Below are 144,179 nucleotides of genomic sequence, written 5' to 3'. Positions count from 1 at the left end.
AGACACATCTGATGGTGAGTTTGGGGTAGCCCAATGCAAAAATCCCGAGGATCCATGTGGATCCATGCTTTGTAACCACGTTTTTGCACCACTGCGGCCCTAGGCAACAGTGGGTGCGTGATTTTTCTGGTGCAAGCTGTAGCCATGGACATGCTATGTGATCTGATGGTGAATTTGGTGTGACCCAGTGCAAAAATCCTGAGGATCCATGTGGATCCGTGCTTTGTAACCAGGCTCTCTGTCCCTCTCTTCTCTCCACTCAGCGGCTCTTCTCCCGCTTTGCTGTTTCAAAGCGAGCCACGGAGGAGGGAAGGAAGGGGAACCATGGATCCTCTGCTCACGACTGCAGCAGATCCCCCCCTCCATCCGTAGGCATTCGCACCATAACACGCACAGACATTTACCCTTACTTTCTAGGAGGAAAAAAGTGAGTGTTATGGAGCAAAAAAATACGGTATTTAATAACGTGCTCTCTGGCAGTATACAAGCATGTTACCTACACCTAGGTACACCTACACTGCCATAAATCGCCCTGATATTTTATGAAAGGGTGGTATGGAGAGGGGCAGGATGTAGACTTAAAGGAAGCAGATTTCACACCCCTCAACCATCATTCAGTAGTGGAAAGAGGCCCCTTGCTGCTAAAGGAATGCCCTCCAACATTTTCCTGATGAAAATAGAGACGTCCTATTCCATGATGATGGTGGTGGTGGTGGTGATTTTATTATTCATATCCCACCCATCTGATTGGGTTGCCCCAGGTACTCTTGGTGGTTTCCAACATATATAAAAACATAATAAAACATTAAGCTTTAAAACTTCCCTATACAAGGCTGCCTTCAGAAGGCATACCCTCCAACATTTCTCCAATGAAAACAGGGACATCCTAAGGAACAATGGGACATTATGGGATCAAATCAGAAACTGGGACGGCTTCTGTAAATCCAAGACTGTCCCTGGAAAACAAAGGGCACTTGGAGGGTCCGTAAAGGGGGAGCGGGGCTACGAGGAGGAAGTGTGTCAAATGGACCAATTTCACTTTCCTCCTTTAGTGGCACTGCATGTAGCTCTGTGATACTCAGTGGTGGCTGGTGCCTATTGGGACTGGTAGCGTGGAAGGCAGGAAGACCAACAGTAGGTGGAGCCAGAGCCAAGGACAGGCAGAGCCAACTGCTTCTAGTTTGGTCCCCACCCTGTCAAGTTCTGCATTGGCAACACTGAGACTAAGGAGAAGGGGAGCTGGAAGGTGGTGACACCTGCTGGACTGGCTGTAAGGAGCCAGGTAGGTGGGTGCTGTCTGAGGGCAGAATGAGGTTGGTGGGGCTGTTCCCAATTGAACCAGCCTCCACTGGAGATGATGATGATTAATATTATTATCATATAACAAATTTAACGAAGGGGGGGGAGAGAGAGAGAGAGAGAGAGAGAGAGAGAGAGAGAGAGAGAGAGAATCAATCCATCAGCTCACATTAAGGATACTATAACCATCAATACATGTATCTTAATTTAAACATGGGACGCGGGTGGCACTGTGGGTTAAACCACAGAGCCTAGGACTTGCCAATCAGAAGGTCGGCGGTTCGAATCCCCGCAACGGGGTGAGCTCCCGTTGCTCGGTCCCAGCTCCTGCCCACCTAGCAGTTCGAAAGCACGTCAAAGTGCAAGTAGATAAATAGGTACCACTCCGGGGGGGGGGGGAGGCAAATGGCTGCTCTGTGTGTGCTGCTCTGGTTGGCCAGAAGCGGCTTCGTCATGCCGGCCACATGACCCGGAAGCTGTACGCCAGCTCCCTCGGCCAATAAAGTGAGATGAGCGCCGCAACCCCAGAGTCGGCCACGACTGGACCTAATGGTCAGGGGTCCTTTTATCTTTACCTCTAATTTAAACATATATATCAATATATGCTATCTCAATGTCCAGATGAGTAGCCACATGAAGCTGATGCAGAGGATCTGTGTTTATTAGGGCCGCCATACGTCTGGATTTTCCCGGATATTACTGGGATTTCAAAGATGGATTTGATGTCTGGGGGTGGTGCTTTATCCTGGATTTTAGACAAGTCAATTAAAAAAATATGTGTTTTTTGGCATTTTTGTAAGAAGAAAAAACCTCAAGAATTTTGGGGGGTTCTGGTTTTTACTTTTTGAAATATGACAACCCTAATGTTTATAGAGTAGTAAGTCTGGAATTTTATTCAGAATCATGGAAGAAAATGGGATATGAAAGAAAACAGAATACGCACATACGACTTAGAGAAGGGGCAAGTATTGTTTGAACTATCTTAACAATTCATAATGTGTGATATGTGTCTGGTCATTAGTATATTAAGGTACAAACAGAGTCACAAAGAACATTAGGAAATGGAGAAGTACCAGCAGCCTGTATTTTTTTACATGACTGTTAAAACACAATCTGAAAGGATTATCCCTGCCTCGTTTAAGATACTGGTATTTTTTTCTTTTCTCTCTTCAAGTTTTGAAGACAGATACTTCCTTTTAAAGAGCTTCCATTTCATGGGAGTATTTGGATTTCTAAGTATTTTGATCTAAAACAATAAAGAAAATATAAGCCTTTAAGCCTTCCCCAAGTATGATTGACGTTTGCTTTTCAATCCAACCTGCACTTTTACAATGTTAAGTCCCATATTACATTTTATAGAGAACTGATTGCATCGTTCTGGCCTGGAGAGCTTTATTAACTGAAATTGCTGTCTGCTAGAATAGTACAGCACCCAAATTTTCTGATTATAGCTCCTCTAGCTCTCAAAGAAAGGGGGTGTGCAAGAGGGGGGGATCCTTAAGCAGAATCAATTGCCTTCTCAAAATAGGATTTCTGGAGACATAGAATGTCTTGCTAAACTGTTTATTTTCCAATGTATGGGTTGAGCAGGTGAGAAGCAAATGTCTGTGAAGGAAGTGCTGATCCCAAAACACCCTAAACTCCAGAAACCGGCTTCCTTCCGCCAACTGGAATCATCACAGCAATTTTCCCCAGAAAGCTCCAGACTTGTACGATGCAGATTCCAATGGCCTGAAGTAACTAACTGTCAGATTATTAAAAGCCATTTAAAAGACCATGAATGGCAAGCGAATGGTTGCACATGCCTTAATTTGTATGCATGTTTCTGATAGGGTGGTGATCATGTGTCCAACTCTACAAGGGCTCTCCTCTATTGGAAAACATCCTCTCTTTGTAGGGCTGCCCAGTCCATGCCTGGTGAAAAGATAAAGAAGGGAGAACATCTAAATTAGCATGTGCACCTTTCGTACCAATTTGTGCCTCCTTTTACTCCTCCCCTTTTGGGATGATGCGTTACCTCTATTTTTTTATGTGTAGTGGCCACCCTAGTTCAAAATCACAATATTAATTTTTTTTTTTTTTTGCAGTGGAGAGCATCATTAAAGTAATTAAATTAAATGCAGATGGGGCACAGGACAGCACAAGAGCTGTAAAGTGCATTGTATCAATGAATCCTTTGTCTCTTTGTAACCCGGTGGGGTTGGGGTTGAAACAGCCTGGTCTTGTTCTTATCAGACTGACCCTGAAGCTCAGGTCAGTTTTAGCCAGACAGCTACACTTAAAGCTCATTGTTTCAAATGCCTTTAAATGAATTTTAATGAAAGAAGGCCGACTCGATGAAAAGACAGCATTCTTGAGCAGTGGCTGGAGAACAGGAGAACTATGAAACTCAACAGAGAAATGGCACACATGATAGTCTTACTAAGGATGGACCTACGTGTTACAAGCAACATGGGGGATACCCACAAATAGAGGCATCCTGGGTCAAAATTCCCTCCATCTGTAATGAGCACCTGTTGTGATGTTGTGTATTTCTCAACACCTTGGGATATAGCGGAAGATTCAGGACTAAGTGCTTCTTCACAGAGTGTGTATGGAATTTGATCCCACAAGATGTATTGATGGCCACCAACATGGATGGCTTTAGGAGAGGATTAGACAAATTCATGCAGGTACAGTGGTACCTTGGTTCTCAAACGCCTTGGTACTCAAACAACTTGGAACCCAAACACTGCAAAAACGAAAGTAAGTGTTCCAGTATGCAAACTTTTTTTGGAAGCTGAACGTGCTCCGTTTTGAGTGCTACGCTTCCAATTTGAGTGCCACACTTCCGTTTTGAGTGTTACTCTGAGGTCTGTTTTTGCTATTTATTTTACGTTTTTGTCACCTTTTGTTTTGTTTTTGTGACTGTGTGGAATTCAGTTCAGCTATTGATTGATTGATTGATTGATTGATTGGTTGATGGATGGATTGATTGTGTGACTGCAGTACATTGCTTAATGCTTTCATTTTATGGATCAATGGTCTCGTTAGATAGTAAAAATCATCTTAAATTGCTGCTTTAGGGGTTGTTTTTAAAAGCCTGGAACGGATTAATCCATTCTGCATTACTTTCTATGGGAAAGCGCGCCTTGGTTTTGGAATGCTTTGGTTTTGGAATGGACTTCCGGAAGGAATTAAGTTTGAGAACCAAGGTATCACTGTATATCAGTGGCTACTAGTTATACCAGGTGAGGTCTGGAGGTGATGGAGAATCTTGTCCTCTCCTCCCAAAATCCGAAATTGTTCTCCCTCCCCCAGCAAACACACAATAGCAGCAAGCAGGTAAGATGGCTGTCTTTGCTCATCTAGGTACTACCCACAATTCCTTTTCTTCTTGACACATCTGATTGCCCATGCCTGTCTCCTTCCATTCCCAAAACTGGGTTATAAATAAAGAAGTATAAACCTGTGTTTATGCACATGTACACACACAAACACACACACCCACCCAGCTTTTCTTCAGCCAGAACTCAGTTCCGGCACCTCTCAGGTCGGTGCCATTGCCATTCCAAGAGAATGAAGGAATCGTTCAAGGTGAGTTCTGACACCTCTTTTTTCTAGAAAAATAGCACTGTTGTGTATTTCCATATCTCCAACAAATGTTGTCATCCAAATGGGGAGGGGAAGTTTGGTGTTGCTCTGCTATGCCCTCACCAGCGGAGCTGATGATAATCAGTCACTTATACCTTATTTTGCAGCTGATACCCTCTCCCTCCCCCAAATCCCCCTTCTGAAATTAATTGCAAAAGTTTCACAGATGTCTGCAGCAGTTGACCAGAACTCTTGGGTTATTGCTTGTCAGACTATTAATGGGTTTGGCTAACCATGACAGTCATTACTTTCCCCCTCCTGTGAGCTACTTTCTGTGTAATTTATGCATAGGTTTTGCCAAGATTTGACAACTTTCAGGGCATTAACATAAAATTAGACTTCCAAGCTGAACAATGGGTGGCATTACCAGCAGCAGGGGAAACCAATCAGGGAGAATTGATTTCTCTCTCTCCCTCCCTCTGTCTCCCTTTAAATCCCCCTTTTTGGTTTTTAGGATTGGGATTCTGTATGTGTATATATATGTCCGTACATATAATTTATTTAGCATCCCCAAAGAATCCCCAACAGAATAGGTTGGAAAGGGATGAATGTTGAGGCCTCCCCTGAGACCTCTCTTTAGCATTGGAAGAGCACGTGTGTGCATTTGCGCACAAATGCGTTTGTGAAATATCTGTTCCACAAAACGGTTGCCAGCATCTTAAACAAACTTAGGGAAACAATGGCCTCCTCCTGAAATCAAGCACAGAGGAGGGGAAGCATCTCAGGCCTTCTTTGAGGCCCTTTTTTTTCTTTCTGCTGAGAAAAGAGTCTCTCCTTTAACACAGATTGCTCAGTGAATGCCATTACAGAATGCGATGTGTGTGTTAATAAGCCAGGACATCTGGTAACCAGCTTTTTTCTGATTCATTAACTGACTCTGCTTCGGTGGCCAGAGGCTATGCTAGGAAAAGCTGGAAGGCTTTTTGCTCCTCAGAAATGGGGCCTTGATATATGCCTCACTTCATTGACCCAAACATAGCCTTTTCAATCTCCTCTAATGTCTACACTATTAGTATTAAAATGTGAATACTGGGAGAAACGTGTGTGTGTACACGCAAACACACACATACAGAATTAAAGCTGTATTTTAAGATTCACTTCCCTCCCCCTTTTGGAATGGCTGGCAATATCTTGCTTGGGGTTCAAGCCCTGCTCATACGTATTTGAAATCATTCCACTTCGGTAAAATGACGTTGCCCATCTGAACCATGCTCAGACATCCCAAGTGTCCCTATTTTCCAGGGACGGCCCCAGGTTTACAGGAGCCGTCCCGCTTTCTGATTAGATCCCGGAATGTCCTGCTTTTCCTTAGGACGTCCCTATTTTCATCAGAGAAATGTTGGAGAGTATGGACTTATTTGACCTCCGAGCCAAGGAGGTTGTAACAATACAACCTTTAGAAGACATCTGAAGGCAGCCCTGTATAGGGCTTTAAAAATAAAAAATAAGTTTTGTGGTTATATATGTTGGAAGCTGCCCAGATTGCTGGGGCAACTTAGTCAGATGGGTGGGGAATAAATATTATTATTATTATTATTATTATTATTATTATTATTATTATTATTAAAGACGTCCCTATTTTCCTCAGAGAAATGTTAGAGGGTATGCATGCTGATACCCTTTGGACCATAGGAGCCAACTCCTGTGGTCCAAAGCTTGAGGTCCATTCAGCCCCCTCAAAATAAAATATTTGAGGGGGCCAGCCCCCCCCCATGTTACTAAGCATTGCCATTCAAACGGTGTGTGTGCTACGCATCTTGTGATCGATTATGCAGGGTGGGGCTTACCTGTTCCCCCCACAAATATTTTATTCAAGTTGCACCCCTGCTTTGGACCAGCATTCCAAATAAGGGACTTAAAATACTTCCAGGTAAGGAAATTAGATCTTCATCTTTGGGACATAGCAGAATGCCTTAATGTGTACCCAATGGAGAAAAATTACCCCCCCCCCTCCAAATTCTCTGAGCAATATAATAACTCAGTTTGAATTTGAGAAATGAAAGCACCTCAACCCCTCTCCCCCGGTGCCCTTTTCCGCCCTTGAACGCGTGCAGACGGATTCCAAATGCTCCAGAGAGGATGATTGAGCAAAAGAAATCTGACTTGATGGTACATGTTGAGGGATGAAATGGACAATGAAGTTTCCATATGTTCTTTTTGCACAGTAATTAGAAACTGTCACACACCGTTTCATTTTTAAGTTTCCCCAGGCTTATTTGCATGGATGAGGCTTCCCTTGGAGCAAAATCGCAAGCATCAGACTGGCACCCCGTTAAAAATCTGAGGCCCCGACACGTGGGCCTCTTCCACTGCATGGGCAAGAAGCCGGCGGCAGGTACCGCAAGAGCCCTGAGCTCCGCTCAGCAGTAGCCAGATGCAGACAGGCTTTGTCCCTTTTCTAGGACGATATTCTTCTTGTCTACAATAAAATAAGATATGGCAACTATTGCACTAGGCATCTGGGTATCTTCAGAGCTAGCCCTGCTGAGCATAGACCTATTGAAATTAATGAACCTGTTAGTTACGTCCGTTCATTTCAATGGATCTACTCTGAGTAAAGGTAAAGGACCCCTGGATGGTTAAGTCCAGTCAAAGGTGACTATGGGGTTGCGGCGTTCATCTCGCTTTCAGGCCAAGGTAGCCACCGTTTGTCCACAGACAGCTTTCCAGGTCACGTGGCTAGCATGACTAAACTGCTTCTGGCACACAGAACACCGTGACAGAAGCCAGAGCACACAGAAATGCCGTTTACCTTCCCGCCACAGCGGTACCCATAGGCGCCGACTCCATGGGGCTTGAGGGGGCTCGAGCCCCCTCAAAAAATTTTTTTGGGGGGCTCAGCCCCCCAATAATCTCGGGCGGGCGCCCTTCCAGCAGAGCGCCGCCGCCGTCCCCCGCCTCCTCCTCACCTGCTCCTTCGCCAGCCAGCCAGCCGCGCGCCCTAATCGGAGGCACTGCCGGAAATCCCGCGAGAACAGGGGAATCCCGACTGGCCACACCTCCCAGCCAGCCAATCGGCTGGCTGGGGGGGCGTGGCTTGCCCTATTTAGGGCCGGAGCCACTTTATTTGCATATTCATGAGCTTATTTATTATTCATGAGCTTTCCCGGCCCCCCCCCCAATATTTTTTCTAAGTCCGCGTCCCTGGCGGTACCTATTTATCTACTTGCACTGGCATGCTTTCGAACTGCTAGGTTGGCAGGAGCTGGGACCGAGCAATGGGAGCTGACTCTGTCGCAGGGATTTGAACTGCCGACCTTCCAACCAGCAAGCCCAAGAGGCTTAGTGGTTTAGACCACAGCACCACTCATGTCCCTGTCTAAATGGGTCTAAATGGGATCTGGTCTACTTAGGTGACCATGGGTCCTACTTTATATATTTATTTTAGAACATTTATAAAGCACTTTTAAAAAACCCCAGCTCCAAATGGCATGCACCAAAATAACTGTAACCAATATAACTAAAAGAAAAATATGACATAAAAACAGTAGTACAAAACTATGTACTAGGTTGCGTTAAGGAAAGCAACGACAAAATGATATGTCTTTAGAAATAGTCCTTTATTTGAAGGACCATCCGGTTTAAAGCTAAAGAACCATAAGAAAGGAGACCAGGAACAACAGGCAATGCAGGCACACAGGTCACCTGATGACCGCCTTCCCTCAGATGGTGGGATATGTTGTATACAGTGGTACTTCAGGTTACATACTCTTCAGGTTACAGACTCCGCTAACCCAGAAATAGTGCTTCAGGTTAAGAACTTTGCTTCAGGATAAGAACAGAAATCGTGCTCCGGCGGCGCGGCGGCAGCAGCAGGAGGCCCCATTAGCTAAAGTGGTGCTTCAGGTTAAGAACAGTTTCAGGTTAAGAATGGACCTCCGGAACGAATTAAGTACTTAACCCGAGGTACCACTGTACAGGATTCCCCCCACCCAAAAAAATGTTTCTATACCCAGGTATGTGTGCTGTGCCCCACTGGTATAGTGGTGGCTCTCATTCTTTTTCTGATAAGAAATGTTCTGTGGAGAGGGCACAAAATGGGGGGGTCAAAGAGGGGTGGGGCGGGGAGTAAGAAAAGTCTCTTTTGTCATCTGAAGAATGCTAGAGGGTATGCCTTTATGCAAGTACAGTGTTGACTTGAAGAGCCTATAGGTCTTTGGTTCAAGCTGCATGGTATCCCCATTGATGCTTTGGCTTGTTACAAGAGCTTTTCCTTTTTATATAAAAATCAACATGTCACTTGCAATAAGAAGTGGCCAACCCCCAATTTGTTTAGAAATATACCACCTTTTTGGAGTAATACCATAAAATTATATATCAATGGAAAGATAATTTAATGAAGAATGTAATGCAACAAAGTTTGTTCAATTATCTGTATTCTATCAAAAGTTATGGCCAAATAACCAGAAAAAGGAAGCACAACTTGCTTAGGTTGAAATGCAGTAGCTTTCCTTCATTTGAATGTAGCCAATGAGCAAGAGTGTTTAGAGAGCCAATCAGGTGTTAAAGGTAAAGGTAAAGGGACCCCTGACTATTAGGTCCAGTCATGACCGACTCTGGGGTTGCGGCGCTCATCTCGCTTTATTAGCTGAGGGAGCCGGTGTATAGCTTCTGGGTCATGTGGTCAGCATGACTAAGCCACTTCTGGCAAACCAGAGCAATGCACAGAAACGCCGTTTACCTTCCCACCAGAGCGGTATCTATTTATCTACTTGCACTTTGACGTGCTTTCAAACTGCTAGGTTGGCAGGAGCAGGGACCGAGCAACGGGAGCTCACCCCATCGCCGGGATTCGAACCGCCGACCTTCTGATCGGTAAGTCCTAGGCTCTGTGGTTTAACCCACAGTGCCACCATCAAACCTCAGAAATACACTTTTCCCAAAAGGTTTCCACAATTTTGGCCACTAGTGTATGCAGGAATCCCGGAATGTTGTATAAAGCACAGATGAAGTTCTGGGATTCCCTCATATATTTCTGAAGCCTTGGTGGGATTTGTATCCATGTAAACCTGCTTGGGACCATGCTGTTAAAGCTATAAATGAATGAAGCACTTTATAGAGAGACTAACGTTCGGCTCCGAGTGTGTTAAGGGAGATTATTGGTCAGCACAGGGGGACGGCATTGTCATTGTTTATGGCGCAGCTGTTGGAGGTGGCTGTGTCGGTATCTGTAGCATGTTGATGTGCAGAGTGCAAAAATGAATCTTATTTCTCAGGAGAGCCCTGCATATGTCAAGTATATTGTCTCATTAAGCCAATCCATTTATCAACCCACTGAATGCCAATTAAATTGCACAGGATGGTGCAGGTATATGGTGGGCCGTTGGTGCCAAACTTGATTACAGTGGAGATTTTTTGGCTCAGCACATGGAGGCGCAGCAAAATGGCAGTCCCTCCTCACCAGCCAAACGCGACATTCCCGAAACCGACCCTTTAAAATAGGAGGACAAGGAAAGGAGCCTTGTCGAAAGAGATGGGAGTGCAACGTCGCTGTTCTCGGTGTGCATTTCATTCCGATGAAGATGTCAAGGCTCGCATGCAGCCCATGCCAAATGGCTTCACAGCGTGCAAATTAGATCAGTGTAATTTCATCAGGCCCAGCGCCGGAGTTGCCTGTAGCTCTGCGGCTAGTTTTTTGCACAGCTCCTGCTGCAGACAGCCATCACACAGCTGAGCTAATGTTGTCCTCCGCTGAAAGGGACAGACATTGGTTTTATATTGCTCTCTCCATGCCAAGGTTAAAAAAAAAAGAAAGACATTGCCAAGTCCACTGCCTTAAATGTCTGCGTTGTTAATGCCAGCTCTATAAACCAGATAGTTCCATCCGTGGAACATCAATCCAGAGTCTATAACAACAATACAATTTGTTTAAAAAAAGTTTCTGTGCCTCATTTTGTATTGGCATACTTCATTTGAAGTAGAGGGGCTCTCAGTGCCAGAAAACATTATGCAGGAAAGGGGTGTGTGCCTGTACTCTCTGTCCAAGTTCATCCAAACACGCAATTGCGACACAGCAGATGTTGCAGGACAGTCCAGCAAACCCAAGTTCAAAGGCAATAGAATTATGTCTCCACTTCCAGTAGTAGATGGCAGGGTATGTGGAAGAGGCAGGCCAGTCGCTGCTGTTTACTAGGAGAGGCAGAGGGGCCTGGCAACTGGGAGGGTGCTGTGGTGCAAACACTCCAGCAGGAGTGCCAGATCGGCTTGGGAAATGGGAAGTGACATCACCAAATTTTGCCACTCATGATCAACCCCATTGGGCTGCCGCTTGGGGCTTGTAGCAGAGAAACTCTTGGGGGTGAGGATGGCATTACCATTACTGTAATATATTTATTATACATATTATGTGGAACACCCTCCCATTAGATGTCAAGGAGATAAGAAGGGCTGGATTTAGGTTTGATGAAGCCTTAAGCTACTGAAGTTAATGGGGCCCTTTATATGTCCAGCTGTCCTTTGTCAACAACAAATTGTTGCTGGTTTTTGTGTTGAATATATGCTACGTATTATGGTAATTTATGGACCTAACAGGTATCATAGGAGCCCACACAACACAAAATACTTTTGCTGTATGCAGGTTTTATTTTGTTTTTTATCTTATATTTTGGAAATTGACATCCAAGTGTTTTTTTCCCCTTTAATTTTTTTGGGGGCCCCCAAGAGAGTGGGGCCCTAAGCTATAGCTTGTTTAGCTTATACATAAATCCGGCACTAGAGATAAGTAACTGCAACTTTTAGAAGACATCTGAAGGCAGCCCTGTATAGGGAAGTTCTTCATAATTGATGTTTTGTTGTGTTCTTATATCTGTTGGAATCTGCCCAGAGTGGCTGGGGCAATCCACTCAGATGGGTGGGGTATTATTATTATTATTAATTCCCTATGTGATACCTGGGGGGGGGGGAGAGAAAGGAGAGAGAAGCAGTTTCCTGCTTCCAGCCATTGTGCTGTATCATAGTGTCATGGCAGCATCTTCTGCTGACAAGCTCAGCCCAAGAAACCACATTTCAAGGATAGTAATCACCATTGTAAAATATCAGAATGGCAACAAAACATATTCACCTTTTTCCCCCTGACTCTCTGCACTAAAGTAGCTTGATTGCGTTGACAAGCAGACAAGCGTTTGTCAAGGACTGTTTTACACTGGCAACATTTATTTCACTGGCTTCATCCCAGGTTTATTTATTTAGTTATTTACTTAACCCTTCCCAGTTAAAGAGCCGGCGCCTCACGTAAGGGTTGCTTTCAGATGCAGCTATTGGAAAGGAGTCCGTTTTCTCCGTCTGCATCTCTCCTCCTGCACCTCGCTCCGACAATGGGGTTAGCACCTAAGGCCTTTCTTCAGGCACGCTGGACCCCAGATGCCAAGCTCTGGAAGACTCCAGCAACAACATCTGGTTACTTTCTGAGCTGCATAGGCAGTTGTGCTCATAGATCTGGAATTGCCTCAGGGCATGTCACATGAGGAGACTGTTAATCTGATATTTGGTGAGGGGGGGGCACTCTCCTTTTGGAAATGTCTTTCTTCTGCTCACCTTCTGATTAGTCAAATGGGCATTTTGCCCGGCAAGTTAGGGGCAGTCCAGAAGAAATCCTTTGTTTGCAATGGACATTCTTACACAATAGCTATTGCCTTTATCACTAAAAGAAGCAACAGTTGCAAGCCTTGCTTTTAGTGTGTAGTGTTATTTTTTATTAGGGTTTGGGTGCGGGGAAGGCAAAACATTATTCTAAATTGCTTTTTTCCAGGTAACTGTTGTTCTAGCATGTTTGATGTTTTGGCAGGGCGTAACAAAGGCAAAATTGTTATTTTCAAGTGCTTGGTATTATGATGACAAAAGCAGCTGAGAGTGGCATTCATTTTTTACTCAAAGCGAACCCACTGAAATTAATGAACATGACTAAGTTAGGTCCGTTAATTTCAGTAGATCAACTCTGAGTAAATCTTAGTTGAGTAAACTTAGATTTACAGCACAAGAGACATGTAGAAATAAATAACCTGCACTTTTTGATTTTCCTGCATCTTCTGATTTCTGTGTGCACATGCATGGCAAAATGTTCTCAGCCTCATCAGCTGAGCAACTGCTTTCATGCTCCCTGATCAGTTTACTGCTAAGTCAGGTGAGGGTAGCCACTGGGTCTCAAACCCTTAATTTTTTTAGGGACTTCCTCTGCATATGAAGACAGGCTCTGGCGAATGAGGCCAATAGTGAGTCCAAGGTCAAGAAGGCGGTTTCTGCATGTGTTGTAGAGGGAAATGAGGAGCAGATGGGGCTCATCAATCTAGAAAGGTAACCCTTCAAGGAGAAGGAAAACTCTGATCATAAGTCTCAGCTGCCTTGCAGGATATCTTCAGAAGAAGAAAAGACTAAGAAGCAAACTCTACACAAATCTGGAGTGGAGTCCCTAAGATGGTTGGATGGAGCCTTGTACACCTCCTTCTAGCAATTCCTGCAGCCAAACTGGTTCCAAACACATTGCTCTGCTTTCTTTTGGACCACATCAGTGAGCAATACATTTGGCATCAGCTTGGCCACCCCCAGGAAAAGGTCCCACTGTACAAACCTGGGATTCACCAGGCAAAAAGTTTTTAAGTCAGGGTGAAACTGGCTTTTGGGAAACTGCAGAAACCAGTAGATTGTGGGTAACGCCACGTGTACACAGATTCAAAGAACATGGGTGAAAACTTTGTTTTCATTGTCAAATTAATTAATCTATTCCCTTTGAGGACTTATGTCAACTGCCTGATTAATAATGTTTTGTATTTCTTCTGGATATTCTGTCTCAGAAGATAGCCACCTTAGAACAGTTCCACCACATATGATGACACTCCCCAATATTTTTTTTTAAACCTCTGCAACAAAGTGGAGAAATATCATGTGCAAATATGGTACGACTGGCATTACACAATGTGCCACCTCTTCAGCATAATTGGCTTCTTCCTCATTTCATGCAGTAGTTTAAGAGTAAACATCAGAGCACGTATCCAAAAAAGTATTTATTTTAAACCTCTAGAAAGGTAACCCTTCAAGGAGAAGGAAAACTCTGATCATAAGTCTCAGCTGCCTTGCAGGATATCTTCAGAAGAAGAAAAGACTAAGAAGCAAACTCTACACAAATCTGGAGTGGAGTCCCTAAGATGGTTGGATGGAGCCTTGTACACCTCCTTCTAGCAATTCCTGCAGCCAAACTGGTTCCAAACACATTGCTCTGCTTTCTTTTGGACCACATCAGTGAGCAATACATTTGGCATCAGCTTGGCCACCCCCAGGAAAATGGATTTATCTTATCCATAAGAAGTCTAATTAATTGCAGTACTTTTGAAACATAGTTCAACACATGCCATCTTTATAGCACAGATCTCTTGCAATATTTAGCACATTTTTTAGCACACTGGCACATTTATTTTCCCTGTTGGATTTCTTTCCAATCATTTGCTTGCCTGTTTTGAAGCAACGGACCCTATTCAAATATACTTCCTTAGTGGTCTTGATAAATTGTTTAAACCAATTCTCTGTATCTCCTGGATGATTTTGGCAAGGTCAATTGCCAATTCTGCAGCCTGGATGTCTCCATAAGATGTGGTGATGGCCAAGGGTCAAGAGAGAAGAATTTGACAAATTAATGGGAGACCATTCCATCAAAGGCTGCTCGCCATAACAGCTCAATTTGTCCTCCATGTTGAAAGGCAATATACCCCTCTGAGCAGTGGAGAAGACATGAGAAACACTTCATGTCCTCACCAATGTACCTTTCTTATGAATTTCCACAAGAATCTGTCTGGCCATCAGAGGTAACAGAACAGGTAGGGAACCTGTGGCAGCCTAGATGTTGTTGGATTCCAGCTCTCTTCATCCCTGACTGCTCATCTAGAACTGATGAGAATCAGAGTCCAACAACAAATAGAAAGCCACAGGTTTTCCATCCCTGGTCTTAACAAATCCTGTGCTGACCTAGCAAGACAGTTCTTAGGTTGTATGGCTATGGTGTGCTATGCTCCTAGGTGTGATAAGACCACATATAAAAATCTAGTAAAAACTGACAAGTGTGTGCAATGCTTTGAAAGAGAAGGGACATTTACTCTGTTGTGTATATTTTCATAAGTGAATGAGAACAGCCGTCTTGAATGCAGGAACAACTACCACCAGCTTATACCAACGGGGTGATTTTCATTGACCTGGGCAGGCTCTACTGAAAAGAACCTGCATACTTAATAAGGCAAACTTTTTGGCAGGCTGGGAAGTACAAGACAGCTCAGCAAACAGCAGGTGGGAAGAGTGCCTTGGTAAATGCGGCTTAAATCCAAGGAACTATTGTAGCCTTGATCAACGTAATGCCCTCTTTTTAATTAATACCATCTGTAGAGCACAGCTAACTAATTAGGCTCTGGGGCATTTGGTGGAGGAGATCTAGTATGCCCCATTTTGCGTGTGCCTTGAGTTGGCGTATCTTCCTATACTAGGGGTACCGGAAAGGAAAAACAACAGCAGCAAAACCATGCTTTAAAACAAAGAGAAAGAGGGAACAAATGTCTGGAGCAAACCTCCAGTCTTTACTGACTAACCCTTCCAATAATATAAATCAGAGCACCTAAGGACAGCCCCATCAAATGCTTTATGAAATAATCTATTTTCCCCAAGCTGAACTAGCGTCCTCTGTCTTGCCTTGTCTCGTTAAAGTATAATCTCACTGAGACTGGGAGTTTGTCCTCACTGTAATTTGTTCCAGGTTGGGTTGTTGTGGCTTCACAAAAAATGTTTGGGAAGAATCCACGTGTCCTTGTAGCATCCGAAAGGAGTCAGGGATCAGGCCATAATTCAAGGCTGCACACAAAGGCATTTTATTCTAGAATCTATCGAGATTGGGTACTTGTTTTTTTCTATGTAGCCCACACATATTCAAGATCAGTTGCGTATATATTTTTTGCCCCTAAAGGCGCTTCTTGAGAAACTAGTTTGATTGTGGGTCAAGGCTGACAGACCAGCCCCTTGTTGAAATAAATTCACATGGACCCAGAATATTTAGTTTAAGGTTACTGGCAAAAAATTAGGCCACAACTTTATTGAATTACAGAAATGTGAGCGGTATTGGCTTAGGCACTGGCATAAACTATATCGGACTCCTGCCTGCTTTGCAGGTAGTCAATAAGGGTAAACCAACCCCACAGGAAGCCACATCGGGGGAACCCGCCTGTAGCTTTCCTCAGTGTTCACAGAGGCCTGGCATGGCCCTAGCCCCTCAAGCGGACTTCAGGCAGGAACCAGGCCCTGGCTTCCTTTAATGGAATGCCCTTGGTCAATGGAGGGGCAGGTGATGGCTGACCTCCCCTCCCCCACAATTCAATGAGCCAATGCCTAACTGCCAAACCTTACAAAGTTGTGACGATTGCTAAGAGGTAGGCAAAAACCAAGTGGCCCATCCAATTTGCCAAGTGGAAAAAATTCCTACCTGGCCACTGTCCCAAGACAGGCGACCAACCAACGTCCAAAGCAAGGGCCAGAGAACACATAAAACACAGGGTGGGTGGGTGTCTGGCAGTGCGAAGCAGGTGCATAGCCACGTTGTGCTGCCACTTTTAAACTCCTCACAATCCCCCCTCTCAAAACCGATTGGCCAATAGGTCTGGGGTGATTGTGATGCCACCCTGGCATGGAAGCTTTACTCCACCCATGCCAGGGTGGGGGGAGGAACCGGGCTGGGGGCCTGCCCACAACCAGGACCATAATAAAGATTATCCCACTTCTGAAAATAAAAGCTAATTGCAAATTGATTATGTACAGTGTGCCCGTTTGGAAACAGATGAAAACAGATATAGGTCATCCTGGCAATGGGGTGTGTGTGTGCCTCCATACCTGACCAATGATGTTGCGAGTTGGCATGTACCAAGATCGCAATCACAATTTCCTTCTTTGTTCACCTGGTGCATGTGGAGGGAGGGAAAGGTGTGGATAACCTAATCAAGGGAAGGCTTTCCAAATGTGTATCAGGTAACTACAAGCACCCTTGTGGACAGCGGAACCTAGAATGTCTAAACTGAAAACAGCATCTTGAGGCTCCCTTCTATTGAAGGCCAACAGAGGTGGGGGGTTTGATTCTCTCATTATGGATGCCTTATTAGGATAAGGTTACCAGACGTCCCCGTTTCCCAGGGACAGTCCCCAGATTTACAAATCAGTCCCCTGACAAAATCCATCTATTTAGTAGGAAGTTGAAAAGTGTCCCCGGATTCATTGAAAAGAATCTAGGAACCTTATATTAAGAGAGTATTTAGTATATGGATCACTTCATTCATACTGCTGTCACAAGGAAAAAGTGTCGTCAGGAAAAAATGTCAGCAGAATTTCCCTTCCCCTAGAGAACAACATCTTCTCAGCTATGAAGACGTACTGCTATTTCCTTTCTGAAATAAATTTATTTTGCTTAGCGCTTTTGACAAAATTGTATCCACACTGGGAAATTACCCAGTTTCACAAGCATTGTGGTTTGAGGCAGTGCTGAATGAAGTTCAAGCATGCCATGCAGGACCTCGCTGGAACAATGGGAATTGCATGTTGCATCTATAGTAAAATATACGTGAATAGTTTCTTGTGCAATTCCCCTTCAATGAAAGCAGAAGTAAAAGGATGAAAAGCCACACTGTGTTTCTTTCCAAATTTGGAAAATACCAGCAGCCTCTTCACTGCTGTTTCATTTTTCAGCTTAACCCTTCTTAAACCTCACCTCTTGCAAATGTGTTGATTATACATGCTAGTTCAGAAAATTTCATACTGGGATTAGTTTCCCAAACCATAGGGGGACATCAGAGAAGACAGAAGAAACTTAATGCCCACAGCTGGAGATGCATAGACTGAATAGATGATAGATAGATAGATAGATAGATAGATAGATAGATAGATAAATAGATAGATGATAGATAGATAGATAGATAGATAGATAGATAGATAGATAGATATATAGGGCCAATATAGTTTGTTGATTATATATGGTAAATATTGCTTAAGAGGGAGGCAGGGGACAGATCTCAAACATTTGATTCATGGTAAATTGGGATAAGAGAGTATCATTTACATAGTCCCTTGCTTGGAGGTATATAGGTTACATTTGCAAATCCACTTTGCAGAGATAAGTAAAGGACTGAACAAATGATGAGAATGTAGGGATGAAAGAATGCATAATTTTCCATTCTGCTCTGTATTTGTCACATGCAGCATTGTTTCCATTCTGCTGCAGTTTGTTTGCTGTATTTATTGTTTTAGTTTTATTTACAGATTTGACATCCAATATTGTTGCAGAATGTTGAAGGCTTCCTAAAATATTCTTCCTCTGTTACTAGGATCTTTAGGTCCTGCTCCCAAACCTCACTAAAACCTGTGGAATGGACAGTAAATACTTCTTACCTGCTGCAGGAAAAAGAATGGGTTGCCTTTCTGTCTGTCACTCCCCACTGATTCATTTAAGTAGCTACAGCCTTCTCCGCTCCAGGATCATCCAGGTAATCTGCAGTAACAAAAATAATATTAATAATAATTTTATAGGCAACAGAAAGAGCTTCTTAACACAGCACATAATTAGTATATGGAATTTGCTGCCACAAAGTTGAGTGATAGTTATTGACCGCTGTGTTCAGAGACAGCATCCTGCTAAATATTAGTTGCACCAGCTGCCTGAAATTGCCACTGCTTTACCCCAGTCACAGTGCCATGCAGGAAATCTGCAGCAATACTAGTGTTGCTATAAGGATAATCTAATTCTAGCCCAACCCCCTGCGATGCTGGAATCTTTCAGGGTTGTGGGGCTCAAACCCACAACCCTGAAATTAAGATTTTCATGCTCTGGTCTAGCAGCTCCTATGCAGCTGGAAGAATATTTCATTGAACCAAGCACTGGCGATGGGGCACATAGGTGTGTGTGGAGAATACTGAGGTATTTCCCAAACTTTCACAGACTTTGAAGGCTCTGGACTTTGACGAATAGTTTTGCAGAAGATCTTCACGAGCGATTGGTCAACAGTCCTTTTTATTATGCAACGGATCTCACCCCAAACACACTGATGAATGAGGTGGCAAATCTCAATTTTATGACTAAAAAGAAGAAGAAAGAGCTAAATCCAATAACTGGCAATTTCTTGCCTTTTATCTGCATTCCTATTCACTCTGATTTATTATATTCTCAGGCCTGTTACACATTTTATCACGTCTGTAAAATACCTGTAAGTTTAAAATAAAAGAGCATGCATCTTGGAAAGGCAGGTAAAGGAGAGCATATAAATGAGGGGGTTGGAATCATACTGGGGGAAAACGTCGTTTTCATTAGGAAACCACAGAATAGAGTATTAGGGTGTGGGTGTTAAAATCCAATAACCCAGAAGGGAATTGAAAATGCATTTTTCAATCATGTGTACAGAAGTGCTTGCTGTTTTCCCCATCACGTTCTGCAATCTGCAAAGCTTCTCTCTTGACTTTCATAATCCCATCTTCTAGTATCTGATGTTGCCATTTACTTTTCATCATAGGAGCCAACTCCTAGGGGCCTAAGCTCCCCCATAAAATATTTTAGGGGGCCACCCCCTAAAAAATGGTCTGCGTGTTCTACATCTTCTGATCAATTATGCAAGGCAGTGCTTACCTGCCCTCCCCCAATATTTTATTTAAGTTGGCACCCCTGCTTCTCACGAGACAGTCAGGACCAGGTATCCTTCATCTTCATCATCATCAGTATTATGGAACAACATATATGAAAACTCCATTCTGCAGACCCCCTGATTCATGTGAACAGTGTTAATACAAAGAAGTCACACTAACAGGTTGATGCCAGTAGAAAAGAGCTAGCTCCCCACCCCCATTTAACAAACCACAGACACATTTTAAAAACTCATTGTTTGGTTAAAATACCATGGCTAAAGTTTCTGGGTGTGTTTGTATCAGAAATGTAGAAATGAAAGAGGAAGTGAAGCATCACTGAAGGTTACTGTGTAAGCACTTTCAGAAAGGATCAGTGCTCAAACATGCCTTTTTCCTTTCCTTTCTAAAAATTGCATAACTCAGATTCATCTATGAAATTAAATCCCTACAAGCTAGTTTCAAACTTTTACTACGCACACTGAGAGCAGGGAGGGGGGAAAGGCATATAACATCATACAAATATGAGCATTATCACCTAATATTCACGTTGGTGGTTTAGCATGATATATGGCAGCCTTTCCAAACCTGGGGTCCCCTGATGTTGTTAGATTATAACTCCCATCATCCCTAGCTAGCAGGACCGGTGCTCAGGGATGATGGGAGCTGTAGTCCAAAAACACCTGGGAACCCAAGGCTGAGCAAAGCTGATATATGCTATAAGCTTTTTTAGCGCAGGGATAGAGAATTTGGGCCTTCCAGATGTTGCTAGACTGCTACTCCCATTGCCCAGTGGCGTAACATGGGTTGCCAGTGCCTGGGGCCATGTGGAAGGGAAACAAATGGCGTACGCATGTGCATTCAACTGCCTAACAGCATCCGCATTACAGCTGCAGAGATAAGAAGAGTCGTTCCATTGTCTGGAGAGGTCACTTCCTGGTTTGCAGGGAGAAGCTGTTTTCAATGGAACCCAGTGCCAGAAGCACACCGTTGTATTAAGGCAGCACTGGACATTGAAATTTGGTGCCCCTTACAATTTTACACCCGGGGGAACCACCCCTGTGTCCCTCTAATGCCACGCCACTACCATTGCCCCTGACCATTGCCCATGCTTGCTGGAGGTAGATGAAAGTTTGACTCCAGCAAAATATGGAGGACGTCACATTGGCCGGCCCTAGCTTGGTGTTACACCAATAGTCTTTCCTTAAGGGATTCCTTCATACTGGCAGCCGGCCGCTTCCCATGCAGCAGCAGTGTGTCTGTGAATGACACAACCACACAAGTGATGGATCTGGGTTGCTGCTTGGTCCTCCACCCACCGTTTCTCTGTTTGCACATTTACCGCAGCCACATGAGGCAACATCACAGGGAAGCAGTTGCAATGCAGATGGGTGGATGTGTGAAGGGTGGGGAACATTTCCTCACCTGGGCTGTGCATTGACAGCTATGCATATGGCAAGAACTACAGTACTGAACTCAAGTTAGGGCCGTGGGAACCTTACAGCAATTTCCCCTTTGATGGTGGCCTGCTGGGTGAATTCAGATGATGCATTGATTGATTGATTGATTGATTGATTGATTGATTGATTACTGTATTTTAATATTTTGTTGGAAGCTGCCCAGAGTGGCTGGGGAGGCCCAGCCAGATAGGCAGGGTATTAATAATAATAGTAATAGTAATAATAATAATAATAGTAACAACAACAACAACAATAATAGATTGCATTTCTATTCTGCCTCTCCTCAAGGATCTCAAGGTGGCATGCATGGTTCTTGCCCGCTGTATCCTCACAGCAACCCTGTGAGGTACGTCAGGCTGAGAAATAGCGACTGGCTCAAGGTCACATGGTGAGATTCATAGCAGAGTGGGGATTTTAACCTGAGTCTGTCCTCATCCTAATTCAGCACCCACAGGAGCCAATTTATGGGGGTGTGTGAAAGCTTTGGCTCAGCTGAGGAGGCTGCAAACATTTTGCCATGCATCTACACAGAGAGATCAGAAGATGCAGGAGAATTTAAAAAATGCTTCTCACTTCTTGGCAGCCTACTGCCGCTTTTATCTAGTTGTTAGATTACAGGTCCTCTGTGCTAAATTACTGCTTGGTGATGGTAAGGTTGATTCTCAGGCACTATGAATCCTGAATTCTCCATTTTGTTCCTTTTCATGAAAGCGATCTCACGTTTAGTTCTGTGATGCCACCCCAACTTTCCTTATTCGCTGTATATGAAGCCCAACATCTTTGAAAATTAGGCAGGACTTGTGCAAAACACATGCAGATAAGACGAATGTAAATAAAGATGCAATGGGGTTTCTGTGTGTCTGCCTTTTTTCAAAGCATAAAAGGTAAAGGGACCCCTGACCATTAGGTCCAGTCATGGACGACTCTGGGGTTGCGGTGCTCATCTCGCTTTATTGGCCGAGGGAGCCGGCATACAGCTTCTGGGTCATGTGGCCAGCATGACTAAGCTGCTTCTGGCGAACCAGAGCAGCGCACGGAAACACCGTTTACCTTCCCGCCGGAGCGGTACCTATTTATCTACTTGCACTTTGACGTGCTTGCGAACTGCTAGGTTGCCAGGAGCAGGGACCAAGCAACCGGAGGTCACCCCGTCGTGGGGATTCAAACCGCCGGCCTTCTGATCAGCAAGTCCTAGGCCCTGTGGTTTAGACCACAGCTGTTTTTAGGATAGTTCAGTAGTAGCACACTTATACTCCAGAATATGTGATAGATTACATCTCAGCAAAATGCCCCCACCTCAAAAACAAAACAAAAGTTGGCTAACTTTTTATGCATTGTCTTGATACAGTAACTTTTTAAAAAATATGCTTCTGCTAGCATCAGAAATAGACAGCATTGGCCACAGTTTTTTATCACTAAGAACTGGGGTTGAGGCTCTTGTTACCCTGATATCACAGTGCCTCCTGTTGGGAGAGAATATCCTTTACCTTTCTACAGTACTTCTTGTAAACACAAGATTCTTTTCGCTATAGATGCAGCACTAAAAGAACCATCTACCATTGCGCCTTCATGCTTCATCATGGCAACTGGGAGCTGTTGAATGGGAGTCTCTGACACAGCTGCTGCAGCACTACTCAAAAGGTTGTGGAAAGCAGTGCTAAATTGCTGGGTCCCTTCCAGCTCAGCTGGTAAGAGCCTGAGACTCTTAACCTCAGAGTTGCGGGTTCGAGGCCCAGGTCGGTCAGAAGATCCCTGAATTGCAAGGGGTCTACAATTCTATATGAAACTTTGAGAGCGTTTGTCTTACGTGGGTTTCCCTCCGCCCCTTCCCTTATTTCCCACGCTTCTTCCCCCCAGTGTCGTCTTCTTCTGCGGGGCTATTTCCTGCAGCTCCCCCCCCCCCGCCGCCGCCCCACTCCACGTTTCAGCTAATGACTGCCCCTTCCTTCGGGTCGTCCGCCTGTCTCCCAAGCCCCGTCTGCGGCCAAGCTCCCCTCTCCCCCCCCCCCGACTCGCATCCGCATTCCGAGCATCTGCTAATTGGTCGCAGCTGGCGGGACAACACCCCAGCCACTCTCGGGTTGACTCCGCCAGCGCCCCCTACAGCATTTCGCAGGTAGCCGCGCTCCCACGCCCCCCCCCATCCCCATATCAGCTGCAATAGCTACAGGCAGGCCGCCCTGCGCGCTCCGCTTAACTTTTCCCGCCTCGCCCATATACATAGCCCAGCCAGCCGTCGAGCGGCGCCGAGGAGAGTTCCCGCCCCGTTTTGACTTTGAGGGAGTTTTTCCCAGTTTGCTAGGGGGGGGGGGAAGCAAGCCCACTCTCTTGTCCTGCCTCAGCTGCCTCCCCTCCAAATATATATTTTTTAACTGTGATGAGGGTTGCTTGGAGAGAGTCGGAAGAGGGCTTTCTTTCCTCGACGGGGGCTGCCCGGTTGCTTCTGCTGCTGGGCTGCTGCGCGATGGGCGGGCAGCCCTACAACCTGGACCCGCGGAGCGCGCTCGTCTTCCCGGGTCAGAACGGGACACTGTTCGGTTATTCGGTGCTGCTGCACAGCGTGGGAAGCAGCAGATGGTGAGTTAGGGAGGGTGGGCGTGGGAGGGTCTCTCCCTCCATCTTCTTAGGAAGACCATCCTCGAGGTGTCTCCTCGGAAGTTTAGGACTTCTGAATCCAGCAGGGTTTTACTCCCAGGTTCATAGAACTGTGGGAGTTGGAAGGGGGTGCCGAGGGTCATCTAGTCTGACCCCGCGCAATGCAGGGGTCTTTCTGCCCCTATGTGGGACTTGAACTCGCAACCCTGAGGTTAAGAGTCTCCTGCTCTATACTCTGAGCTGTCCAGGGTTAAGGACGGCACCGTTTCTTGGGGAGAAGTTTCTTCCATGGACTTCTGTTGTTGCATTTCGACGATTTAAAATAACCGCTCGTGACAAGGTCAGAAAGTTTTAGGAATGCAGCGGTGGATTACCAAATAAGCGGGGTGGGCCTTTTGGGGGGGGCCCCACAACAAACGGATTGTGTAATAAAATTGGTTTATTCAAATGGTTAGCCGGTAAAATAAAATAAGTATTAGGAGTTAATTTGAAAAGGGCCCCCTGATATTTCAACTGCCTAGGGGCCTCCGCAGGGTTTGTGATCTGGCCCTGAGCAAATGTTGCACCCCTTCTCCTCTCGCACCTTGTACTGAGGAGCCAAGAGTGTGTCTTGGTTGTGTTTTTCTCATAGGTCTCAAGCATGGACGTAGGCGGGGGGGGGGGGGGAGGCAGCTGCCCCTCCAAAAAAAAAATCAAGTAAATGAATAAAAATGCTTAACTAAAAGTAGAAATTATAGAAAGATTTTGAAAGGTTTTTGCTGAGCAGTTGGAGTCAAAAGAGAATAATTTAAAACAACTGTTGTTGAGACATTGCATTCAGAATCTGCTAGACAGAGCCAGGCAGAGAAGGATGGTGGGTGGGTCACCCACCCCCCAAAATAAATCCTGGTCTCAAGCTATCCTTTGAGGTGCAGATTTTTTTCTGGCTTGCCCCCCCCTCCAAATATAGGATCCCGGTAGACAGAGACGCTTCAGTGTTTCTCTGCGCCATGTGGACTAGAGGCGCTAATTTTAAACTCGTACCTCCGTTGGTCCCCAAGGGGATTGTCACTGAGTCTGCAGTAGGTTGGATCCACTTGACGTTGGTTTAGCTTTTCTTTTCTTTTGCTTCCTTCCCCCAGGCTTGTAGTGGGAGCCCCGAAAGCCAGCTGGCTTACAAACAGCTCCGTGGTGAATCCAGGAGCGGTTTTCCGGTGCCAAATTGGGAATAATCCTGGGAGAGATTGTGAAATACTCCAATTGGGTGAGTGGAGGTGACCCTCTCAGTGACTTGGCCATTGTTGGCAGCCAAACGGGATGACCCCAGCTTTGGTGAAGCTCTTCGGAAATCCTTCCCGTATAACGCTGTTTCTTATTTCCATCTGTCCTCGCTCAGTAACGTCTCCAAAGTCCTGAAATGATAAAGGAGTTATTGAAGACTCATTTCTTTTTCTTTCTTCTCCTCCTCCCTGCTCCCGAGAAGGTAGGATGTCCGCTTGCCAGTTGTAATAGCGAGATCGGCACAAGACGAGTTTACTTTTCCACCTTAATTTATTTCATCAGTATTCAAAGATGATGGCTTTCTTTGCTGAATATGCAGAGGATGACGTGTCTCCCTTTTATGACACATCAGCTCTCAGTTTGTTTATATTCCTCGCCATCCCTTTTTTTTTAAAAAAAAGAAATAATTGCAGCTGATTAATTTAATGTTTGCATGCCACTTCCCCCAAGAAGGTGCCCGATGCCAATTAAAAATGGAGCTCAAGTAAGAGTGAAAGAACAAGCCGTGAAATCCTAAACATGTTTAATTGCAAGGCAGTCTCACCGCAATCGATGGGACTTGCTCTCTAGTTGTGTTCTTAAAAACCTTGAAAATGAAATAAAAGCCAGCAAGTCAAAATGCAGGTAATTATTTTGGATCAAGCAGCTGGGCATAACAGCATTCACAGGAAAAACAACAACATGCTATGGCCCATGAAGAAGTGTAGAATTTGGCGTGCTTAAGCCCATTGAAATCAAAGGGGTTATGTTTACCTAGTTGCCTTTTAATGTGTCTGTTCTTAGAAGGGCTGACTCATTTAAAATTGCCAACCACCCAAATATCGTTTTTGTCTGTTTGCAGATGGAAAGTGAGTTTGCTGTTTTAAGACCGAGTTAGCTGTCCAAACTAAAAATGATACTTGAAAACCTAATGCATTGTGTGTTTCCCGCCTTTTGCTCCCAACACTCACGGAGCGCTTATTCATAATCTTGTGGAAGCCTAGCCTTTTAAGGCATTGTAGCAACAAGAGTCCAAGAACTTTGGAGCCAATGCCGTTTATAATGACAGTCACAGACGAGAGAAATGGGGAAACCCCATGTACTTCAAAGTGTGTGGGAAGAAGTGTTTAGATTGGAGAAAAATTCTCTTGCATAAATACATCCCATTCCTTGTGGATAGATTAGCTGAGGAATGCTGTCACATTGTAGTTTTGTAGAAAATGGAGTCATTCAAGAAAAAGGGTCACAGGGAGTGTTTTGGCTCCAGGCTTTTTACTGAATACAGTACACTGTTGCAAACTTGCATGCTGATGATTTGAAGACTAGCTGAAAGGTCTACTCTTCTTCTCCAGTTAAGGATTCCTTAACATCTCATGGCCACGACATCGAGTGGTAACATGCATGTGTGAAGGAACCAGTACAGAGAGAGAGCTCAGGTGCAGTACTTTTCAGTGGAGCTGGTTCACAGATTTGCACAGCTTCCAATTTATGAAGCAAATAAGTTATATAAGTGGGACGATTGGCCATAGCTCATGCAGAAGTTCTTGGGTTCAATCGCCAACATCTTCAGCTAGGATTTGGAAGCCCAGAGGGTCCGAGTAGGCAATACTGAGCCAGATGGACCAATTATCTGACTTTGTATAAGGTAGGTTGCTGTGATCCTGTGATGTGTGAAGCATTCCCAGAAAGAGACCATTTACTGAGGTAGGTTGAGGCACTGAGAGAATGCGCAAGCTTCTTAAGCATGGTGGTACTCTCTTTCCAAATGCTGCACCCTTGACATCAATTTTTGTTGTAACAGTAAAAGAGACCACCTTGAAATCCATGCGGCTGGAACAAAACCTTAACAGGTTATCCAGTGAAGGATAATCTTGTGATGTGTTGTGCCATGTATCCATGCAAGCAGATTTCTCTTCCACTTAAAATAAATCCCTGGGGACATTTTCGCTGCACTGCTGAGCAACAGCTCTCGTTTCTGTTTCTTGTTACTTGATGAATGGCAGCTGGGTGTGTGAATGGACTTCATACCATTCCTCTTGTCCAGATTCACCCTTGTATTGTTCTTCTGCACGTGCTGCCCACATGTTCAAAGTGCAGCGTTTTGATCCGTACTGACAGCCTCAGACTGCCATGCTTACTCATGACTAGATCAGTTGTCAGTGGAAGGATGTTGTCCCACGTCACGTTAAGCAAGTTCCTTCTCCATACATATAATAATAATAATAGTTTATTATTTATACCCCACCCATCTGGCTGGGTTTCCCCAGCCACTCTGGGCAGCTTCCAACAAAATAGTAAAATACAGTGGTCTGTTAAACATTAAAAGCTTCCCTAAACAGGCTGGATTTCAGGATAGATTTCCCAGCCTGACGTCTTAAGGGTCAGACTAAGGTGTTCATATGTAAGCAGCAGAGACTTGTGTAAGCTGATCTAACTTGCCACTTGAACATAAAAGGCTGGGGAGAATACTCATATCCCTACTGCTTACAGGGCACGCTCTCTTGCTCAGGCTCCTGGTGACATGCTTCTTTGCGATGCCTGTCCAGGGATGGTAGGGAAGCTGGTACTTTATTTTTGCAGGATCAAACTGAGAAACGTAGTGCTAGTCAGGGTCGCCACTGTGGATGTGGGGCTTCATTCCCTTTTGTTGTGTTCGTGTCTCTGTCAATTCAGGCCCTGGGCTTCAGCAAGCCTCTGGACACAATGCTTTTGGTATGCCACCTTACTGAGTGAGCCTCCCTCCGCATCTATGCTTTTGCAACCAACTATTCATTTTTCAATAGACGATGTTGGACTCACCATTTCCCATCAGCTCCAGCCAGTGGGACCAAGAATGATGGACATTGTGTTGGCTATACCCCCGACTTGGCATCTTTGGGGTCCAGTCCGCACAGCTGCCCAGAGTGGAAGAGGAGGCTGTTGTTCCTGCTACTTGCTCCTGTTCCTGTTTACTTGGCTTTTCAGTGGAGACAAGTGAGCAGGCAGCATTAGCAAGGAGGTCCATGGCCAGGGGTTGGTGATAAGCTCCCTGCTTATCCCACCCTGTGGGATGGGCCTTGATGCCAACCCCTGATCACCATGGCAGGGTTAACGGTCTCTCAACACATTCACTTCTTTCAAAAAGCAGCAAATACTTAGTTCTTGACCCAGCAAGGATCCAAATACTGGGGCTGTACTAGCAATGGATTTGATCTGTCATGGAGCATGTTTGAGTTGGAACTGTTCTCTGATCGACAATGTAATAACAAGTTTCAAACATCGTTCATGAAAACTGCTTTCCCCAAGAATAATTCATAAGAATAAGCTCATGGTGCTGAAGAACTTGCACTTGTAAGTGTTCTGTCATGCCTTAGCTCAAATGGATGAATACAGAGTTCTGTGTTCTGATGATTGCTGTTTACTAGGAAGTTGGTGTACCTGCAGGCTGTGGATCCCAGGCACTTTCAGATAACTGAATTGAGCCCTGAACTATTTTAACCATGCCTGTGAAATGCAGAATTTATCTTTGTGGGGACAAAAAAGGGACCATGGTATACCCAACTGTCTAGTGGTGCCGCGATAAAACTGCTAGCACGTTTGGGAAGCTAAGCAGGGTCTGGTATGGTTTCAAACTGGATGGGGAACAACGTGTTGACATTCCTGCATTGTAGGGGGGGGGGGTTACTAGATGACTCTTGGGTTCCAAATAATCATGCAAATTGAGAACTAACAACTGGAGAACCTGTAAAGGCCAGTGGTGGAGGAGAGCCCTCTAACACCCCTAAGTCCTTGGGACCTGGTTTGGTTGGTCCTCAGGGGCCACCTCATTTGCTGAGCTTCCTGAGGTCACATGGCAAGCTGCCATTCCATGGAGAGGAATTCCAGCTTACTTTGTGCCAACCAGACCAAGCAATCAGGCTAGCTGTCCCTCCACCTATGCCAGTCTACATGGCAGCTATCATTATTTCCCTAAATGATGCCAAATTATGTTGCCCATCAACTTTGGATTTTCAACCTGGCTGCTCCTCCACCTGCCACAGTTGTGGTGAAATAAAAACAGCAAATTTTGACCAGTTAGAATGTTTGCAGGTCATCCTGGTCCTAAAGCAATAGGTAAAGGGATTGCTAGCATACTCAACCCCCATCCACTTCTACCAAATCTGCCTTCCTAGGTCTGAAGATTTGATTTATTAGATTTAAAATGAATCACAAAGTGGCTTATAAACAACAAATAAAGAAAACATAATAGAACATCACAAATGCAGCACAAATTATTATTTATTTATTTATTTATTTATTTATTTATTTATACATACCCCGCCCACTCTGGGTGGCTTTCAAAAAAATATTGAAATACCGTAATACATCAAACATTAAAAGCTTCCCTAAACAGGGCTGCCTTCAGATGTCTTCTAAAAGTCTAACTCATATAGAAGAATTAACAAATCGCCAGTAAAACCGTTACAACCCGTAAAACATCATCGACTGAACAACTAAAGCAGTACAATTGCAACAAAGTTCATATTGTAGGATTCGCAAAGTACTACAGCATTCATAATAAAATAACAGCAACAACGTTAACAAAATAGCACCCAGAAATAAACAAAGCACTGCAAAATTCATACACACACTCTCTCCTCACCCCCATGACTCATAACCTTTCACTCTATTTATTCAGTTTATTATTGATGACCCCAAATTGGGGCTTAAGGTGCAGAAACAGGATAGGTGGGTAACCGTCTGATGCCAAAATGCTCCACAGCCCTGAAATGACCTGCGTGGGGTTGTTTAAATACTCAAGCCTCTCACCCTTTCAAAGTCACCAGTCCCAAAGCAACAGGATCCTTTTAACCAATTGTAGCTTCCCCATTGGCCATGTCTCACATGCTGCCCCCACCTGGCAACAAGTGCTTGGATGAAGGGCCCCTTTGAGCATAAAAATCTGCCCATTTCCCCAAACATTTCACAGTCTTTATCTTGCATGCACCTAATTGCTACCTCCCAAACCAAGCTTCCAAAGAATTAGGCAGTTAAACTGTTAGGTTATTTTTAATCACTAGGAGCAGGGAGAGAGACTGAGAGAAAAGTTGTTTCCATTTTATAGTTCTGAATTCCTTTGTGATCTTAGCTACAACTAGTATTTTAAATGTCTGGGCTGAAGGTTTGCAGTGCAACTCTCTATGTGTCTACTAGGAAGTAAGCTCAATTGAGTTTAATGGGATTTATTTCCAAGTAAATTTGTGTAGGTTAGATAATTGCGCAGCCTTATACATAGCATGGGGACGCGAGTGGCGCTGTGGGTAAAACCTCAGTGCCTAGGACTTGCCGATCGTATGGTCGGCGGTTCGAATCCCCGCGGCGGGGTGAGCTCCCATCGTTCGGTCCCAGCTCCTGCCCACCTAACAGTTCTAAAGCACTCTTGGGGTGTCAAATAAGGATAGAACTTTCTTTATGTACGCAACAACGGCAGCAAGAATACTCATCGCAAAGCATTGGAAGACACAAGATTTGCTCACTCTGGAAGAATGGCAGACACAACTGATAGACTACATAGAATTGGCTGAAATGACTGGCAGAATTCGAGACCTGGGAGAGGAGACGGTGGAAGAGGACTGGAAAAAATTTAAAGACTATTTACAGAAACATTATAAATTGTACGAATGTTAGGAGTATGCACAAATGAGAGTAACACGGCAGCGGTAAACCTAGTGTAAGACATATGAGAATAGGTGATGTTTAGGGAAATTGTGAATTCTGAAGAAATATTATGTTCAAATTTAGCAGGTTAATTTATGACCAAAATATTTAAAGTTGGAATAAATATTTGAGAATTATAAAATAAGAATGGAAGTAAGGTAACAAATTGCTGTATTTAGCTATATGACTGAGAACGCAGGGGAGGGTGATGTGAGGAAGTCCAAAGATTATGAAAGTATGATTTATGAATATCTGTAATTTCTTTTCTTATCTTTTACTCTTTTTTTATTCTTACTTTTTTCTTATAATCCTACTTTGAATTTTTCTGTTTTTTTTGTATGCTTGATGTTGTTTTTGTTGTTTAAAATTGCAATAAATATTTTATAAAAATAAAGCACTCTTAAGTGCAAGTAGATAAATAGGGACCGCTTTCTAGCGGGAAGATAAACAGTGTTTCCGTGTGTGGCGCTGGTGCCGGCTCGCCAGCTGCAGCTTCGTCACGCTGGCCACGTGACCCGGAAGTGTCTTCGGACGGCGCCGGACGGCTCACGGCCTCTAGAGCGAGATGAGCACGCAACCCTAGAGTCGGACACGACTGGCCCGTACGGGCAGGGGTACCTTTACCTTTATACATAGCATGTGAAAGAAGCACTCCAGTAAAAAGTGAAAAACATGGAAATACAGTCATGCCTATTGAAATAAATTGTTTTCTAAATGGGTGTGAAGCTGGAGGCATTTTTAATTCTATGAGAAGCATGATCTTGCCTTGTTGTCAGAGCCATATAGTTCATCTGTCTGCCTTTTGGGTGGAAGTCATCCTGCTTAAACCACAAACTTAGATATATTTGTTAGATAAGCCTCCACACATTTCCTTGGACCAGGCCGTGATGCTGCTGAGCTGAGACAGATGTGAGGCGAGCTATTTAAATTAAAGTGCAGTAAAGCATTAGCATGTGTCTGTGTGCATTTATATGCATGTATATGTGTGCATGCATGTGTGTCTGTGTGCAAGTCTCCCCCCCACCTCCCCCCAAAAGATATGTCTGTAAAATCCCAAGCACATAAGCTTAAATCTGAAATCGTGACTCTTAATTTTTTGCTTTCCATTTTTTTCCATTTTCAAGTTGAGGAAATGAATCAAAAATACATTTACAAATTGGCTCGCCTGTTGGCAGTAGGGGTCAGAAGGTCATGACTCTGCAAGAGTCTCCTCAGAATTAGTCACCAGACGCATAAGATTTTATCACTTTATTTTTTTTGCTTTTCGGTTTTATGTAGGAATGTTACTGCTATGAGCAATGAATTTTTATTTTTTTAAAAAGCCTGACAGCTTGAAACTGGAACACCAAGAGTGCAGCTGAGATCTTAATACCTTATTTTTTGGATGGTTCCATTTTGTTTGCAAACAGATAGGCACATAACTACCCAAGTTCACTAGTGGATGTAATCATACTCCTTCTTACAGTTCCTTACCTGTCAAGTGTTTTTATGTTGGAGGCAGCTGCATGCCCTTCCTGTTTTGTCTTTCTGTGCTACTTTGTTCTGTAAACTTTCTCTGAAAATGATAGGTACTTTGGAATATGTTTTCTACAAGCAGTTGATTGTGTTGGTATAAAAAATGGAGAGAGGGCAACCCCGTAAATTTGCCTTACATTTCATTAGAGAAATCATTGTGTCCCATGTAAAGGTAAAGGTAAAGGGACCCCTGACCATTAGGTCCAGTTGTGACCGACTCTGGAGTTGCAGTGCTCATCTCACTTTATTGGCCAAGGGAGCCGGCGTACAGCTTCTGGGTCATGTGGCCAGCATGACTAAACTGCTTCTGACGAACCAGAGCAGCGCAGAGAAATGCCGTTTACCTTCCCGCCGGAGCAGTACCTATTTATCTACTTGCACTTTGACGTGCTTTTGAACTGCTAGGATGGCAGGAGCAGGGACTGAGCAATGGGAGCTCACCCTGTCACGGGGATTCGAACCGCCAACCTTCTGATTGGCAAGTCCTAGGCTCTGTGGTTTAACCCGCAGTGCCACCCCCTCATCCCCTGTAGTTGCCACCAAAAACATTCGTACATTTCTCTAGAAATCCAAGAAACCCAGTTCTTGTTTTCTGTTAGTTTTGTCCAGAGGATGTTTTTTTGTTATGCAGGCTGTGAACTTGCTGGGTTTTTGCACACAGTTAATGAACTAAGGTGGTAAAGATACATCTGTAATGGCTTTGCCATGAACACAAGTGAAATGATATCCACATGGCATTTGTTCTTTGTTAGCCTCACCTCTCTGTTTACAAAAAAGGGTTTCCTTTCATCAAAGTTCTCACCGGTACTTTTCTAGACAGTAGAGCAGAGTAATATAGCCCCATGCTGCACATCTCAATATGTGAGTTTGTAAAACTCTTCCAACAAGCCTTCTGAGTTGAGATCTTTTCCAGATCTGTATTGAAATTGTTTGAATGTGTTTTATTGTTTTATCGCTTATTGTTTCCTGCCCTGGGGTGCTTTGAGAGGAAGGGTGGGGTATAAATTCAATAAATAAAAATATATAAAATAAAACTGTTCTAGACTGGCTGATCAAACCAGTTGGTAGGTGAGTTTCTACCTGTAGCTAAAGCTCTAGATGGGTGGGTGTGTCTCTGGTCTCCGGTGGTAGGAGAGCCCCATGATGATGGAATAAGTTCCTTCATAGACTACTATGGGACTTGTTGCCATGTTTTTATCCTGGGATCTCTTTCAGTAGTGAACTAAGAGTTTCCCTCCTTTTTGTACTATTGCACTCTTATCACGTGTTTTCCTTCGAGTATAGAGGTTTTCTAAAAACGTGAATCATCACAGCAATGTAGAATGCTTTTGTTCAGCCAGGCAGCCATGTCTTTTCCCAGAATATTACCCTGGTTTTCCATTTCCCTCTACACTCCCTCTGCAACAGTTCAGGCATCATTCTGTGGTGAGCAGATTGTGCTTGGCCTTCGTTGGGTTATTTTTCTCTCCCCTCAGAAGCATTTATTTTGTACTTATGCAGGTTTTGGGTGTTTCCATGGGCCTGCTGATACCTCCTCCTTGTGAGTGGATGGTACAATGATTTTCCTATTGTAATACAGGAAAATAAATCCTTTCCTCTACCACCCCTGTTGCCTCCAATAGGAGTGTGTTTGCTTATGCCATTCGTTTTGTAAGTGTGACTTAGGAAGCTGGAACAAACTAAGCAAGAAGCAGCTCACTTCATTGCTCATCTCTCACCGTGGCCTGAGACCACCCCTGCTTACGTTGGCACCGCTGTGATGGTCAAGCGCTTGCAATCACCTTAAAAGTTATCTAGTGCAATGTGAATGTTGCACTGTCATAACATCGCTATGCTGGCTGAACTTTGAATTATGCCCATTAAGGGTAGGAAGGCAGTGGACATGTGGTTCATAAGTTCTGAAAGATGGCTATGCGTGTGCTAATTTTTCTCTCTTTCTGGTTTAAGGTGACCCAAAAGGAGAAAAGTGTGGGAAAACCTGTATAGAAGAAAGAGATGATCAGTGGTTCGGGGTGAGCTTGTCAAGACAGCCAGGAGAAAATGGATCGATTGTTGTAAGTACTGCCTTACATTCCCCAATATTTGGGGGAAGGATAATATCTCAGTGCTTTTCATGCAGATGTTTCCTGGTTCGATTCCTGACATCTCCAGGGAGGTCTGGGTAAGAAGCTTAGTCTGAGATTTTGGTGAGCTGCTTGCCAGGTTGTCTAGATGACATGGAGCCAGATGAGTTAATGGTCCCATTCAGTGAAAGGCAGTTTCTTGTGTCTTAAGTGCTTTCTCTTCAGGCGACCTTCGTGATCATCACACTTTCTTTTTGTCTTTAATTAGGCCTGTGGACACCGATGGAAAAATGTATATTATATCTCAGCGCACAAATTTCCCTACGGCATTTGTTATGAGATACCTTCCAATTTTCGGACGCTGCTGAGTCGAAGAATATGTCCTTGCTATATGGGTAAGTGTCGGTGCGGCTGGACAGATAGAAGTAAATGATGCTTTATGAGAAACACTCATTTGCAGCAAGCAAATGCTCAACATTCTATAACTGGGAAAGCCAAATGCTGGCCTCCAACTTTTAAAAGCTTTTTTGAGGCTGCCGTGATTGCTATGAAAAACAAAAAAAAATCTTTAACAAAAATGAGGCAAGGTCTTTTAAATGCACTGTTATAATGGGTGTTGATTATACAATGATTATGATTACAAACATGGCTTTATCGTTGTTATTTTTTTAAAAATCCTCTTACCCAATGATTCAGGCATCATCTATATAGGAGGCCATGTTGGAACCTTTAGGGAGATTGAGGGACAGAGAAGCAACCCAGCTATTCTCCCCCTGGAGTGGTTTCCTGCATGATATCACCAAGGCAGGAGAGGCAACAGCCTCAGAGACTTGGTCAACAGAGTCTGATTCTCCCTGAAAAAAAATACTTGCCCTGAACTTTAGTCCAGAGTGGAGTTGAGCTGTTGACAATACTAGACCACCATTGCTTTAGATACAGCACATGCCCTGGAGAAATCATGTCCTACCAGTTCATTGTGCAGGATGGAAGGAAATTGATTCCTTCTATTCTGCTTCCCACATTTGACTCTAGACCAGCCTCCCCTAACTTGGTGCCCTCCATATATTTTGAACTATATCTTTCATCATCCCTAACCGACATGGCTACTGGCCAAGAATGACAGGAGCAACATTTGGAAGGCACCAGGTTCAGGAAGGGTGTGACTAGGAATGAGCAAAGTGTTTCTCACTGGGACATGTGGTGGCTTGCCAAGGCACTCCTTGACTTTCTTTAGATCAGTGTTGGGTCTCCAGCTGTTTTGGACTACAACTCCCATCAGCCCTAGCTAGTAAAACCAGTGGTCAGGGATGATGGGAATTGTAGTCCCAAAGCAGCTGGAGACCCAAGGTTGGGAAACACTGCTTTAGATCCATACTTTGACATTGTGCCATCACTTCGCATAAAGTTCTCTAGTTCTTCCTACCAGCGATTTCCTGAAATTATAGATGGGAGGGGCAGAAACAGCAGTGCTACCAACACATCTTATCTGCGAAGCCTGTTAAAAACAGTGACATTGGCATTCTAGCTGATTAGAACGAACTGTGTCAAAAATGAGTTTGCCGGTTTTATTGGAATCCTTTAAACCAGAGCTTTGAAAGCAAGGTTGAGCAATGACAATACATTTCGAATAGGACCCTTTTCAAATCCCTTATTCTTCTGATATCATTAAGTGGGATATTGCCTTGCAATGTTGGATGCCAGGAGTTCTAGTTAATCCCAAACTCCTTTATCAAACAGCTGTGGAGAATTTGTGATATTATTCATGGAGGATTATTGTTTTCAGTTGCTTGTTGTTTATACATACTCTCTGTCCCCACCCCCACCCTATATTTTGTTGTGAATATTCAGATTACTGGAGCAAATACGGAGACAAATACGGATCATGCCAGGCTGGGATAATGTCATTTTACACAGAGGTGTGTGTTTTAAAAATATTGCTTTTCTGTTAAAGCTTTGGATATGTGTGTGTTTTATCCTTTCATTGTATATTAGTCTCATTGTAGACTGAGGGCCACATTGCCTTCTGAGGAGGCATCCAGGGTCCAGAGGCAAAAGGAAGTGGAACAACACACTCTTCTCTGTCCAGGCAAGCAAGAGGCTTTGTCTGAGTTCAAAGGCAAATTTCAGCCTGGCAAAAACACCCAATGAAGGAGTGAAGCAGGGCCAATGAGGGGTATGCCCGGGGAGATTTCTGTATGTGGGGAGCACTACATACCGAGGCCAGGAGGGCTGCTTTTGGGCTCTAAACTGAGATTCCACACAACTGCATGTCAGGAGTGAGCTGGCAGTAAACAACACCGTTCAAGTTGTTGGCAAAAACACAATCTGCACATACTTGGTGGAGTGTCTGTGCAAAGCACAGTTGCCGAGACTGAAAGTCCCCTCCTCCCCATAGCCATTTGCTCCTTTCCTTTCCCCAAGCAATTGGAGACTGCGCCTGCGTGAAACCAACCTCTCCTCCACCCTTTTCATGCCTCTTCTGGTTCTGGGAGATGAGGAAGGGGGCTCATCGCAACAGGTGACACCCACGACTCTACACCAGCCTGACTCAACTTTGCCTCTTGGCTGCCCTCATCCTACTCTCCTGCTTCAGCTTCTGCCTCTGATTCTGGACTTCTCTCTGCCACAGACTCTCCCAGCTCACTAAGCCCTGTTACCCCTTCAGCTTCTGACACCACCTCCTCCCAAGACCCATCCAACCAATAATCCCCCAGCTCTGAGCCTTCTTCCCTTGGGGGTTCCCCAGCTGGAAACTCCCACCATTCCTCTGTATCCAACCAGTCTGTGGCACTGCACTATTGTCATGTTGCTATGCCAAAGCTCTCCCCCACTCACACACACACACCTTGTGTTCAACACACAGGTCATTGTGTCACATGGCTGGGGCCCTTATTATACAGCAGCTACAGCTGCTATTTTATTATTTTTTTGGTCCCATAGCTTCACCTTGTAATTGCAAGGGAGTCAGGGTTGACCTATGAGCTGGCTCTGCTCCATTCCTGAAGAATGCAGTCATGCTTCAGGTGCAGTCGTATAAATGACTACTTGCGTCATTGCCAGTGTAAGCCAAACTACAGACCACTGTTCCAAAGGCAGTGTATTTTGGAGCAGAATGAGTACTCCACAGCACAATTTTTAACACACACCATGAGCTGTATTTTTTTTTTTAATATAGACTTACCTTCTTTATTTCAAAAAAGATATAAATAATATAACGGAACATAAGATTTTATTGCCTGATTCAGATTTAACCTATCCATAGCAGTAATAAGTTCTGAAAGCATTCCCTTTGGGGTTGTAAAGATCACTGTACTTCACTGCGCATCTTTATGTTCTGTATAAGAACTATGAGTTCTTAAATAATCTGCAGAGGAGGGCGGTTTTTCATTAGCTTGTAGCCCATTTGGAGTTGCTTGCAGACTTAATCTTTAGCAGAGGAAGAGCTGGTATATTTTCAAATATAGAAAAAGAAAGATAATGGGCTTTGACTTGATTGTACCTACTGAATGACGTTACCAGTTGAACAAATGTGTCTAGGGCTAGGTAATGCTGCAGGCTTTAAAGCAGAGCAGGAATAAATATGAATCACTCTGATTATCTTTAAGAACTTAAGACTTAAGCTTTTTGTTTTCTTCCAGGATTTAATTATTATGGGAGCTCCAGGATCATATTATTGGACTGGATCCATCTTTGTATACAATAAAACAGCAAATACCTACCTTTCATATGTAGACGACAATAATCAAGTAAAGTCTGGGAGTTATCTAGGTAACTGAAATATGTTTTGTCAATATGCTTTAACTTTGGTTTAATACAGTTTCTGAAAGCATGCTATCTATGATTGTTTTTGCTATTCATGATAGAAATGCTAGGGGGAAAACCTGTTAGCACTTGTTTGTGAGAACAGAAACAAGGGCTCATCCAGACTTCTATTTATTCTGGGTTTCTAGACAGAGGAAACCCAGAGGAAATATAAAATATAAATATATTGTGATTGTTCTGACATGAAGGGTTTGAGTAAGTTTCATTTTTGTAGTCAGAGATGGTTGTGCATCATGAGGTGTTGACCACAACTAGCAGGCCCAAGAGGGCAAACTGAGAGGATCTTAGCATCCATACTGCAGGAAGGGCAGGAAAGTTCATCCCAGTCTGCTCTGTGGAGGGAAAATGGGGATTGCATTTGGAAACCTTGCATCCCAATGCATGTCTGACCTGATCCAGGAGAAAGCGAGAGAGAGAAATGCCCACATGCATCTTCCCTACTGGATTACAGCATGTATCTTCGAGATGAGCAAACTTGCCTTGACCCTTCTGAATATGCTTAGTGTATCTTAATAAATCTCAGTGATATTCTTCTCTCCCTTTCATTCTGTATAAGCACATGCCCAATTCATTTCACTGCATTTAGGCTTGTTGTTGTTTAGTCGTTTAGTCGTGTCCGACTCTTCATGACCCCATGGACCAGAGCACGCCAGGCACTCCTGTCTTCCACTGCCTCCCGCAGTTTGGTCAAACTCATGCTGGTAGCTTCGAGAACACTGTCCAACCATCTCGGCCTCTGTCGTTCCCTTCTCCTTGTGCCCTCAATCTTTCCCAACATCAGGGTCTTTTCCAGGGAGTCTTCTCTTCTCATGAGGTGGCCAAAGTATTTGCACCTCAGCTTCAGGATCTGTCCTTCCAGTGAGCACTCAGGGCTGAATTCCTTCAGAATGGATAGGTTTGATCTTCTTGTAGTCCATGGGACTCTCAAGAGTCTCCTCCAGCACCATAATTCAAAAGCATCAATTCTTTGGCGATCAGCCTTCTTTATGGTCCAGCTCTCACTTTCATACATCACTACTGGGAAAACCATAGCTTTAACTATACGGACCTTTGTTGGCAAAGTGATGACTCTGCTTTTTAAGATGCTGTCTAGGTTTGTCATTGCTTTTCTCCCAAGAAGTAGGCGTCTCTTAATTTCGTGGTTGCTGTCACCATTTGCAGTGATCATGGAGCCCAAGAAAGTAAAATCTCTCACTGCCTCCATTTCTTCCCCTTCTATTTGCCAGGGGGTGGTGGAATAACCTCCTTATAGCAGTCCTAATAGGAAAGTAGTTCCCATTTTACAGCTGGAGAAATAAAACTGAGGCATGAACTTGCAGCTTTTTTGACAAGTGTTTTTAAAGGATAGGTGCCTGTTAGCTTGCAATAGGTAAGGGCCAGTATGTGCCTTTACCCCCAGCCACCGTGTCGAGCTTTCAGCAGAGCAGCTTGCAAAATGGCATTAATGGTGACATGCCAAAAGCTGAATTTTCCACAAAGTGTTGGGTGTGCACAACCAGATATCTAGTGATACACAGCTGAGCCTGCTTTGGCTTTTTCAAGCCATTGTCTTGATCCAAGAAAGCTGTGTGAATCAACACTGAAGTATTTATTAAATGAAATAATTTCCTTAACTTCATTCATTTATTGGGGATTGGGTGGAATGTTGCATAGAACCCGGGACCTTTACCGCGATCTCTCACTGCTCTCTTAATGGACAGGCTACTCTGTTGGAGCTGGTCATTTCCTGTCGTGGAATAGTTCTGAAGTAATTGGCGGTGCACCCCAGCAGGAGCAGACTGGTAAAGTAAGAATTAATATATACATGTATACACATCTCTCACAATGATGAGAAAGGAATTTGCACTTTGCAGCGGCAAAAGAGAGTTGGCTGTCAGACCTTCCATGACAGCCAAGTAACAAGAATCAGATTGATATGTATGACTTGTTTGTCCCTATGACCACAGCTCTCAATGTTGCATTTGAGCTGGGAAGTGGATGATGGCATTCAAAACTGTGTACACTTAACAACAGAAGTTGCAGGAGCTGACACCTCTGAGCTGTCAGCCATGTGCTGCTTTGCTGCAGTAAAGGAAGGCAGTGGATGGAGGCACACCTGCAGGGCTATACATTTAGCCCTGCCTCTACTGTCATGCTGAGAATAACTTCTGTGCTGCAAGTCTCCCTCCACTTTCCCAGGCAAGGAAGAACCTTGGGCAGCATTACTTGCTGCCCTGTTGGCCCCACAGCTGCTTCCTCCACACTTGTCCCTCACCTGTGCATAACACATGAAGAGAGCTGTAGTTAACCCAAGGTGGAGGGAGGCTTTTGCTGAGCTGCAAAGCAGATCTGATAAGGGACAGCAGGGAATGGTGCAGTCTGTGAACAGTCGTACCTTGGAAGTCGAACGGAATCCGTTCCGGACGTCCATTCAACTTCCAAAATGTTCGGAAACCAATGCTCGGCTTCTGATTGGCTGCAGGAAGCTTCTGCAGCCAATCAGAAGCCACAGAAACCTCATTGGACATTCGGGTTCCACAGAACATTCACAAACCGGAACACTCATTTCCGGGTTTGCGGCATTCAGGAGCCAAAATGTCCACCAAGTCGTTCGGGATCCAAGGTACGACTACTGTATTCCGTGGTGGGGGTGGATAACTTTTTTTTTTAAAAAAAACCAAATTCAGCTTAAAAGTCCAAGCTCTGGACATAGCTGACCTTGCAACAAAGCCCAGCATCAAGAGCAAAAAGACGCAGTATGAAAACACTGGTCTTGTGTGCAGAGTTGCCTTGTGGGCAGCTTTCTGGGGAATGTGTACCAATGATAAGTGGAGCCTATCAGAGGGAAAAATGGGCAGAGCAATTAATGCAAATTTGTACAGCAGGCTAGTTTCTACGCGTGCTCACACATCCCTCCACCCAGGCAAGCAAGGGGGCATCGCCGGATTTCAAGGACACATTCCAGCCCGGTAAACAAACATACTCAAGGATGGTGCAAAGTAGGGCTGGTGAGGGGTGTGACCTAGAGACAGTGGGTGTGGGTGAGGAGGAGAATCAAGAGGCCGTGTGGGGAGGCCAGGAGGGCCACATTTGGTGCCCTGGCCTGAGGTTCCCCGTTCCTGCTATTGGAGGTGATCAGATGTTGCCATTGCCAAAGGGAGGGTATTGAGTTGATAGCTCCTTGAGCTTGAATGCAGAGTTGAAGTGCTGTTCTTGGCCAGCTGGTTTTGGTTTGCCTCTTTCTACTGCATGTTGAATGCTTCCCCCTCACCCCACATACCCAGTTAACTTATTTATCTTTATTTTAGGCATACATTTTTAAAATCGAACGGAAAAAGCTTTCGATTTTGTCTGAATTAAAGGGCAAAAAGGTAATGCATTGTTTAAAAGTTGAGACTGTTGCCTGCAGCGTTTTCACCTTGAGGACTAGCTAATTATTTCTCTCTCTCTCTCTCTCTCTTGTGTATGGCCAGCTTGGTTCTTATTTTGGAGCTACTGTCTGCGCTGTGGATCTCAATGGGGATGGGCTCTCAGACTTACTGGTTGGCGCCCCAATGCACAGTAAAGTCCGGGAAGAAGGAAGAGTGTATGTTTACATCAACTCAGGCTCCGTAAGTATTGCTTTGTTGGTAGTTTGATTCCAAGGGGTGGCTGGTGTTCTGTTCATAGGACCAGCTTTTCTCCACAGGGCTCTTGAGCCTTTGACAACTTCCTATAGGGGGAAATGTAATGAGCAAAGGTTTTTCTGGCATCGGGATGTGGTGATGGGGAAAGCGTCCCCTGATGAATTTCACTCATTTTATCACAGAAAACCTACCAGAAAAAAATAGCAACACTTGTGCAGTCATTGTCCCATCATATGTTATGAGTAAACACTTTATCTCATTGATACCTGCATGTATTGAAAAGACTAGGACCAATTTAAGCAAGGGCAAGGAACTGAAGCCTGTCTGGAATATGCAGTCACACGCGAGTAAAATGCGTGTGAGCGGGGGGATTGCCTGTATGACAGGGGGAAGTGTGCATAAAAATACTTTATGTTAAGGAAAATTGCTGGAAAACCATTTTAAGCAAAATTGCATACGAAAATTGCATGAGGCGAAATTTGTCCTGAAATGCTGACAAGCTTTTATGATACCTTTCTAGAAAATAATAAGTTGAAAACGGATTCAGAAATGTGGAGAACTCAAAAAAGACCATAGAAATGAGAAACTGAAATTCATAGATTTGTTCATCCCTACCTGCAGCCCCTCCCACCCCAAAAACAAATATATTAGGTGTTGAATGTCTGTAGTGGTGAACTTCTCTGTTAAAGTTGACTCTCCCCATGATTATTGTTATACCCCGCCCATCTGGCTGGGTTTCCCCAGCCACTCTGGGCAGCTTACAGCATATCTAAAAACATAATGAAAACATCAAGCATTAAATACCTCCCGATACTGTAGAAGATGAGCATTGTAAGTTGCACAGGAAGCTTGCTTTTATAGAACAAGTTCCCTGATGCAGACATTCTTCCCCCACCATACAAAGAGGGACTAATGACAGAGACATTCAGGAAGTAACAGGGCTAAAGACTTGCCCCTGCTCTCCCCGTCACACAGTACAGGTATGGAAGGGAGACGGATTGAGTGAATAAGGCTGCTGTGTACCATATAGTGCAAAAAAACCAAAAAAAAACAAAAAAACAGTTAACCTGGCTTTGGTAGAACAATATATGAAGAGTAGCAGGTTTTCATATGAATCTGTCAAAATGAGTCAAATAAAGGCTTTATGCTGATGGCAATACAGTGGTACCTCGGGTTACATACGCTTCAGGTTACACACTCCACTAAGCCAGGAATAGTGCTTCAAGTTCAGAACTTTGCTTCAGGATAAGAACAGAAATCAGGCTCCGGCGGCACAGCAGCAGCAGGAGGCCCCATTAGCTAAAGTGGTGCTTCAGGTTAAGAACAGTTTCAGGTTAAGAACGGGCCTCCGGAACGAATTAAGTACTTAACCCGAGGTACCACTGTACAGAAACAATAATATATTGCTCTATTAATTTGAAGTATGCAATTAATTCTCTTGCTCCAAGTTTCACTGGTTTCCAAGTAGTTAACTTCGGCTCACGTTCCACACGGAAACACTCTTGTGGAAGGTAATGTGTTGTTCTTGTGTGTGTAGCATGTTGGTCTCCCATATGCTGAAGATTTCAACATGGACTGTTTCTCTTCTGAAGTGTTTTCCTTAATTGTATCCCCATACAATAGGAGCCCTGCTACAAAGTAGAAGTATTATTTCTTTTCCTCTAGGGAGGAAATATGCTGGAGCTGGAGACGGCACTGGCTGGGAGTGATTTGTACGCAGCGAGGTTTGGAGATGCCATTGCCAATTTAGGAGACATGGATAACGATGGCTTTGAAGGTATAATGTCCTAATGATTTAAAACTAGGTATTATGGAACTTAAAATGAATTGTGTGTGTGTTTATGTCATACAGAGTTCAGTATAGATTACCAAAGTTTGTATATGATTGCAGCCTCCTTTAACTTAACCTCCCTTTGCCTGGCTTGTGTCGTGGGCTGTGGGATGTTCACTTGTTTAATTGCTAAATATTTTCAGTTTCTGCATTTTGTGTGCATAATGCACCATTCTGGAGACTGAAAATTTCTTTCGTAAATAAAAGTCCTGTTTCTGCTTTGTTTTAAAAAGCGCGATGCATTTTGAAGCAACACATTCCAGTTCTCTTTCTGCTTGGATCATTTACTTTAGCTATTCGAACAACAATCTTGGAGATTTAGGTAATCGTGAAGACTATTATTCTTATGTCTCTGAATTTTCTGTAGGAATAAAACTACTCAGGCGCATAAATAAGTTTCAATTTACTTAAAACTAGTTACCTTCATTTACCTTTTAAGTGCCCTACTCATAACAAAAGTTCTAATTGGTTGCTTAGAGATTTTTAAAGGAGAAAAGAAGTGTCAGGTGTAAAATGAATGCTAACTTGGTATCCTGTCTTATACCAATGAGAGCGGAATCCACCAGAATTGTCACAGAGATTCCACTGACCATTTTTCAATCATTTCTGTGGACTTCAGGTATCCATATATAAGGACAAATTCTGAAAGTTCATTCAGAAATGGAGTTTTGGAAGACCTGAAACCATACTTGTGATTATAACACTGCTTATTTTGGAATCATAGGTTATAGATCTGCAGTGGACAGTCCTCCCAAAACTTGTGGGGTACTACTATACTTGAAGCAAGCTTCCTGTGGCTTCACCTGTTAACCTCATCCAGAGTGCCTCTGGGCATGTATGGAAGGTTTAAATTCAGAGAGCCGTGGCAAACTTGGGTTCAACTGGTGCCACCAAGCAGCTGGCCTACAGGGGCTACATACAGCTCTTAACATTCTCCAGTTTTAAGTAGGCTGCAGAGCTGATGGCCATTAAAACATTAAAACACCCAATCCTACTTGTGGAAGCTAAGCAGTCCCTGGATGGGAGAAATGGCTAGGAATCCTTGGAATGCTGAAGAGGTGGAGATGCCTTAGAACAGAAAGCAAGGGGGACTTCAGTATGCCAGCATGCATTTCTGAAGGGGGCAGCAGGCAAGGCACTTGGGGAATCTAGCTTTGTGGGCAGGAATGGGTGGCAGCGATTAACCTAAGCAGCATGCAGGGTTGCCAAAGGAATCCTGTTTTTATTTTAAGAAGGAAAACTTGATGGTTCTCCCGATTTGGGTGTGTGTGTGTGTGGCAACCACCAAGGCATAAAGATTGAGACCTACTTTTCCTTACTTTTTAATATCAGCTGAAGAGCTTAGATCATGCGTAGGCAAACTAAGGCCTGGGGGCAGGATCCGGCCCAATTGCCTTCTAAATTTGGTCCGCAGACGGTCCAGGAATCAGTGTGTTTTTACATGAGTAGAATGTGTCCTTTTATTTAAAATGCATCTCTGGGTTATTTGTGGGGCATAGGAATTCGTTATTGTTGTTTTCCCCAAAAAAATATAGTCTGGCCCCCCACAAGGTCTGAGGGACAGTGGACCTGCCCCCTGCTGAAAAAGTTTGCTGACCCCTGGCTTAGATGAATAAAGGCTAGGGGTGGAAGAGAACTTTATTCAGTCTGCACTGATCTCTTCACATCTTCTTTATGTTAGACTCTTCTTCCAGCTGCCCCCAGAACATTCAAGACACCTTTTTAATTAACCCCCCCCCAAAAGCAGGGAAGATAAGTAAAATTTGTTAAATCAAGTTCAAGCGAATCTTTTGCTCTAGAGAGAGGCTGCTGTCTTCCCTGGGCTTGCCTTAGGATATACCTGCATTGATTGTACTGCCACAGTCAAAGTCCTTCATCTATCACTCTCTTCAGAGCCCCATTGTTGTTAATAGTTCTTGATAGGCCCATCATCCATGCATCTGCCTAATTCTGTAAAAGCATATCTAAGCTAGTGGGAAGCACAGCACTTACATTACTATCAAATTCAATAAATCATGGACATTTCCAACAAGTCTGTTTTTTCAGTAACTGTGCTTCATTCAGCTGGTGGTGATGCTTCAGCCTCTGCTAAATAAATGTGTTTTTGTTTGACATTGTTTTTAATTTGCTTTAATCTGTACTACTTGCCATTTTGATTTAATCATATCCCTTAGGCATCACTTGCATAATGACTTTCATTCTCAGCCATTAATGTTTCTTATCGTCTTCAGGTTTCTTGCACATTAATGTACTGAATATCTAAATTTATTTGCTAGGCAACTCAAACAACATTTACATTTCACACTCTCCTCTGGATCTGCTTAATTAACATTTGTTTTGTAGGTAAAACTGTGTGATATTGAACTAGAGCTACTTCCTGGAAATTATTGCCCTCTTCTCTTTTTTCTACCAAACCTTAGTCAAGTTAGAAATGTCTATACACACCTCCTTTCATCACCTCTTGCAGGCTTTTTAAAGTGAAATGATAAACTATGCACATGTGTTACTTTTAATATTTTAGGTTCCCCACTTTCAGATTTTATTGAAATAATGGAAGCAGAAAAAAATGAACTATGTGTTAAGGAACATGCCAAAAACCCAGTGAATTTTTTACAATATACAGTAATCCTTAATATTTAAAGATACCCGTGGGAAACATGAGTAAACTTAGAAACTTTGGGATGTTAACTGCAATATGTACTGGAAAGAAATCCACAAACCATCATCCATAGGCATGAGAAGGTGTCTGTATGGTTTGTATGTATGGTGGAAGGGAACCATGAAGGAAGTAGCAAATTATTTGGGGGATGGGGCTTTAGAGAGAATAAGGAGAAACTGTAGCTCAGTGATAGATCATCTGCTTTGCATGCAGAAGTCCCAGATTCAGTGCCCAGCATATTCAGGTAGGGCACAGAGAGTCTGCTGTTGGAAATTCTGGAGAGTTGTCACCAGCAACGTAAGCCAGGCAGACCAACAGTCTGTCAAGCTAAGACTAGGAAGGGAAGGACTTGTACATGTGATATACGTATATGCACTGCAAAGTTGGGCTTATGAGAAGTGACCTATAGTGGACATCACTTGGTCTGCACAGGCTGTTGGAGGTGTGCGCCTGCCCTGTGCAAACTGACCCCTTTCACCAGGGACCACTTAGTGGTGGAGGGCAGGGGTTTCAATTTGCAGCATGCATTTGTCTCTCGTCCATTTGGTCCATGTGGCGACTTGATAAGTAGATGCACAATTCTGAAGGCCTGTACGATTGGCCCTCCCATGCTATACCATGTGATTTCAAGAGCCAACCATGTAAAGGATTTTTCAGAAGCTGCAGTAGCCTTTAGGCAATATTTGAATTGGGCTCTAACTAGATAAGTGGGAAGCTTTTAATGTGAAACATTGTACTTGAAGATGGCAGGGAGCATTTGTTGTTGTTTAGTCATTTAGTCGTGTCCGACTCTTCGTGACCCCATGGACCAGAGCACGCCAGGCACTCCTGTCTTCCCAGCCGCTTCATCAGTTCTGAATCTACTTGTACTTGTCCTCCTCTCTTCCTGAGTAGCATGTTGGACGCCTTCTGACCTGAGGGGCTCATCTTCCAGCGTCATAACTTTTATATGCCTGTTGTCTTTGTCCATGGAGTTATCTTGGCAGGGATACTTGAGCGGCTTGCCAGTTCCTGCTCCAGGTGGATCACATTTGGTCAAAACTCTCCACTATGACCTGTCCATCTTGGGTGCCCTGCTCGGCATAGTTCATAGCTTCTCTGAGTTATTCAAGCCCCTTCGCCACGGCAAGGCAGTGATCGACAAAAGGGGGCAGGGAGCATAGGCAGAGATTTTTATCAAGGAAGGGGGAATGAGAAAGTTGAAGGCAAAAGTAAGTTTTTGCCTGACTGATGATAACAATGTCTAAGTTGCTAGTTATCCTGTTTTAACCTGGAAACTTGGGACAGGTTGCAGCATTAAACTAGAGAAACACAATTTTGGGGGCTTGTGGGTAAAGAAATAGAATTACATTCTACAGAAAACCACAGTGGCTTTGACCACAAATGACTTGCAGAAGTCTAAGCAAGAAATGGCTGTGGTGTTCTGTTTTTGAAGATTGCATGGCTAAAGATGCTGACCTCGTCCAGGGGTCATGAGGAGTGTAGCTGAGCTGATGATTCTATTGGGGGGGGGGGTGTTGGCATGGCTCCTGCGAAGCCTTTATACAAAGATAGCTCTAGCAAGTTCAGTTGTGAGACCATAAAGAGCTATTGCAAAGTGTGTGTGTGTGTGTGTGTGTGTGTGTGTGTGTGTGTGTGTTGTAATCCCCAGCTGCATTTACAACTGATATAAGACTAGGAATGTTTCCTGAATAGAAATGTAGTGTTTGCAAGAGAGGCAGCTACTCTCTTCATCACTTTCCCTTCATTACAGGCCAATAAGATCAAATTGTGAAAGCAAAGCTGTGCTTCTTAGAGAGAAACAGAGCAAATGAGAAGTGTGTCCTGAAATCCTGTCCTTACACGAAACTACAGGGAGAAGATGGCAATACAAAGCAAGACAAACAGAAACTGAAGCATGCTATGTGCTTCCTCCACCACCCTGGAGCTTCTTTGTCCAATGTTGCTTTCCCTCACTCCCACCCTGTCAAGCAACTATCCTTGCACTAATTTATGCCACTGTTCTGTGAACAGCTAATAGTGATGAGATATTGCCATCTTTCCACTTGGTGTGAGCAAATCTTTACTTTCCTGTCAAGAAATCCAAACAAACCATGCATTGGAGTAAACGTTATTAAAATGTGTGTGTAGCTAATATGCTAATGCGTCTTCATAACGTTGCATTGAAGTATGTCACATCTATTTTAACAGATGTAGCCATCGGGGCTCCACAGGAAAACGATTTGGAGGGCGCAATTTACATATATAATGGCAGGAAAGATGGGATATCACCAACCTTCTCACAGGTAGGTCTGTTTTAGCCACTACTACGACTGTTTTAAGGGACGCGGGTGGCACTGTGGGTTAAACCACACAGCCTAGGACTTGCCGATCAGAAGGTCGGCAGTTCGAATCCCTGCAACAGGGTGAGCTCCCATTGCTCAGTCCCTGCTCCTGCCAACCTAGCAGTTCGAAAGCACGTCAAAGTGCAAAGTAGATAAATAGGTACTGCTCCAGCGGGAAGGTAAACGGCGTTTCCGTGCACTGCTCTGGTTCGCCAGAAGTGGCTTGGCCATGCTGGCCACATGACCCAGAAGCTGTACGCCGGCTCCCTCGGCCATAGAGCGAGATGAGCGCTGCAACGCCAAACTTGGTCACGACTGGACCTAATGGTCAGGGGTCCCTTTACCTTTACCTTTACCTTTATGACTGTTTTAGCAGAGCTGCTGTCATCATAGCAAGTAGGAACATATAAGTGACACTGTCTCTGCCTAGAAGGCTTGCAATTTTTGAGGCAATGCTTTTGCCAGCAACCCAAGAGGTCACCGGCATACGAAATGACAAACAGATGGGGTGGGAATGGGAAGTCACTAGAGGAGGGAAGAGATAGGGAGAAAGGAAATAACTCACTATAGCTGCTGCCATTCATTTGTTAGAAAGTATTTGTTGGAAAGTTAGAAGCTGCTGTTGCGTCAATCTTCCTCCACAACTCGGTAGATTGTGTAGCAAAAAGACAGAAAGCAAATTGTATGAGTCGGGACTGGAAGTATCTGGGACATTAATAGAACTCTGGGTGAGTGGTTCCCATGTCTGAGAAATTGGTTAATTGCCTAAACTGAATGTGCTCACACTCCTTCTGAAGGACCAGGTGTGCAGTCTAGGGATGCTTTTGGATCCATTTTTGTCACCGGAGGCCTCAGGTTGCCTCAGCGTCTTGGAACATTTCTTAATTGGTTTTATAACATACATTTTTAAACAGTCAATTTCATTTATATATATATATATACAGTCGTACCTTGGAAGTCAAACAGAATCTGTTCCAGAAGCCCGTTCGACTTCCAAAACGTTCAGAAGCCAAAGTGCATCTTCTGATTGGCTGCGGGAAACTCCTGCAGCCAATCGGAAGCCATGGAAGCCCTGTCAGACGTTTGGGTTCCAAAGAACTTTCTCAAACTGGAACACTCACTCCCGGGTTTGCGGCGTTCGGATGCCAAGTACCAAGGCATTTGGGATCCAAGGTACGAGTGTGTATGTATGTATATATATATATGGTCAACTGGTCAACATGTTTTTAAATTCTGGCTATTATCAATTCATTTTAATGTATCTTTTATGTAAGCTGCTTAGAGCTTTTTATGATTAAGCAGCAGGCAGATTCAACCCAAGATGTTGTCTGGTCCAGTGGTCCTTTTAATGGGGCCCCAGTGAAAGCAGCACATCATGCCAGGCCTTGCTGCAATGTTGTAAGGTTAACACTAGCACTAAGCCACAGGAGAAGCACCATTCCCAGTGAGGCACATGCAAGCCCTCCAGCTCCCATCAGCCACAGCCAGTAAGGAATGTTGCCAGGAATGGTAGAATGTTGAGACTTGAACAGCATCTAGAGGGCTCCTGGTTCTCCAGCCCTTATTTGTTGGCAAAATTGATTTAACTTACAGTGGTACCTCAGGTTACGACCAGTCCTGCTTTCGAATGCTTGGAGTTATGAACTCCACAAACCTGGAAGTAGGTGTTCCGGGTTGCAAACTTTGCCCCGGGATATGAACGCAATCCGCTTCCGGGGCCGCGGGAGGCCTATGTAGGGAATGTGCACCTTGGGTTAAGAATGGACTTCCAGAACAAATTAAGTTTGTATACCGAAGTACCACTGTACTTTCCGTTGTTGGTTAACTGTAGTCACTAATGGTACTTAACGGGGGGGGGGGTATTCCTCCAAAACTTTTTTTAGATATACAGTGGTACCTCAGGTTACATACACTTCAGGTTACAGACTCCGCTAACCCAGAAATGGTGCTTCAGGTTAAGAACTTTGCTTCAGGATGAGAACAGAAATCGTGCTCCGGCGGTGCAGCAGCAGTGGGAGGCCCCATTAGCTAAAGTGGTGCTTCAGGTTAAGAACAGTTTCAGGTTAAGAATGGACCTCCGGAACGAATTAAGTACTTAACCCGAGGTACCACTGTACTAAAAATATCAGTCTTTTTCTTTTAAAATTTTTTTTTAGAGGATACAAGGACATCAGATCAGCAACAGTTTACGAATGTTTGGTCAGTCTATATCTGGGAGAATTGATGTAGACAACAATGGATATTCAGGTGAGTTGAGCATTTTGCTTTGCTTTTTGTTTCTTTAAAGCAGTAGGAACGAGCTTTGCTGTATTTCGTACCCATCCTTCTTTAAAACATCCTTGAAAGCAGGATGCAAACTAATAAAGCAAAACAGGAAAACAACATCACTAAAACACTCAACAACCCACAAAACATTAAAGTCCATAAAAGATTAGTAAAACGAAACAACAACAGAACCAGTGAAGGTTACAAAATAATCAGAATGCCTGAAAGTGAATTAGTTTCAGTTACCAACTATCCCACTATCCCTAAAATTGTGGGAATATTCTGTGATGTTTCATGCTGCATTGGTAGTGATGGTGCCTATGAATGATTTCCTCTCCCATTGCCCACTGTTGACAGCACTGAATTTGTTTAAAGATAGTAGCAACTTGTCAGATGAGAAGGCCATTAAATGTGCAGTCCTATACATTTCCACTCAGAAGTGAACTCTATTTAATGGGATTTAGTCCCAGGGAAATAAGTACTGGGTTGCAACCCAGTACTGTTATCCTGCGTTCTTCTTGCTCAGGAACATGCCCTATTGAACTTAGCAGAACTTACTTCTGAGTAGCTATGCACAGGCTAGGCTGCTTATCATAACAGAATTTTTTTTAAAAAAATGTTTTCAGAAAGGGAAAACACAGAAGAACAAGGAGGTTAGCCTTTCAGTTTTTAAATGTAATTCATTCTTTTCTTTATTAAAATTCTTTCCCACCCTGTCTCCAAAAATGCTTGAGGTATAAAGAATGGAGATTGAGCAGCCGCTTAACTATATGGTGTGATGCAATGACTGTGGAATTATTTTAATGCCAAGAATAAGAGCAACGCAGCTCCATCTCTATGACTCTGTTTAGGAAGTTCCGATAATATATGTTGGCTTAATGTATCCTCGTATCCCCTCTCATTAATAATGTGCAAAGAGTGATTTAATGCAGTCCAGAGGTGAATAAATAATAAGGGGATTGTGCATGAGAGAAAGTTTTCTGGTGACTAATGATCATCTTCAATCTGTGGGGCGCTTTTTTTTTCATCTACAGATGTGGCAGTTGGTGCTTTCCTGTCAGACTCTGCCGTGCTGCTGAGGTGAGTCCAACACACACACACACCGCATACCATAATTGGAGACAACTGGACATAATGGTGAATTATGAGATGCAATTAAATAAATTTGCCATGTGCTGCTGACCTCATAAAGCTCTCAATTAAGCTCTGAACTTGGTCATTAAGCTCTGGAATGTGACTCCAGAATGCGAGTTCTGTAGAACACTGGAATCGCACAATGTGTCAACATCTCTAAGAAATGATCTGAGCGGCGAACATCTCTGAATCTTGTGCCAAACAATATTTTGCCATCGCAGGCTTGGCTCCTAAGTCAATTAAAGTTAGGTTTTGTTTTCTCAAAACTTGGGATGTGGAAATGATAAAGCAGCACGCACGAAATTATAAACATTACGAAATTACAAAATTGTGACTATGAATTCTTCTTGCTTTTCAGGACAAGGGCAGTCGTCATTGTTGAAGCATCCTTAAAACATCCTCCCTCAGTAAATCAAACTAAACTGGACTGTGTGTTAAATGCACAGCCAGCTGTGTGTGTGCACCTGACACTTTGTTTTAGCTATAATGGCCGAACAGTTCCAGGTTACATAGGTAAACTATTAGCTAAATTCTGTATCATTATTTCTCAGCATACTTTATTGATGGTGTATGTGCCTCAATTGCTCTGCTCTTTTTTCTTCTTCTTTTAAATGGCTTACTGCTGATGGTTAAATGGAATTTAATTACCTACTAATCTATCAAACTGAAGCCAGTTGGTTTCCATTATTATTTTTGGCACTGAATGATGTGTTCCAGATAGGAGAAAGCATCGCACAATAGCTGTACTGCGTAGCTCAATAGTAGACAGGATCAAGAATGGCTGATAAAAAATATTGGAATATGCAGAGGTGGCAAAAATTGACAGCACTGATAAAAGATACAAATTTAGAATCTTTTAAAGAAGACTAGAAACCATTTCTAGTCTGTATTAAAAGTTGTTTTTCATATGCAAAGACCACAGTGGGGTTTGAAGTGTAAGAAAACAACAGCATATATTAAGAAACATGTCAGAGAGGATGAAATTAGATAATTTTACCCAGCCTGTGGAATGCCATCCCATCAGATGTCAGTAAAATAAACAACTATTTGATTTTTAGAAGACATCTGAAGGCAGCCCTGTTTAGGGAAGTTTTTAATGTTTGATGTTTAATCGTGTTTTTAATATTCTGTTGGGAGCCGCCCAGAGTGGATGGGGAAACGCAGTCAGATAGGTGGCACAGAAATATTAATAATAATAATTGTTTGTAATGTATGGATATGATTTAGGTTATAAACATTGATGAGTGGGAAGTCACTAGTTTTGCTGAATTGGAATATAATTGTTGAGTAACAAATGTAATTTTCTACATTGAAAATAGAATAAAAATTTATATATATATATATATATATATGCTTTCGTAGATTTTCACGGGTACAGGAATGCAGGTTTTGGTGTCTTCGGGTATCTTCCCGTGTAAGAGTTGGGGTGTCTAGGCGACGTTTCGACGAGGTCTCACTCGTCATCTTCAGGCTGGTGCTTTCGGCTTCTTGTTACTGGAACAGAGCAGGATCTCAGTGTTTGAGTTCCTATAAATACTGTTGAGGGGGTGTGGTGTATAGCCTCCAACGTTCTGGGCAGAGAGGAAGTTCCCAGGTTAGTGTGTCTTTTCTTCTTTTGTTCATTAATTACTTGAGGGATATCTTGAGTGATTTCTTGAGTGATATTCTGAGTACCACTTAGGAGGGTCATTAGGTGTGGATTAGTTGCTAAAGCTTTCGTGTCTTGACCTCTTGACCTTGTGAAGAGTTTTTTCTGAGAAGATGGCTGTACTGCACTTAGTTGTGCTCTGGCTTGGCTTCGTGTATAGGGGCGAGCTGTGGTTTTGTGCCCTGTGCCAGCCAGATCTGTGTAGGGATTGCAGGGGGGTGCAGCATCCGGAGGTGCCACTATGGTTTGGCTACTGGATGGTGTCTGTAATTTATCTGTGGAGAGGGTCTGGGTTTGGGTCTGGTGTGGTTGATTGGAGATGGCGTTCTGTGTGCCTCTGGTTCTGGTGTCGGTTTTTGTGGGGAGGGCTATTTTCCAGATGTCTGGCAGGCGGGACGTATCGTCACGCTTGTTCATGTTGTGAGGGTGTTTCTCTATCTCGATGGCTTCCATGATTATTCTCTTGTGGTGGTGTTCCATGTTAAAGAGCAATTTGGAATCTGAAAAATTAATTTCGTGTCCTGTTTCTTTCATGTGTTGGTAAAGAGAGGAAGTTTTTTCTTCTTTTTTGACGGCATTCTTGTGTTCTGCGATACGTGCATTTATTCGTCTGTTTGTTTGTCCAATGTACGTGGCTGGGCAGACTTTGCAGTCCGCACATAAGACAGACACACACACCAACAAACTCCACAAACTAGAGAAACGCCAGAAGCCCAGCCACCCTCCACAACAACCCATGAAACAAACAGTACATAACATATCAGACAGGATCCTCACCTCAACTGAAACCAAAGTACTCTCCAAAGGTTTCAACTTTGCAGTCGCCCCGAGACGCATCCCCACGGAAAACATCATATGCGGAGTCGAAGCTAGCCTAACCAAAATCAACCCAGATGAAGCCAATAAAATCAGACTTGAAGTCACCAACATCCTCTGCTCCAGCAAACCACCCAGAAGCAATTTACACAAAGAAGAACAGAAAGCACTCAACAACCTGAGGAAAGACAACAACATAATCATTCTCCCAGCAGACAAAGGTAATGCCACTGTTGTGATGAACACATCGGACTACCAAGCAAAACTATCAAATCTACTCCAAGACCCTACCTACCAACCTATAAAAACAGATCCCACCACCTATCTGGAAAAAACCACCAAATCCAAAATAAAAGCCTCTCCTATCAGTGAAGAAATCCAGCTAAGAATCATCCCCAGAGAAAAATCATCCAGATGCCCCAAACTCTACGGTCTCCCCAAGATACACAAAGAAGGAACACCACTCAGACCAATAGTCAGCTCCATAGGCTCACCTCTACAAAATCTCGCTAAATTTCTCGCTAAGCAACTTCAGCCCTATGCAGAATCTATCGCTTCACACGTTACAAACTCCTTCCAGTTCATAGAAACAATAAAGAAGCAAAACCTACATCCCGACGACCTACTTGTGAGCTTCGATGTTGTATCTCTCTTCACACAAGTGCCCATTAATGAAGCCTTGACAGCCATTCAAAACAAATACAATCCCCCCGAATACATCCTGGACCTGACCAACCACTGCCTAACCAACACGTACTTCATCCACAATGGACAAAGATACAAACAGATAGAAGGAGCACCTATGGGATCACCCCTCTCACCGGTCATCGCAAATCTGTACATGGAACACTTTGAAACCAATGCTTTAGACAAGTCAGAACACAAACCCAAACTTTGGCTCAGGTATGTTGACGACACCTTTGTAATTTGGCCACACGGGAAGAAAAAACTAGATAGCTTCCTCACACATCTCAACAGCCTACACCCCAAAATACAATTCACTATGGAAATAGAAGCCAACAACCAACTTCCCTTCCTTGACGTCCTAATCTACAAAAAACCTGATGGCTCCCTAGGACACACTATCTACCGGAAAAAAACACACACCAACCGCTACTTACATGCACAATCACACCACCACCCTGCACAAATAAACTCCGTAGCCAAGACTCTCATCTCCAGAACCAAACGCCTGGCTGACAAAGACCACTTGACAACTGAGTTACAGAATCTTTCAAATGTGTTAATCGCCAACGGATACCAGCAAAACAGGGTTACGAAGCTAATCCAAAAAGAAACACCCCCCAAAAAGCAAGACACAGAAGAAAACAATGGCATGGCCCTCCTTCCTTATATCAAGGGCACTACAGATAAAATTAGCAAAATCCTCCATAAACACAATATCAAAACAGCCTTTTGCACCAACCAAAAAATAGCCAATATCCTCAGAAACCCCAAAGATAAAATCCAGTTAGAAAACCAAGGGGTCTATGAAATACCCTGCAAAGTCTGCCCAGCCACGTACATTGGACAAACAAACAGACGAATAAATGCACGTATCGCAGAACACAAGAATGCCGTCAAAAAAGAAGAAAAAACTTCCTCTCTTTACCAACACATGAAAGAAACAGGACACGAAATTAATTTTTCAGATTCCAAATTGCTCTTTAACATGGAACACCACCACAAGAGAATAATCATGGAAGCCATCGAGATAGAGAAACACCCTCACAACATGAACAAGCGTGACGATACGTCCCGCCTGCCAGACATCTGGAAAATAGCCCTCCCCACAAAAACCGACACCAGAACCAGAGGCACACAGAACGCCATCTCCAATCAACCACACCAGACCCAAACCCAGACCCTCTCCACAGATAAATTACAGACACCATCCAGTAGCCAAACCATAGTGGCACCTCCGGATGCTGCACCCCCCTGCAATCCCTACACAGATCTGGCTGGCACAGGGCACAAAACCACAGCTCGCCCCTATACACGAAGCCAAGCCAGAGCACAACTAAGTGCAGTACAGCCATCTTCTCAGAAAAAACTCTTCACAAGGTCAAGAGGTCAAGACACGAAAGCTTTAGCAACTAATCCACACCTAATGACCCTCCTAAGTGGTACTCAGAATATCACTCAAGAAATCACTCAAGATATCCCTCAAGTAATTAATGAACAAAAGAAGAAAAGACACACTAACCTGGGAACTTCCTCTCTGCCCAGAACGTTGGAGGCTATACACCACACCCCCTCAACAGTATTTATAGGAACTCAAACACTGAGATCCTGCTCTGTTCCAGTAACAAGAAGCCGAAAGCACCAGCCTGAAGATGACGAGTGAGACCTCGTCGAAACGTCGCCTAGACACCCCAACTCTTACACGGGAAGACACCCGAAGACACCAAAACCTGCATTCCTGTGCCCGTGAAAATCTACCAAACGCCTGGCTGACAAGGACCACTTGACAACTGAGTTACAGAATCTCTCAAATGTGTTAATCGCCAACGGATACCAACAAAACAGGGTTACGAAGCTAATCCAAAAAGAAACACCCCCCAAAAACCAAGACACAGAAGAAAACAATGGCATGGCCCTCCTTCCTTATATCAAGGGCACTACAGATAAAATTAGCAAAATCCTCCATAAACACAATATCAAAACAGCCTTTTGCACCAACCAAAAAATAGCCAATATCCTCAGAAACCCAAAAGATAAAATCCAGTTAGAAAACCAAGGGGTCTATGAAATACCCTGCAAAGTCTGCCCAGCCACGTACATTGGACAAACAAACAGACGAATAAATGCACGTATCGCAGAACACAAGAATGCCGTCAAAAAAGAAGAAAAAACTTCCTCTCTTTACCAACACATGAAAGAAACAGGACACGAAATTAATTTTGCAGATTCCAAATTGCTCTTTAACATGGAACATCACCACAAGAGAATAATCATGGAAGCCATCGAGATAGAGAAACGCCCTCACAACATGAACAAGCGTGACGACACGTCCCGCCTGCCAGACATCTGGAAATTAGCCCTCCCCACAAAAACCGACACCAGAACCAGAGACACACAGAACGCCATCTCCAATCAACCACACCAGACCCAAACCCAGACCCTCTCCACAGATAAAGTACAGACACCATCCAGTAGCCAAACCATAGTGGCACCTCCGGATGCTGCACCCCCCTGCAATCCCTACACAGATCTGGCTGGCACAGGGCACAAAACCACAGCTCGCCCCTATACACGAAGCCAAGCCAGAGCACAACTAAGTGCAGTACAACCATCTTCTCAGAAAAACTTTTCACAAGCTCAAGAGGTCAAGACACGAAAGCTTTAGCAACTAATCCACACCTAATGACCCTCCTAAGTGGTACTCAGAATATCACTCAAGAAATCACTCAAGATATCCCTCAAGTAATTAAGGAACAAAAGAAGAAAAGGCACACTAACCTGGGAACTCCCTCTCTGCCCAGAACGTTGGAGGCTATACACCACACCCCCTCAACAGTATTTATAGGAACTCAAACACTGAGATCCTGCTCTGTTCTAGTAACAAGAAGCCGAAAGCACCAGCCTGAAGATGACGAGTGAGACCTCGTCGAAACGTCGCCTAGACACCCCAACTCTTACACGGGAAGACACCCGAAGACACCAAAACCTGCATTCCTGTACCCGTGAAAATCTACGAAAGCAAATATCTCACCTCTACGGGGAGGAAACCTTCCAGCTGACAAGAACCTACGAGAAACTAGAAATCCGAAGAGCCACCATCTTATGTGATCTCTTGTTCCTACGCAACTGCCGAGACAACAACTTAATTCCCACATGCTTCCAACTTAAATTCCACTCTAAAACCCCAGCTACCGAAAGGATCCTGAAACGAACTGAACTATCCCTAATCAGAAACGAACTTCATAAGAAAAGATACCTACTAAACCAAACCAACAAAGATCTGCTCACTCTTCACCTCAAACTCTGTAACAAAATCCACCCTGCACTCTGGGACAAATGCAAACAACTAGCCGTTTGGAGAGCTGAAACAGAGTCCTCACATAAGACAGACACACACACCAACAAACTCCACAAACTAGAGAAACGCCAGAAGCCCAGCCACCCTCCACAACAACCCATGAAACAAACAGTACATAACATATCAGACAGGATCCTCACCTCAACTGAAACCAAAGTACTCTCCAAAGGTTTCAACTTTGCAGTCGCCCCGAGACGCATCCCCACGGAAAACATCATATGCGGAGTCGAAGCTAGCCTAACCAAAATCAACCCAGATGAAGCCAATAAAATCAGACTTGAAGTCACCAACATCCTCTGCTCCAGCAAACCACCCAGAAGCAATTTACACAAAGAAGAACAGAAAGCACTCAACAACCTGAGGAAAGACAACAACATAATCATTCTCCCAGCAGACAAAGGTAATGCCACTGTTGTGATGAACACATCGGACTACCAAGCAAAACTATCAAATCTACTCCAAGACCCTACCTACCAACCTATAAAAACAGATCCCACCACCTATCTGGAAAAAACCACCAAATCCAAAATAAAAGCCTCTCCTATCAGTGAAGAAATCCAGCTAAGAATCATCCCCAGAGAAAAATCATCCAGATGCCCCAAACTCTACGGTCTCCCCAAGATACACAAAGAAGGAACACCACTCAGACCAATAGTCAGCTCCATAGGCTCACCTCTACAAAATCTCGCTAAATTTCTCGCTAAGCAACTTCAGCCCTATGCAGAATCTATCGCTTCACACGTTACAAACTCCTTCCAGTTCATAGAAACAATAAAGAAGCAAAACCTACATCCCGACGACCTACTTGTGAGCTTCGATGTTGTATCTCTCTTCACACAAGTGCCCATTAATGAAGCCTTGACAGCCATTCAAAACAAATACAATCCCCCCGAATACATCCTGGACCTGACCAACCACTGCCTAACCAACACGTACTTCATCCACAATGGACAAAGATATAAACAGATAGAAGGAGCACCTATGGGATCACCCCTCTCACCGGTCATCGCAAATCTGTACATGGAACACTTTGAAACCAATGCTTTAGACAAGTCAGAACACAAACCCAAACTTTGGCTCAGATATGTTGACGACACCTTTGTAATTTGGCCACACGGGAAGGAAAAACTAGATAGCTTCCTCACACATCTCAACAGCCTACACCCCAAAATACAATTCACTATGGAAATAGAAGCCAACAACCAACTTCCCTTCCTTGACGTCCTAATCTACAAAAAACCTGATGGCTCCCTAGGACACACTATCTACCGGAAAAAAACACACACCAACCGCTACTTACATGCACAATCACACCACCACCCTGCACAAATAAACTCCGTAGCCAAGACTCTCATCTCCAGAACCAAACGCCTGGCTGACAAGGACCACTTGACAACTGAGTTACAGAATCTCTCAAATGTGTTAATCGCCAACGGATACCAACAAAACAGGGTTACGAAGCTAATCCAAAAAGAAACACCCCCCAAAAACCAAGACACAGAAGAAAACAATGGCATGGCCCTCCTTCCTTATATCAAGGGCACTACAGATAAAATTAGCAAAATCCTCCATAAACACAATATCAAAACAGCCTTTTGCACCAACCAAAAAATAGCCAATATCCTCAGAAACCCAAAAGATAAAATCCAGTTAGAAAACCAAGGGGTCTATGAAATACCCTGCAAAGTCTGCCCAGCCACGTACATTGGACAAACAAACAGACGAATAAATGCACGTATCGCAGAACACAAGAATGCCGTCAAAAAAGAAGAAAAAACTTCCTCTCTTTACCAACACATGAAAGAAACAGGACACGAAATTAATTTTGCAGATTCCAAATTGCTCTTTAACATGGAACATCACCACAAGAGAATAATCATGGAAGCCATCGAGATAGAGAAACGCCCTCACAACATGAACAAGCGTGACGACACGTCCCGCCTGCCAGACATCTGGAAATTAGCCCTCCCCACAAAAACCGACACCAGAACCAGAGACACACAGAACGCCATCTCCAATCAACCACACCAGACCCAAACCCAGACCCTCTCCACAGATAAAGTACAGACACCATCCAGTAGCCAAACCATAGTGGCACCTCCGGATGCTGCACCCCCCTGCAATCCCTACACAGATCTGGCTGGCACAGGGCACAAAACCACAGCTCGCCCCTATACACGAAGCCAAGCCAGAGCACAACTAAGTGCAGTACAACCATCTTCTCAGAAAAACTTTTCACAAGCTCAAGAGGTCAAGACACGAAAGCTTTAGCAACTAATCCACACCTAATGACCCTCCTAAGTGGTACTCAGAATATCACTCAAGAAATCACTCAAGATATCCCTCAAGTAATTAAGGAACAAAAGAAGAAAAGGCACACTAACCTGGGAACTCCCTCTCTGCCCAGAACGTTGGAGGCTATACACCACACCCCCTCAACAGTATTTATAGGAACTCAAACACTGAGATCCTGCTCTGTTCTAGTAACAAGAAGCCGAAAGCACCAGCCTGAAGATGACGAGTGAGACCTCGTCGAAACGTCGCCTAGACACCCCAACTCTTACACGGGAAGACACCCGAAGACACCAAAACCTGCATTCCTGTACCCGTGAAAATCTACGAAAGCATATATATATATAGTATAAACAGGATCAAATTTACGTAATTAGTCTCTTATCCTGAGTAGCTGTTTAATTTTCAAAGTAAATGCTCATATTATTTGGTACATTAGCAATTAGTATACCATGGAACAAAACAGATGCTTCTCAGAAGTTTTACTACATGGTATTAAGAGACACTGGATTTCTGGATTAACCCTTTAGACTATGGGTAGCCAAACTGGTCCGTTTCAGGTGTTGCTGGACTCCAACTTTCATCCCCCTCCCCTGACAATTGGCCATGTTGTCTGCAGGTGATGTGAAGTGGAGTTCCACAAATATCTAGAGGTCACCACATTGACCTGCACCTCCTGTAGACTCTATCAGAATAAAACAGAATGGCTTTATTCTGATAATCAACCAGCCCCTGCTGTTGCTGAGAGCACAGGGTATAATGCTAAGGTTGCCAAGGCTCAGATTGGGTTCAAGCCCAATGAGAGAGGACCCAGCATTATGATTCTTACTGAGAGCCAGTGTGGTGTAGTAGTTAAGAGCGGTAGTCTTGTAATCTGGGGAACCGGGTTCGTGTCTCCGCTCCTCCACATGCAGCTGCTGGGTGACCTTGGGCTAGTCACCCTTCTCTAAAGTCTTTCAGCCCCACTCACCTCACAGAGTGTTTGTTGTGGGGGAGGAAGGGAAAGGAGAATGTTAGCCGCTTTGAGACTCCTTAAAAGGAGTGAAAGGCGGGATATCAAATTCAAACTCTTCTTCTTCTACTGTAGAGGCAGAAGATGGCATCTAGTAGGTTGAGAGAAGACCATAGCTATTCCTGATTATCACAGAGGGTGGAGTGAATAGCAGAAGCTCTCCAGGCAACAGCAGTGGCTAGACCAACAATATGGAGAAAAATTCACTAGAATAAGATGGTGGGAGCAGTATATGTGATACAAAAGAAAGAATTGGGGGTTTCCCCATCAATTCATTCATGAGAACGCACAATTGTTGTTGTTTTTAAGTGTGCAAATGATACTGCTGACCTCCTGAAGGTATGAAAGAAAATTCTGCAATACTTTTTAGAACGATTTGAAAATGATTCTTTTGAAAGCCTGCCTGGCATTCTAAAATATTCACCATCAATTTAATAAATATGAAAAGCCTCTGTGAAGTTACTTTCCAAACCCTTCCTCTTAATGTTGTCCTTTCACCCATCTCTTCCACTTTTTTACAGTATTGCTTTATAATCTAAGCCTGGATGTTAGCAGGAGGCCAGATACCGCAGCAAGGTTTTATTTTTCCTATAATGGTACATCTGAAACGACTTCTGGAAGCCTCAGCATTTACAACAGCAACAACGTTACTTGCACAACTCACCAAGCATTCATGAGGGTAACATGTGTGTTTCTTTCTCTCTCCTCAATAGAATTGTTGAAGTAAAATAATTGCACCAGTATTTGAACAATGATGGGAGAAGGATTGCCAAAAACTGGCTTGTTCTGTTTCTTTGACGAGCAAGACATGAGCAGAATAGTTCCTCTCTGAAATGGATAGCCTTATCCTTCATGAATTTGCCCAGTTCCTTTTTAAAGCCATCCAAGCTGGTGGCTATCAAAAGATGTAAGGTTGGCCATCAACTTGGAAATCTTCAAGAAGGGATTCTAAACTTTTGAACCACCTGTCTTGCACAAATGCTTGTGTCATCCCTACTTCTGACGCAATGTCCTTCTCTGTTTTGAAACATTAATACTGAAAGTGTCTCCCCCTTCTGTGACCTTTGAACTTAAGTCAAGTCATTCAAGTTCAATAAATCCTCGGCATCTGTCAAGCATAATCCTTGCATATTCAGTATCTGAGAAAATAATAATTAATAGCTAATTGGCATAATGGAAAGTAATGAAGAGCAGATGTAGGGAAACCCTTGTGGAAAATTATATGAATTGGATAACATACGAATTGGTGGAAGCTTTCTTGTAGATAAGAATTAAGAGCAGGAGACATGTGGAAGGCAATCAGTGCCTGCCTATCTCACCCATCCAGGGAATAATTTAATCATCTTTGCTATTGTAATGTTCAGTGTTTCAAACAAAGTAGCTTGCTTGGGAACTGAACTTTGATCGAGAGCCTTACTACACAGTGTGGTCTGGCATTAAAATTTGTATATCTTACAAAGACATACAAGAGAAACAGAGTAGACTCAATCCCAATTTACTTATTCCAGTGCAGTGCTGGGATTTTAAGCAGAGGTCTTTTTCCTGGAAGACCCTGGCTATGATACCTTAAGCTTGCAGCACCATTCTCAGAAGAAAGTTCCATGGAACTTGCACCCTAATAAGTGAATTTGTTTGCAGCCTTAAGCAGAAAAGAGAAAAGGTTACATCAGCTATGTGTGAGTGTAGCCCTACTCATCCTTTTCATGACTGCCAATATGTGGCCCCACTTTGAAGAATTAGCCAAAGTGGAATGTGGTCGCCAGGCCTTTAAAGGTTCCACACCTCTGGTCCAGCTTTGTAGCTGTTTCCTGACCACTTCTATGAATGAATGAATGAATGAATGAATGAATGGTATGTTCATTGTAGTCACAGACCAATGAAACTTCTCTAAATGCATCATTAGAATGTTATGAAGAAATGCAACATTGGAAGCACCTTTGAGTTTGCTTTGGCCACATCTGGTTTACTATAATTTAAGCCAGGCATAGGCAAACTCGGCCCTCCAAATGTTTTGGGACTACAACTCCCATCATCCCTAGCTAACAGGACCAGTGATCAGGAATGATGGGAATTGTAGTCTCAAAACATCTGGAGGGCTGAGTTTGCCTATGTCTGATTTAAGAAATATACAGTGGTACCTCGGGTTACAGACGCTTCAGGTTATGTGTTTTCAGGTTGCGCACCGCGCCGAACCCGGGAGTACTGGAATGGGTTACTTCCGGGTTTCGGTGCTCACGCATGCGCTGCGGGTTGCGAACGTGCCTCCCGCACGGATCATGTTTGCAACCCGAGGTTCCACTGTAACAAGCTTTAGATGGTAGCTCAAAATAAAATACAAGGTAACTTTTCTTTTTCAAGAAATGAATGAAAAACAAATGAAATTCCAACATGTAAGATTTTGGAGAGAGACAGAGGAAGCAGCTTTTATTTGGCAGGTGGCGTTCATCCAGCAGTGGGCAGCATGGTGGTGATGCAAAGCCACCCTCTTGACACTGGTGTCACTCCAGATTCCCTGGACGGCACTGGGGCAGAGCAGGGGTGACAATGCAGTCAGGTCTGCATGGACCCACTAGCATAGGTGGTCCATGCAGCCTTGCTATTCACTCCCTGCAGCCTCGACCTCCCTGCTGCCCTGCTCCGTCCAGGTACGCTGAGCAATGGCAATGCTGGTAGGGTGACTCCACCCCACCGTACTGGCTGCTACTGGATCATTGCATGTTGCACCGTGTGGCCTTTCACATACTTAGAAATTCTGCTATTTCCGTTCATGTAGCGATCTAAGGTAGGCGGGGTTTTCTTTACATGCACACGTGTGTGTCTTTATGTTGTTAACTCATTAGGTTTCCAATTTCCGTAGAAAAATGTGAGGGATATCTTGACTCCTATACATGTTGAAGCCACCTACCACCTCGGAGAGAATGTTCTAAAGAATCAAAGTTCAGATGAACTCCCACCACTCCAGCCAGTTCTTCAACAACGAACTGAAGATGATGTCATACGCAGCAAGGTATGTTTGTGTTTGCGAAAGTGGCATGTTTGCACCTGAAACAGGGTTTGTTTGGTTTTTTGCATACTTATTGCTATTTGTTTTTCCTCCAACATTTATATGCCTCTCTGTAACGTAAAGTTTTCTGGACAACTTAAAATAAGTAAAAACAGTTGAATTGCAAAATAAGTTTCCAATTGCGTTTGTGTGTATGTTGTTTTTTCCCCTATGTTTATGTTTTGTATTTGTGTATCTTTGGGGCCACTGTAGCAGCTCTTGAGAATTGGAGATGTAGAGCATGAATTTATTAAATAAATGAATGATCCAGATTTAAGCAGCTTGCACTGTGTGTTCATCTAATAAATGCTACTTTTAGGACTGCCATCTTCGTTTGTTTTTTTTAAAAAAATGTTTTTATCGAAATATTTTGCAAAGGTACATTCAGTATCTGTTTTTAAATCGTAGCATCCTTCATACAAATCAATTACAGTCAGTTTGAGACACATTTTTAGCCTAGAGAGAATGGCTTCAAAAATATTACTTGTGAAGACAGTCCTATGGATACAGAGCCATGAGAGTAAACCAGGGGTCAGCAAACTATGGCCCCCAGGGGGCCAGTTCACTGTTGTAGGCTGGACGGGAAGGACAAGCTGGGGCCTTACCTGCAGCTGCGACTCCGTGTGGGTGTTTCTGCCCCTTCGTCCTCCTGCTCCCTGGAGTTGAAGGCAGTGGCGTAGCGTGGGGGTGCAGGGGGGGCCGGCTGCACCGGGCGCAACATCTGGGGGTTAGGGGGCGCAAATCCACGGGTTAGGGGGCGCAAATCCACGGGTTAGGGGGCGCAAGTTACTTGCCTTGCCCCGGGTGCTGACAACCCACGCTACGCCACTGGTTGAAGGCCTCCGCCTGGGCCACTTCACCACCAGCCTCATCGTCCTCCACCGTCACGTTGGCTGCCAATGGGAGCTTGGCAGCTGTGGCCCCGCTGAGCCCTAGCCCAGGCCGGCTGTCCTCCTCCAGGATCGCCACTGCTGCCCCACTCATGGGGATGCAGAGCGGCAGCAGCCACAGCAGCACCAGGGCGGCGGGGGGAGGAAGAAGCCAAGCGGCAGCAGCTCTGCCAATAAAACGCCGTGCCTGGTTTACCTCAGCATGGTGTGGGGACGTCTCTGCCAATCAAACGCCACACCTGGTTTACCTCAGCGCAGCACAGTATTTGATTGGCAGAGACATCCCCACCCCACCCTAAGGTAAACCAGGCATGGCGTTTGATTGGCAGAGATGTCCCCGCGCTGAGGTAAACCAGGCATGGTGTTTGATAGGCAAAGCTGCCACTGCTCAGTCTCTTCCTTCCGTCGCCTTTGCTGGGAGTCTCGGCTTCGTGGCGGGTTCTTAAATGGCCAGGCTGGATTTAGAAGTCTGCTGGGCCTGATCCGGCCCAGGGACCGTAGTTTGCTGACCCCTGGAATAAACTATTTCGCTTGCTCTGTACGAAACTTTGAATAGCAGTTAATTTATAAGTGTGTGTGTGTGTGTGTGTGTGTGTGTGTGCACAGCCTTCTGCTGCTGGCATAGTTTTCCAGATCCAGGCAAATATATTCATTCCCTGATCTAATTTTAAGTGCTCCTATGCATTGCTTAAGAGCCTAATAAACCCCTTCAAATTAATAAATGTTTCCCTCGGCAAATACTGTTGTGATGAAAGGTCAAATGGATTTGTTTCCACACCTCATGAAGCATCTTAGTTAGCATCAAGCCAGTCTGAAAAAAAATCAAATAACAAATTGCCTGCACTACATCAGTCCACTGACAGTATATTGTGCAGTGGGATCACAAGTGGGAAGATTGCTATTGCATTTGTGTCCTGCTTATAGTGACCATGGTGAAAACAGAAGATGGGGTTAGATGGGCCTTTTGTAGTCTCTTTTTATGGTCAGTAATACCATGTGTATGTTTTGTAGGCTGATGTTGTGTTAGGAGCCTCCCAGAGGTATCTGTTGAGGGGTTGCCTAGAAAGAGCTGTTTCCTTTTGGGTCCCTTGCTTTGTTGTTGTTGACAGTGGAAGGTACTAGACCTGTGTGTAAAGAATGAGAGGAGTGAGGATCTGCCAGTAAAATACTGTTTTAAATTAACGGTCTGAGTTTCAGGGTGAAAAGGGATTTACTTCTGAATATGTATGGATATGGGATGCGGGTGGCACTGTGGGTTAAACCACAGAGCCTAGAACTTGCTGATCAGAAGGTCAGCGGTTCGAATCCCCGTGATGGGGTGAGCTCCTGTTGCTCAGTCCCTGCTCCTGCCAACCTAGCAGTTCGAAAGCACGTCAAAGTGCAAGTAGATAAATAGGTACAGCTCCATGGGAAGGTAAACGGCTTATCCGTGCGCTGCTCTGGTTCACCAGAAGTGGCTTAGTCATGCTGGCCACATGACCCGGAAGCTGTACGCCGGCTCCCTTGGCCAATAAAGCGAGATGAGCGCCGCAACCCCAGAGTCGGCCACGACTGGACCTAATGGTCAGGGGTCCCTTTACCTTTACCTTTATGTATGGATATGGTGTTGTATTTGACCCTAAATAATTGTTGTTTTCCTCTTTTATAGTTCATGTTTGCAAGATTTTGCTCTCAAGAAAATTGCTCTGCTAACTTGCAAGTTTCTGGAAAACTTGCATTCCCGAGGTAAGTAACTAGTGATTTCTATGTGGTAAAAAAAAGAATGGCTATGCTTTATTTATTTATTACACTTATGTCACACCTTACTTCCAAGGAGCTCAAAGTGGTATATATACTTCTCTTTGCATTGTACAATATGCCACATCATGAAGAACCCTTTTCAGCAATTTGTGTTGCAGTGTTCTGTATATTTGTACAGATGAGAACTTTTATGGACATTGATATATCTCCATAAAAATGGGCTCCTGCACTGCTTAGTGTGATATATACACACACACACACACTATGATTGCTAGTGAAAAATCTAGTTTAGCTTTCTCACATTCCCAGATGTTCACCTGGTGATTTTATTATATGTGCAAATATCATACTCCACACTGGCCATCTTTTTTTGTCCGGGCTCCCCTTTCCAGCTTTGGTGGCACACTGGCAATGAAGCAAAACGCAGCATCACACACAATAGGGAAGGGAAGAGCACCTCATTATTTAACTTGGAAGCATACTGTAACCCCAAGATCCAGCCACTGGAATGTTAACAGTTGTGTGTTTCTCCTTAATTTGAAACTTAGCTTCTTACGCAGAGCTTCTACCTTTTGCTGCCTGCCGAAGTGCCAGCTTGTCTCCCCAAGGTGTTCATTGACTAATGTGTTGGTCTCAAGCCAATATATTTGATAAATGTCTATTTCAAGGCAGCTCTTCTGCAAGTCTTAATTAAACTTTAATGTCAAATTGAAGTTTACTTTTTAAATCCTCTTAGGAATCTTTTTTTTTTTTTTTTTTTTGCTTGTTAACGTGATTAGAGAACACCAGGAGGAATGCAAGCTAGACGTGCTCACTCACGTGCAGGAGTCCTGTCTATATATTAACCTTGACTTGGAGTTTATAAGATGAGAGCTTGTATGCAGCATAAGGTGGCCATAAAAACAACATTAAGCACAGACACACCTAGCCATGTGCTTTTCTTTTCTTTTTTAAAGTGGAAATGCAAAGAGAAAGCATATAAGGCAGTCATTGCTAACAATATGAGACAGAGCAATTACAATCAGCACAAAAGCTACAAGAGAGATGTTGTGTGTGTGTGTGTGTGTGTGTGTAAAAGCACTTGCTAGGTTATCTAGGCTTGCCAAGTGGTAAGGACAATCATGCCCCACACCCCTTGATCAGACAGGAAATAGTAAAATGCCCACCACCAGGTCATAGGACAACAGAGTCCATAAAGATGTGTATTTTGCTACACATTTGTATGTGATAGAATGGTGCTTCCCCTTTGGTAGGAAGATGCAGATGCCCAAGGTCCCTCAAGAAGACATTACCTTAGGAGAGATGGCCATTTTTATCCTGCCATCCTTCCTTCCAAGGAGCTAAAAATGGCATGTGTGGTTGTCTACCCACCCATCCACTGAAGGAAACTTTATGCCCCAACAGCCCTGTGAGATAGGTCAGGGTGAGAGATAGTGCCAGGTCCAGTTGACTTCATCAGATCTCTTTGGTCCTTCTTTGTGTAAAATTCTGGGGTAAATTTTTTGTCACCACTTGGCAAAATGACATAAGTCCTGCCCAGGTGTTAGCTGTTCACGTGTAGGGGCTCCAAGGGATCAGGACATCTGCCTGGCCAGGTGTCCTGATTGTGTGAAAGCCCCTATATGTGGTAAGGAGCTGATCAGTTTGGGCTTTCTTGATAGACAACACTGCGGTGACACGCAGCTTTTGAAAAGAGGACATGACATTGGAGAACAGGGCTAAATGTGTGGGCAACAAACAGCTAAGCTGTCCTGGAGGGAGAACCATATGATGGCAGGGAGAACCAGCAAAAGTGATCAAATCACATTTTTGTACAGAGCAGGTACTTTCTGAACCCACAGGCCTAAACATCCTGAAGTAGTCTCGTGTAGCAGATTTATTTTGGAAGAGTTGGTTTACTCTCCTAGGAGAAAATAGCAGTTCCTCCAGTGGACTTATTTCCCAGCTGTGAGCTTATAATAGCAGAAAGGGACCTTGTGATCCTCCAGATGATGCTAGACTCCAACTCCCAGCATCCCCAGCCAGCATGGCCAAAGGTCAAGGGTTGATGGCAGTTGGGATACCAGCGACATCTGGGGAGGGACACAGGCTTCCCGTGTATGGCTTGGCACTTTAGAGAGAAGCCTGAGCATTTCTCTTGCACTTGAGTAACATTTGAAATTAAGTCAAAAGCAATCTTTCCATTTCCAACAGGCCTCATGAAAAGAAGCCCTACCTTGTGGTGGGAAGTACGAGGGTACTGATGTTGAATGTTACCTTGTACAATGCTGGCGATGATGCCTATACAACTGCCCTCCATATCCAGCTCCCCAAAGGGCTTTATTTCACCAAAATTCTACAGCAGGTAAGAAAGGAGGGGGTCATTTTTCATCAGAAAAATAACAATAAACACACCCAGCACCAGTCTCTATCCAGACTTGAGCGACCAATGGCTTCTTTCTGCAACAATGTAATGATATCCCATTGCAGCTCTCCATCACCTTGTTACGTTGGTCTCTCAGAACATTTTTTTTTTTAATATGTACTTTTGCAAAACATCCATATTCCTGCTTCTTGTACATTGTTACCACAGGAGGAAGCCCAAATACATTGTGAAGTGTCGGAAACAGAAAGTCATGCGGTGAGACTTGACTGCAGTGTGGGGCATTTATATGTAGATCACCTGTCAAAGGTAAAATTAAATATCAACTTTTAAATATATATATATATTGTACTTTCTTTGGCATCATTTACATTGGGGTGGGGAACTTATGACCCTCCAGATGAAGTTGGACTAAAACTCCCATTATATCCCTGACTAGCCATGCTGACTGGAGCTGATAGGAGTCCAAAAACATCTGGAGAGCCACAGGTTCCCCACTCCTAACTTACACCAAAGAACACACCTTGTGTCCTATGTCAATGGAATAGACACATGCATGTGTTTTTCTTAACTGCCCTTTTGATGATTAACTAATAGCCTTGCAGTTACGATCTGTGTCAGCACACATTTGAAAATAGAATCATAGACATGGAAGGGACCACTGGGATCATTCAACCCCCTGCGATGCAGGAATATTTTGCCCAACGTGAGGCTTGAACCCACAACCCTGAGATTAAGGGTCTCCTGCTCTACCATCTGAGCTATCCCAGAGCTCACACCTCTCTGGAAACAGAGTTCTTTGGAGAACTAAAAACTGTAGACAAGCTGGCAATGTCAAAATGAAGCATTCATGGGTGACAAGCATGGCAGTCAATAGGATTCTGCCAGCATATGTAGTACTTTGGGGATTGTTTGCCAGGGAGATTCTTAAACTATTTTGGCCTAAGGGCTTCACTCACCCTTGCCCAAACCTCTCCCACAGCCAAGTGCCAGTGGTGGCTGCGATTAGAAGTGGGTGTGGCCACCCCACAACACACTCTTGAAGACACACATGTTACACACTCAGCTCACACACATTACATGGGCATGCACACACAGAGGTGTGTGGACAGGCACAAAGCCTCCCCTAGCATCTCGACTGTATTGCGCACATCAGCAGAACAGAAGTGGAGTTTTCCTCCTCATCACGTTCCTAGGCTGGGTAAAGGTAAAGGTAAAGGGACCCCTGACCATTAGGTCCAGTCGTGGCCGATTCTGGGGTTGCAGCACTCATCTCGCTTTATTGGCCGAGGGAGCCGGCGTACAGCTTCCGGGTCATGTGGCCACAGGACTAAGCCGCTTCTGGCAAACCAGAGCAGCACACGGAAAAGCCGTTTACCTTCCTGCCGGAGCGGTACCTATTTATCTACTTGCACTTTGACGTGCTTTCGAACTGCTAGGTTGGCAGGAGCTGGGACCGAACAATGGGAACTCACCCCATCGTGGGGATGCGAACCGCCAACCTTCCGATCAGTAAGCCCTAGGCTCAGTGGTTTAGACCACAGTGCCACCTGCGTAGAGAAGTTTAAAACAGTAGCCACAATGTTTTCCCTCACCCAGCCCAATTTGCCATCAGCAGCAGTGCTGAACAAAGCACCTCCTGCTTCTCAGTGCTGTCACTCAGAGTCGATTGGAGTGTTCTGATGTTTCCAGAGAGCTTGGCCATCACCAGCACTTGGGAAACAGCTGAACAAATCATTTCTCTAAGTGCCCCCATCTTTTTTCAGTAGCAGCAGGAAGAGGAGAGGCATTCAGCACTGCTGCCAGTGGTGAAATGGGTGCTGGTAGTGGGGCAATTAAAACAAAAGCAAGAAAACCCTCTGCAAGCCAGTTCTGGTCCAAAATGTGGTGGCTTACCACTCCTGGTTTACCATGTGCTGTGGACTTGATCAAATGGATGAGCCACAAAAATGCAGCTTGCCTGGACAGCAAGTCAGACTGAAGATAACAATTATTCTAAGCACACTTACTAGGAAACGAATTCAGTAGTACCCATTTCCCAGCGGGTGCATTGAAGACTGGGCTGATGATTAAATGAGTTACAAAGGCAGCATGCAGTTCAAACGCCAATAATATAATTTCTACTGATATTACTAATATAGTATGCTTGCTGATAGAATACAGATGCATTCGTTTAAACCCTAAAGCATTTCATTTACTCCACAGATGGATTTCAGTTTTGGGTTGGATGCAAGCTCACTTAGCAGGGCAGGAGATGACCTCAGCATCAGCATTAACGCAACCTGGTAAGTGCTGTTTGCTACAGATTGCCGTTTTAGACTAATATTGTCTCTGCGTTTGAATGGCAGAACCGGGAATTACACAAGGAGTTGCTGAAGCATGGAAAGCATATATTACATAATGTGCAAAAGTCCTAACAAAAACCAAATAAAACCTGTTTTTAGTAGTTTGGTTGCAAAAATAAGACTTTAGGTAAATTGCAGTGGAAATGTGCTTAACTCTTTCACTCAGACCAATAGGACTTCTTGGGTTGGCTCATGCTCTCTCTTAGTGATACTAAGTGTGCAGTTCAGAAAACTTTATCTAACCAAACCTGATCTTGTGTGTTGTGCATGTGTTGTGATACACTGTAATCTTTGTTTCCTCCCATAGTGAAAACGAACTGGGCACTGACATATTGTTGGATAACAGCCTAATTTTAACATTGCCTCAGAAGCACGAGGTTGAGCTGAGTGTTCATGGGTAAGCTAATGAATGTTCAAGTGTGTATCTAGAGCTGATAAGGATTTTGAGGAAGACAGCATGAACCCTTTCTAGAGTCCAGCAGGTTTTTGGATAAGGTGGTTTAAACCACCTTCATATTTCTGGGAGCAAAATATGAATCCCTGTGGCCCATGTGTGAGGGCTGAATAACAAAATGATTGGCTGGGTGCCTGGATTCAAAATGTGGGGCTCAACCATCTCTTCAGCAAGAGAGAGTCCCAATGGGCAGAATTTAAACTCACAAAGTCAAGCAGCACAGTGAAGCCTAAGGAGTGTAGGCTGTTAAACCTTTTGCATAACCCATTTAGTCTACTTGCAAAGCACTCCTCTATTTCTACCCCTCTTGCAATGAGCAGACCACACAGTGTTAAGTAAGTTTTAAAATGCTTTACTTATAGATTCAAAGGTCTCATTCGTGAATTTATCTAAGCAGAAGCAAAGAGAACATGGGCAGAATACTCTTGGGTAGAAAATGCAGAAATGTGGTTTCAGACATGTATTCTAAGCTTGGAGCAAAGCTTTGCCATATCTGCCTTGGTCAGTTACATGGCACAGAGAGAGAAGGGACAAGAAGAGGCTTCGCTTCCTCTCTCATCAGAGAACAGGGAGCATGACTTAACTGAGTCTATGAACCCCTTCATGTACTGAGTCTTAACCCCTTCATGTGCTAACTAGTTCTTATGAATAGTTCTGTTTGACTTCCATCTCCCACATCATTTCCATGCCTTTAGGATTTCACTGTCAGTGTTTTTGCAATCTTGTTACCTTTTCATGGCTTAGAAACTCTCAGAAGAGCTTAGAATATTGAGCTATTTGGGAGATGGGGTACTCTTAACAAACAAGGGCAGATATGGGTGACGGAATGCAGTTGAAACAGGAAGCCTCTCTAGGTAAAGAGGGACCAGAGGGTTTATGAAAGGGAAGAGAGACTGGATGGTAGAGCATCCAGAATGGCCCCAGTTCAGTCACTGGCATCTCCAGGTATGGCAGGAAAAGAATTCTCTTAGAAATCCTAGAGAGGCACCACCATCCAGTGTAGAGAATGGCTGATTACCCCCTTTCCTGGGTGGGGCGGAGGTTGCGGCTCCTTACATTCTGTGGCCATCCATGCTAGCCAGGGCACATGTGTCCAGCTGGCAATTTGGGGGATTTCCCCGGCTGCAGAGTGGGCTTGCCTGCCAAAAAACTAAGTTTAAACAGGCCAGTTGGAGCCCCCCTCAATTGGTCAGTGCCTCACTGGCTGAGCGGGCTTGCCTGCTTGCCTGCCCAGTCAGTGAGCAGTGCATAAACACCAGCTGTGCCCGACTCCCTCAGCACAGTTGGCAGAAGAGCCTGCCATCCTAGAGTTGGAGACCCTGTTATACTTGCCTCTTGCAGGCAGCTAAAGGTAAAGGTAAAGGGACCCCTGACTGTTAGGTCCAGTCGTGACCGACTCTGGAGTTGCGGCGCTCATCTTGCTTTACTGGCCAAGGGAGCTGGCGTACAGCTGCTGGGTCATGTGGCCAGCATGACTAAGCCGCTTCCAGCAAACCAGAGCAGCGCACGGAAACGCTGTTTACCTTCCCGCCTGAGCGATACCTATCTACTTGCACTACTTATTTATCTACTTGCACTTCAATGTGATTTCGAACTGCTAGGGTGGCAGGAGCAGGGACTGAGCAATGGGAGCTCTCCCCGTCATGGGGATTTGAACCGCCGACCTTCTGATCGGCAAGTCCTAGGCTCTGTGGTTTAACCGACAGCGCCACCCACGTCCCAGCTACTATAACTAGAATTAGGCTGCCTGTGAGCTGACTTCCATTCTTATGACCTGGGATTCCAGATGTGTAGCAAATGGTACTTAAGGAAGCTAATTGACAATGGATGCACTGGTAATGATTTCATCAAGATTTATTTTCTATCATTTCTTTTGGGAAACACTTTTTGTAGATCTGTATCTCCATCATCATTTGTTTATGGACCCAGTGAGGAAAATTCACCAGTTACCTGCATAAAGGAGACGATAAACTTCACTTTCCATGTAAGAGATATTTCTTACAGACACATTTTCTGTTCTCGGCGCTTTCAAAAAGTGAATTAAATGAAATTTATCACTTCGTGGGGAGGGGGGCTTTTCCTTGTAGGTTAAGCTGATTTCAATAAAGCTAGACACTCTCTGAGCCAGTAAGGCTATACCTGAGGTGCCTCTTTCAATTATATCTTCTTGGATTATTCTTGGAACACAATTCCTTCACTAGTTCCCCAGATGAAAAATTAACTGTTCTGTCAAAGTTGCTTTCTAAGGTTAAGTAATAAAAACATGCAGTTTTGCCATTATTGCAGTTACAAATATGATGGGTGAAAAGGCCACATTTGCACTGGGCAAAACACAGAAGAATTCTGCAGGGGGGAGCTTAAAATGGGTGTGTGGACTCCTATATAGCCCCAGAATAATTTAATTCTGAGACAGCGAGAAAAATAGAATGTATATTGTGACGAGACGGGTTATAGCCCCTGCACCATGGGAGGGAAAGGAGCCAAGCAAACCAGCCAAACCTCTTCCTGCTCACTACTGCCACTAAGTGGATCTCTGCTCACCCCCTCCCACCTCGCCCTCTGGATTCCTTCCCTAAACAGCTCTTTAACCCTTTGGATTTTTAACTGGCCCAACCTTAACTTCCTACACTGAGTAGAGTGGTATGACGCATTAAGCGTGAGGTGCATTAATAATGATTGAATTTTGTGCCACCCTTCTTCCCAAAGGTCGCTTCCTGAAAAGGTGGCTTCCTGATTTACAGGTAGTGGTTAAGAGCGGTAGTCTTGTAATCTGGGAAACCGGGTTCGTGTCTCCGCTTCTCCACATGCAGCTGCTGGGTGACCTTGGGCCAGTCACACTTCTGTGAAGTCTCTCAGCCCCACTCACCTCACAGAGTGTTTGTTGTGGGGGAGGAAGGGAAAGGAGAATGTTAGCCGCTTTGAGACTCCTGAAGGGGAGTGAAAGGCGGGATATCAAATCCAAACTCTTCTTCTTCTTAAATGTCCCTTGGGACAGGGGAAAAAACATTGTCCACAAGGCCTCAATGGAGACATTAAAGAATTTAATGTAGCTGTGTTGTGACAGTAGTGTGTCCATTCCACCTCCTAATTTTTCTCCTTCCAAAAAGAAGTCCAGAGCAGTAGGTACAGAATGCTGATGGGCTGTTGTAGGAGGGAGGAAAACTGGGAGTGGCGGGGAGGAGAGACATACAGAGTAGCTGGAATCCTGAACAGCACTTTCAAACAGCAACATTTTGTCGCAGGCCGCTACTCCTACTTGTATAATCTCTGATCATCATTTCTCCTTCAAATTTACCTCATTTCTGGAAGTCTTATGATGGATCACCTCCTTTAAAAATGATTTAAAACATAAGATATATAAGCCTTTTAATATAAAACTTGGATACGTGAACATATCTTTCAAACATTTGTGTTTCAGAGAGCAAAAATAGCAGGTATTATGTAAGTTAAGAGTCTGGTTTGATTTCCAGTTTCAGATGAGATTCTACCATAATTGTGTTCTTTACTCCTTAGGTCAGCAATCCAGGACTAAGTATGGCTCCTGGTGTAAGCCTGGTGATACAGATACCCAATTCTTTTGCTCCTAGAGAAATCAAGTTGTTTAATATTCTGGATGTCCAGGTATGCCTGGTTTACTCTATGTATGGCAAGTAGGAAGGTTGTATCAAAGCAGTGAAATACTGAGAAGTTTGCAGCTGTGTAACCAGTAGGGACTGGGCTGCTGTGTCACACAAGGCACCTTACATGTCAGATGTACAGGTACAAAGATCTGCATGTGTCAGACATACTGAGTCATCCAGTTGTGTCCATCCACTTTGTGTCCTTTCCATAGCCATAAAACACAGCTTGTTAATAGTTGTTTAAAATCCCACCAGTAAGGACTGAAAATTCTCCTCCAGCTGCCTCATCCCTATTAGCTGCGGTGGCACAGAGCCCACATATCAGCTAGTTTGGCCCTACCTTTATTTACAAACCCACCCCCCACCCTTCAGCATAGTTTGAGGAAAAGATGGGGCAAATTTAGCCATGGATAAAGGTTATACGCTGGGCCCATTCTCTCTCTCTCTCTCTCTCTCTCTCTCTCTCTCTCTCTCTCTCTCTCTTCCCAAAGCTATCTGTATTAAAACTTATGCTTTAGTTGAGATTCCTGCATTGCAGAGGGTTGGACTGAATGTCCCTCTGGGTCCCTTCCAACCCTACAATTCCATGATTCTATTATTTAAAGGACTATTAAAAACAATGTGGTTTACTCCAATGAGTTCCGTAGGGTTTATGAGCAGACAGGGTTAGGATTGCAGCTTAAATGTGTTTATAGAGTAAAGGTGTGCACAAGGGGCAGTAAGTCAACTCAGAGAAGGCCTATTGGAATAAATGAATATTTTAGCCATGTCCATTAAGGTCAGTGAGTCTACTCTTGAGTAGGACTAGTGTGGACCACCACCCAAGGTTTAGAAACTACAATCTAATTTTGCTTTTGTTCCTTTTTTAGACGACTGATGGAAACTGTACATACACGAAGTATATAAGAGACTGCAATGTGCCAGAGACAAATGGAAATATATTGCAAGATCTCATTACATTCTTTACGAAGCTTGATAAGAGGGGGCTGGTAATTTCTTGACTTTATTCAATCAATTTTGTTAGAGAGATGGGTTTGAATCCAGAATGTCCATGAGCAGAATCCATTCATGGGATGCTACCAATGGAAGAGGAAGACATTGTCTCTTGCATCCCTGTAGCCCCTTTAAAGCTGTTGTAAAAGATTTGAGGAAAGGGCTGCAGAGGGGAGGGGGAATTGGTAAAAATAATTTCCCACCCTGTTCTTCCTTTCCTGGATCTCAGTCCCTTCTATTTGCAGGAGGGGACACTCTGGATCCATTATGACTTCCTATTCCACACTATTATATTGCATGTTCATATTAATTAGATGAGCACATTTTGGTACCAGAAAACTGGGTTTGATCATGTATGGAAGAAAGAGGTGTTTGTGGCAAGACTGGGGTACATAATAGATAAAATAGTAAACTTTGGACATAAAAAAGCAAAGCATAAGAAAAGATGGTGCTTATGCTTCAGTAGCTTCTGATGGGGAATGTGAGCTGTGAAAAGAATTAACAAAATGAGAACCAGAGCTTCATTTTGAAGCATTTTAAAATCAATTAAGGATTGAAATCAAGATTCCTCAAAACATCGCAAGTTGGTCATACATTTAATTAATCCCTTCAAAGTGGTGAGAGCCAGATAATGAGTTTACTCAGACCCTGTAAATGGTATGCTGGAACTGTAGAATGTTGAACTTCCTAACCTTTTGTGATGTGGGTAGCGCTGTGGTCTAAACCTCAGAGCCTAGGGCTTGCTGATCAGAAGGTCGGCAGTTTGAATCCCCGCGACAGGGTGAGCTCCCGTTGTTCGGTCCCAGCTCCTGCCCACCTAGCATTCAAAAGCATGTCAAAGTGCAAGTAGATAAATAGGTACCGCTCCAGTGGGAAGGTAAATGGTGTTTCCGTGCGCTGTTCTGGTTCACCAGAAGTGGCTTAGTCATACTGGCCACATGACCCGGAAGCTGTCTGCAGACAAATGCTGGCTCCCTTGGCCTATAGAGCGAGATGAGCGCCGCAACCCCAGAGTCGTCTGCAACTGGACAGGGGTACCTTTACCTTTAACCTTTTGTGACACCTTTTTTCTTTTTTTAAAAGGAAGGTGTAATCAACACACAAACAAGTTTTTAAAATCCTTGGTTGCTGATTTCTGCATGTTTTGCTTTTTGCATTTAAGTGGTTTTTAAAGCTGCAGGCCTGCCAGCCACTTTGGCTATATAAATATACTGAAAAACCCAGCCATATTTAGGGCTTTAGTAACTGCCATGTAGGGACGTGCCATAATATCTAAAATCATGTTGCTGTCCATATGTTCCCTGTTTATCCTCTAAAAGTAACATCCCTCCAGCTATCTGCAGTAGCTGGCAATGGCAGGAAGGCAGGTCTATGTCTCTCTTGACAATAGTCCTTAATATGCTGTAGCAAGGGACTCTGGGTAGTCCTGGCTCATCTGCTGCCTGTCTGGAAAGCCTGTCTGTGGCTATTCTGTTTCCAATCCCTGCATCCACATCTTAACAGTACCCATGCTTTTAGCTTCCTCAGTGAATGTGATGGGTCTGGTTCCCAGCTCTGGTGCAAAGCGAAGGAAGCACTCAAACTCCATGTAGCCAAGTTTCCCTACGTGGCCAAACAGTAAATGCAATGTATCTACCATAAATGGCTTGGCATTTGCAATATTCATTAAACTGGTCTTTCAAAATTAAGCTAACACTGGGGCATCCATGTCTGAGGCACTTTTGGCATAACCCCTGGTGCTTCAGAAATGTTTTGTGAGAAAGATCAGAAAGTTGGTGTCTAAATCAGCCCAACTATGGTTAAGAAATCACACTGCCTCTTCTTCCATGCGTACGTTCCCCACTTCTCCCCTTTAAGGAGGTGTAATCAGAATATCAGAATATGTAAACCAACTTTTATAACTTTGGTTGCAAACTTTGCTTCAAAGCTAACCATGGTTAGCTGCAGGGGAGGGGAATAATAATAATAATAATAAATTTTATTTATATCCCGCCCTCCCCAGCCGAAGCCGGGCTCAGGGCGGCTAACAACACTAAAATAGTGCAACATTATAAAAACATCATAGGAATTAATTAAAATCAAAATTGATGGCAACCATAAACTAAAGTATTGTAAAGATTGCCAAAGGAGGGAGTCAGGCTGCGCCCTGACCAAAGGCCTGGTGGAACAGCTCTGTCTTGCAGGCCCTGCGGAAAGATGTCAAGTCCTGCAGGGCCCTTGTCTCTTGTGACAGAGCGTTCCACCAGGTTGGAGCCGCAGCCGAAAAAGCCCTGGCTCTAGTTGAGGCCAGCCTAACCTCTCTGTGGCCTGGGACCTTCAAGATGTTTTTATTTGAGGACCGTAAGTTCCTCTGTGGGGCATACCAGGAGAGGCGGTCCCGTAGATACGAGGGTCCTAGGCCGTATAGGGCTTTGAAGGTTAAAACCAGCACCTGGGGAAGAGGAATGTGTGTTGTATTCAGTCTCCAAAACACGATTTTAGAAGAACCTTATGTGTGGATGAGGCCTTCATCAGAAGTTTACCAAAACACTGAAATCCCTGGGAAGGAGGGAAGCTTAGTGGTAGATCATCTGCTGTGCAATCAGAAGGTCTCATGTTCAACCCAATCACCATCAGATAGGACCAGGAGAAAATCCAGCTTTGTGGGGACAGATAAAAATGACAAAACCACATTTGTGGATGCATCTAAAAAAGCTATATTCTAGCAAGCTAGCAAGAGAAATACAGTGGTGCCCCGCAAGACGAATGCCTCACAAGACGGAAAACTCGCTAGACGAAAGAGTTTTCAGTTTTGGAGGTGCTTCGCAAAACGAATCTCCTATGGGCTTGCTTCGCAAGACGAAAATGTCTTGCGAGTTCCTGCGGGTTTTTTTCCTCCCCCCCTTTTTCTAAGCCGCTAAGCCGCTTATCAGCTGATCCGATAAGCCGATAAGCCGCTAATAGCGCTAATCCGCTAATCTGTCAATGGGCTTGCTTCGCAAGACAAAAAAACCGCTAGACGAAGAGAATCACAGAACGGATTCTTTTCGTCTTGCGAGGCACCACTGTAGTGCAGAAAGATTTAGAACAATGAACAGCATTACTGGTAGCCTTTTATGAGAAACAGCATAACCAGGCAGGTCCTTGCTGAAACTTTTCCAAGCAAACTCCAAAGTAACAGAAGCAGAAAGAATTATAGCCTATCTCCAAATGTCTCTGAAACTGTGACAATCGCTCAGAGAAACTTGTTAACCCCTGCATAAGGCTGGTCAGTCTAATTTTTTTTTTTTTAAATTAATAGCTGTGTATAAGTTGCATCTCATACAATTTTTCTTTCTTCTGAAGTACTGTATGAAAGATGACTCACTCTGTTTGCAAATATTTTGCAATTTTGGAAACATGGAAAACGGGAAAGAAGCAACTGTTCATGTTCAGCTGGAAGCAACTCCTTCAGTGTTGAATATGGTAAATATTTTCATCTTTGAATAATCGTAATTAAATGCATGTACCCAAGGGTCAGAAGCCTCACAAAGAGCAAAATCCATTAATGGTTTTGTGCTTATAAGACTCACTAATTTCAGTGGCAGGGACTAAAGCATGTGCTTAATTTCTTCCTCCCTCCCGCTCAAATCCATGGGACTTGAAAAGGGCTTAACATTGCCTTCATGGCCTAAGTGGGTTCCTGAGCCTATATTTATAAATTCAATTTAACATTTCATAGTGTCTTTCGTGTGTTCCCTCCAAGTGGTATAAACCTATCTTTTAAAAAAACAGGATGCAGCTTCTGCACTTACATTTGAAGTAAAAGCGAGTGTTTCAGCAGATCAGAATCCTAAAGTCATTGAACTGCACAAGGACAAGCAAACTACATATGTAAGTATTTTTAAACAGCATTTGATTGGGGAAGCAATATTTAGGCCAGTCGCATGCGAGCTTCATTCAGGTGGTCTATGATGTGTCTGTAAAAATACAATCAACACACAGCCGTTGCTACAACAGGGACAAAAATGGTTAAGCGACCTGGCAAACCCTTAGCTGTTTTCAGCTGGGGAAAAGTTTATCTGCTTGTGCTGATGGAAGTGCACCATGGTGTTTCTTCTTTCTGTGCTCCTCCTAGCTGCCGTTCCTCCTCTGGTCACTGCTGTGGATACAAAACCTGACTGTCTAATTTATACACCCTGAAGGATACAAGCCATATAAGTTCGTGTGTATGAGAAACCTGGTACAGTCTCTATAGAATCCTAGATGGTTAACTGCTGAATGTTCTTTATTTGTGCAGGTCATTCTGGAGGGACTTCATAACCAAATACCAAAACCTAGTGTAACAATGTTGCTCATTGGAATGGGTTCCCTAGTTGGAATTGCTTTGCTTTTGATTCTTGCATATATTTTATGGAAGGTAAGTACTGCAGATTTAATTCATATATCTATTTGCTTTTTGGACTGTTTTCCCCCCTAGATCTCATCACAATGGAAGAGTTACAATTGCTTCCCCACTGCCACAAATTTATTCTAAAGTGCAGCTTTTATATTCATTTTTTAAAAGTTCTTTTTTTCATTGGAGGGAGGCTTTGGTCATTACATGGGTTAAGGAATGAGAAGTTTTTCTTCCCTGGAAAAGCTCCCACTTTTATTTCTAAAAAGAGTCATTGATAAGTTATCACACTTGCAGAGCCGGACTTTTGGAGTAAAGTTAGGCAACAAAGCCTTTAACTCATTTCTATCTTACCAATTAATGGCCTTTGATGCATGATAGACATTCTGCAGTTTACAGTGCCATTTGTGTTGGCACTGTTGTGATTATTTATTGGCAACTGCTGAAGAGAATGCTTTCTGGAAACTGATAGTTTCCTGAACAGCCACCCCAAAATTTTCCTTTTTGTTTAAATCATGTGGCCCCTCCAGCTGTTGTTGGACTCTATATCCCATTAGCCACAGTCAGTGGGAGTTGCAGTCCAGGAACATCTGGGTAGGGCATGCATTAGTTACAGTGTTAGAAACTGAGATATGAAAGCTAGGAGCTTAAAGGCATCTTAAACCTAGGTTATGGGTGCAACAACGAAATGTCTAGGCACACTTTTTTATAAGAATACAAAGCTGAAAATGAATGAACTGCAGCTAAAATACGTTCATTTTTCACATGGTCTGCTCTAGTCCTTCCCCTGCCCACCCCCCTAATATTCTTAAGAGGGTCTCTTCTCCAGTCTTCACAGAGTAGCTGGAAGTGGAGAGGCAGAAAAAAGTCCTCCTTTCCTTTCACTCTGCAGTTTTAATCTGAAATCTTAGGTGTAGTACTGCACCCAGAGCTCAGAAACTGCTTGCATTAATGAAATTCCCTGTTGCAAAATGCACCTAGAGCAATGGGAGTTTTGAACACTGATTAGTTAGCTCAGCTTTGGAAGAGGACTCTGCTTACACAGACAATTGCAGTGGAAGAGGGCTCTGTCCACACAGATAAGCAGAGATACTACTGTATAGTAGAATTGTAAATTTTATTTTTTAGTTGCCAACATCTTCTTCATAGGTTCTGAAATTGTGTCTTCTAGGTTGGTTTCTTTACAAGAAAATATAAACTTCTTCCTCAAGAACAGAATGGAAGGGAAAGCTGGAGCTTTATAAACAGCAAACAAGAGGACACCAGTGACAATGATTAAAAGTTTTTCTACATAGTACATGGATAATATTTTTTTTAATTGAAGGCACCATTTGCAAGAATTGACATGTCATAAATCCTTGCCATAGATATATCCAAGTGAAAAGAAAGATTTCACTTTTCTCAGCTTCCTACAATACAAATCGTAGAATGTTTGAAGAAAAATGGCAAATATAAGCGAGACCACCAAAGATGAAGAAAAACCAGCGAAAACACTATGAAAGAGCTACTACTTGCTAAAACGAATTTTGGCCAGTTGAATCATACTTGAATTAAGAGTGCATAGCTCCACTGCCCAGGGATTCAGCTGAATATAGAAAAAGGAACAACATTATGAACAGGCTTGGGATGCAGCAACCAACAGTACCTTTTTATATGATTAAAAACGCACACCCTTCCCCCCCCCCCGTCTTCATCAGAGCTTAAGTTATCTAATGTACATCTGCATGAAAGGGGACCCTACTAAATTAGATGAATTTGGTCATCTGTACAATCACTGTATGGCCTTTGTCTTTCCCGTATTATCGTGGACTTTTAGGGCTACAAACAAATAGGGCATTTTTCCAGGGCAAACCTGGACCCAAGACGCAACATGAGCACACCTGTTTCACCCTCCTCTATACCCCAGCATATGCATGTGAAATTGATATTTGTGCCACAACACGGCATCTACTTTCTGAAGGTGACAGTGGTTTAGGAGTACAGTGGTACCTCGGGTTACTTTATTCATTCCGGAGGTCCATTCTTAACCTGAAACTGTTCTTAACCTGAAGCACCACTTTAGCTAATGGGGCCTCCTCCTGCTGCTGCACCGCCGCTGCGCAATTTCTGTTCTCATCCTGAAGCAAAGTTCTTAATCCAAGGTACTATTTCTGGGTTAGCGGAGTCTGTAACCTGAAGCGCATGTAACCTGAAGCATATGTAACCCGAGGTACCACTGTAAATCCAAGCTCTGGGCCCTTTCCCTGGTGATGGTGGATGAAATTCAGCACAGGATTTTGAGATGGCCCTGTCCCCAAACTCCCTCATTTCAGGGTTTCTGCTGGCTACCCCTAAAAGGAGAGGTTTCCATCTCTCCAGCATTTCAGAAGCTTGGATAGGTCTGCCCCTTATGAAACTCAAGACTGCAGGATCCTTTGCGAATAGGAGTTTCCATTCACAAGGCAGCTGCCCCAACACCTATGCGGAGCTCACCTTCTGTGAACTGAAGCTGCGTGTGTTCATGGAACAAAACCATCAGAACCAGGAATCTATGATATATATATATTTGAATGTGCAGTCTTTAGATTCCAGTTTGCCAGATTATTTTTTTTTGTAGCTATATCCAATTAGAGCATCCAAATTAAAATTATATTGAAGTAATTCTTCTCCCACTGACTTCTTTGATTGATCAGCAGTCGTATTCCTTCCATTCTATTTATTTTGTTTAAGAGCAGGTTTATATAAGGAAGTCTGAAATTATATTTAGATCAGATTTTGTTGTTCAATATATTTTAATTATCATCTTTTAAAATAGGGTTCGAGACATAGGTGAAACACTGCACTTTAACCCCCAAATCATTGTGCTGTCACAAAGTATACCTCAAAGTTTAAAACAGCATTATACACTCTGAAACATAGCACAAAAGTGATCTGGATCTACATTTTTTACCAATTCAATGACGCACAAATATTTAGAAAGTTGTCATAATTTAACTTACAAACAAGGATAAAAGTGTCGTTATGAAAATAACAATAAAAGTTTGCATACAAATAGGATCTGATACCATGTCAGTTCAAAATGCTCTGCCAGTTAAAAATAACTAAATCCACATATCATTTGTAACTGCTCAGAGTCCAACTTCAATAAATTCACTTTTTTTGTATTTGAAGTATTTGTCAAATTATTCCAGAATACTTAGGAGAAGTAGGAATTACACTAAAATACTTACTTGGCAAGATTAGTTTTGTTGACTCGCCCCCACCTTGAAGATTACTGGTGCAATCATATTCAATAAGAAGAAAATCCTACTGTATTCAAGTGGACTTACTCTCAGGTAAGCATGCACAGGAATGCAGCCAAAAGGTGCAAGTACAGTTATGCTATAACATGTTTACTCAACTGTAATTGGCTCTCATAGGGCCACAATCCAAAAATAAGTATTTTTCTTAATTATTTGCTTTAGGGAGGGACTGAAGATGGCATAAAGTTTAAGAGTCTTCTTAAATGTTTAATGGAACACACTTTTTTCAGCAGTACTGAAATGTGCAGAATGGTTTGCAGAACTGAAACAATGGAAGTCATAAAAAGTAATGGGAAAAGCTAGACTCACTGAGCAAAGCATGGGAGCTTGGATGAAGAATACTACCCAAATCAAATCAAATATCTTTAATACGGTCAATGACCAGGAAACAATTTATAAAATATGACATTAAGAGTAATATTGTGCTAGAAGTAGCGGTAAAAATATGGCCAATTCTCAGAGTTGGTGCTTATATTTATGACCAGGTTTCGAGTTTTAAGTTTTTAAAATTCAATTCAGGAGTCGCTACTGTTTAATATCGTTCCTTCGATGTTTACAGTTTGGACTCCTTTGTAGACATCATTGCTCGTCTTATTCTTGTTGCAATGTAACAGTACTTTGCCACGGACCTGTTGATTTCGGGCTCTTTGTCAGCTAAGAGGTGAAGAATGCTACCCTGCCTAAAGTGTGCTTAGGTGGAGAGGCTTAAATGTTCTGCCTACTGTCACTTTGAAAGAAGCAGAAAAACAGCCACAGAACCCAATTTCCAGGGCCTCTCTCTTCTGGTGAAGGGCACACACAAACCCACATCCTCCCCACGCCTTCCTTATCTGAGTAGCATATTCCTGCAGCCCCTCTCCTCAGTCTCTGAAAAATGTCAATCAAGTATATAAAAATCATTCAGTTTTCCTGCAGAAATAAGTATGTGTTGGGGATTTGCTTCATCCAAGCTTGGGTTTCAATATGCATCAGGCATATCCTATACAACTGAGTTGTTCGATTTAGCAGCAAAATCCATAATTTCTCTTCCTAGATTGTTTCTAAAGACAGCTGCATGATCCTTTTGGATTATCCACTGCATCAACACTCTTGCCATATAGATTAATTAATTGGGGATGTACCCTGGTAATAGGAAGAAAACAGGAAATCCATTACTTCTCTGCGGTATTGCTATGGCATTTTATCTGAGCACTGATTTACACACAGGATAAACTACAGAAAATTTAAAAATCCCCTTCCTATTACAATCTAAACATTTCTCATAAAGTTACTTTCCTAGATTATATGGGTCTTCCTTAGTGCCTGGGAGATTTGTGTATGGAATTAATAAGAATGGGTCATTCATTCAGCAAGCAAGCTTGGTAAAACTGAATTGACTCTGAACTATGTAGCATCACTACTAAATACAGCACAAGTGAAATTTCAAGGACAGAGATTTTGAAGTCTGTCCTTCATGAGAAGTACCGTATTTTTCGCCCCATAAGACGCACCGGCCCATAAGACGCACCTAGATTTTAGGGGGGGAAATAAAGGGGAAAAAAATTATTTCCCCCCCAGGTGCGCTGCGCTACACCAGGAGCTTGGGGCGTGCGGAGCTCAGCGCACCCCAAGCTTCTGCGTGCCGGCAAGGTCTCCGCTAGCGTGGGAGAGCCGGGCGCCTCTCCCAGGGCTAGCGGACCCCTGCGCTAATCCAGAAGCTTGGGGCAAGCTGAGGTCAGCGCGCCCCAAGCTTCTGCGTGCCGGCAAGCAGTCCGCTGCTGCCCCCAGCCTCCCGCACCCGGCAGGAGGTCCCGCTGGGTGCGCGAGGCTTGGGGCGGCAGCGGACTGCTTGCGGGCCCCTAGAAGCTTGGGGCGTGCTGAGCTCAGCGCGCGCCAAGCTTCTGCATCCCGGCAAGCAGTCCGCTGCCGCCCCAAGCCTCCCGCACCCGGCAGGAGGTCCCGCTGGGTGCGCAAGGCTTGGGGCGGCAGCGGACTGCTTGCGCGCCCCTAGAAGCTTGGGGCGTGCTGAGCTCAGCGCGCGCCAAGCTTCTGCATCCCGGCAAGCAGTCCGCTGCCGCCCCAAGCCTCCCGCACCCAGCAGGAGGTCCCGCCGGGTGCGCAAGGCTTGGGGCGGCAGCGGACTGCTTGCGCGCCCCTAGAAGCTTGGGGCGTGCTGAGCTCAGCGCGCGCCAAGCTTCTGCATCCCGGCAAGCAGTCCGCTGCCGCCCCAAGCCTCCCGCACCCGGCAGGAGGTCCCGCTGGGTGCGCAAGGCTTGGGGCGGCAGCGGACTGCTTGCGCGCCCCTAGAAGCTTGGGGCGTGCTGAGCTCAGCGCGCGCCAAGCTTCTGCATCCCGGCAAGCAGTCCGCTGCCGCCCCAAGCCTCCCGCACCCGGCAGGAGGTCCCGCTGGGTGCGCAAGGCTTGGGGCGGCAGCAGACTGCTTGCGCGCCCCTAGAAGCTTGGGGCGTGCTGAGCTCAGCGCGCGCCAAGCTTCTGCATCCCGGCAAGCAGTCCGCTGCCGCCCCAAGCCTCCCGCACCCGGCAGGAGGTCCCGCTGGGTGCGCGAGGCTTGGGGCGGCAGCGGACTGCTTGCGCGCACCTAGAAGCTTGGGGCGTGCTGAGCTCAGCGCGCGCCAAGCTTCTGCATCCCGGCAAGCAGTCCGCTGCCGCCCCAAGCCTCCCGCACCCGGCAGGAGGTCCCGCTGGGTGCGCAAGGCTTGGGGCGGCAGCGGACTGCTTGCGCGCCCCTAGAAGCTTGGGGCGTGCTGAGCTCAGCGCGCGCCAAGCTTCTGCATCCCGGCAAGCAGTCCGCTGCCGCCCCAAGCCTCCCGCACCCGGCAGGAGGTCCCGCTGGGTGCGCGAGGCTTGGGGCGGCAGCGGACTGCTTGCGCGCACCTAGAAGCTTGGGGCGTGCTGAGCTCAGCGCGCCCCAAGCTTCTAGGTGCGGGCAAGCAGTCCGCTGCCGCCCCAAGCCTCGCGCACCCGGTGGGACCTCCTGCCGGGTGCGCGAGGCTTGCAGACACTCGCCGGAAGCAGGGGGAGCCCTCCAGAGGGCTCCCCGTGCTTCGGGCGACAGGCTGCCGCCCCAAGCCTCGCGCACCCGATGGGACCTCCTGCCGGGCGCGCGAGGCTTGCAGGCATTCGCCCCATAAGACGCACCCCGATTTCCCCTTCATTTTTGGAGGGGAAAAGGTGCGTCTTATGGGGCGAAAAATACGGTAAACCAATGTTATCAGCTAGAACTGGACTACAGCATGAATCTCATACTGGTTTCAATGGCCTGCTGAAGGTTTTGCTATGCAATCACAACAGGCACAAGAACAGAATGCAGCAAGGAAGTAAAACCCAACTGCAATTTTGTGACATTTTCTGGCCTACAGGGCTATGCGATTTGCTTAGATATGGCCTAAAGCATTTATTAAAGAGAACAATGTATCATAAAATGATGTTGAAATGTGTCACTCAGCATTAAACTCTAGGCACATATTTCCAATGTGCATAATAAGGGATTAGTTTAATGTTAAGTCTGCACTGCCCAATTCTGGTGCACTGGATACAGGCCTAACATCCACAGAACACAGTCTGTACCCTACAAAAATTCACATGTGGTCAACAATGGCAACATACAGGTGCGAGCTGGTGTGATTCGACTTCTAGTTATTGTGAAAGCTCTCCCCATCCCATGTACAGTTCTAGATAAAGAAGGCAGAGGAAAGGGCACTGAGCAGGGTTCAGCCAGCAGCATCAGGCTGGAGTCAGAAGCAAAGACCCCAGCCAAGGATCCCAATATTACCAATGTCCCAGGAAAAAGGAAAAAGAACTTTGCTTAATGGAATACAGCGGTACCTCGGTTTAAAAGCAGTCCTGTTTACGAATGATTTGGTTTAAGAACTCCCTAAAATTGAAAATAGTGTCCCGGTTTGTGAACTTTACCTCAGTCTAAGAATGGAATCTGAATGGTGGAAGGGCACCGGCAGCAGGAGGCCTCATTAGGGAAAGAGCACCTCGGTTTAAGAATAGTTTTGGTTTAAGAACGGACTTCCGGAAAGGATTAAGCTCGCAAACTGAGGTACCACTGTAGTGGCTAAAGAAAGACTCATGCAGAAGCACAGTGTGGAATTCCAGTATTGCATTCTGTGTGTGCACCTGCAGAGCTACAACAGCATCAGGACTGTACAGAAAATGGAGCAAAAATGCAGGGATTAAGCAAAAAAACAACATGGTTTTTGATAAACTTGGCAATTCTCTAGTTCAGAGTCTTGAACTATAGCATACTAAACTTTAAAAAGCAGAGGAACAGCAGGTATTGATTAATGGACCACTTAGGGCTTACAACAATCAATCATAATCAATCAATCAATCAATTATCGCATATCACTACACTTCACCCTACCGGACACAAACTTCTGATGGCCATTCCATTAACTCTCCATCTATATTCCATGGATAGTTCTTTTCTTCAGGATCTATGGAATTCAAGTTGTCTCTAGTGATGCATTCCTTTCTAGTTCTTGATTGGACTTTTACCTCTTCAACAATGAAAGCTTCAACAAACGGAAAATTGAACTAACACACAAAAACAGAAGATACAATTTTGTAAATATAACAGGACATTCCCCCTCTCCTTATAGGATTGGTGTTACCTTATGCTTTCATTTCATTAAAGAAAAAAGATGGAGTAATAATCTCAAATGACTCCATAGAGTTTATCTGCATCTCCTTAAACATGTAGTTTTAAAAGCAAAAGAACCAAGAAAGGCTGCGTTCCCCCTGCTCTCATGTTTCCTGCCACCGATAACTCCTAAAGAGGACTTGTCTTATCCACTTCAATAAGCTGAAGGAAAGCTCATTCTTTTCCTTTGGATTTAAAGCAGCAATGCATTGCACCAAGCCCCACATTACAGTTCACTTTATCAGCCAGAACTTGTGCCCAAAGACAATGAGCCTTAGCCTGGAGACTCAACACACTGGTCATTAATTTAGAATAGTACTTCATCCCCTGTAACTCTTGAATCCCATTTTCCAAATCTTGGGGTTGGGCAGGGAGAAACCAGCGGTCTTCCGGATGGTGTTGGGCTACAACTCTCATCATCCCAAACCATTTTCCATGCTGGCTGAGGCTGCTGAGAGCCCAAAAAAACATATGGATTCCCAACCCAATTTTTAATGTGATGTTCTTCATTGCTGAGCACTACAGAATGAATCTGGATAAGCACCAAGACTCCAGATCTACTGAACTGGAGGAGTGCTGTGTGTCTGTGTGTTTGTGTATGTAGATATGCACACATGTATGCGCTCTCAAACATGTACATTGAAGCTTTGTGGATAAATTGTGGTGTTTGATACTGGGTTGCCTGCTGCTTGTGTATGTTTGTCCACCTGTGCTCTGCATATAGGTGAAACTAAAAAAAATAAATCCCACCCACAGAACGTAGGGTCTCCACTTGCCCTTAATCTCAGCGAAGTCTCTGTTTAAATACAATAGTGTTTCTGGTTTACCACCCCCACCCCCCTTTTAAAATCAGTTTAGCAGCTTTACACTCTAGTAACTCCTGTATATAAGAACCATATATAACTAAACCACAACAGATGGGTGGAAATAGGCTAATCGGTATTAGTCTGATTGGTGATTTTCAAAAATCAGATAAAAATGGGCTAATCTACTCTGACAGGAGGTTAAGTCTCCTTACCAAGGCACTACTATCTCCTGGAGCATTTACTTCCCATCTTAAAGTTTTGTCTGCTTCATCATGTTATGTTTTAGATACTCTTTCGGGAGGGAGGGGTGATGTATTGTGCACATTTCCATCTTCTGTGCCCTCTGTTGGGCACAGCGATTAAAGAAATCTAATCTAAACAAGTTTGGGTTGCAGAAGTAAACCTTTACCTGGTTTTTCACACTAGCATATCTTTTCAGGTGCTTAACAAACTCCGGACGAGAAGTGTTCCACACAACAATAAGCGCCATGCTTCCATCATTCAATCTAAAAATGGCATAGTTCAGTAAAGTATTGAATTAACACAATTATCTTTGATCTCATTGTTGACTTATACAGAATCATCTATTTTTATTATCAGCGAGGTTACGGGTTATACTTATTTTTCAGAATTAAATAATAACACAATTTTTTAAATAATGGAACTACTTCATTGGCTCCATTACTTCTACCATGTCAATATTTTAAAATTAAAATGCTCAGTCCAAGCTCCTCTACAGTGCTGAATTTCTTTCCTTCTCTCTCATTTGGGGCAGCCTTTAGTAATTGACCTGTTGTGATTTGCTTTGATAACAAAACACCCTTCTGGTAAAATCAGAGGTGGGAACAGGAAAACACTGGGACACTCTTCAGTTCTGTAAACATAATGTTAACCAATAGTTTCTGTTCTAAACTTGGGAGTCTCCTGTATCCGTACAATTTTGTATGTTAAAATACCATTCTAACTTTATTTCTACGTGACCCTTTTTACTTTGTTACTAAATCCAATGCCTGCCGCAAATTCAGCCTAGGCAAAACAGACACTCTACCCAAAATGAAAGGTAGGAGGCACTACAAGAAAGGAAAAGGAAACACATGCTGGATCAATTCCTCAACTGTATGTACAGTGGGAGTGCAATCATATGCAAGTCAGTCCCACTGGTGGCATAAGATGCTGGTGTTGTAACATGTAGTGGCAGCTACTAGCAAGTCAAACCCTTAAGGGCTTCAACTTACTTGACCTGAAGGAAATGCAGTAATTTTGTGGATTGTGGCAAGGATCCTACATTGGCCACATTGAGGAACACTAAAGAGACTGATGAGGACCCAAAGAGTTAATTCTCACAACCAGAGTTTGATATCTACCCTGAGATTGTGAGCTCCAATAGAAAATCTTAAAATTGCTTGTCTTCTGCACCATAAAAATCTTTAAAGTTTTGCAAATACTGCAGTCAAACTATGTCAAAGAATCTCCGATAATAAGATCTGACTGATTTACTGTCATGATGACATTACTGTAGTAACGAATACTGAAAACTGCAAATAAAGAAAAGTACTGAAACAATCAATCAGTCAGATCTAAAGAACTAGATTTCCTATCAACAAGCCCCAGGGAGATTATTACTTGATGACTACCACTTAAGTCAGACTTGTAAACTAATTTAATCACTGTAATTATCCAATGATTATTTCTAGGTGGGTGACCTCAGCTGCCTGCTCCAAAAACTGATTACAATTCCTGAGATTAGGGAGTCAATGGTAGTCCAACTCAACTATCTTCATCCCTCCCCCATGAACCTCAGAGGGTCTAGACTGTTCTTGACACAAGCACACATTCTTGGGAAAGCCAAGGCATTAGAATAAGTTGTCAGAATTTAGAGACATTACTCTAATTCTGTAAATCCTTACTGACCTGGTATTAGGTGCCAAGCCTCTTGGTGCCATTGAGCAGAGGCAAGGGATTGCCATAATGCTCACGTTCAGGAAGTGACCCTGGATTCTGCGCCAGTGATCCCTGCTGTCTAAATATAACACCACACCGTATTACTTCGAGTAAAACCTAATTCTCCTGCTAAGTGATTAAACTTGGAAACTTACCAGATCTAAGTCTCTTTTGCTGCTTTCTAAAAATAAATGCATCAGATAAAATAATTAACGGGCACGGAACGATGTGAAACAAAAAATAAAAACAAGCACAACATGTTTGTGATTTAATTGAAGATTGAACACTCAGCTAGGAAATGCAAATTATTGTTTGAAAGAAAAGTGGGATTTCATTTTGATCTTAAGCACATTATTTCTAAAACAACAGGAATTCTGATTAAAGCTTTCGGGGCGGAGTGTGCTGGTGACAGCTCTGAACTGCTTATAATAAAACCGGAAACAATAATATCTAAGTGAATGGTTAATCATTTTCTTTAAGAAAACATGATTCGCAATAGAATGGTCCCAATCCAACTAATGCTTGTCACATTTAAATTGCATTGAAATCAAACAGTGCTTACATTCATTACAACTTAGCTGAAGTTGGGTTGCAACTGTTATGGGATAAAGTTTGGAATATACAGACTTGTGGCTGTTTGTCTGAGTCTTACTTACTTAACCTCCCCCTGAGCATCTTGTTCCAAAGGTAGAAATGATAATTCACAATATTCTGGTCTAAGGACAGAACAAGATTAGTTATTATATATTATCTTATGTTTATTAGGTGTGCACACAACAAGGTTTAAACAATTACAATTTTTTCTTCACGTTACTATGCTGTAAGGTTTACAATGCAGTCCTATACATATCTATGTCACAGTAAATCCCACTGGTTTTGGAGAACTGAATTTGGAGAGGTTTACTGACACGAAGCTGGGTATGATTGCAGCCCAACAGTAGTTATTAGTCTAGATCAGGAGAACCCAATTTGTGTCCCTCCAGATATTGTGGGACGACAATTTCAGCCACCCGTGACCATCAGCCATGCTGGCTGGGGCTGATGGAAAATGACCCAACCACAGCTGGAAGGCCACTGGTCAGCCACCACTGGTCATTATTATCTACTGATGCTACCCAACTACAATCATTAAACTTTTGCAAACTGGTAATAATATGAAATCATGTGTTTTGGTCCAAATGGTACAACTCTTTTTTTAAAAAACAACAACAAACAAAACTAAACTAAAAACTAACACAAACATAACTTTTTAAAAAAACAAATTCATCGTACTTCAGACTTGCCAGTGTCTTGAGCACAGCAAAATCTTTTCGCTGACTTGATGGCATCCAGCGATGCTTTTCAGCCAAAGCCAGAGCCCTTGATCCAAACCCAAACATTGATGAAAACCCAAAGCGAAGTAGCTTGGTTGGACTACTGAAAGTGCACACGTCCACTGACTGTACATGCCCTGAAATGGTACCATACACATATTATTTCATTTTTCCTCAACTTTCATCACAGGGCTCAAGGTGGCCCACAACCAAATGAGAGTCCTCGGTATTTATCAATTTTAAAAGGCAATTAAAATATCTGCAAAGTCAGGACCCCTATATGCTTTCCTGTCAATATTAAATTCCTAGATGAATGAAAATGTTCTGTTTTCTAACTCCAGAAACTCACTCCAATTAACCCAATAAAGGTGGAAAATCTGTAACCTTCAGCTATAAAGTAGACAGTTTACTTAGAATTCAGGTAAAACAGCACAAACACAAAGCAAACATGTGAACATAACATAATAAACAAAGAGAACATTGATTTAAATGTGCCTTTATTAGACTGAGTTGTCTTTCCCCTTGCAAATAAACATAGCTTAGTTTGAGCAAAAATTGTACTGATTGCGGGCATTTCTACCCTATCTTTCAAACATATTTCTAGGGCAGAAATTACTCCCATACCCACTGTTTCCCAATAAAGTGACAGTCTTATGTATAAGTCAGTAAGAAATTTCTTTTCATAGTTAAATGTTTACCCACCAATTATTCCTGGAACAGACTTTGGCACAAGGCATACAGAGTCTGAAATCACAGACTCAATACAGATTGAGTCTGTGATTTCAGACTCAAAATTCAGAGAGAGAGAATCAGAGAATTGCAGAGTTGGAGGGGACCATGCAAGTCATCTAGTCCAAACCCTACAATGCAGGATTTTTTAGCCCAAAGTGCAGCTCAAACCCACAACCCTGGGATTACGAGTGAGACTGCCTCCAATGCCCTTCTAGCAAGATTAGCAACTGCTACACCCTTTCACAAGAGGATGTGAAACAACAGAACAGTAGTAAGAAATGGGGGCAGGCAGAACACACAAAATAAGAGCATTCCTTAGAGTCCTTTGAGCCATTGTCGCAGTAGGACAATGAGTCAGTGCCACTTAAGTGGGAGACCAAGCTGTGAAAGAAAGAGTATGCAGTTCTCAATAGGCCAAAGGAAGAATGTGAGTGCAAAGTGGACCATTTGTCACAAACTCTCCTTCTAAACAATGGCAAGAAATGTTCAAAGTAATCTTCTCTTCGAAAGGCAGGTGCCGTGCTTAGCAGTAATTATAATGCCTAGAAGTGGTCCTCTCTTTAACTGTAATGCATACTGAAAACAAAGCTATTGTTCGGTTTTATTCCAGAAATTAACAAGTAATGGCATTGTGCATTCATGTTGAGAAAACAATGTCAAGCATCTTACTAAGAAGTGCCACATCGTTACTTGAAACTAATATTACTAAATGTAAAAAGGTTCTGAAATAACTTGAATGCAAATGTTAGTCTTCCTCAACCCACATTCACAAATACAAGAGGACGAAAGAGGTAGAGCTAGTCACATGCTACCAGAGGATATTGTAAACTGCCCTGTGATCTTTGGACAAAGGGTGGTATAGAATTTAATAAAATAAAAATAAAATCATCCTGCCCAGCAGATTGGAAATTAATTCCTTCCACCCTCCTCATGCAAATGCAGTCTTTTCACCTTTGTATATTAGAAGAGTGAGTGCTCCTCCTAATGGAAATTAGCATTTTTTAAAAAAAATCAATTCTTTTCCTAAAGTATTTCAGATATAGGATACTTACCCATTATTATGTGCAGTGTTGCAGTTACTGTGTGTTGTATGCCATTCATAGTATATGCCAAAATATTTGTAGAACCTGTAAATATTCAACAATGTGTCCAAGAATGAAAGCAAAGTGAATAAGATAATTCTACAAATGAGAATATTGCAAAATGAATCCTCTAAGCCAGTGGGGAGCTGAATTCCTTTAGTAAAAGCATTTGCCCAAGTCGATTGATTTCTATAATGTAGGGTTATGGCAGTGTCTCACAACCTGATGTTAAAGAAGCATATAGTTTGAAGCATACAGTGCTACCTCCAGTTACGAACTTAATTTGTTCCAGATGTCCGTTCTTAAGCCGAAACCGTTCTTAACATGAGGAGCACTTTCACTAATGGGGCCTCCCGCTACTGCCATGCCGCTGGCACATGACATGATCCTGGGGCAAAGTTTGCAACTAGGGGCATCTACTTCTGGGTTAGCGGAGCTCGTTACCCGAAGCATTCGTAAGGAGGACGGTACGTATCCCGAGGTTCCACTGTACCTCCTTGTGGAAGACAATTCTTGCCCATTTACTACTCTGGCTTTAATCTAGGACAAGAGTGAGTTCCAACAGCTAACCTGTCTGTTACACAGATCCTAAACATGCACCTGGAAGAGCTCCAGTTGTGTTTTTTTGACATAAGAAGTTATGCTATGTCAAGGTCAAACTACATAAAACCTTTGGATCTTAGCAATCCTTGTGTGAAAGATTCAAAGTCTAATTAAATATTTTGCACTATGCAGCCTCCCTCCATGAAACAAAGGCTCCAGGTAATGTATTCTTTTGATTATTTCTGCAGTCCCGTGATATTATTATTGCACTGATGCTCAACATGTATTTGGTCCTAGCAATAATACTAGCATACAAACAAATAACTGTAACTAAAGGCTACTTATTCCATGGAAATAAAAGATTGGATCTAGGCTAAATTATAATACAATCCTAACATACATGTATACTCATAAGTCACAGTGAGCTCAGCAGGACTTACTCCCAAGGTGACTATGTATAGGGCTGCAGTCCTAGTTGCACTAAGGTCCATTAAAATCAATCTAAAAATTTAATCACAGCTATGTTAAGTTCCACAGATTTCAATGGGAACTAAGCACAACTAACGTATCCTGGATCCAAGCCAATGGATTTCTCATTTCCCAAGTGACAGCACTGTGCAGAGGTAATTAAAAGACTGCTTATTAATGGCAATGTTGCGGCTTCTTAAGTTGTGGTGTTTCCCAACATATTACAAAAGACATATTTTTTAAATGGACAACACTACCAATAAAATGAAACTTCTATTCCAATGCTTCTGTTCCTGCTAACCAAACCTTCTCCTAAAGGGTGCTAAAGTGTGGGAGAAAGGGAAAAAGTACCAGTTCATGTAAAGCCTGACTGATGAAGGTACCAGACAGAAATTGTGGGGGGAAATGTCTTTGGAAGTGCAAGCACTCCTGCAGAACAATTAACTTAATTAACCAGACAACATGAATATTCATAAGTCTGTTAATGTCTCCACCACATCCAAACAGATAAATGTGATGTAATGACTTCCTAGTCAAGCATATCTAAGAATCTCACGAAAGCTGAATCAACACTGTGGTTCTTTGCCCAAAGTATCATGGAAATTGAAAATCTCGTTAACAATATATTATTCTCCACAAATTAATTGGAAGCAGGAAATAACGTAAATCCCAGGGCTATGAGATTTACGGTCAATATATATAAAATTCCTCTGTTTCATAACAATTTCATAACAATTAATCTGCTTTCCCCCAGTCCTTCCAGTTTTCTCCAAATCCCTCTGTACGGTTCCTGAGCTGTAGTTCCCATAGCAACAAACACTATTCCTAAATAGCCAGCAGTACCACCACAGGCTTCCTCCATCCGACTGGTTTTATTTTGACCACAGTATAGTAGCTTGTTATGTTGGTCTAACGAAACCTTTCTTCCGCTTTTTTCTCAAGGAAAACTACAATTTAGCACAATGCTGAAGGACTGTTAACATTCTAGAACTGGGTGTTAGTTTTCTACTCAGAATTGATTTTAATAACCAGCTAAGTTAAAACTCGGGTTTTGTAATTCTGCATAAAACTAACATTCTTATAGCATGAAGCATGTCACTCAAGACTGACTGTAGCATATCCATAATAAAATAAGTAACACTTGAGTTAGATACCAATTTAAATTAGTCACATCAGCTTGCAGTATCTCTCTCAGTTGTAATACCCAAGTTATATTTAATATAGAGAATAGGGCAGGCAATATATCAATATATCATCCAAAACCGGTTTGAAATCCATGTTGCGATATTGGTTTCATAATTTTTGGTTTGTTTGTGTTTGTGTGATGCAAAAATCACAGTGTGGGGAAAACAGTGAAGCCAGCCATTGCCTCTACATCAGGCATCCCCAAACTCGGCCCTCCAGATGTTTTGGGACTACAACTCCCATAATCCCTAGCTAACAGGACCAGTGGTCAGGGATGATGGGAATTGTAGCCCCAAAACATCTGGAGGGCTGAGTTTGGGGATGCCTGCTCTACATTGTTCCATCCTTATTTCAGACACGGTGATATATCAGTATATCACGATGTTTAGCTTGTGATATATCACGATGTTGAAAAACGGGTATCGCCCAGGCAACATCTCTCACTGATTTCCCCTGGGAATCTCTTGTGCTTCCTGAAAGTCTGCTCTGGAATGACATGGCATGAAACATCTTGTACCTACTGGTTGACCAGAGAGGACTTTTCCACTCAGGGCTTCCACCCCCTTTACAATGCATATTCCTCCATGGTAACCCAGCATGGTACATGAAGTCTGCCATGATCCGACCACTACTCAGAAACATAAATGGAGATCAGCAACTTGTCCATGCTCCTATAAACAGTTCTCCACTTAAGAATCAAAGTTGGGTTTACATAGGCCATACTTATGTCTGCGAGGAAAAGATGGGCATCTTCAGAGTGCCATATAAAGAATATGGACTGTGCCAGTAGCAAAAATAAATAATTGGGGTTTTAGAAATAAATCAAACAATAAGTAGAGAACAATATAACAGAACCGAAGACAGTATAAAATCTGAAAGTGATTCTGTCACAATACCATAAAAACTATGTGTACCATTTTTTGTATTCATTGCTTTATATACTCTCACCTGCTGGTATTATTCCAAGAGGAACTTGTGCTCTTACTGGTGCAATTATGTCATCACCATCCCTCCTGGCATCCATCTGGGCTCTAAGCAGAAGACCATGAGCAACTTCATGGGCAGTCCCATCTCCACCAACGCAAACCACCCTGCAGCAAAACAGTGGCAAGTCTGTCTTCATTACAATTTAGTTCAAAAACCATTTAGTTTTAGGCTAAATATAGTGCGAGGCATTACATATGATCAAGCTGAAACAGATTATAATCTTTCTAGGATAGCTTATTGAACTAATATGCTCCAGAACAATTTTCTACATAGCTTTGACTTCTTTTGAGCTTTACAAATATGATAAGTGTGCTGTTCTCATTCCCCACCCCCCTTGTTAATATGTTGTTGGCGTCCGTCTGTCTCGGGAGATAATGGAAGAGTGCACCTTTGGGGGTAAAGTCAAACCGTTTGAGAGTTACAGTGCCTGCTGTCAATATGGGAGAGACTTGTTTCGTTGCAGGTGGGGCTGATGAAGGCATCCGGATTTGCTGCTACAGGTGCACCATGGCGTTTCTGCTCTTTGCACTTCTCCCAGCTGCCATGCAGTCAACGGACAATATCCCACATCAGTCAAACTACACAATGCTATTTATGCAAATGAAGACTATTGATTTCAATAGTTCTATGTGTGACTAAGTTGGATATCATCCAATTTGTACTAGTGTGTGTCCGTAGCATTTATTTAACCATTAAAACGACTTTCATCACATTCCCTTAAACTATTTATTTAACTAATTTCTATGGCAGTGTTCAAAATATAGTACAGTGGTACCTCGGGTTACATACGCTTCAGGTTACAGACTCTGCTAACCCACATATAGTACCTCGGGTTAAGAACTTTGCTTCAGGATGAGAACAGAAATCGTGCAGCAGCAGTGCAGCAGCAGCAGGAGGCCCCATTAGCTAAAGTGGTGCTTCAGGTTAAGAACAGTTTCAGGTTAAGAATGGACCTCCGGAATGAATTAAGTACGTAATCAGAGGTGCCACTGTAACTTCCCCACGGGAGCTTACAGAATAGGAAAAACCATACAAAATAGGAAACACTAATATACCAATAATAGCAGCAGTAAAAATGTCTCTGCTGATCTAGTTGCATCATCCAGCCTTCCCAATAAAAATTGTTTGCATCTTACACATGCAAACAAAATGCAACACAAAGCAAGAGTTATTAACGAAGACACTTCGCTATCTTACCCAAATTTCTGGCATCTGTATCTATTCAAGGCAATACTTTAGAGATTGTAAGCTCACTAGGGGACATTATGGGCAGTCTCACAGCCTATCTTACCTTCGCTGTGTTCATGGCAGAAACAAGATTCAAACCAGGGACAGCCAGATTAGTAGCTTGGTCTCATAGTGGCTGTACCACATGAACTGTCAAATCCCATACCTTTTGCTTGCGGATTTTATTCCACTTCTGCCATTAGCCATATTTGTGTTGCCTTTAACAGCTATGTTAGAGAGTAGCCAGCTTGCTTATAGTGGCCACAGTATGGAACTAAGGCTTCAGAGGCAAGGGCCAAATCCCGACTTACCCATGAAGCTCATTAGGTGCCTCTGAACCAGTCACTGTCATCTCTTAGCCTAACATACTTCACAGAGTTGAGGGAATGAAATGGGGAGTGGGAAAGCCATTTACAATGCCCTGAACTCCTAAAAGGAAGGGGAAGATATAGCTAGACAGCTAGAATTAGAACTATATGCACAGCTATCTTTAATGTTGGCTTGCTGATTCCAAAATTTTGAGCAAGCTTATATGCTTTCTACTCCCAATTCTTTTGCATAGCATCCAGAAGTATAAAAATTAGTGCAAGCTGGTACAGCCTATCTTTAAAAGGCTTCAAGTAGTAATTTATTGAACACCGCTAACTGTTTCAATTAACTGGCTATTTGAAAGAGAAATTTATTTTGTTGTCTTGTTCAAGTTTGAGGGTTTAAGAACATTTATTAAGATTCTAAATTAATTAAAATATTCTAAGAAATAAATAAGAACAATAATGTGCTTAAACTAATAAAACAAACCATAACTCAGAATTGCTTGAATTACATATGATACCCTACACCTGTTTCATCTGGGAAATCTGAAATTAGCCAGCTCAATAGAAAAGCCTGTGGATGCTATGATACAGAGAGCTTCTGTGAACCCAGACTGATTGATTTGGTAGGGAGTCAAATGGTGGCGGGGTGATTCTGGGTGTGCACAGGAATGCCTGCATTGAATAACGGGTTTGTAGCAAAACTCTGAGACATGATGCATGGGATAGAACCCCAAGAATAAAATAAGCTGTGTGCCTACGCCACTGATTACCCTTTCCTTGAATAAGCAGCATCCTTGCAGTAGAAGTAAGCAGTTAAAAGTTAAACTTACCCATGAAATGACGTCAGGTCACATTCCTTAAGTAATTTAAGAGCATGTCCTTCATATTCTGTAACTATGAAATATAATGCACAAACAGACAATTTCAGCAACATTCAGCTTCTCAGTGTAAATTGACAAATCTGTCTTGGAAGTCATAATTCACAATTCAGAGATCTATTCAGTGTGCCCAGGAGACCTTTGGGGGTTTTCACTTAGATTAGGAGATCCTTATGCCATCTACTAAGTTCTCCTGGATATCAAAAGCACATTTGCCACTCAGTATGCCAGAAACACAAATATATTCTAGAGCCCCAGTGGGTAGACAGAACTAATCATTTTTTTTTGTTTCTGGATTGTGATCATGGGCACTATTTCTCCCTTATATTTTGAACAAGAAAAAGTCAGTTACTTGTTTGCAAATTCGTAAACTAGGATTACGTGGATACTCAGTTATATACATTATCTGCTCTTTCCATAGCGATACAATGGTTATGTTGCGATTTATAGTTGTAGATGTTTGAAGTGCAAGCGTCTGCACAAGAATAAACTGGCATCTTCTACTAGATGCAATCATATCACACCACACAGAATTGAATTATCTGAAAACGAAATGGTATTTGCATCAGTAAATGCACATCTCTAACTTGGACAAGTTAATCATGGAAACAACAAAGACCGGAGACCAGTAACGAAAGAATATAACACAGGAGGGTGGCGGTACAAGTATACACCAGAGTCTGTAGCCTCTGGAGAAAAGGAATCTGTCACTCTACATCGCTGTCTCTGTTTGTTGATATCCTACGCAGTACAGCAAATCCGGCAAAGAAAGACTAAACTGGCATAATGCAGATGGCATCAAGCATCATAACCACATTTAGCATTTTCTAGGGCATCTTTGCCAGAAGAGACAGCCCAGCTGCATCCGCTCATCAAAGATTTCTGCTGACTGACATGACACCTCCAGATGGATTTTTTGTGTAAGAATGTGCATTATTATATGCAAGATTACATTAATCTTTCATGCTTGTCTGTCTTTGGTGAGAGTACATTCTCACTCTCCAGTGCTTTTAAATATTGTTGCGCTCACTCGGTGGTTATTTAAAAACAACTCATAAACACATCATTATTTGTATTTTGCCTTAGAGTTAGCCTCCTGCCTGCTTCATTAGGATGGGTAGCAAAGTCCTAAAGCAAAAAACAACAACAAAAACGGTGCAGTACACCATAGCACAGTTTCTCACCTGGGGCTGCAAATGGGAATTTCAGCCACAAAACAGCATAACATGTTGTCTCTACATATGCTAAACCCTTGACCTTTAGTCTTAAAAGGTCAAGAGTGCAAAGTGAAGAGCCCAGAAGCAGCTTTGTAGCACTGTCACTAATGTGTAAATAAGTTTCTCACCCCTTTAAGCTGTAGAGATGGGTAGAAAGAAGGCCCCCCTGCTTATATATATGCCTGCAAAGCTAGAATCATGCCAGAAGCTACAAAGATTTTTTTACGATCCTTGGGAGTCAAGTCTGAAATGCTCTTATAGCTCTACGCATCCCATCTTTAGCATGACTTAACAAGGCTCAGGAATCATGTACTCAAAACATGCTTAGGTATACATTTCCCTGCTTCTTTGGCACCCTCACTGGCCAACATGAAGGGCAAATATGAACCAATAAGCTCGAATGCAAATAGTCAGAAGCCAAGACGAGAGTGAGAGTGAGATTATGTCTGAATCCAGTTTTGCTCTCGCCTTGTTTAGGGCTATGTGTAGACAGAAGTAAGATATCAGAAGCACTGACTTTCTTTTTTCTGCAGTTTTCCCATTAGGGCTGAATCAAAATGGTGGGTGGATTTAACTATGGTTTATCCAAACAAGCCAAGCCCATGCACAATGGCCAGCTTGGATAGGCAATAGCTAAAAACTAAGCAAAGCCTGACCCAGTTTAAACATAATGACAAACCACCATTTACTGAAAACAGGGGCAGGTGCTTTGATTTTCCCCTGTGCCACACCCAAGGAGGAGAGGAGTGGAGGAAACAAGTTGAGGTCTCTTCTCATAGCATTAAACCATAGTTTAGTGTTTCATTCAACTTTAATTTTTTTGAAAGTTGGTTTGAGTAGCAGCAAGAAAAAGCATCTAATAAATGTAATAATAATGGTGCTGATGCACGGCAAAATTTAGCAGCATTGTGTGTAACAGAAGTATGAATTTTCCTAAAATCATTCTTATTTATTGAAGTTATATTCTGCCCTTGCTCCCGAAGGAGCCTGGGACAGCAAACAGATCCACAATTTTAAAACAAAAATGCCTCAGCAAAATCAAAATAAGCAAATATAGCCAAATGCTTAAATTATGCAGGTTGCAGAATTTAGCTTATAGTATGGAGTTTTCATTTTAACGAAGGACCCTCACAAGCCTTACTTTCATCTTAGATTTGTGAAGAAAGGTTTTGCTCACATAAAGACTGAAGGGGTTTTACCACAAAAAAGATTCTGGCAGTCTACTAATTAAAGTCTTCCTGCTCTACTGAAATATATCTCAGCTTTACAGACTGTTCCTCTGATTGGCTGAGCAACATAAACTCTATGAAGGATGAATTAATTTAAAGGTAACAAACTTATTTTTTTAATTAAAAAACCAGTAAGCATGTTTTTTCTTGATGCATGGTTCTGCATAAATTCCTAGTGCACATTTTTATGATTTTACTATTAAAAATAAAATTTCATATATCCATGTGCAATCTGTGTCAGTTGATACACAGCAGAAGAACTTCTTGGTTTGATAAAATTCTATCTGACAAAACCGAAGTACATGTCATTTGCCAAATTAACCTGTAGGAGGAGTGTTAACCACTAACCATAACAATATGCTATGAATAGACTTTACGATAAGATAGTTTGGGATTTAATAATAAAAGGACACAATTCTTCAGCAAGAATAGTGTGAATGCATAAAAACTCTTCCAGATTTCTTCTGCATGTCCTTGTCATGGTATACATTTATCTCCAGAGTACATGTTTCGTACACATACACCAGGCATGTACCAGCAAGCAGTTTTTCAGCTCTGAAAGCACTGTTCACCTGTCTGGAAATGTAGGAGGACCGAGCCAAAAACACTACTGGGCCTGTCAGAACTGAATAATCTATTCAGCATCTAAGCAAGTGGAAGAGCTAGTCCCAGAGATCTCTGGATGGAGCAGTCATGGGGTACCTCTGACCTGTAGGCCTAGTTAGGTCCACCAGGTCTCTGAATTTCACCAGCAAGGCAGCTTCAGGCAAACTGCATCCACCTGCCAATTACTTGATATCATAGGTCAACAGCAGCACAGTGCTAAGATGAGAGATAAGCCCTCTGCCTGCTCTTGGACAGTAAATGGCAGCCTAGGGATCCTCTCTAAAAGGTAGGCAGAGTGAACTTTCTAGCCATTCCTATCTCAGTGCTGGAGCAGAGAGGAAAGGATATGTTCTGTGTGTGTTCGCATACCTACTAGGAGCCAGCATGATGGGTCAGAGTTGCTTACCTGACCTCCTGGCAGGGGAAAGGGCAATGAAGTGGTGAGGTTGGCATGGTGCAAACACACCAATGAAGCCGATTCAGTGGTCCTGCAAGTATATTTGCACCATCTTCCTTGCTTTACCTCTCCCAGGTCTGGTGGAACTGCCTCTGCCACAACACACAGTCTACTACTGTTTGTGCCTGCAAACCCATCTGGGGTGTGTATGAGTGTGACTGCATATGTTGATTTTTATGAGAGAGGAACAGAAAGAAAGTGCTGTGCACCTGATAGAAAGGTGCTTGTGACAATGCGTAGGTGGGGAAATATAAGTGTATAATATAATATTTGATACTACATTGGGGGGCACTCATATTTGGAATGCAACTCTGTATAAGGTTGGACAAGTTCCAACTCCCCACCCGGGATTGAGTAATTGATTGGACTGCTTCCATTCTATCACTGTGCAATCCTATGCATGGCTACCCAGAAGTTTCAATGAGTTCAGTGGGGCTAACTCCCAGTTTGATTGTGTACAGGTTTGTTGTCTTACTCCCTAGAAAGTCTGCCTTTTGCAGGGTTAGAGAATAACATACAGTGGTACCTCGGGTTACATATGCTTGAGGTTACATACGCTTGAGGTTACAGACTCTGCTAACCCAGAAATAGTACCTCGGGTTAAGAACTATGCTTCAGGATGAGAATAGAAATTGTGCTCCGGCGGCGTGGCAGCAGCAGGAAGCCCCATTAGCTAAAGTTAAGCCCCATTAGCTCAGGTTAAGAGCAGTTTCAGGTTAAGAACGGACCTCCGGAATGAATTAAGTACTTAACCAGAGGTACCACTGTATTGTACTAATTTTTTCATTAATTTCCTATAACTTCAGTAACTAATAAACAGGATGGAGAAAGGTATTTAACAAAGCAAGAGCATATGAAAATATTTAACTAAAAGATAAACAAATGACTGCACATAAACACAAAAAAATTCTCGCTAACAAGGAATTTATTTCTTTAAAATCATGTGTGCTAAGTGATGTCATTAAAATAGAAACATTAAATGCAGACTGACCCATTTGCGGAGATGCTACCTCCAAAAATGGATCGAATCATGTTCCCCAAAGCATCTTACCTGTAACGTCAGCCCTGATGTCAGCAAGCTTAAAGAGAGGTGCAACTTGTTCGTGATAAATGCGAGCAGCTTCTTTTCTATGACTATTTGGATTGACAAACACCTTTAATGACTTTGGCCTATTCGGAAAACCTTTTAAAATAAAAAAACACAAGGAAAAAACCACATCAGGGTTTTTAAGGCTAATTCAAACCACTTTGAACACACAGCATTGCGAAAGAATAAAAGCATGGATTGCAAACATTAACACCTGCAGATGAATATGCATCCTGAAAAGGTACAGCAAATTCTGGTTTGTGTCTGTGGACATCTTTTTTTCTTTATTTTTTGCACGAAGCTGCTCATTACTTATATATGCCACCTACGTAATCCTGAAACAACTGGAGCAAGTGACCTGTTTGTGCATCTCTACAGCTAAGAATAACTAGTACAAATGAGTCAGTCACCCTCATCAAGAGCATTATGTGACAGCTATCACGAAAGAGGTTTTAGGTCATGGTTCAAACCTGAAAGAAGGAGGGAGATCAAGTGAGAAGAGAATATTCTCCTGAGCATTTAAAAAAAGGAAGTGCCTGTCAGCAAGGATTTGATAATAGTACCCCTTCACATTTGCTGCGGAGATTCGATACTACAATTTTAAGGATTTACAGATTATGTTTCATGCCACACAGAAGGTGCACAGGTGCAAAAGAAATCTGCCCTTGATTAAAAGGATCAATAAAATAGAGGTATGAGAGTAAGGGAGGGGGATGAAAGCCAAAATACACATTTTGAAACAACATGTCTTGTTGATAATCTTTTATCACTACAGCATTTAAAAATAAATTATCTTGTTAACTTTCACCTACCATACAACATTATTTATCATCGATTCTAATCATGTACACATCAGGTGATAATTCAAAGGATCATTTGTTTAGCAGTTATTTGCCCCTCTCTGATATCCCCATAATTTTCAGTGAAAAAAACACACACCAAAAATAAAACAACAGCTACAATTTTTTTTACAACATTGGCATTATCAGCACCATGCTCTAACCAACTGAGCTATCCAGGACTCTTAACTAAGGACTATGGTTTATCACACAAAAATTAAACGTTGTTTTGGTGCACTGTATTGTTTTATTGGGACTTGAGGCTTGCAGGGGAAATGGACACACTCGGGTATGATCTTCCTGGACAGGCAAAATAATGTCAAGTCTCCAAGCAGAGATCAGGGGTGTCAGGACCAAGGACAGATCGCTCTAGGGCTAGCTAGTTGGAGCTCTCCCTCCTACTGCAACTATAGAGGGATGCTGCCACCCGAAGCCTTATGTAGGCTAACAAGGCCTGTGATACGATGACTATCTACCTGAAGGGGGACTCTGCTTTTCTAAAGGCCTTTCCCTAATTTTGTATCCATTAGCTACTTTGGGGTTAGGGGTGTGCTGCTGGGGTTTTGTCTTCAGGTCCACGTTCTCCGGCAAAGAAAGCTAGAGAGAAGCTACTGAAGATTATTCCCTGGAGCATGTACCTCATCTTCCTCTGAATCTTCTCAAAGTACTGGAGGCCCCTGGGGTTAGGGGCCCTGACATGCTCTCCCCCCGTCCCATCACACTGTGGACCCAGATTTGATGAACATATTGGAGTTTGCTAAACCAGAGTTAACCATAACATCTAAGTGGAGAAACCATGGCTTAACAAACCACATCTTTTCTAAAACTGGTCATGCATAGTGTACACAAGAGGGTGGCAAAAGGACATGCATGGGTACAAGGCTTGTTCTCAGTCTAAGAACCAATGGTTTATGAGTTGGAAGTTGTTATATATGAAACCAGCAAAATGATTTGCAGAAACATCAATAAAACCTTAAAATGATTTCCCAAAGGGTTTGGAAAATTTGCTTCGATATCTCGATTCACCAGGGAATTTGTTTTCTCCTTCCCAAAATATATTATTCAGCAGTCTTATAGAAAACAACTTTATAATCTAATAATGTTAAATAGTTTCAGGTCTCATTACCGGCATATAAGTGCTGTAGCCTTTGGCATCATTAGAGCCTATGTTCTATTGAATTGCTCATTGTAGCTTCCTTTGCTAAAGTGAACTAGGACTTTAAAACAAAATAGCCAACTGTTCCTCTGGTAGTAACAAATGTGCTAATATGCACTAGTTTAAACTTGATCTATCAGTGAATCAATGAACCATGAAAGGTAGGGGTTAATCAGGGAGTTCTGAAAACAAAAGCTCATAGGGCAGCAGAGACGCTATCCTCAGACACACATCTGTGCTGTTTTCACTGTTTAGTTTTATGGCAGCAGGCTTATGTTTACAAAAGTTAAGGGCTTGAAATGATGTCACTGTCACATACGTTATTAATATTTTATACAACAAGCAATAAGAAAACTGCTACATAAAGACAGAAGTAATGATGTGAATAAACATTTTTCATGCTAACTAGAGATATACCACTGTTGATGCTACACTGTTAATGTATAACATTAATGGGATAATTAAACCTTCACACATGAAGCTTTCGATGCTCACATTAAAAACTTGGTGTGAGATGCATGTTGTAAAAGGAGCTTCTGTAACAAATTTCTTCTATAAAATAGGCACTCTTAATTTTTATACTGAAAGCATAGCTCTATATTGCTCACTGCTAAAGTCAAGCAAAAATTTAGACTAAAAATCTTTCCTAAGAGATTGTTTAAATTATGTAGTTTTAATTTAAACCAAAAATTATCACAGGGTTTTTAAAAAGGAAAATATGGCTGTGTTGAAACAAACCTTATCTGGTTTTCGACGCTTTATCTTACTATTTCATAAAACCATAGAATTGTAGAGTTGGAAGGGTAGAGAACCATAGAATTGTCAAGTTGGCAATGCAGGAGTCTTTTGCTCAATGTGGGGCTCAAACCCGCAACCCTAAGATTAAGAGTCTCATGCTCTTCCAATTGAGCTATCCCAGCAGTCATGCAGGGATGTTTCGCCCAATATGGGGCTTGAACTCACGACTCTGGGATTAAGAGTCTCATGCTCTATGGACTGAGTTATCCTTGATTTACCGTATTTTTTGCCCCATAAGACGCACCGGCCCATAAGACGCACCTAGATTTTAGGGGGGGAAATAAAGGAAAAAAAATTTATTTCCCCCCCAGGTGCGCTGCGCTAATCCAGAAGCTTGGGGCAAGCTGAGGTCAGCGCGCCCCAAGCTTCTGCGTGCCGGCAAGCAGTCCGCTGCCGCCCCAAGCCTCCCGCACCCGGCAGGAGGTCCCGCTGGGTGCGCAAGGCTTGGGGCGGCAGTGGACTGCTTGCGCACACCTAGAAGCTTGGGGCGTGCTGAGCTCAGCACGCCCCAAGCTTCTGCATGCCGGCAAGCAGTCCGCTGCCGCCCCAAGCCTCCCGCACCCGGCAGGAGGTCCCGCCGGGTGCGTAAGGCTTGGGGCGGCAGCGGACTGCTTGCGCGCACCTAGAAGCTTGGGGCGTGCTGAGCTCAGTACGCCCCAAGCTTCTGCATGCCGGCAAGCAGTCCGCTGCCGCCCCAAGCCTCCCGCACCCGGCAGGAGGTCCCGCTGGGTGCGCAAGGCTTGGGGCGGCAGCGGACTGCTTGCGCGCACCTAGAAGCTTGGGGCGTGCTGAGCTCAGCACGCCCCAAGCTTCTGCATGCTGGCAAGCAGTCCGCTGCCGCCCCAAGCCTCCCGCACCCGGCAGGAGGTCCCGCCGGGTGCGCGAGGCTTGGGGCGGCAGCGGACTGCTTGCGCGCACCTAGAAGCTTGGGGCCAGCTGAGCTCAGCCCGCCCCAAGCTTCTAGGTGCGCGCAAGCAGTCCGCTGCCGCCCCAAGCCTCGCGCACCCAGCGGGACCTCCTGCCGGGTGCGGGAGGCTTGGGGCGGCAGCGGACTGCTTGCACGCACCGAGAAGCTTGGGGCGGGCTGAGCTCAGCTGGCCCCAAGCTTCTAGGTGCGCGCAAGCAGTCCGCTGCCGCCCCAAGCCTCGCGCACCCAGCGGGACCTCCTGCCGGGTGCGGGAGGCTTGGGGCGGCAGCGGACTGCTTGCGCGCACCGAGAAGCTTGGGGCGGGCTGAGCTCAGCTGGCCCCAAGCTTCTAGGTGCGCGCAAGCAGTCCGCTGCCGCCCCAAGCCTCGCGCACCCAGCGGGACCTCCTGCCGGGTGCGCGAGGCTTGGGGCGGCAGCGGACTGCTTGCGCGCACCGAGAAGCTTGGGGCGGGCTGAGCTCAGCCCGCCCCAAGCTTCTAGGTGCGCGCAAGCAGTCCGCTGCCGCCCCAAGCCTCGCGCACCCGGTGGGACCTCCTGCCGGGTGCGCGAGGCTTGCAGACACTCCCCCGAAGCAGGGGGAGCCCTCCAGAGGGCTCCCCGTGCTTCGGGCGACAGGCTGCCGCCCCAAGCCTCGCGCACCCGGTCGGACCTCCTGCCGGGCGCGCGAGGCTTGCAGGCATTCGCCCCATAAGACGCACCCCGATTTCCCCTTCATTTTTGGAGGGGAAAAAGTGCGTCTTATGGGGCGAAAAATACGGTATATTACACAGTATTCTTTCCAATACTACAAGAAACTAAAGTAACCACACCAATCTTCCCCACTTCACATAGATTCCTGGTTTGTTTGGGAGGAACCTGGCTACCATATATTGTTGTGTATAAGCCAACTTTTTCAGCACTTTTTTATGCTGAAAAAGCCCCCCTCAGCTTATACTTGAGTGAGGGTCCCACCCGAGCGCATTTCCAGCAGCCCCTCGTCGGAGCAAGCTGTTTGCTGCCGCCCCTCGTGCTGCCACTGCTCTGCCAAGCGTGGCTCCTGTGCCTGCCCTTGTGAGCGGCAGAGGCTGTTGTCGGCGGAGGAGGAGGAATGAGCAGCCCGAAAGCAGCCCTTTCAGGTTGCTTGTTCTTCCTCAGCCGCTGCTGCCACCAGCCTCTGCCTCTTGGCAGCACCCTAGGTAGGCAGGGGTCAGGAGGGGCTGGGGGGGGGAGAGAAGCCCCCTCTGCCGTGTGCGCATGAGCACACGCACACAAGCACTCTGACCCACCAGGAGTTTTGTGGTGTGGTGAACTGGGTTATACTCAAGTCAGTAAGTTTTCCCAGTTTTTTGTGGTAAAATTAGGTGCCTCAGCTTATATTCTGTTCGGCTTATACTCAAGTATATACGGTAAGCATGGAAAAACAAACTGGAACCAGAGGAGAGAAGGAGAAAGCATTCTCATGACTCCCAGTCTCCTATTGTGTCATATGCTTTTAACACTGCTGTCTTTGTCTTTAACTGCTGCTGGTTTTCCTTGTTTGCTTTGTTTTCTGGTTGCATTTTGTTTGGGTTTTAGGCTGTACTTTTATATTATTTTGTACTATCTCCATTTTGTATACATTTTCCTGGTGTACTTTTGTAGAAAAAAGTGAGGTATAAATCCACGAATAGCAATAATAAATCATATTTGCATTTCTAAACAAGAGATCTACTGCAAACCAGAGTTAGCACAAACTCATCATTTCAGATCCTACGTTGTCAGCTCCCAAACAAATCACAGTTTGAGGGCAGCTGCAAGCTTAGAAAATAGCCTGGTTTGGATCTGTTTATTAATTCAAGTTATGAACAAGCCTTTTCCTTGAAATCCACAGTCAAATCACTAAGCATCTAATTAACAATAGTTTCTCATTTCATCCAAACCAGGAAACTATGGTAACCAACTTTAGCGCAAGCTAGTATGCTAAACAAACTTCAAATCATGGTGTATGAGACTGGGTTGTTCTGAAATAACACACAGAGCTTTACTACAGTCCATAGACCCAAAATATGTTACAATGATAGTATATAAAATGTTATTAAGGTGTAAGATCGGCCTTGCTAGCCAACAGAGTAGCTTTAGCTTGTACATACTGATTTCTGACTTTTACTGCCTCCAAGAGGAATTTTGCTATGGCTAGTGTAATAGTATCAATCTTATCCTCAAAGAGGACATTGCTTCTGATGAAATGGAAAACTCTAGTTAATTGGAGATTTGCTGGTTTAATTGCTGCATGCCACAAAGGGAGGAGTGAAGTAGCTGCATATGCAGACGAAAGAGTTCATGCATATATTGGCCTGGTAAGCCAAATTATGTTTATCCAAGCCCAGGCATTGGCAGTGTTTTGATGTGACATTAAACCAGTTTAGCAGTACAAAAACAACCAGTACAACCCCTCCCTCCAGCACAGTTGCAATGAGATCAGAAGTTTTTGCATTTTACTTCTTTTGTCCAAACCAATAAATGTGCTTAATGTTAATTACAATTTAGAGAAACGGGTCAGGTTTGTAAACCATGGTTCAAAATTTGCTTGCTTCTGTAAACCACAGTTAAGAATAACCACAGTTTGAGTTCCTGCAAAACAAGTAATTATAATTAGTTGAAAACTGAAGTGAAAGCTTCCCATCTCATCCTCACAAATGTGCCAAAGGAGGAATGGTAAATTGAGTGTGCAAGCCCTGAAGCTTGTTCATGTAGTGATAAATCAGACTTTTATTGGCGAGCCAGGCCAGTAAAATGTTTGGTTTCTTGTTACATATTAACAGAGGCTTAGACTAATTTAAAGTCAGCTAAGTGGGATATGTCACTAACAGAATAAGATGGCAATTCTAAGTATACTGATTTGGGGGGGAAGTCCTACAGAAATCAATAGGACTTATTTCTCAGTAAACATGTTCAGCCTCATACTGTAATTTTTTAAGGTTAAGAATGTTTAGAAAATATAGAAATAAAGTCTTTCTGAAAAGTGCTTACCATTCAAAATTTCTTTCAAATGCTTAAACCACAGGTAACAATGGTCCTCACTTAAATTACTTAAGTTGATGACAGAATCCTTAAGTTTGTTTCCTTCTTTTTTCAGGCAGACAAAAACTGTGATACCTAATAATAGGCCACCTTTTTGCTGCCCAGCAAAACGACGGCGTTTCAGTTTTACGGAAAATACATCTTTCATTTCGACAGATTCCTCTTCATTTGTCAAGCCCACACTGGAACCACCTGCCCAAAGGAGAAAGAGAGAGTGTTTATTTTCATACTACATCACTGTTTAATCCCTTATGGTTCCATCCTAACTAAAAGTGCACATACAAAATATCTATTATTATCACTTTTTTCCTGAATGCATCCCTGAAAAAATAGTTTTAGAGATACTTAAGGGCTGTTCATGAACTGTGAAGAGAGGACCAGACCCTACATTGCTAGCAACCATGTGGGACTTACAGCAGCTGCTTCCATACCACACTCAGTAATATTTAAAGTTGTTTCTTCTTCACAGAAAGGACTGTGCTACTCTCCTCCACATTATGTTATACTTCTCCAATGGTTCACAAGGCCAAGAGATGAATATCTCCCTTTACATCTGTAAAAAAAAATTGAGGGCAAGTCCCATCCTCCCCCACCACTAACTAATTTTGATAGCAGCTGCCCTTTTACATACAGTTCCAAAAGTGCTTCTTTAAATCCCTCACACAAAATATTATTTTTTTTAAGCAGTTTCGGGATATATCATGGAAGCTCCACCACAGGTTCACTACCTTTCTCCCATTCTTGGTTTTCCCTCACAAAATGGGTTATATGCAAGTCAATATGTCACTGAGTAACTTTGTCAGAATGGCTAGAATTCCTTGCACCACAGAGACACAGTGCTTATTTGCATGTCACAGTAAACCATAGCTAATTTTACGTATGTCTGAACCAAGGATAATTGTCTTGTTTCACTCCCAACATGATCTGTAAACAAGGTTTGTTCATAGCTTACAGGAAAACAAACCATGAGCCTTGGTTTGGACACAACACTAAGGAATTGTAGCGTGTTTCCTTGGTATGCCATTGTGGAGGGGCAAAGTGGCCAAATCATCATTTTGGTAACAATGGGTTTACCATGACATGCAACCTATTGGCTCCTTTCTTTGCCCAGAAGCAAAAAAATCAAACAAGATTTGGCTGCTTCTGGGACTCCAAATTGGATAGCTGACTTTAAGAGAGTCATATTTCTTCTAGAAGGACTCTGATAGGACTTTATGATTTATTCTTGTCCTTAGCCACAGCAATCCCCCCCACCACCATCAATGTCACCAGTAAACAATGGCCTTTAGTATGAACAGTCTCATCATTAGGAAGCCATTCTTTTAATTGTCTTCCCTTAGGATGAAATTAGCAAAAACAAGCAAATAGACTCCGGGACCAAAAGGCTGAACCTCCTTTATCACCTTCTGTTGCACTGTGGACACAGCCTTCAAAATGTGGAATAAAACATGATCACAGCAGTTGCAGTAGACTATCAAGGTGGCCACATACCTCTTCTTGAAGCTTTCAAGGGAAGTAACCTATTCTATAAGCTTCTCTTAACATGCATGCCTCAGAGGTTCTAGTCTACCTTGCAGTAGATGATAAAGTATCCATGCAGCAGGGAAGCCACCTGCTCCTGAGTAAAATGGTTTTCATGTTTCATGTGTCCTTTCAGCCATTAAGGCTGGTATTGCAGATGGTGAAATACCACGGCCAAAGGCCCATGGCCAACAAATCAAGGGAGCAAAGAGAGCATCTTGAACAAATCCCTCTGGTTACATGCCACTTATAAGACAGACAAAGACTGGTCAACCAAAAGTATTTCTGCTTCCTTTTCTTTGCTTTTACGTTGTCTTACTATAAAAAGCTATCTTACAGCTATTCTGGTTGCTGGTGCTGGAATGCAAAAATAAATAAATGGCTGGTTGCATTCCTTGAAACTCTAGATTGACATCTTATGGAGAAGCCTTACTAAAATGGATATGTAGCCTTTCCTCCTAAGCACCATGGAAATCACAGTGCATTGTTTCTTACAATTCTAAAATTACTTTTTCAATGCAACGGGTGCTCATGGCGATGTACAACGATTAGATGTCAATAACATTAGAATTACATTTTCAACTTTCAAACTTTTGACTTCATCTGCATCTATGGAATTTTGAACACCTGCTTCTCACTACGTTAAAAAAAGAAACTATTTTATTTCCCATATTCAAAATCTTCTAAATAAGCTAAACTTGCCTTTTTTAAAAAAAACCCCACACGGTAATTCTTTCCATTCAAGAACTATCCATTCATTAGTATCATACTGATTATTCCTAGCTGTTTCAAAACATTAACTATCCTCTCATATTACCTAGAAGGATACAGGGTACCATCTGTTCTTATAAGGGGTTTAAGTATACATTAGATATCATGCTATTTATTTAATTCAGCACCCACTTCCCATTGTATTCCCCCCCCCAAGTCAATTTAATTACAAGGAATAAAGATAATATTTCCTGCCAGGTTGTTCCATCACCATAAGAGCAGAACAGGGACCTTCATAAAGTAGGCTGCACTTGTTAGGTCCCCTTCCATTTTTAACTACACTTAACGTTAAGAAAGGTCTTAACAAAAACAATACTACACAGCTCTTAAAAATATTATTATAAGCCAAGAGCTTGTCTACATCAATTTTGGCACATCTGCTTGATAGAGAGCATAAACAGGATTAGCTGGATTTATCCGCTTGACGCTAATTGTACTCACAGTTTCTGCACATGTCCATTTCCCCCAAATACACCATGAAAAATAAGTATGGCTAAGATAGTTATTTCTACCAGCATGTGTTACGCACTTGGATAAGGCATGCTATATTCTTAAGTAAACGAGTGCTCCTAAAATGGGTTCAGACGTGCACTTTCCTCTAATTACTATCTATAATTACCTTTGGAAAATTCTTCACCCCTTTGCTAAACCTTAATTCTCTTCAGCCTGAGAGTGAAATGAGGGGGAAGAGGATTTCTCATTCTTTTCTCCTTGCTTCCCCCTTCAGCTTTGGGATGCAAACCGAGGGGTAGGGGAAGAGAGAAAACTGGCCCCACAGAATATGTACCTTAGATACATATCATCCGAGTCAAAATCCCAGCCTTCACAAGAGTCTTTTAAGTTGAAGGGCAATTTTTTCCTTCATAGCTGAGGTGAAGTGTGAGGAGAGATTGTATTAGCTAAGCTTGACATTGGCCAAAATGACCACCTGCATTGTCTTCTTGTTTGGAGGCTATGAGAATATCCCAAGCTTTGAAGCCCTTTCTTATTTCTGGATTCCCAAAGCTGCCAGAAAACAGAAGTTATCCAGGAATTGCTAGGGCTGTAATCCCACAGAGATTAAATAACCATGGGGTGGTCTGGCCTCACAGGATTGGCCTCAGAGAAGATACACCCTTGGGCCCACATTCTCTAACCATCCAGAGGACTTTGTTGAATACATAATGCTAAAAGTAATAAATGAGACCAGCTCATTACTGTCACAGAATTGAATTCAAGAGAATGCTAATTACTTGTTTGGGAGATGTGCTATTCCAGCCCCTCCCTCAGCACCCAAGGATCACCTTTGTTATGAGTTGAAAAGTGCTATCTGTTGAATAAAGCTGAACATCTCATATAATGATTAACTCTGGAGATTTTCAGTCTCTGGATTTAAACACTTCTCTTTTCTTGTGTCACAAAGGGCACAAGTAACAATGCGGCCAAACTGTGTGGGCAAAAAATACCCAGCTGAATTCTGATTAACTTTAATGTATATCATGGCCACATACATGGCTATTAAAAAATAGAGGTATGTCTAACACTGCATTCTATACACTTAGTTCAAAGCAACTGGAGGTAAACCTCATTGTACAAAGCAAATATGCTCAATGTTCCTGTCAAACATTTTCCAGACAAATTTGACAGCAATATGATCTGATCCATTTGAACTAAACCTACTTTTCACTCACAGCAAGAAATCACAGTATTAAATAATACTGTGCAGTCTCTTAGAAAAGCCCATTTCTTACGGATGAATGAAAGTTTCCTTTCAGAGGTATCTTCTGTATAAACAGTAAAGCATCACTGAATATGACCCAGCACTCTGTTGAACTGCAGCAAGTATAGCTGCAGGATTAAATGATAAAGCTCAGAAACTTCAAAAGATACATAGCACTAAGGGCTTATTCACACATGCACACCAATTTACTGATACAGTATTTCATACCATTTTGATTCCCAGTTTCGCATATGAACGACCACCATTTAGTGTGGGGAATACTAATATGTGAATATATAAGTTCTTTCTCATGCTCAACACATGCCACTCCTTGTTTTATGCTGCAGCCATTAGGCAGTGAGCATACATGTGTGAATTGACCTGGAGATATTCAAAGATGTGGTGAAATGAGTTACTGAAAGTTCCTATTGCAGGATGCAGACTGTAGTTACTATTAGGATTTTTAAAAATAGGGTGGGAGTCAACTAATGAGTCCTGTCTGTAGAAGTCCTGTGCAATATGGTTTTCCCCACCTCCCCTCCCCTGTGTCCCATGCCTCCCAAACTGGCTCAAGGTGGAGTTGGGAGAACCCCAAAACAGCATTTAGGGGAAGGATAGGGAAATTGTTCCATCTGGAAAGTCAAAATGCTTGTAGTGACAAAACTCACATTTTAGTGCAACGTTTAATTCCTCTCATAGTGTCCATGGGGTGGGGGTGGGGTGGTTCAACTAAATTCTACTCAGAGTAGACCCATTGAGCTCAATTGACTTAACTTAGTCATGATCATTAATTTTAATCTGAGTAAAACATTGTTGACTACCATCCTTACAATAATATTAAGCCCTAGTATTCTCATACCCAATATTGCTTGGAAATTCTAGGTATCTAGTGGTTAAACTCAGTGCAAAATGGTGCCCAATTACTGTATATCCACACATAGATGAAAGCCTGCTCCTTGATCACAGGAAGAAAATTAGGCTGTGCTATCTGAAAAGGTGACCAAATCCGATAACAAATAAGCAAGTCTCCAAAACATATAGTAAACATGTAAGAATCTGTATGTGCTGTAATATTTTACCAAAGTTTGTGTATGAGTGTGCATACACACCCTAAGTGAAAAAAGTTTTATAACTGTTTATATACTATTGTATGTAACATCAAGGCAATCTGTGCTTCCTATGAAGCAGATACCACACACAATGGGCAAGCACACAACATTCAGACCACAAAACTACTTTCAGTTCAAACTGTGTATTCTTTCCCCCATGTTGTTTTGTGCCATGTGTTGCACTGTGTGGTGCTTGCAATCATTATATCCACCTGTGAATCAGATCAGTCAATCAGGTCAAGAACAGTAAGCTGACTGGTCAGAAACGTAATATAAAAACCTCACATTCCTGATAATACAAGATGTTGCACACAAGTGAAAGTGCATCAACGCAACACAATCAGTCAACGCAGAACACAAAACCGTACAGTGCTGACTTAGGATGAGTCTGGAAAAGCATTGCCTGTGTTCTTCTTTGTAATATACTTGTCAGCTGCATAAGGAGAAAAGCTAATCCTGTATGTAGATTTCATTATTACTCTGCAGCCTTTATCCATGGTAACCATAATTCTTAATCCTACCATTCTCTGCAACTGTAGTCTTATTTCTATCTCATCTTATTCCTACCAACTATATCCAAACAAACAAACAAACAAACAAACAAACAAAGACCACATATGCATCAAGAACTGTACTAAGCAGTGGGCACAAAAGAGACAGTGTCGTACATAAATTTTGGTTAGGAATCCGATTCCTATAAATACACAACAACTCATGATAATAACGTCCCCCTTCCCTCCCACCCTTGTCCTGGCATTGTAGAGCTAAAATCCCTTCCCCACCCCCAGGCATTAGACAACCATGGGCACCTGTACATCCTGCCCCTGCTTGAAGTGTGATGAGGAAATCTTATGGGACCACAGACTAAGGGTGCCAACTATCAAGCTGCGGTCCAGCCAGGTGGGGAGTACAAGCACCCTTCTGTTGTTGACCAAGAGGGACAGAAGAGACTTCAGTTAATTACTATATTGCAGCAGGGGACTGTGAGGTAGGGGGCTCCACCAAGTCCTCATTCACTAGAATCATCCCAATTATGACATTAGGTTGGCTTGTGGAGGGGGGGAGAACACACAAAAGACCAGCTTACCCACCCCCACTATTATATCACAGCTACCCAACCCAAATTGTTGTTGATTGATAAGAGGGGCCTGGTACTGGCCACTTAGCAGTTGTTCATCTATGTACAGAGATCAGGATAACCAATAGGGCTATTTCAAAATCGGGGGGGGGGGGCAAGCTCATGACATGACTTTGTTATTACACTTCAGTTATATTTCACTATCACTTTAATATTTCTTATATAATCTTCTCTCTCTCTCTCTCTCTCTCACACACACACACACAATCTCTATAAATACATCACATCATAGCCAATGACAATAATTTATTCCTGGTATCAGAAAGTATGTCATTGGCTCAGGTTTTTTTGTTTCTCTAACACTCTCTCTGTTTCCAAGATACACACTACTATGTAGAGCGTAACATCTGTTGCTTCAGAGATTGAAAGGTTTGCAGAACCTGCCTAAGCATACTTTCCTATACCCTGCTATTAGGTCAATTTACAGGGAAGATATGCGGTCTTAACTCAAATCAATTAGAACATGGCGAGTTAGCTGTACACCGTATACAGCTCTAAGCTGCACTGATCAGTTTCTGCTCTAATCGTCTTGTCAAAAAGCAAGTAAATATTGCATCTATTTTTAAATCAGTTTCTTTTCTTTGTAAATATATTGCCCACTAAGTTATGTTGTGTTGAAATATATTAATTTATTAATGCAATAAAAAATTTAATGTTGAATGCATACAAAATCAGATCATTAGAAGTTTACTTATCAAGGGAATGCTTCCTAGTCTAACCAGAGAACTAAAAGCCCCCAAAGAAAACTAAATTCTCAACTGATACCTGCAATCTTGCAGACTTCCAAACATGAATGCAAACATGCTATTTTCAACATTTCAAGAAGCATTAGTTTATACAATTAAATATTATTTACTTAATATATTTCTTATCCACTCTTCACAATCTCAGAGCCTGGTGTGTTACATTTTAAAAAGAAATGCGACAGAAAAAGCCACCATTGTTCACTAAGGGTTGTATTCCTACTCAGAGTAGACCCAATGAAATAGATATTAGGGATGTTAATTTTAATGTGTCTACTTTGAATAAGTTGAATATGGCCCTATGTTAACAACCAGTAAGCTAGTAAATCACAAGAGGCTCCGGCCTTCATGCCTAGCAAATGCCTGAGCAAAAAATTCAAGCTTTACATCAACAATAGTAAATTTTTAGAAGTGTTTGCAACTTATTCAGTGTTCTATGCAAACAACTGTTGCCTTTATCTGAAAGTTACCCAGCACACTGACAGGTAATAAAAGGGTTTCAAAACAAGGTAACTGTCCAAAAAAACCACCCCATTTTGCTCTTTTCAAGTGCTTTGGATCATTAGCGGGTAAAAACTTACGCTCATGGGACTGTGCCGTGCAACAGTAACTTTCCACCAGAAGTCGGCAGACCTATGATGGCAGTTCTAGCCATGCAACTTGGAGGCATGGATTAACCAACAACAACATGTGCTGGTATTAGCTCTGCCTGTTATTATACTTTATGGTGCCATTGCCAAACAACACTGCATATTTCTTCCAGAAGTCCGTTTCTCCCAAGGTAAAGGTAAAGGGACCCCTGACCATTAGGTCCAGTCGTGACCGACTCTGGGGTTGCGGCGCTCATCTCGCTTTATTGGCCGAGGGAGCTGGCGTACAGCTTCTGGGTCATGTGGCCATCATGACTAAGCCACTTCTGGCAAACCAGAGCAGCACACAGAAATGCTGTTTACCTTCCCACCAGAGTGGTACCTATTTATCTACTTGCACTTTGACGTGCTTTTGAACTGCTAGGTTGGCAGGAGTAGGGACCAAGCAATGGGAGCTCACCCCGTTGCAGGGATTTGCACTGCCGACCTTCTGATCGGCAAGTCCTTGGCTCTGTGGTTTAACCCACAGCGCCACCCACGTCCCTCCCAAGACTTCACCCCAAATGCATCAAATACTAGTATGATGTGCAATGAAAGCTGCCATAGTATCCCTGCTTCATCCTTGCTTTCACCGAAGCATTACACTCATACAGAATAATTTATTTTGAATGAATATGTGGCACTGGAATAGAGTCTAACCCAACTGCAACTTGTGAAGGTTGTTACTTTAGATGGCTGCTCCTTTGAAACACCCATAGGACAAGCTGGGGAAATGAAAAACAAAACAAACAAACAATAAGGCTTCCACAGTTCAAATAACTTTAAAAATATTAAGGGAATAAGGGAGCGATCTTAATCCTGCACTACCGGGGGAGGTTTGGAATTGGCAGTGAGCAAGTTCTGACACTGGGAAGTCCCCATCGTGCCCACGGAAAGAGTAGGCTGTTGTGAAGCTACATTGGATGGTGTTCCTGCTGGCAATAGCCAGAGTAAGGCTTCAAAATGCAGAGGCAGAGCAATGTTAGACAAGGATCCCCGGATCCCATGTCAGTCTGTTTGCAGGAGACGTAGCTTTGCTGACCAGCTGGGAGTTAGCGTAACCAAAACTGCACGTGCACAAAACACACAATGCCACCCCCCCCAGCCCCTTGCACTCAGACCAGCTGGAGCTAATGGATCTTCAAATGTGGCAGAAGCTCTGAGCAACGGTGGTCTCCTATTACAATTGCTCTGCCCAATAACAACAAAATAACCATGCCCATTTAACAATTGGTTCTAATATGTAGATACGACAAAGGGAGACAGAACTCAACTATCTTCCTACAGTTAGCTGATTAGTACTAAAAAAATTTTTTTTGTTTAAGTCACACAATACTGAAAAACTAGAGAATTGTAGCTGCAATTAACCAAAAGGTCAAATTCTAAAAGGAAACAGCAGATACCACCACAAGAGTAACAGATGTTCTTTGAGTTCATCTGGACAAAAACATAAGCATATGTGAAAGAAATCCAATACTATCATAAAATCAGTTGGTGTCTAAAATAATAGCAGGCCCTTATGGCAGAATGGTAATGTATGTATCAAATGTACAACACATTATGTTTCAACAGAATGTTCTGATAAGAATTCATAACCAGCAGAAATTAATGCCAGATTCCCCTCCCCCCCCCAACAAGGAGAAGCTACATAAAGATTATAGCAGGCTATTAAGGCATGCAAGCACAAACTGCTCAGAATTCACAGCTATTCAGATTTGATCTGTAAATGCAATATAAAGGTAATGATTAAGTTCCACTATCAACAAAAATAGAACTTCACAAAATAATGCAAACACGAAGGACTTTGCTAAGGTGAACAAAGCAGCAAGCCAAGATAACGAACAGTCATTTTGCTACTGCTTTAGAGTTTTTCAACATACAGTAAAATTCTTTCACACCTCAGTATGTTTTTCTTAATAGGACACCACTATGCAAGAAACATAGACCAGCCACCACAAGTTAAGGGTATAATTAAGTGGAAGATTCTAAAATGCACTAAAATTTTGATATCCCTTCCATTCTGTCTCATGTGTTCAAGCTGTGGGGGGAGAAAATAACCATGAAAATAATGCTTGCTACAATTTAATCAACCTGGGAGAGTTGCACCTATTTATTCTTAAAACTTGAAATCTGCATTTCTGCAAACTGTATTCAAGGTAACTTCACAAATAGTAAAATGTAATAAAAATGCAGTGAGTTACAGAGCAATCCTAACTCCCCCCCCCCCAATGCTGTCCTGAGCTCAGGACAGTACAGTGTAAGAAACTCAGCTACGGTATATAAACTATTCACCAAATGGCACCTTACAAATCAGTGACAGTCATCACAACGGAGTGTCTAGGTGCCATAAAATAAAATAAAAACCAACAAGATTACAAAGCTGAAAATAAATTGTGTACATTGTCAGCACAATAAAATTCAAAAAGTATATGGTGTTTTCCCTTTCTTTTTTTTTGCCGCTGTTTTAATTCCCTTCGATTATTTCAGGTGTCATTTGTGGCCTTTTGAAAAATGGAAGCAATTAACCAATCCAAAAAGAATGCATCAAGAATAAAAAGAACACCCCAAACCATATCTTTGTATTTTGAGCAAATTAATCCAGAGTAACTACTATTTCCAGCCAGCCAGATGGAGATGTCAGTCACAAAACCTGGTGACAAGACATCTCAAACTGGTCACAAGTAAACCACCCAAAGTCACAAAATGTGCCTGGAACCCAGGGAATTTTGAACATTGGGACAGTGTTACATTAAAATGACAGTATCTAACCACCTCATAAGGACGCAGGTGGCGCTGTGGTCTAAACCACTGAGACTTGGGCTTGCCGATCAAAAGGTCAGCGGTTCGAGTCCCCACGATGGGGTGAGCTCCCATTGCTCGGACCCAGCTCCTGCCAACCTAGCAGTTCGAAGGCACACCAAAAAGGCAAGTAGATTAATAGGTACCGCTCCAGCAGGAAGGTAAATGGTGTTTCCATGCGCTGCTCTGGTGTCGGTGTTCTGTTGTGCCAGAAGTGCCTTAGTCATGCTGGCTACATGACCTGGAAAAACTGTCTGTGGAGCAGACAAACGCTGGCTCCCTCGGCCTGTAAAGCGAGATGAGCGCCACAACCCCAGAGTCGTTCGCGACTGGACTTAACTGTTGGGGGTCCCTTTACCTTTAACCACCTCATAAAAAAACATACATTGGTTTTCTAAAAATAAAATCTATGTAAATTACAAAAATGCTTCATGCTGTTTGTACTAAAATAGATTCATCCTCCAAAGATTTGCGTAAACAGATGTGTTTTTAATTGACACTTGAATATCAAAAGTGAAGGGGACAAACACACTTCCAAGGGAAGTGAGTTCCACAGTTTGGGTGCCACAACAGGGAAGACTCTGTCCCATTTCCTCACACAATGAAATATGAGGTTTTCCCCGCCCAAAGATCTTAAATACTGGGTCAGCTGTGGGGCTGTTCTACCAAATACCTGGGTCCCAAACCATTGAGGGCTTTTAATTAATACCAAAACCTTGAATTGGACCAGGTAGCTCACTGGAACCAATAACAGTGATTAGCCAAAAGGTGGCCATGTGGGTGACATCTAGCACTGTATTGGTAACAGCAGACTTCAAATCTATTAACCTATCCCAGTCATTTCATGGATATATTAGAATCCCACTAAAAGCCCCAGAAGGTCTTTAAGAAAGATTCCATGGTTGTGAAAGCCAATAAAAAGTCCAATAAAATCAATGAAGGTTAACTGCACATGTCTGTCTTCCAGCAACAGGCCATCAACCAGAATAAGCAAAGCAGTTTCAGTCCCAAAACTAAGTCAGAATCCTGAAAGAAATGGGTTTATAACCCTTAATCTCCATCACACAAAGATGTTTGGACGTGGGTAGCTATTACCCACTTGAGCACCTTGCCCCAAAAGGATAAACTTGCAACCAACCTGTAACCTTGCAGATATTGTATTCCATCTCCCAACACCTCTGACTATTGGTCATGCCGAGTCTGGCTGGGGGGGAGTCAGGAATCCAAAAACTTTTGGAGGGCCATAGATTCCCCACCCTTTAAAGCTTAACAGAGTTAATGTGTCCAGAGAAGGCTGCTTTGTTGTAGTATCATAACAAGCTCTTACAACTGTACACTGTAGGAATCCACCCTTATAATGCATTCTTTCTTTTTCCTAATCAAATATTTCACTTTTTAAAACTTTTGGGTTTGGGGTATTTATAAGCGTGTGTGTGCGCGCACGCACACACACACACAATGTAAAATGAGCATGACATCCTTTTTTCGTTTGTTTACTAAATATGAGAAACATGAACATCATAAATCAGATCCAAATGGATTTTGCAAAATTAGAAAAACCTTCCCATATCACTGGGCAAACTAATGCCTAGGTTGGGAGGAGGTGAGAAGAGGAAACCCAATGATGGCTATAGATGTTGTGCAATTAGAAAGACAGGGGACACAGCACTGTCTCCCGCACAACAACCAGGTCACCAACTCATCTACAAATGCTTTGAACTGAATGTAAAACAATAAAAAGCACTGGGCATGTATCTAAGCCCAGCAGCCAAAACATGCATGGACCATTGAGCCCTTGTCACATACAACAAATATTAGGATTCCCTTTCAGACTGTTGTGTTGTGAGCAACCAGTATGTTAGACTTTCATATTTTATGCCATTATGTCTTCATCTTTACTTGCTTTCCTATATAGGACTTTGCTGAGTTTTACATACCAGTTCCTTTATTGGCTGACTAATCAACTCACGGCTATCACTTCCTTGTAGTGCTTGCTCTGCACACAGCATCAGCAACCACACTCATGCCTCTTCCTTACTCTCCTAAGTATGCGACCAGAGTTGCAAATTTCATGAACATTTAACTCATTTCCCAATAATCATGCACAGGAAGGATGCCATCTCGTCACCCTGTGCATTCAGTTGGCCAAGCAGAAAGGGGCTTGTTTATATTTTTGCACCTTTATTCATTCTGAGGACTGCAAGACTGTGTGTGGGATTCCAAAGAGTATCAGTAGCCATTTGGAACCATTAGTGTTAAAATATTACTTCCAATCGTACCATACATTCCAATCTTGTGCCACATTTCACAGTCACAGCTTCCGCCAAAGAATCCTGGGAACTGTAGTTTGTTGAGAGTTGTTGGGAGACCCCTTGCAAAGCCACAAAACCCAGCAGTCTTAACAAAACAAAGTTACAGGGATTCTTTGTGTGGGAGAGCGATGACTGTTAAAGTGTGCATGCATCAAAAATGTGAGAGACTGGGTGCACAAGCACAACCCATTCCATGTTTCCATGGCTATTGGGCAGCCCCCAACTTTTTGTTTGGCCTCTATGTGACGCTAACATATGAGAGTGCTGGAGGTGAAATAGTTAAACAAGTTACCCAATCAGAACCCAGGGGAGTGGAGTCAGAGGGACTATAAAACCAGCTCTGGCAGGGGCAGAAAGGAGGAGTTTGTTGGGAGTTGGGTGGTTGGTTGGAGTGGGAGTGAATTGGGATAGAGTCTGTGGGTAGGTTGAGTTAGTGCAGCGAAATAAGCTGAGTCAGGAACAGTTAGGAACTAGGAAGACACGGTGGTTTAGTGAGTGAGAGCAGGTAGCGGAAGTTATAGGTCTGGATAGGCCCCCCATGATTGTAATTGACTGAGACCGTTTATGAAACCACACACTTGTTAAACTGCAATAAATAAACAGAAGTTTATGTTCCAATTTAACCCTGACTGGACTCAGTATTGTACCAGGTAGGGCCTGGGTAGTGGCAGCGAGAAATAAAGTGGTGGCACAGGGATCAATAGACAGTGAAACATCCGGGGACCCTTGTAGACAGTGCCTAAAAACATTACCCTCTCTTTTATGCATTCCAATGCTCATTAGGAAAGAACCAAACTCTTTCCTGTAGCTATTCCCTGCCAAAATGATCCACCCTGATGTCAGCTTGAGAGACAGCAAATTCTTCCTCATTTCAGATGCCCATGATCCAGCACTCAAGAAAGAGTATCATTTGCTTCTCAGGTAAACAGAGATGTCAACTTGACTAAAATATTGGTGGGGGAGGCAGCCCTGCCTTGCAAAACTGATCCCATGATCTGGTTCACACACAGTATTTGAATGGCAGTGCCCATCAACTGGGGGGGTGGCTGGCCCCCCAGAAATATTTAACGGGGGAGGCACACGAAGGAATACCAGCCCCTTCTATCAAGGATGCCAACTTGAATAAAATATTGAGAGGGGGCAGGTAAGCCCTGTCCCACATAATCGATCACATGATGCGGTGTACACACCCAATTTGAATGGCAATGCCCATCAACTTTCTGGGGTGGGGCTCAAATATGTTATTTGGGGGTGGGCAAAGGGACATCAGCCCCTAGGAGGTGGCTCCTATGCAAGTAACCCAGGCATCGGTTGCACGCCAGTCCCAAAGTTAACAAAACTTTTCTTTCGCTAAGAGAGGCAGGCTACCCTCTGAAGTCACGCCCTGCCCACCTTGGCGGCACGTCTTTGAGTGACACAGCGGAGAGGGGGCGGGATGGAGGCGGAGGAATGTGCGGGCAGGAAAGGAACTGAGGCTGCGCTGCACCCGCTGTCGAAGCGGGTTCGAAACCCGTTGTCAACTCAGCAGCCCTTCCTGCCATGCTCGGGCTGTAGCTCCGCTTACACGGCGGTAAACCCCGCCGAATGCAGCAGAGGAAGCTGTGCACGGAGCAGAAGAAAAATCCAAGCAGCGTTTGCTGTTGTTCCTCACACTGGCTCGCTCTCACCTACGGGCCTCTCGGGCTGGATGGGGCTCCAGCTGAGCCTCCGCGCGCTCAGCACCACGTCGCAGCTCCTCTTGCCGACGCCGAAAATCCCCCTCAGGAGGGGCTGCTCGTCTTCGTCCCCCGCCTCCGCCTCCCGCACCGGGGGCGCCCCCTTTGCTCCCTCCTCCTCCGTCGAGGAAGAGGAGCGGGAGGAGGGGGCGCCGTCGCTTCCCTTCCACCCAGCGCCCGCTGCTGCTGCTGCTGCCGCCGCCACCCCGAAAGGGTCCTCCGAGCTCTCGGCGGCCCAGGCTATCCTCCTCCCGGGGCGGTGCATGGCAGGCAGGCAGGCAGGCAGGCTCCTCCAGCTAGGAAGGAGAAAGGGGGCAGGAAAGGCGCCTCAGCGCGTCGCCGCCGCTACCAAGGTAGCGAGCCGCTCTCCTCCCCCTTGTCCCGAGTCCAGCTGGAGGAGGGAGGGGGAGGGGGAGCGCGCGCGCATTCGGCTTTGAGCTTAGGCGCGCGACCTCTGCCATCTCCCCGCCTCCCTCGCCACCAACTTTTAAGCCCCTTTCCCGCCTCGCCCTGGTCCCGGGGTCGGGCTCATAAAGGAGGATGAGGAGAGAAACTTTCTGAAAGGCGGGCAAAGAGCCGCGAGACTGAGAGAGATGGTTCTTTTGAATTCCTCCGCACGGAAAAGCGCGGCTCAGTTGCCTCAGAGGCAGTGGCGTAGCGTGGGGGGTGCAGGGGGGGGGCGGCCGCACCGGGCGCAACATCTGGGGGGGCGCTCGCACTCGCAGCTCTCTGCCCCCTGCTAAAATCCACGGGTTAGGGGGCGCAAATTACTTGCCTTGCCCCGGTGCTGACAACCCACGCTACGCCACTGCTCAGAGGGAAAGGGGTGGGGAGGACACAGGTGTTATCCAATCACCAAACTGTCTTTTGGTTTACTTCACGCAGGGGTTCTCAACCTGTGGGTCCCCAGATGTTGTTGGACTACAACTCCCATCATCCCTGAGCTCTGGCCTTGCTAGCTAGGGGTGATGGGAGTTGTAGTTCAACAACATCTGGGGACCCACAGGTTGAGAAGGGCTGCTTCAGAGCTTCCCTAACTTCGGTCTCCAGTTGTTTTTGGACTACAGTTCCCATCATCCTTTCACTGCTGGTCCTGCTAGCTAGAGGATGATAGGAGTTGTAGTCCCAAAAAGTTTGGGAACCATTGGTATGATGGATTAATTTATAAACCGCTTGCTCAAAAGAATAAAAGCAACGCCCTTCTCCAACCATTTCTGCCGATGCATCCTCTTCGTTTCCCTGCGGAAGTTATTGGAGAGAGTCTTCTATTCATTAACTTCTATTGGGAGTAAAATGACACCCACACCCAGAAATGTTTGCAGAGAATCTCTACAACCACAATTACAAAAGTCTTATGTTCCCAGGGAAAGTGAAGTCTTTGGCTTTTGAATTGAGGACAGCTGCGCGGAAGCAACAGCCAAGTATTGGCCCCTGGGATATAGGGCACCCATGAAGGCATGTAAGGCAATATAGGCCAAGTTGAGCACTGAAGTGGCAGTGCCCATCAACAGTTACTAAACTGGGGCACATGATTGTTTAGAAATGCTTTCTTGAAACCTAAAATCTTGGCACTGTTACCTGGTCTGAGTCATCATGGTTAGAGTACGCAAGTTTGTCATCGCTGAAGCCAATTGTTACGTTTCCTTAAAGAGGTTAGTATGTATCTCGTTTTCGAAAGTTATTGCTACTCTCTCACAAACGCAATAAACCTAAAAGATGGACCTATTCCTGCTTCTTTCCCCCTCAGAAGGATTAAATATGACATTTACGTACACACCCTGTTTCTGAAAAGAAAAGAAAAATAGTGGGAGGTTCGCTACTCACATTAATGAACTCCTGGTTTCGCCGCAATATTCACACCAAAAAGCCACTTCTCAGTGCATGTTTTCTATCCATACAGTGAATGCAATATTAGCACAGTATGAAAATTGCTAACCTGGATTTTGTAAATATGTTCAGTGCTTTTTTCTGGGGGGATGCAGGGGGATGCATACCTCTAAACATCTTGTGAATCTAGGTTTGGCCTCATTGAGGGGCAGTATTTCAATATGAGTAGGAAAATAAGAGTACACCTAAACATTAAAAAAAAAAGCACTGGATATATTCATCTCCAACTTGATTGCTTGAGCATAGGGCAATAAATTCTCCTCCTTCTATATTGTTGTTGTTGTTGTTGTTGTTGTTGTTGTTGTTGTTGTTGTTGTTGTTGCTGCTGCTGCTGCTGCTGCTGCTGCTGCTGCTGCTACTGCTGCTGCTGCTGCTGCTGCTGCTGCTGCTGCTGCTGCATTATGATCCTAAGCCCAAGCAGACTGGGGTAGCAACCTTGGTGATGTGAATTTTCCTATTTGTTTATTGATGCAAACAGCCGGGCAGTTTATAGAGAGCCGGGCTAGTTGAGTGCAGGGTTGATGCAGCCTTTACTAACCCAACACCTTTGGGCTACAAAACATCTGTTGTGATCCAAAGCATTGAGGGGGTCAGGGTGGTGAAGGCTGGTATTATAGATAAGGCCTGTGCAGAACCTCAGGCCTGGGAACCAAATATGACTCTCCCAGCCTCACAGTCAGGTCCTCAAAAAAGTTCCCAAGCCACAAACTTCACTGGCCCTGCTTCACAGTCTTGGTTGTATCAGGTGTTAGGGGAGGAGTAGTACTCTGATGGGGTACCTGTCATGCTCCTTCTGGGGTGGCTTGTCCACCTTTGCTCCCCATTCTGCACTCAACTCTCACCTGTGACCAGGTGAATTAAGAATTGGGGGACAGGTAAGCCCAATTCCTGCCCCCAAGATGCAGCCCCTACATACCATTTGAATGGCAATGCCCATTAACTGAGGGGGGGGGATTCTGCCTTGTAGGATGGTGTTCCCAGAATGATGTTACAGGCTACATACCACAGGTATTCATTTATGCTTTCCATCTTAAATATCACTCAGTCTGTGACGCAAAGTGCCCAGAATCTGAAAATTAAATGCAGCAATTCGATGCCTTGCCAACAATTTAATAGTATAAGTGAATGCATTAAGAGTGATGTCAGGCTTAATTTGGATTACCTTACTTGTGACAGCTTGTTAAGTACATATTTCAATGTATGTATGTATTTTTAATTAGGGAAAAACACATATGCATTTAAACAACAGCTCGGTTGCAAACCAAATTTCCAACCCACCACTCTAATATGTATTAATATATTTTATGTTGTGGGAGAACCAGTCATAGTAGCAGTCTTCCAACTAAGTGACCTATTTAGGCTATTCTTTTGGGCATGGTAAATTCCAGTCACTTGGGGCACAATCTAGTTTGGTAGAATATAAATAGCTGTGCCTTTCTTTCTTTCTTTCTTTCTTTCTTTCTTTCTTTCTTTCTTTCTTTTTTCAAGTGCTTTTGTAGAACTAGACAACAAAAGTACCGTATTTTTCGCTCTATAAGACGCACCAGACCACAAGACGCACCTAGTTTTTGGAGGAGGAAAACAAGAAAAAAAATATTCTGAATCTCAGAAGCCAGAACAGCAAGAGGGATCACTGCACAGTGAAAGCAGCAATTCCTCTTGCTGTTCTAGCTTCTGGGAGAGCTGCACAGCCTGCATTCACTCCATAAGATGCACACAAATTTCCCCTTACTTTTTAGGAGGGAAAAAGTGAGTCTTATAGAGCAAAAAATACGGTATGTCCTTCTTTTACAATAAGGTGCCTGCTACTGATACAGTGCTAGGATTATGTTCAGGGTCAGAGAACGCATAGCCCTCCAAACACTGTTGAACTTCAACTCCCATATCAGCCCCATGCAGCATGGACAATTGTTAGGGATTGTGGGAATCAGAAGAATAGAATTGTATAGAGCTAGAAGGGACCCGAAGAGTCATCTAGACTTCCAGCAACTGGCAGGACACGGTTAACAATCCACCCACTACCCCACTCTTGATTGTTGATGATTATTAAGTAATAACTTTTGTTAAACAAGTTTCTAAGGACTGAAACAGATTTTATTCTGTTTGTTTGTTTGTTTGTTTAAGCCACCTCTCAAGAGCTGATATCCCCCCCCCCCCACACACACCTGAGGTTAACTTGAGTGGACAGGAGTTTGAGATGAAAGGTGCTTTAGCATGGACTACCTTGCATCACTTCCCAGAACCACTTAAGGAAAATGGAAGAGGCTTGTGGCAGCCATGGCGAGGAAATGCCTTCTACACAAACTTGAGACAAAACAACAGTAGCGACTCTATAAGGCTGGATTTGTAAATTAAGAGATTTACTCCCAGCCACCACTTTCCACCAATTGACAAATCAATTTACTGGCATTCTTCTTCCTTGTATTGCTGGTATCAGAGCTGTGCACCACTGCCAACTTCTATCAGTGTCATTAATAGTAATACCTGGAAACACAATTCTTATCAGCTTGCCTTTGCTAGCTAATAAAAAATATATATTCTAGTACAAAATTCTTCATGAGAAAAATTACCGGCTTGGATTTTCAAAAAAATGCCCAGGTAATGTGTAAAGTTAATCATCTGCCCACCCAAATATTTCACCATCATCCAATTGAGCTTGTTTGTTCTTTTAATTATTATCTATTTTGAAGTACTACAGCATCAAACATTTGTCATAGCACAGTCAATTGCATTGGCTGGAGGAGGTGAAAATGATTATTAGCTGTGAAGAGGGGGAAATAATTGAAAAATTTTCTTGTGGCTAGCAAATGCCTTCCAAATATTCATTAAACATTTAAGCGACTAAATTTGCAGAATATGTTCCTGACATTGGCACTGGTTCTGCAGTTTTCTCTCATCAGATGGAAGTACTGTGTGTTATGTGGAGTGCATTCATGCATAAACAATATCATTTTCATAAATTAAAACCTCCCCTGCAGAAGGAACATCTGTGCCTGCCTTTGAATAAAAGATGGTGGCATCTGAGTTGCCCCTTGACTGACTGGAAGAATCCTTCTATTTGGAATGGAAGCACTTAACCAAAAGGAACAAAACACGGAGCAGATTTCTCTCTCTCTTTTTTAGACCTTGTGACACCACTTTTCCACCTTCAGAACTAACTCTCCAGAACAAGTCAACGAAGAGAACAAATCTTTATATATGCTGCAATTTTAAAAAATAAAATACTGGAAGCCAATCATCTTGCAACTGTCTTGGTCTAACTGACTGGCATTTATGTGGGGCTTTTTTGTATTTTTTTGTCTTTTAAACATAAGGGTCATGTTTGCCTACAGTAGCCAAATCTCACTCATTTGATTTGGAATAATTTTCATGGTGCTTTTTTGTGATGGTACTCACCAACACAGACTACCACCACCTCTTCTTTTATCAAGATACGATACCGTCACCTCCTTTTTTACCATAAAAACTCTCTAAAACACACAGAATTTTCATACAATCATGATGAAGTCCTGAAGTTCTTATATACAATGTTTGTAACTACTTTCTTCTTGTTGGCCTTATTAGATCACTTATTGTTCAGCCTGTGTGCAAGAACCCTGAAAGATAAGAAAAATGAAAATGTACAACCACATGTGTCACTTTTAAAAAAATAATAACATAAATGGGCATAGTAAACTGAGATCATGGCCTTGTCTCAAGAAGGAAAGCTATGCAGTAAACACAGCTTAGTATGGGGAATATGGCAGCTGAATATTTGGATGGTGCCAAAACATTATTCTCCAGGCACCTTGTTCTAATCCATTACTTCTCCATAAAGGATGGATGCCCTGCATCCTGGAATAAGCAAATTGCTTTCTTACCGCCTCAGAGCCAAGATGAGCCTCTGGCATGCAACAGCAGAGAAAACACTCCAAGCTCAGATGCTGTGAGAGGAACCATTAAGTTGCCATTCTAGTATTTTACTCCATCAAAGAGAAGCCAGGTTGTCAAATACAGTGATACCTCGGGTTACATACACTTCAGGTTTCAGACTCCGCTAACCCAGAAATAGTACCTCGGGTTAAGAACTTTGCTTCAGGATGAGAACAGAAATTGTGCTCCGGTGGCGTGGTAGCAGCGGGAGGCCCTATTAGCTAAAGTGGTGCTTCAGATTAAGAACAGTTTCAGGTTAAGAATGGACCTCCGGAACGAATTAAGTACTTAACCCGAGGTACCACTGTACATGCTTGTGCGTGTCAATCAGTAGATTACCAGTGACCAATTATACTCAGGGTTTGTTTTCGTTTTAAAAAGAAGAAGCAAATTTCAGCATCATCTATTTGGAATACTGTATTGAAAAGAATGGACTTTTTAAAAATGACAGTTGTGGCTGAGGGTGTTCAGAGATACACAGTCTCATTACCTCAATGCTGAGGCTTAAAGTTCTGGAAGGTTTTGTTGATATGTGAACATTCTAACAGTTCCAGAGCATGTTCTGCAGGTACATGGTACAACCACTTTGCTAGGCTAAACAGGTCTGCATTTGATCAGTCCCAAAATGGGAGACTATCTGGGATTTTTATGCATGCTTTCTTGAGCTCCATGGATGAAAGTTAGGGTATAAATGTAAATAATATTTGCCATCATACACCCACAGTCTTGCCTCATGGCAATTGCCTCCTGCCCATCGGCTCTTCCAGACAACAAACCAGAGCTGGGCAGAAAGTAGACTGGGATCTACGGATAGATCTGTAAGTGGTCAGCAAGGATTCTGACTCCCAATTGTTTAACAACAGGAGCACCAAATGTTCCCCTTTCTAAATTAAGGCTGCTGAGGTTAAGAAATCTGGAAGCAGTAGGAAGCTATCACTGTGTTAATTCAACTGCCAGGCAACCCAGGGAGGAAACAAGAGACAGTATGAAGACTGCATACACCCTTTCCTGAATGGAGATCTCCTTTCATAGTAACTAGGCACAAAGGAGAGGCAGCTAAGAACTAGGTACTTCTCTGTTTCCAGAACTACTAGAAAGGGTTTCAGCTCAGTAAGTTGCTACCTACAGGGCAGGCAGGAAACAAAGGTAGTCCTGCTACCAGTAAATTGTTCTGCCCTTCCTCCACATCAAACAATAAAAAGAAGCAGCATATGCATTTGAAAAGGCAAATGTAATATACCCTGCCCACTATCCTCATGGCTGTGCTTTTAAAAAAAAACTTTACAAAAGATAACTGAGCACCAAGAAAAACAGAAATCTGAGAAGGATAAGATGAATTTTACGTTGTATTTTTGCATCCTTCCATTCTGTTTGCTTGCCCACTGAGTGATGTTGTGTTCTTCATGTCCATTTTGCAGGCTTCCCACGGGCATCTGGTTGACTAGTGAACAGGATGCTAGGCTAGAGGGGTCATTGGCTGTGGTCCAGCCGGGATCTTCTTGTGCTCTTATGATCACTGTAAAGCAGCAGCTCCTCCTCTGGCTTTGTGGTTTTCACCAGGCATTTCTCACCAACTTTCATTAGGTGTGGGGAGGACTGGCCTTGACCTTCACTAGCAATTACAGAAGGAACAAGCTCTAGGGAACTTTCTGGGTCCCCCCCCCAAAAAAAACCCCCGCAATACCACAAAAAACCCTGACACTTCCTCTGTCCCTGCTCATCATCTGGAGAACAAAGGACTACTGGGTTGAATGCTTTTACCTAGCACACCACCTACAATTAATTCCCACCTTTCTCCCTCTTTTTTCCTGCTTTCCACCTACCAAGCAAGCTGTGTGTTTCTCCTAAGGACAGACATGTAACAGCTGCTTTTTTGTATTTTTAGAGGTGGGAAACTAGCTATTGTAAGTTTCTCCTTCTCAGGATGCATTGGTGCAACCTGAAACCTGCAGAGCATCTTACAGAACCTCATTTGCATGTCTGCTCCTTCCACCTGCATTCCATCTTCAGCCTCTTTCCCAAAACAGACTCTTGACTTCACCACCAAACATTTTCCCCCTCCCTTCTCATTGCTTTGCTTGCCACCTGACCTGATTAAGAGTTCTGTAGAAAATGAAATCAAAATGTTGTTGCACGCTCATTTGGGACAGCTTGGTCATTTTGGTTGGTCCACTAAAGTATTGCCCTCATGTGGATGTTGAGATTCATCTTATGGGCTCACATGGTGACCTTTATTTTATTTTTGTGGGGGTTGAACACATGCAACTGTGTGTTTTTTATTTTGCATTGTTGCAAACACAGAACTATTACTGCCCCCCCAAACCAACCCAAATAAACCATCCTTGCAATTAAGTGGTAGAATTTTTCCCCCCCTTTAAAAATGAAAAAGAATGCTGAGATTCTCAGGGAAGCATAATAGCCCATTCTGCACTTTCTCTGTGCATGGCATAATGAAATGCAAACAGTCCTGAGGAACATTGTGTCTCAGGGAAGAATTCAACAACAATCTAAGGTGATGTTACATGAGGATAAGCATTTCAGCTTGCATGAGTCCTTGCCTCCTCTCCCAGCTCACTGTTCTTTAGGTTCTCCCAACCTTCTCAAGACAATTTGGGGGGCATGTGGGTTGGTGAGAGTGGGGAAGCCCCATTGCAGAAGTAGAAGCTCTTGTACAGAACTTTTGCTGATAGGGCTCAATAGTTTAATCCTTCCCTCAGTATTTTAGTGCTACGGTGTAGCCATAATGAACCTCATAATACATATTCACACCAAACCCTACTGGTTACCAGTTCATTGCAATGGAACAGGCTCATGGATGCTGATTTAAGCATGCATCCCTGTATATGCAAACTAGTTCCTACTTTTGTCACACACATCCATAACAGTGTTACTCCAGCTCATGATGTCTGCTCTTGATTGTACATGGTGCATTAGGGAGGCAACATGAAATAGGTGTGGGGAAGCCTGCGGCACACCAGATGTTGCTGGACTCCAACTCCTGAGAGTCCCAGTCAGTATGTTCAATGGTCAGGGATCATTAGAACTGTAGTCCAACAACTTTGGGAGGGCCACAAATTCTCCATCCCTCATGTAAGATATTTGTGCAAGCCTGCCAGCAATCTGGAGACCTAATGATCATGACCAGGGCAGCTGGGTTTCAGTAGGACTTATGTATACCAAACTTTTCCTGCACTGGAGCCATTAAGTGGGCTTGTTAGCAACATAAACTTGAAAAGGGGTCCTGATTCACCAGCAACTTGGCGGCAGCAATTAATGGTAAGAGCAAAATGGCAGACTGGGTACTGAAAAACTGGGTTGGCCTAAACACATAAATACCAGCTTAAGGCAGAAACATGATTTGTTCTGGGGAGACCAACCATGACTGAATTCAGATGCTGTTATATATCTAAGGCAGTCACCAAAGGCTGAAAAATAAATCCCTGGAATGCTGGGGTCTCTATGCTACCTCCTGCTTGGGGAAATAGAAGCCATTTCCTCTTTCCATGAGCAGTTGGTGGGTTCCCATCATCACCATCCTTGCATCCTGCAGGACCCCAAATCTTAGTTATGGTGCTGTCAGTGCCAGTAGATACTCTAGGTCAGGGGTAGCAGCAAGATTCAAATTTCAGATGGTACTGGAGATGTGAGGCAAGATGTCCTAGAAAGGTCTGAGGTCTGACCTTGGAAGCATTCAAAATATAATTGCAAATAGCAAAGTATGTTTGCATTGCTTACTTCTTTAGATGTCATGATGACTGGAAACAGATGTGTTCCTGGTAGAAGAGCTACATGTGCGAAACCCAAGCGTATGGAAGTGTCCTCCCCACTCTAAAGGAACACATATCCATATTGATCAGATTTGAGTGAGGGCAGGAAGGAGCGGAGGAAACAAGAGCTACCTATGACTCCTGGTAAGATTTGTGTGTAGGATATGGCACTCCTGAATTTTGACCACAGATGGTCTGGACACAAAGTGACTGCCACCCTCCATCCAACCCAAACAATCGCTTAGGATACATGACTTGCTTCAGAGAAATCAAACCACCACTTATTTCAGTTTGCTTTCAGATGCAGTAACACACCCAAGGCTTAAGAGACCCAGAACCTGTCTGAGTGCCATACATTCAGTGCTCTGCAGAGCTTTCCCCCTCTCCACCGAATAACTATTGACAGCTCCCCTTCTCCATCTTTGGGGGGCTACAAAGCGCTTACAGGTCAGAGGTCGTGGCTTCCTGTTTGGTCCAGAGCAGCAGCAGAATCTCTACAAATTGATCACTGGACGCTGTGGAGTTGGCTTTGCTGGCCGAATCTTGCCGTCTCTCCCTGTGGGATTTCAGCACCGCAGAGCTGAACAGCTACGTAGGGCCTTGGCCCGGTGAGCGGTTGCTACTGTGAACGCTTGAATGCGAGGTCGCCTTGATTTCCAGATCAGATTTCCGAGGGAACCTTGCTCGCTAGCTCTGCGTTCCTGCCACCTCCCACCCGCTGTCAGGTTGCTATTGGACTGCACCCTGGTTTGTCTGTTTTTTTCTTAAACTTCCGTTTATTGTACAAAGTAGTAAAGGTTGCACCTTTTTTTTTAAGGAACTATTACAATAATCCCATAGGAATTGCTCACACTAAGAAGGGGGAAGGGAGAGGGGAATCATATTTAAGGAGAAATGCAACATTTGACGGACGTCTCCTTACTATCTCGTTCCAAAGGTGTGCTTACTAAATTCCCAAATGTGCATTACATAGTCATATACAGGATTACGAACAAAATTACAGTACAGATTGAATTCGGTTGAACCAGCGTTACATTTCAGACAGCACTTATTGCGGATTGCATTGTACATGCACAATAACTATATTGTTCTAATTACGAAGTCAAATGGTTCGAATGGGTTTGAAACTACTGACTACAATCCACCAGCATATTATATAACAACCCCAACCATAGTGAACCTGATTGGCTTTTCGACTCCTGGACGGAAATATGACAAACCACCGATTCATGTGACTATGTATATATTTAAAAATATATATATCATGCATTTATCATTGCCTGGAAACATTAAGTGTTTTCAAGTTATTTCTGTTCTCTTCAAAATCACGTGAGGAGAAAGGACGGGGACGCCAAAGATTAAAAAGAAACAGTGCAAATTGAATGTGATAGTCAAGCAGCTTTTGATTCGGGGAAAAAAGGGAAGAACTTGGAATTTCCTTATGAAAACATGAATGTCTGGCGGGTGGGTGTCTCTATCCGCACATAAGGTTTTGCAAACCTTCCGTTGGATTGATATGTTCCAATAGGAAATAAATATTTTCCTACTTCCATTTTTAAAAAATAAATAATTCCAAAAACCCTGTAGGAATCTGGTTCTTACTGCAAGGAAACGAAATTTTAATGGGAAAGACTTTGCTGGCGCTGTGCATTTGTGTGTGTGAAGAACGCGAAAGGAAAATGAACGGGGCGGGGAGGTGCTAAGGCAACAGAACATCCCCCCCTCCCCACACACCTCTTCTAAGCACTTTTCTGCTGGTTCAAATTACTTAAATTATTTCGTATAAATTAGATATAATTCTACTTTGTTTCCAATACGTATAAAAATCGATGAAGCTGCATGGTTTAAAATAGTTTATCAAAAGTTATTAAAAATTCTGTACAAAACCACAACAAAATAATTCGGCATGGGAAAAGGTAGCAAGTAGGAAAAAATGCTGGTTGAAAAATAGACATTTTATATATACTTTTTTCGATTTTTTTTTTAAACTGGCCCACGTCTAGTTTCAAAAACAAAAAAAAAATTTATTAAGAATTGCATAGATCCTAATTATTGCTTGTGATTATTTTTTTGTCCCGATCAGATCAGTGGGGAGACTGGCTGACTTTCTTCTACACTAAATTGATAGTGCAGATTTACATTCGGGACCGTGCGGGGTGGGGAAGCTTAGCGGAGGGAGGTGGGATTTACAGAAGGGGGACCAGGAAAAATGTAGCCTCCCCATATATTTATATAGATGACTCTGGCGTTTGGAAGTTCCCCCCTTTGCCCCTTCCCGTATTTTTGCACTTGGAGCCCTAGGGTGGGTGGGTGGGTGTCTGTGTTGTGGGGGTCCCCCTTCCTAAGCAAGGCAGCCCCTCGATGCCCCTTCGCTCCTCTGCCCCGACGCTTCTGGAAGGGCTCAGTCGTGAAAGATGGCATTGAGCTGGGCACTCATGACCCTCTCGTGGTGGGCATGGCTCTCGTAGGGCAGGAGGTTGTCGATGGGGATCTCGCAGCGAGAGGCAGAGCAGGAGAAGAGCGACCCGTGTCCCGGGGTCCCCGCCAGGCCGGCGGCGGCGGGGTAGTGCATGGTGAAGGCATAATTTTTCTCAAACTCTCCGGAAGGTTCGTGTTTGAAAGAGAAGTTCCCGTTGACGCTGAGCGGCGGGCTGAGGGGCCCGTCGAAGGAAGGGCTGGCGCACTCGGCTAGCGCGCTCTCGAAGAAAGGCTCCAGCGCCGCGCCGTAGGAGTGCGGCGCTTTCACGTGGAACAGGTGGGAGCTGTCCATGGTTCCGTAAGGCGGGCTAGGCAGCCCTGGCGACTGGTAGGCGTAAGGGTGCACCGGGAAGGAAGCGCTGGGCGGTTGCATGTGCGGAGGCAGGTCCTGGCTCTGCTCGGGCAGGAAAGTCCTCGGGTTGAGCTGCAGGCAGCCGGCCACTAGGTTGGTGGTAGGCTGGGACAGGCCTTTGCAGAGCGTCTGCACGAAAGAGACCAGGTCGGGGCTCTTGCCGGAGCGCAGGATCTCCGAGAGGGCCCAGATGTAGTTCTTGGCCAGGCGCAGCGTCTCGATCTTGGACAGCTTCTGCGTCTTGGAATAGCAAGGCACCACCTTCCGCAAGTTGTCCAGAGCCGCGTTGAGGCCGTGCATGCGGTTCCGCTCGCGGGCGTTGGCCTTCATGCGCCGCAGCTTGAACCTTTCCAAGCGGGCCTTGGTCATCTTCTTCTTCTTGGGACCGCGCCTCTTGGGCTTCTGATCGTCGTCGTCTTCTTCCTCCTCCTCCTCCTCTTCTTCCTCCTCCTCTTCTTCGAGGTCGTCCTCTTCCTCCTCCTCTTCTTCCTCCTCGCCGTTCCTCAGCGAGTCCACCTCAGCTTCGGCGTGCATAGCTTCCAGGTCGCCCTCTTTCTTCTCCGCCTCGTGCTCCTCGTCCTGGGAGCTGAGGCAGTCGTCCGTCCAACTGGGGGGACCCTGCGGCTGGGGCTCCCCCATCAGCCCGCTCTCGCTGTACGATTTGGTCATCCTGCAGGATCCTGCGCGCAGAAGAGATCACAAGAGGAAAAAGCATTTAGCAGAGAGGACACTCCCAATAACTTCCTCCAAGCCCTTCCTCCGGGGCTACAATCCTAAATGCATTTGCCACGGAGTAAGCGCCACTGAAACCAGCGAGGTTTACTTCTGAGTAGAAATGCACAGGATTTCCTCCTTGTTAGCATTATTTAGGAAGCTCTATAATAGTTATTCCGTTCACACCGATTACAATTTGAAAATTGGCTTTGGTGAGTTTCACCACTCCCTCCCGCCCCGCCCCCCACGTTTCTATGCGACTTTCTATAAATTGGGTTCTTAAAGAAGTTTCCTAGCAATTTGAAATTTAGGGCGCAATCCTCACCCCGTCTATGGAGACGTCCTATTGAATTCAACCGAGTTTTCTGCGAGGCGAAAGAGTACTGCAGCTTTAGACTCTCTGACTCCTAAGCCTTCCCCAGTAAACAAACTTCGACTTTTCTCCGCGCGTCTCGGCCACAATGAGATCGATCGTCTCAAATAGCATTATATAACTTGTTTATATTAGTGTTGGTGGTGGCTCTCTAAGGAGATTATAGATAGAATGAAATTTGACGGAGAGAATCGAAAAGAAGAAAATGCATCTAAGGGGTGGGGCGTGGGGGAGAGAACATCACGCAGCAGCAGTGTCAGCGGGACAAATGGCCAACGATTATTCAGCCCGGGCAGGATTTATCCGTTGAGTTGGGTGCCCCTTTTCATTCTGCCCACATTTCATTCTGCCACTTCATTCTCCCCTACAATAGCCGTGCAGACTTCCCAACTGTTCAGAGTCCAGCCAAAGTCTGCCGCCTAGACAGGGGATCAGGTGCAGCCACAGCCTCTCTAATAAGCCACCCCTCCTCTGCCTTCCCCCACCCCCCTTTCTGCCTGAGGATCCCCAACCTTGCGAGAGGACGCGTTTGCTAATGAAGGGGATGGACCGATCCTGACCGTCTTAGGCAAGCGACTCTACCGAAGCCTCCGGAACTACAAGGCGATCCAAATGCAACAGTTGAGTGAAACCGTTTGCTTCTCCGTCACCAGCGCAGCCCCTCTCCCTCCAGCGGCAATGGGGAGCGAAACCTGACCCATCTGCTGCCCACTTTCCCTCTCCCCATATAGGAACTTCCCTCTCCCTTTTAGCAACCAACCCGCCAGTTCCCAATCCTGACCTGTCAAAGGACAGACGAGTCCTATCAACTGATTTGACGCCCCATTTTTCTTCTCTCTTTCCACCGCCAAAAGAAAGAAAGAAAGAAAGAAAGAAAGAAAGAAAGAAATCCAGCGGCACCTGTTCTAGACTGCAGCCCACACTCCTTCCAGTCTGTAAGGACAAGGTCTACTGGATTCGATTTGGCTCTGATCCCCCCCTCAAAAAAAAATAATAAAAAAATCAGTGCCACGCGCAACAAGGCATTACTACGGATTCCTCGGATCATTTCTACCGTATTTATGGTGTCGCTGCGCCCGCCTCACAAGGCTTGACGCAGCAGCAGAAACGCAGATGGGGAGAACTGAAGGATGTCATCCAACGCGCGCTTTCTAGCGAGTAGGTCGAGAGCGTTGGATCGGCGGGTCTTTACTCCATGGGTTTTGCCAGGATTTATGTTGGGGGAAGGGCAGGTTTTATGCTGTGGGGGGAGGGGAGAGAACCTCAGCTAGTTAAGTATTTTGTATTGGTTTACTCGATTTAGGGGGACAGCTGCCCCTCCTTGCCCCTCCCTTGCCTATGCCCATGCTTTACTCCCGAGTAAGATCGTACTGGACCCAAGCGTGTGGCGAAAAGAGTTCGCTAACAAGAAAGGTCATTAAAAAATATTTTTTTTAAATAAAAATGTAGTGAAAAGAGCCAATCCAATGGTTCATCCTTATTTCGTTCAGATAGAGGAAATAATAGCCTACTGGGGAAATAAAGCTAGTCGTGCGATGGGTTTGGGTGCTTTTTTCCCCTTTTCTTTTTTAGGCATATCCTTCACCCAAGCCACGGATACTGTATAAAGAGGAGATGGGTGCTAAGGAGGGAATCAAATTTTTACCTTTCTCTTTTTCTTCTTCAGCGTGTCCTTTGCAGTGATGGTCTCATAACCCTGTTGCTCCTGGGAAGCTTTCCTTACAACCGAGGGACGTGCCACTTTTTATTGGATTTATGTGTGTTTTTTTCCTTGAGGCTGCATGCAGGAGACTCCGCTTATATATATAGCCGAGGCTCTTCTGCTGGGGGGGGGAGGAGGAGGAGGAGGGGCGGGCAGCGAAGGCACCCCCTGGGGATGGCCGAGCAGCAAGCCCCACCTCCATCGCTCCTCCCCCCTCCCGCTACACCCCCTCCTACCCACCCAGCGACTGCGTCAGCCTTCCCCCGGCACGCGCCATATGGTCACCCACGTCAAGCTTCGCGCGGGTCACGTGAGCTGCCCATTCGTATGCCGCCCGGCTCTTCCTGCCATCCCTTTGTGGCCCGAAAGAAAGTGGCCATCTGTCGCCAGCCAGAGACTCGGCGGACCTGTTTGTACCCGCAGGAGAGATTAACCCTTGCGCTGGCGCGCGAGGCTTGGGGATATTGAGAGGGAAAGGCTGTGTGTGTGTGGATTGTCCCCTTATACTTTTGACCGAGGAACTAGGAGTAGCCTCCTTGAAAGAGAAAGAAAGAGCGTTTCGGGCTCTTTCTTTTGCCAGATCGCGGAAATCCTTTGCGCGCTGCGTTGTGTAAGCATCCAAGGTCTCCACCCAGCACCGAACTCGCAGAAGGATTTCACGTATGAGGAAGGCTCATTAGGGTACAACCAGCGCTCGTTTCCTCCTTGCATTGCGCTCAGTTCCCTGTTCAGGTTCCCTAGTTGCCGTCGCTTCTTTCGGTGCCGAGATAGAAACAGAAACGAGTTCTCGGATGCTTTTCCGGCGGGGGTCCGGGAGCAGCTTTGCTCCCCTCCGGAGGGAAAGCACCGAGCGCCAAGCAGCCTACTCCCACCCAGGTCGAGCAGCTCACAGACGTGGGAAACACCCCATACATTGCGAAAGCTGCCCTGGTCTGTTACAGCAGCAACCATCCGCTTCCCGCCCAGCAATGACCCAAGAATCTGATCTGGAGGCAAAAGCTTTCCTGCTAGGTGACAGCCCACTCCCGCAGAGTCTCAAGAGATCTCCAGCCTAGGGGGAAAGCGATTATAGGTGGTTTTTATATATAAACTATTTATAAAAGTGGTGGTGATGTGTGGGTTCATTCGCGCACCTTTGTTGGCCGAGGGTAGCAGAAGTGGTTAGGAAACGGTCGGATTCACCAGTCTCCAAATATTCAGTCGTGGTCTGCAGATAATCGCACGCAGTGGCCAACGAGTTATAAGATCCTTCCTGCCTTCTACTGAATCATTGGTTCGTCTAACTCAAGATTCCCTGCACGGCTCTCTCAGGTCGGGAGCCTTTCCTGCTGAACCTGAGGAATGAACCTGAGGACCTTCTGCTTCCAAAGCAGACGATCAACTACCACTGAGCAACAGCGAAGCAGAGAATAAAGAAGGAACTTTTGTTGACTTTCCCCCTACCCTTCGGCTCCGAGCTTCCTGCAAAGAGGCCAGGGCTGTTCGCATCAGGTTCCCAGCTGAGCTTCAGCACTAGGCCAGCGTCTTCAGCCCTTCGAACGGGCTGCTTCGGTGGGTTTGCAAATCGCATTTCTGGGAGGTGTGTGGTAGAGGCGCACCGTCCTTCCTCGCCTCACCTGGCAATCCAAAATGAATTAAAAATAATAGCAGATCCGCCCCACCACACTCTATAATTTTAGTTTCTATGCGCACAAAGCACCGGGAAAGTCCACTCTATAAACGGAGCTCTCTTTTCCTCTAGCCACAGACCAGAAGGGTTGCCCCACATACATCCCCGCTGGGCTGTTTCGAAAACCCACACTCTTTAGCCTGAAAGGGGGAAAAAACCAACGAGCGCCAACAGATATTTGTTTTTCGACTTGTGATCAGCAAAGCATCACACAGGGACTGAAAACAGAGTTCTTGTGCGCCTAGTGATATTTGCCGTTTCACAATGAGAACTTCTCGCTCTTGAGCTTGAGTTAGGGGGTCTCTTTAGATCCAGATGGTTTTTCCATCACCAGGTTTTTCTAGGTTTTTTTCTTTTTTCTTTTTAAAGAAAAAAAGTCTTTTCTAGATGACCCTTCGTTAATATCATTGATTCACTCTCCTGAGAAGGTGGGTGGAGGTTCAGCCATCTAGGTTCCTCTTGCGTGGCCTGGAGCAAACCACCTCCAGACCAATCTAGCTTGCAGGGTTCTTGCTAGAATCAATTAAAGCGCACAATGGTAGATGCCGACCAGGGCGTTTGGAAGCACATCCATCTAATACTGAAGGACGGGTCACCGATGCTTCGGGCAACGTGCTGACGCCTTCAAGGAGAAGGTCCTCTTCAGCTTTGGTCGCCTGCTTTGTGCATAAATCAGTATAAACAAGCCATCCCTCCCTCCCCGCCTTTAGTAAAGCACTCCATTTTCATATCCCGGAAAGGAGTTAGGCGATGCAGAGAAGAGGCTCCCGACGGAGCT

At 43.8% G+C, this 144,179-nt stretch overlaps 3 protein-coding genes across 4 annotated transcripts; 1 reads left to right on the top strand and 2 right to left on the bottom strand.

Moving 5' to 3' along the window:
• The first annotated feature begins 23,182 nt into the window (after positions 1 to 23,182).
• Positions 23,183 to 84,490, top strand: ITGA4 (integrin subunit alpha 4). Its single transcript, XM_081206259.1, has 28 exons — positions 23,183 to 23,585; positions 24,725 to 24,846; positions 33,981 to 34,087; positions 34,365 to 34,491; positions 35,945 to 36,012; positions 37,735 to 37,864; positions 39,619 to 39,704; positions 41,206 to 41,268; positions 41,371 to 41,508; positions 43,189 to 43,300; positions 48,204 to 48,298; positions 50,494 to 50,584; positions 51,637 to 51,682; positions 52,095 to 52,249; positions 62,068 to 62,225; positions 64,404 to 64,553; positions 67,128 to 67,204; positions 69,413 to 69,563; positions 69,792 to 69,890; positions 71,787 to 71,866; positions 72,234 to 72,323; positions 74,274 to 74,364; positions 75,894 to 76,001; positions 76,870 to 76,989; positions 80,318 to 80,437; positions 80,747 to 80,845; positions 81,252 to 81,371; positions 82,519 to 84,490. The coding sequence occupies exons 1-28, from the start codon at positions 23,386 to 23,388 to the stop codon at positions 82,624 to 82,626; spliced, it is 3,111 nt and encodes a 1,036-aa protein (XP_081062385.1). The 5' UTR covers positions 23,183 to 23,385; the 3' UTR covers positions 82,627 to 84,490.
• Positions 84,491 to 85,294: 804 nt separating this feature from the next.
• CERKL (CERK like autophagy regulator) lies at positions 85,295 to 126,998 on the bottom strand. The gene is made up of 13 exons (XM_081174543.1): positions 126,500 to 126,998; positions 112,061 to 112,303; positions 105,316 to 105,447; positions 100,708 to 100,771; positions 98,298 to 98,440; positions 95,124 to 95,198; positions 93,299 to 93,476; positions 92,683 to 92,742; positions 92,182 to 92,207; positions 91,997 to 92,105; positions 90,495 to 90,591; positions 89,001 to 89,173; positions 85,295 to 85,750 (listed from the first exon to the last, which is right to left on the bottom strand). The coding sequence occupies exons 1-13, from the start codon at positions 126,810 to 126,812 to the stop codon at positions 85,669 to 85,671; spliced, it is 1,695 nt and encodes a 564-aa protein (XP_081030669.1). The 5' UTR covers positions 126,813 to 126,998; the 3' UTR covers positions 85,295 to 85,668.
• Positions 126,999 to 137,198: 10,200 nt separating this feature from the next.
• Positions 137,199 to 141,835, bottom strand: NEUROD1 (neuronal differentiation 1). 2 transcript variants are annotated; one of them, XM_081198070.1, is made up of 2 exons: positions 141,676 to 141,835; positions 137,199 to 139,623 (listed from the first exon to the last, which is right to left on the bottom strand). In XM_081198070.1, the coding sequence occupies exon 2, from the start codon at positions 139,610 to 139,612 to the stop codon at positions 138,515 to 138,517; it is 1,098 nt and encodes a 365-aa protein (XP_081054196.1). In that variant the 5' UTR covers positions 139,613 to 139,623; positions 141,676 to 141,835; the 3' UTR covers positions 137,199 to 138,514. The 2 variants fall into 2 exon arrangements, with proteins under 2 accessions (XP_081054196.1, XP_081054197.1); XM_081198071.1 differs by lacking the exon at positions 141,676 to 141,835 and adding an exon at positions 140,812 to 140,892.
• Between the last annotated feature and the right edge of the window lie 2,344 nt (positions 141,836 to 144,179).

The sequence above is a fragment of the Podarcis bocagei genome, assembly GCF_964188305.1.
Source record: "Podarcis bocagei genome assembly, chromosome: 1".
In the NCBI taxonomy this organism is placed as follows: Eukaryota; Metazoa; Chordata; class Lepidosauria; order Squamata; family Lacertidae; genus Podarcis; species Podarcis bocagei.
This window is presented reverse-complemented; position numbering and strand designations above follow the sequence as displayed.

What these genes read in the sequence shown, in the direction of transcription:
- ITGA4 (XM_081206259.1), top strand. Translation starts at nt 23,386, where the DNA reads ATGAGGGTTGCTTGGAGAGAGTCGGAAGAGGGCTTTCTTTCCTCGACG. An exon ending in GACTCTGCCGTGCTGCTGAG is followed by an intron (nt 51,683 to 52,094) that starts GTGAGTCCAACA and finishes CTTGCTTTTCAG; the next exon opens with GACAAGGGCAGTCGTCATTG. An exon ending in TTAATATTCTGGATGTCCAG is followed by an intron (nt 76,002 to 76,869) that starts GTATGCCTGGTT and finishes TTCCTTTTTTAG; the next exon opens with ACGACTGATGGAAACTGTAC.
- CERKL (XM_081174543.1), bottom strand. Translation starts at nt 126,812, where the DNA reads ATGCACCGCCCCGGGAGGAGGATAGCCTGGGCCGCCGAGAGCTCGGAG. An exon ending in TTTGAAAGAAATTTTGAATG is followed by an intron (nt 105,448 to 112,060) that starts GTAAGCACTTTT and finishes TTATTTTAAAAG; the next exon opens with GTTTTCCGAATAGGCCAAAG. An exon ending in AAGACACTGGCAAGTCTGAA is followed by an intron (nt 92,743 to 93,298) that starts GTACGATGAATT and finishes TTCTGTCCTTAG; the next exon opens with ACCAGAATATTGTGAATTAT.
- NEUROD1 (XM_081198070.1), bottom strand. Translation starts at nt 139,612, where the DNA reads ATGACCAAATCGTACAGCGAGAGCGGGCTGATGGGGGAGCCCCAGCCG.